Genomic DNA, 144179 nt, shown 5'->3' with positions numbered 1-144179 from the left:
ATGCAATTCGTTCGAATGTAGCTAGTCTGTCCATATTGCCAATCCATGTGCTCAATGGAATCTTTTTGCGGCTCTTCCAATTCATCAAAACAAGTTTGTTTGGGGTTTTTTTTGCTTCTAATATGGCATGGTACATCCATTTATTTATTTATTTATTTATTTATTTATTGGTCCCTTGTAATACCCCCTTGGGGACGTGGGTGGCGCTGTGGGTTAAACCACAGAGCCTAGGACTTGCCAATCAGAAGGTCGGCGGTTTGAATCCCTGTGACGGGGTGAGCTCCCGTTGCTCAGTCCCTGCTCCTGCCAACCTAGCAGTTCGAAAGCACGTCAAAGTGCAAGTAGATAAAAAGGTACCACTCCTGCTTCAGAGGGAGCCGACGTACAGCTTCCATGCGCTGCTCTGGTTCGCCAGAAGCGGCTTAGTCATGCTGGCCACATGGCCCAGAAGCTGTACGCCGGCTCCCTCGGCCAATAAAGCGAGATGAGCGCCACAACCCCAGAGTCAGTCACGACTGGACCTAATGGTCAGGGGTCCCTTTACCTTTACCTTAATCCCCCCTTATTAAGTAGCTCCATTGCTGGGTCATGTCTTACCTGGCTGCGGAAAGCAGGAGGAGAGTGAACAGCAACTTCCCCACGCCTCTCCTACCCTGAACTGTGGCATGTAGGAGGGCACCCTCCGTGCCCCGCCTCCCTCGGGAGTGCGCCCACCCTGGGCAGCGCTGGCATATGCTCTGCCACTGCTTTCACTAGCAGAGGCTGCATGTTTCTGAATGCCAGTTGGTGGGGAGCAAGGGTATTGTCCTTGTGGGCTTCTGTGGCGATCACACAGGTCCCCAGACATTTCACTGTCTATTGATCCCTGTGCCACCATTTTATTTCCTGCTGCCACCACCCAGGCCCTACCTGGTACAATACTGAGTTCAGTCAGGGTTAAACTGGAACATAAACTTTTGTTTATTTATTGCAGTTTGACAAGCGTGTGGTTTCATAAACGGTATCAGTCCATTACAATCATGGGTTGCCTATCCAGACCTATAACTTCTGCCACCTGCTCTCACTCACTAAACCACCTCTCAGATATTTACTTGTCTTCTTAGCCCCTAACTGTTCCTGACTCAGCTTATTTTTTCACACTCACTCAACCTACTAACAAACTCTAGCCCAATTCACTCCAACCAACCACCCAACTCCCAAAGAACTCCTCCCTTCGCCTCTCCCAGAGCTGGTTTTATAGTCCCTCTGACTCCACCCCCTGGGTCCTGATTGGGTAACGTGTTTAACTATTTCACCTCCAGCACTCTCATATGTTAACCTCACAGCTTACTAAGAGGCTTTTGGTTGTCCACTGTTAGGAACAAAATCCTGGATCAGACCGGCCTTTGGTCTGCTCCAATATGCATGTACACAGTGACAATATCCCATGTGTATTCTCCCTTTATTTTCTGTTGCGGACATGCCATTCTGTTATGGTTGCTAACCTACCACTTTCTTTTGTTCAGTAAAGTGCTAATGAATGGACAGTAAAAATGGATTCTACGCACTGTAGTGGTGGCCAAGAGACTGATACTGATGAACTGGAAGAACAGAGATACGATTCCCCTTGATCAATGGCTTGACAACACGACAACACTGGCAACATATGAACGGACAGCTTATAGATGCAGACTTTCTTTGGATAATTACAGTGATATTCGGAATGTGTTTACACAGAATATATTAGGTTATTGACAATTATATGTGTATTAGGGTAATAAGAATATACACATCTGTATATTAATGTATGGTAATGTGACAGTATTTTTTATTTTTTCCAATCTCCTTCCTTCCTTCCTTCCTTCCTTCCTTCCTTCCTTCCTTCCTTCCTTCCTTCCTTTCTTTCTTTCTTTCTTTCTTTCTTTCTTTCTTTCTTTCTTTCTTTCTATAAATGAAATTCTTCTGATAAAATATTTTTTTAATAAATGAATGGACTAAATCATTACAGAAGCCATGGAACTTCTTATCACTCAGGGAAGTGGGGAGCATGTAGCAAAGATGCCTTATCCATACACACCATCTACTCCCCCCCCCCCACAAGATTGCCCTTTCCTGACATTGTGCCTGCATGCATCTGATTTTTTATTATCATATGATATACCATGGTTTCTGGGTGGGTGGTGGGGAGAGGAGAAGAAAGAGTCATGACTTTCCCCAGAGAATCATGGGAGCTGTAGTTTACCCCTTGCATGGCTGCAATTCCCAGCACCACCTTTAACAAATGACAATTCCCAGGATTCTTTAGGGGGAGAAGCCATAAATGTTTAAGTGGTATAAGAGTGCCTTAAATGTATGGAGTTGGTGTGACCTAACATTATGGCCTAAGCTTTTGTGGACTAATGTCAACGTCATCGGATTTATGAAGTCAGGTCAGAGGGAAGTAAATAATAATAATAATAATAATAATAATAATAATAATAATAATAATATTTATACCTTGCCCATCTGGTTGGGTATCCCCAGCCACTGGGAGGCTTATAGAATATATAAAACATAATAAAGCATCAAACATAAAAAAACCACTTCCTGATACAGGGCTGCCTTCAGATGTCTTCTAAAAGTTTTATAGTTCTTTATCTCCTTGATATCTGAAGGGAGGGTGTTCCACAGAGAGAATGCCACCACCGAGAAGGCCCTTTGCCTGGTTTCCTGTAACTTTGCTTCTCGCAGTGAGGGAACTGCCAGAAGGCCCTCAGAGCCGAACCTCAGTGTCTGGGCTGAGCGATGGGGGTGGAGATGCTCCTTCAGGTATACTGGGCCGAGGCTATTTAGGGCTTTAAAAGTCAGCATCAGTACTTTGAAATGTGCTCGGAAACGTACTGGGAGCCAAGGTAGGTCTTTCAAAACCGGTGTTATGTGGTCCCGGCGCCCATTCCCAGTCACCAGTCTAGCTGCCGCATTCTGAATTAGTTGTACTGTAGTTTCCGGGTCATCTTCAAAGGTAGCCCCATGTAGAGCACATTGTAATAGTCCAAGCGGGAGATAACCAGGGCATGCACCATTCTGGCGAGACATTCTGTGGGCAGGTAGGGTCTCAGCCAGAGTACCGATGGAGCTGGTAAACAGCTGCCCTGGACACAGAATTGACCTGTACCTCCATGGACAGTTGTGAGTCCAAAATGACTCAGAGGCTGTGCACCTGGTCCTTCAAGGGCACAGTTACCCATTCAGGACCAGGGAGTCCACCACACCTCCCCGGTCTGTGTCCCCCCACAACTGTACTTCTGTCTTGTCAGGATTCAGCCTCAAGCTGTTAGTTGCCATCCATCCTCCAACTGCCTCCAGACACTCACACAGGGCTTGCACTTCTTTCACTGGTTTTGATTTAAAGGAGAGGTAGAGATGGGTATCATCTGCATACAGATGAACACCCAGCCTAAACCTCCTGATGATCTCTCCCAGAGGCTTCATATAGATGTTGAAAAGCATTAGGGAGAAGATGGATCCCTGAGGCACCCCACAAGTGAGAGCCCAGAGATCTGAATACTCATCCCCCAACACCACTTTCTGGACAGGGCCCAGGAGAAAGGAGCAGACCACTGCACAACAGTGCCCCAGCTCCCAGCCCCTCAAGATGGTTCAGAAGGATGGTTATGGTCGATGGTGTCAAAGGCCGCTGAGAGATCCAGCAGGACCAGGAAACAGCTTCCACCTATCCCTAGCCCACAGGAGATCATCGACCAGCACCACTAAGGCAGTTTCAGTCCCATGATGAAACCCCCCTATAGAGCAGACAGTTTATAATTAACATGCCTTTCCATTTTGCTAGACACAGAGAGGGAGACTGACTTGGCTTGCCCGCATTCATACTTCCAAAAATTCCTCCACCTTTGCTTCAGTCATGAGTCACATGATTGCCATAAGTGGCACAGATACCTCCTATTTATTAAGTGGAGCATTTTTTTTTTAAAAAAGTCACAGGACTCAGTAATCTTTGCATGCTCACACAACTCCACATCATGCCTTTACTTGCCAGAGCAAGTGTCTGAAATAAGTGGTGAGTGACAGCCAGGCCTTTCAGTGATTGCCAGCCAAGGGTAATAGAGCTCAGGTTTTGGGCAAGGCAAAGAGGAGCTCAAGCAACAAGGGTGTGACATGTACTGGTGCTGCACAATTATCTATCCCAAATCCTTCAGAGGGCCGGCCCAATACATTTTGACACCCGAGGCAAATGACAAAATGGTGCCCCCTTCCTTGCCAGGGAAGAAGGGATGAGTGAAAATTGACACCAGGAACAAGGGAGGAATAAAGATATATATTGGGATCTGCTGTCCCTGGGGATCCTGCCACCTGAGGCGGTCACCTTGCCTTACTTCATGTGTGGGCTGGCCCTGCCTAGTTATCTGATCAAAAGCTTTCTTAGCTTCTTCCTGCACTTTGACCTTCCTAGAAGTGTTCCGTGCAAAACATTATAATTTCACAGTTCAGCAGTGACACCCCAGATGTAGCTGGATTAAAACTCCCATCGTTACTGACCACTTTTCAGAAGTCGGTTGTTGGGATACAACATGGAGATCTGCTGTGTAGGGGGACATGCTTAAATGGACCACTGGGGATGCTCAAGCCCTTGGACATGCCTCAGGTAGCACCACTTTGAGTCCTAGTCTGATGGGGACAGAGCCCCATCTCCTGGGTGTGACTGGGGAAGTGTGTGTATCAGACACCTGTTTGTGCATGCAGTTGTTCATCCACCAAGGGGCATGCAGGCAGAGGCATGCTGAGTCATGCTTCTGTTTATCTATGGGTCTCTACCTGGCTTGGGGTGCCCGCTTTCTTTAATTCCACAATAATATACAATGAAAATGAAATGTGTGTGTGTGTGTGCATAAATTAGAACTTAAGTCACAGGCAATTTGTATTTGGATCAAATTAAAAATAGATTAAGATGAAATTTGCCTCAGAGATAGATAAGAATCATTCAGTTTCAACTCAACAAAACAAGCAACTGCATTTTTTCCCCCACTCAGCATCTTACCCAGCTAGAGAAGTTGTATTATGCCTTCTGCAGAGGGGATTGCTTCGGGGTCAAATGAGAGAATGGGAAGCGTCTGATGCTCTTTCTCTGATTGGCCACTGTGAGAAGAAGATGCTGGAGTAGATGGACCATTGGCTTGAATGAGTAGGGATTATTCTTAGGTGTCTACTCTCAGTCTTTAAGGTGTCCTCCCTTACCCTGTGAATAGTGAGAGGAGGGAGGACAGAAACAACAACAACAACAATTTATGATTTATACCCTGCATTTATACAATGTTTCTGTGCTGGGCTATGCGATTGTCCTCAAGGAAAGAAACCTTTCTCTCCTCCTCTCAGAAAAAGGATAAGGAGGAAGTGACAGCATGCTAAGAACCGGGTTCCAAACATATACACTCAACAAACAAGGCAGAAACACATCCATGTTCTTCCCCTTCCATGTATCATCCATGTCCCATCACAGCATTCCATCAGGAGAGAAAATCTGTGCTCAAACTTGCCAAGTGAGAGTATTCAAGGGACAGGGATATGCTTCTGTCCTGGGAATTACCCATTCCTTCTGATCAGTTTCAGCTCAGGTCTGTTTCACAGCTTGTAGAGGAGGAGCAGGAGGAGGAAGTAACAGTAGTACAGTGGTAAAAGAAGAAGAAGAAGAGTTTGGATTTGATATCCCGCCTTTCACCCCCTTTAAGGAGTCTCAAAGCGGCTAACATTCTCCTTTCCCTTCCTCCCCCACAACAAACACTCTGAGAGGTGAGTGGGGCTGAGAGACTTCACGGAAGTGTGACTGGCCCAAGGTCACCCAGCAGCTGCATGTGGAGGAGCGGAGACACGAACCCGGTTCCCCAGGATTACGAGACTACCGCTCTTAACCACTACACCACACTGGCTCCCTTGGGCTGGTACCTTGGGTTACATACGCTTCAGGTTACAGACTCTGCTAACCGAGAAATAGTACCTTGGGTTAAGAACTTTGCTTCAGGATGAGAACAGAAATCGTGCTCTGGCGGCGTGGTGGCAGCGGGAGGCCCCATTAGCTAAAGTGGTGCTTCAGGTTAAGAACAGTTTCAGGTTAAGTACGGACCTCCGGAACAAATTAAGTACTTAACCCGAGGTACCACTGTATGTAATTCTCAAATTTCCTTTGCATGCTTGAACCTTCAACAAAGATAAGAGAATCATTGAATTGTTACAGTTTGAAGGGGTCACAATGGTCATCTAGTCCAACCCCCTGCTATGGAGGGTTTTTGGGTTTTTTTGCCCAATGTGGGGCACAAACCCACCACCCTGAGATTAAGATTCTCATGGTCTACACACTGAACTGCAAGGATTTGTTTCAGTATAATTTGGAATTCATTGCTGTCCAACAAGCAGCGCTTAGCAGCTGACAGTATCTGTCAGCAAACATGCAGCAGCAGTCAGCATTTTATTTTAATTATTTAAATGATTTGTCTGCAGTTTGTTTTTTGGAGCAAATTTGACTTCAAAATCTCAAGACGGCTCACGTGCGGGGAGGGAGCAATAAATTCCACAAGTTTAAATAACAATAAAAATCAAAACAATGAAGCAGCAGCAACAACATTAAGTAAAAACCATTTAACATTAATCACCATGCACTGCCGTAGTAGATTTTATATCCATTCATTTCAGGTCAGCCCATCAAGACAGGTGATTTGCAATGTCAACCATCAATTCCAGAATTCAAATGGCATGTTTTGGGGGTCAAATTTGGAGGTCAAAATCTGAATGTGAAAATATTGCAGAATGTTGAGTGATCCTTAAAGGGACCCCTGACCATTAGGTCCAGTCGTAGACAACTCTGGGGTTGCGGTGCTCATCTCGCTTTATTGACCGAGGGAGCTGGTCATGTGACCAGCATGACTAAGCCACTTCTGGTCATCCTTAGAAGAGGCAAAAGGGAGAAGGGGCATAGCCTATTGGTGGAGCATCTGCTTTGCGTGTGGAGGGTCTGAGTTCTAATTCCTAGCATCTCCAGGTAGGGCTGGAAGATACTTCTGTCTGAAACCCAGAAGAGCCACTGCCAGTATGTGTAGACAATGCTGAGCTACATGGACCAATGGCACCTTCCTATGTTCCTAAATCTATGGACAGGAGTAGCCAACATGGTACCCTTCATACGTTGCTGGGCCTCAGGTCTTATCTTCCCTGACCTTTGGCCATGCTGACTGGGGCTGATGAAAGCTGAAGTTCAACAACATCTACAATGGCTTGGATCCAAAGGTGTCTTGCATGAGTGGAAAGGCGCTTTCATAAGGCTGACTTTCTTCATTCTTCCCATTTCCCCATCCCACTGCTGTTCCAGAAGTGTTCCAGAAGTTCCCTTGACCCTCAAAGAGCAGCATTTGAGAGATGCTGGGAGCTGTGAAGCAGGGGTAAGCCAGAAAGGTCCCATTGTGTGAGTGGAGTGCTTCTCTGGATTCAACTCCTTATTTGCTCTTCACCATATTTGTCCTTTTGCACTTTGAAAAGTTGCACCAAAGAAGCTTTTCTGTGCTCTCTGGCCAGCTCTTACCGGTGCCATGGTTGGGCTTCCTCGTACCGCTGGGCATTAGAGTAAGGTTACCAGACGTCCCCATTTCCCGGGGACAGTCCCTGGATTTACAAATCAGTAGACATTCAAAATCCTATTGATCATTCCTATTGAAGTTGAAAAGTGTCCCGGATTCATTGAAAAAAATCTGGTAACCTTACATTAGAGAACTCACCCTGATGACAGTCATGTAAACAGAAGATGCTCCACTTATTTAGAACCACCTCAGAGTTCTAAATAAGTCCATGCGCCCTTCAGATGCTGTTAGACTCCAACTCCCATCAGTCCCAGTGAACATGGCAATGGTCATGGAAGATGGGAGTTACAGTCCCAACAGCCCTTGGAGAGCATTGCACTGGCTAGCCCTGTTCTAGAATTGGATTGCCTAGTGAGATCATAGAGTGTACACAACCACGACATGGTAAGAGAACATGTCGTCATATTCAGAAGTGTCCCAAGGAAATTCCAAGGTTATCCAGGGAGTTTCAAAGGATACAAAGAACAGGGACAGAGCAGACTGGAAAGTTCATAGATACTAGCATAATGCAGCACAAGTCCTACATCCACGGAGGCCAATGTGATGCCCCCCCCCGATGTTTTCAAACTCTAGCTCCCATCAGTTCCAGCCAACACGACCAATGGTCAGGGATGATGGAAATTGCAGCCCAACAACACTTGAAGGAGCGCCTCTAACCCCATCGTTCAGCCCAGATACTGAGGTCCAGTGCTGAGGGCCTTCTGGTGGTTCCCTCACTGCAAGAAGGGAAGTTACAGGGAACCAGGCAGAGGGCCTTCTCGGTAGTGGCGCCCGGCCTGTGGAATGCCCTCCCACCAGATGTCAAATAAATAAACAACCATCTGATTATTTAGACGACATCTGAAGGCAGCCCTCTTTAGGGAGGTTTTAATGACTGATGTTTTAATGTATTTTTCATCTTTTGTTGGAAGCTGCCCAGAGTGGCTGGGGAAACCCAGCTGGATGGGCGGGGTATAAATAATAATAATTATTTTATTTTTTATTATTATTATTATTATTATTATTATTATTATTATTATTATCCCTGCTCTAGATTGTGAAACACTGTTTGGCATGCGTGGCCATGCACAAAAGTGGAGACTCCTGCAGCAGTTTTTTGGGTTCTCAAATTTTAAGTGGTGCCCTGCATGACGCTAAAATTAAGCACACCCCCCCACTTCTCACGCTCTGTTCTACAGCACTGTTGTGGCACCCCGTGCAGCCTGGCTGCACAGGTCGTGCTGCCCTAAAACTCCCCCGGGGCTGCAGGTATGGATTACAGCGGTACCTCAGGTTATATATGCTTCAGGTTACAGATGCTTCAGGTTACAGACTCCGCTAACCCAGAAATAGTATCTCGGGTTAAGAACTTTGCTTCAGGATGAGAACAGAAAACGTGCTCCGGCGGCGCAGCATCAGGAGGAGGCCCCATTAGCTAAAGTGGTGCTTCAGGTTAAGAACAGTTTCAGATTAAGAACGGACCTCCAGAAGGAATTAAGTACTTAACCCGAGGTACCACTGTATATGCCTTCCTCTGTGGCGGACACACAGCTATTGCACTCCATTACAGCCATCCTCCCTTGTGTGGCAGCTGCCAGTCCTGAATCATGAGCTGAGAAAGAGATCCCTTCCACCCTTGTCTTCACCACGGGATGCAAGGCGGGACATGACAAATACTTCGGATAGCACAGAAATATCTCCCCTTTAATTGAGCCTTCTAAGTCAAGACAAACTCAGCAAGCATCTGGTGTTCTAATTCATTCCTACTCATTCACGTTGAATGGCCTTAACTCAAGAGTTGCTGGATGGAAAGAGCATCCTCTGCATAGCGCTGATGATTGATCAGTGCAGAAAAGGAGCTTCCTTTTCGTTTTCTTTAAAATATGTATATTATGAATCAAGAGCGTGAATGGCAATAGATGGGCCATGATCAAGATATTTCTTTTCCCAAAGCTTCCTCAGTCAGCTTTTTTCATTTGCTACCTATCACTTGCCACCACATATATATGCATCTCCCTCTCTCTTTATTGCTAAAGATATTTGCATGAAACCCATTTCCTGCTGTTGCCCCCTTCCCGCTCCGAGTTATAATCCACTGTTTGTGATATTATCGTTTCCATGGCAACCACTTGAGATGCCACAGAGGGCTGTGAGGGCTTCAGATAGGAGGTTGGATAGATGCAGATGGTGAGAAAGAAAGAAAGAAAGAAAGAAAGAAAGAAAGAAAGAAAGAAAGAAAGAAAGAAAGGAAAGCTACAGAAAAGTCATATTTTTCAGCAATGATGATTGCCATGCTTTCTGACACAGAAAGAGTAGAAAAGGGGGGATGAGCTATGCATACGTTCCTATGTCATTGTCTTATCAAATAGCAGGGAAGTATTGTATGTGTTTTATTCTGGAATGCTTTTTTGAAAAAGGCAAGGAGAGATTTGTGCTTTGCACCAAGGAAAGGTAGAAATGGAGCCAATGGATGCATCCTTCTGTGGCAGGTTTAGACAGCTCTCCCATAACATACCCTACAAGTGTCCCAGAAAAAAAAGGGAGACCCCATTTTCCCCCATGAGAGGACTGTGGCCATTTTGGGCACTGTGATATCACTCGATTTTGCGCCATGAGTTCGTTCTGAAAAAGGAGTGCTTTTAAGGTGCAGGGAGAGCTCGGGGGGGCGGGGGTACAGGAGAGGATTTCATTCAAAATGGTCAGATGTGGAATTGGAGAGGAAATGGCTTCTGATCTGATGCCATAGATCAGGGGTGGGGGGAATCCTAGATCAAGGTTGGCCCCATTGGGCCAGATTGCGATCTGTCTCCACCCCCAAGAACCAACTGTGACTGACTGGTGGGTCAACCAATCTGTCAGTCACCTGACATTAAGACGACAGATCGAAAAAGTGGCTTGACCCACACGTATTTCAAAGCCCCTTGCACAGCACTTCCCAAGCTCTTGACAGCCAGCTAGTTGTGATAAACTTGAGAATTGCAATACAAGGGCCAGATGGTGAATGGAAGGTTCAATCCTGCTTTCTGCAATGTGCTCATGTGGAGAGCGGGAACAGGAACAAGATACGGCATCTACCATATTTTTCGCTCTATAAGATGCACCAGACCACAAGACGCACCTAGTTTTTGGAGGAGGAAAACAAAAAAAAAAAATATTCTGAATCTCAGAAGCCAGAACAACAAGAGAGGGATCACTGTGCAGTGAAAGCAGCAATCCCTCTTGCTGTTCTGGGTTCTGGGATAGCTGTGCAGCCTGCATTCACTCCATAAGACGCACACACATTTCCTTTTACTTTTTTAGGAGGGAAAAGTGAGTCTTATAGAGCAAAAAATACGGTACTTCTCCTGCCCCCTTCCTACCCACAAACTGATTAAACATGCAGTTGGAAGGGGGATAAGGGACATGGGCATAGTCAGGATTTTTGTTGGGGGCGGGAGGACAGTGTTAGGGGGGCAGAACCGACGTGATTGGTCAGTTAGTTAAGTATTTCTATTGTTTTACTTGATCTACGTGGGGCAGCTACCCCCTGCCCCCTGGCTATGCCCATAATAACGAACAGGATACACCACTTCTCTCACCTCCTGTCCACATGTTTAATAGGGATGTCTCCAGCCTCGTATATCCAACTGGCTTAACTTAACTCAACTCTTTGTTGAGCCAGCATGGTGTAGTGGTTAAGAGCGGTGGACTCGTAATCTGGTGAACCGGGTTCGCTTCCCCGCTCCTCCACATGAAGCTGCTGGGTGACCTTGGGCTAGTCACACTTCTCTGAAGTCTCTCAGCCTCACTCACCTGTGTGTCTCCTCAGTCTGCTATCCAGGTGTGGCTAACTACTGATGGGCAACTTTAAGGACCCCTCCTATTCTGATGGGGCCTTGTGGTGTAGTGGTTAAGAGCAGTGGACTCGTAATCTGGTGAACCGGGTTTGCTTCCCCGCTCCTCCACATGCAGCTGCTGGGTGACCTTGGGCTAGTCACACTTCTCTGAAGTCTGTCAGCCACATTCACCTCTCAGAGTGTTTGTTGTGGGGGAGGAAGGGAAAGAAGATTGTTAGCCGCTTAGAGGCTTCTTAAGGGGAGTGAAAGGTGGGATACTAAGTCCAAACTCTTCTTCTTCTTTGTTCTCTCTCTGTTTCTACCATGTGAACCTGACCGGTAAGGATGTCTAAGCTGGCTGCTCCAAGTTCAGATTGCATAGCTGTAGCAAGCTGTTTTTGTGTTTCTGTCCAAATAATTTAGAAACTCTAATCATTTTGAAACTAAATTAAACTTCCAGTCTTTTCTTGCTGCTGTATGGAAAAGCACCTGAATCTGACCTTTGAAGAATTTGTAAGTAAACTATTTTTAACTTCTCCTTCTATGCTAAGGGAAATGGCGAACTTTGGAAGAAACTTAGAAGGTGATATTTTAAAGATCTAACAGCCTTCTCAGTGATGGCTCCGACCTGGTGGAATGCTCTGTCCCATGAGACCAGGGACCTGCAGGATTTAACTTCCTTCTGCAGGGCCTGCAAGACAGAACTATTCCGCCTGGCTTTCAATTTGAACTTAGCCTGATCTTTTATTCCCCTTCCTTCCCTCCCTCTCCCCTTTTTATGAAGATTACCCGCTCTGGGATCCCACAGCTAATTCTCCCCTGGTCTCCTCGCTGGCCCAAATAGGACTAATTTAGCCAGCTAGCCCTGGTGATCAGGGGAGAATTGTTTATTGGATGGATTTCCCCCCTAAATTGATTTTTGAATTCTGAATTTATTATTCACGTTTTATACTGTATTTTGTGCTGTTTTTTGTTGCATCAATTAAGTGTTTTAAATTTGTTGTTAGCCGCCCTGAGCCCGGTTTTCTGAACTGGGAAGGGCGGGGTATAAATATTTATATTTATATTTATATTTATATTTATATTATTTATATTTATATTAATATTATTTATATTTATATTTATATTTATATTTATATTTATATTTATATTTATATTTATATTTATATTTATATTTATATTTATATTTATATTTATATTTATATTTTATATTTTATATTTATTTATATTTATATGTCCATGCTTTACTTTGCTGCACGCTTTGTGATTTTAAATCTCTGTAGAAATCATGGTTTTTGTATTTGTACTTTTTATCAATTGTATACTTTAAAAGGGGATCAGAGAAATTCATGGAGAGAAAGACCACCAGTGGCTCTTAGTCATGGCAGCTATGCTCCACCTCCTCAGTCAGAATCTTTACCAATTGCTGGAACCCGCAGGAGAGGAGAGTGTTCTGTCCTGCTTGCAGGCTTTCCATAGGGGCGACTGGCCGGCTCCCATGAAAACAGACTGTTGAACTAGATGTTCTTCTGCTGTGGTTTTGTGATCAAGCTGTACACTGCTCTGGGAACTTTAGCAAGTAAGTAATAAACATGATCATATAGAATACAGGATAAAATCCCATTCCCTTGTGCAAAGGGTGGAGACTGAGAACTGGCACCAGTGTTGTGGAATGTCTTCCCTGCTGAAATATGAGAGGCCCCATCAGTGTTGGCATTCCACCGACTCCTGAAGGCACACCTGTTTCGGCAAGACTTCCCCTGAACTGAACTTGTGGTTTTATTGTCTTAACTGTTTTTCATTTAAATTATTATGCTTCTTAATAGTTTGTTTTGCTGTTTATCTTAATTCAGGACGCTTTAATGCCTGAACACATTTGTTATTGTGTATTTTAATTAGGGATACATTTCATAGCTGCAAATCACTTAGATGCCAGTTTGGCATACTGTATATGCCGTTGTCAAGGCAGGAGTCGGGTGCAGGGCAACAACAACATACAAGGTGCCACTGAAGTCAACTCTTTATCAATAGAAACAAAACAGCTCTGATGATTTAGTGAGCACAGCAACTGCCCCAATGAGGCAGTTGTGAGGACTAGGGTCTTTGGCTTGCCTGTCTTTGCTCCACCCTGTTCATACCTCTTCAGGTTCTGTGAGACCAGGGAGAGGGCAGCCAGTTGCAGCAGGAGTAGGAGACGCCCTGTCTGATCTTTGTCTCTTGCCCACCCCACCCCTGCTCTCCAGTCTCCGCTTCTGCCTCTGATTCTAGACTGCTCTCTGCCACAGACTCTCCCTGCTCACTAAACCCTGTTAACCACTTCAGCTTCTGAAACCTCCTCCTCCCAGTTTGCTCCCTCTTCTCCCTCTGACCACCCATCATTGTCTCACCACAACTCCCTGGGCTCTGAGCCTTCTTTCCTTTAAATGATGTTTAAATGATGAGGGGAAAAGAACCCCTACCTTGAGCAACCTGGAGAAAAAGATGTGATATAAATGCATTAGATAAATAAATAAAATCTCCCCTCCTTTGGCTGGGACACAAAGTTTTGAATGAAGGGGGGCAATAGAAACTTGAGAATTCTGGCTCCTTTCTTTAAGATGCAAAGGAACGGCCTGCTTTTCTATCTGAGACATACTGTGTTTGTAGGGTAATTAGAAAGCCTATGAGAAACACTTGAGGGAATTGGGTATGTTTATCCTGGTAAAGATAGGGATGCGGGTGGCGCTGTGGTCTAAACCACAGAGCCTAGGGCTTGCCAATCATAAGGTCAGCGGTTTGAATCGCCGCGACGGGGCAAGCTCCCATTGCTCAGTTCCTGCTCCTGCCAACCTAGCAGTTCGGAAGCATGTCAAAGTACAAGTAGATAAATAGGTACCACTCCAGTGGGAAGGTAAACGGTGTTTCTGTGTGCTGCTCTGCTTCGCCAGAAGTGGCTTAGTCATGCTGGCCACATGACCCGGAACCTGTACGCCAGCTCCCTCGGCCAATAAAGCGAGATGAGTGCCGCAACCCCAGAGTTGGCTACAACAGGACATAATGGTCAGGGGTCCCTTTACCTTTATCCTGGTAAAGAGGAGATTGAGAGGAGAAAGGACAACCGTCTTCAAATAACTAAGTGGCTGTCACATGGAAGATGCAGCAAGCTTGTTTTCTTCTTGCTCCAGAGGTTAGTACCCAAACCAATGGCTTCAAGTTACAAGAAAGGAGATTCTAACTAAATGTCAGGAAGACCTTTCTGACAGTAAGAGCTGTTTGACAGTGGAACCAACTCCCACAAGAGGTGGTGGACTCTCCTCCCTTAGAGGCTCTTAAGCAAAGGTTGGATGGCCATCTGTCGTCTTGCTGAGACTCCTGCCTAGCAGGGGGTTGGATTAGATGACCCTTGGGATCCCTTCCAGTTCTAGGATTCTAGGATTTTATAAGATGGAAATGATCGGCTGTTTAATGGTTTTGATTCATGCCTGTGTGTGGCACAACAACTGTTGGAATGTAGGATTTAGCACCTCTGGTTCTTTGCGCTGGCCTGCTATAGGAACTAACAAGAATATATAAATCTCCTCAGGGTAAACTTCTGGGGAAATTGCTTTCTCAGCAGAGAAAGGAATTTTGAACAGGTTGGACTAAATGTTTGCACGCGCATTCAACCTTCTTTAGAAATGGGGAGGGAGGGAGGGAGCCCGTTACATATTTATGCAACCGGGATGAGAATCCACATGACCCCTGCGCTTAGTCACTGGGGCACAGAGGAAATCATTTTGCTGTACATGTATCAGATTTGGGGATGGGAAAGCCTCTCTGCTTGAGAAATCTCATCCTGAGTTTTTGGTTTATTTATTTCATCTCCACTTTCCAATAAAAATGAATGAAAGAACACCAAACGGTCCATAAATATGCAACCAAGCAGCGGCAGCAGCACATCACAATAATAATTTTAAAATCAATAACCAAAGGCTAGCAGCAGCAGTCAAATATTATTTAAATGCAGGAGTCAGCAAAGGCCCAGTTAAATAGAATAGACTCCACTGCTTGCAAGAAGATAGACAGTAGCAGCAGCTACTCTGCCTGTAAATAATATCCACTTAGGTCAAAAGGGGGAAAGCTATTATTTTTGTTTTTTGTAGGACACCTACAGAGTGCCTTGGACCATGGTGGACTCTTTTCTTAAGTGCTGAACTGGGGCATAAACCAAATATTGTTGCCAGTGTCCACCCGTAACTGTCACTATCATCTCTCCATATATCCTGATTCACATTCCCTTCTGCAATCTAATTTCATCACCTCATTAGCTTCAGATGAAGGTAGGGTGTCCATGTTTCCTCCTTTATAGAGCAAAGTCTTTTATTTGAATGGGTTCCAGAGGGCAGTTCTTTATCTGAAGACATCCTCTATATGCCGCTCTTGGTATTATATTTTGTTAACAAAATGAATGGGATTTACAGAGTTGGCTTCAAACATCGGTCTAGGACCTAGCAGAAGTGAATTTAGGGTCTCACTGGGTGCAGAGCCTTGGAGGAATCACAGGGAGCGGCACAACTGTGAAGTAGAAGGAAAGGAAAGAGGCGGGGGAGGATTCCCCCCCCCCATATAATTTTTATTTTCTTTTTTAACACAATATTTCCAACATTACAATAAACTCTTTGCTCTGCCGAGCTCAAGACTTCCCTCCATCCCTTCAACCGGTTATGTGTTTTCAAGTCTTTAAAACCTCAACTTCTGACCTTTATGTCCTTATAATCAACTCTGTCTCTTTAGTCTAGAAAGTTATAAAAAAAATATGTTTTCATTGTAGGATTTATTTCAATCCCGCAAGTGTCTTCATATTTTTTAACAATAATATTCATATACCCAATAAATTTATTCCAGCCTCTTTGAAACTTTTGGTCATCTTGGTTCCGGATTCTACCAGTCTGCTTGGCTAATTCCATATGTTCCATCATCTTCACCTGCCACTCCTCCATCGTTGGCAATCCCTGCAATTTCCACTTTGGGGCTAATAAAGTTCTTGCCACCATCAAGGCGTACATAAATAATCTTTGATCTGCTTTTGCAATTTCAGGTGGGGGAGGAATTTTGGCATCGCACAGGGTACCACTAAAATATTAGACCTCAAGTCTGCCACTCCACCTAGGGTGGCCAGTGACGCGTTGTGGAAAAGAGGAAATGCACCATCACCATCGAAAAAGAGGGAGGAAAATAATTACATATGTTCACTTCGATCTACAGATCAGCTTTTTGAAAGAGCAGCTATGCAATATAATCCATCTCACCATAGTGAGGAAGCTGGTGATTTCACCTGTGTGTCTCCTCAGTCTTCTATCCAGGTGTGGCTAACTACTGATGGGCACCTTCAAGGACCCCTCCTATTCTGATGGGGCCTTGTGGTGTAGTGGTTAAGAGCAGTGGACTCGTAATCTGGTGAACCGGGTTCGCTTCCCCGCTCCTCCACATGCAGCTGCTGGGTGACCTTGGGCTAGTCACACTTCTCTGAAGTCTGTCAGCCACATTCACCTCACAGAGTGTTTGTTGTGGGTGAGGAAGGGAAAGGAGATTGTTAGCCACTTTGAGACTTCTTAGGGTAGTGATAAAGCGGGATATCAAGGCCAAACTCTTCTTCTTTGAACTAGATCTGGGGCAGGTAGCTCTTCAGAGGACTGTCCTCTATTAACCCCTCTGAGAAGGGCATATGGCCCCAGCGTGCAGTCAGCGGACTATTCCCCTAAATGTTCCCCTGGCGCTCCCTTCCCAAAACTCAGGAAGCTTCTTCCTGGTTTAGGGAGGGAGACACGGTGCTCCAACGGGGTCCAAGAGCCCTTCAGCAACTGCCCCAAAGCCTGCCCATCCTGTCAGAGGCCTGGTGCCTTCTTCCAGAAGCCAGGGACACTTCTGCTTAGCTTAGAAAGCGAGGAGCGATGCTTACACATGTGACGTTGTGACTCTCCCCTCTCCCAATCGCCCTTGCAAGCTGGAGCCTCTGGCCCTAACTGTTCTCCTACGAAAAATTCCACCACACGCCACTGGCACATGCTCACCCTTCTGGGACCTCAGTTGGTGTGGTATGATACTCTCATCTCCACGCATCATTATGCTGCAAGAGAGAGGATGATGCCTGCTGGAACAAGAAGGGGAGTGGGAAAACCAACAGCCAGCTCTGCAATGGAGTCCTGTGCAGGCCTAGATTTCTACCTCCCCTATAAAAATCACAATTCCCATTCTGAATCGGTAATCTTAACAGGAAAGCAATGAACGGTGTCAAATGGAAGTGGCTTGTGAGCCCCCTGGTGGAGCACTAGACTCCTTTGTACAGGAGTGGCAACTTTGGCTAACTGCAAGAGGAAAGATTCTTGTTGGCCTCTTTGCCTTCAGTTGATATGTATATGGATCTGCAAATTCCCTGGTTCAAATCTCGCCTCAGCCACAAACCTCTTAGGCAACCCACTATTTCCTAGCCACCAGTCCTTCCTCCCACATGTACAGTCCACAGAGAACAATACTCACCTACTTTCCTTGGTTGTTGCAAGAATTCTCTGGTGGTATTTTCCTCTATGTATTTATGATGTTTTAACCTATATTGTAAACTGCTTTGAGTTTTGTTTAAATATAAGTTGTATACAAATTGCCCAAGTGAATAAAAAGGTTACTAGAAAAAAATATACAGCGGTACCTCGGTTTTCGAACGTAATCCATTCTGGAAGACGGTTCGAGTTCCGAAACATTTGAAAAGTGAAAACTCAGGATCTTGCACTCAGCGGAAGCTGTGTTTCATGTTCGACTTCCGAGGCGTGTTTGAAAACCGAAGCATTTACTTCTGGGTTTACGGCATTTTAAAACCGAAATGTTTGTCAACGGAGATGTTCGAAAACCAAGGTACCACCCCGTCAAAGTGCTACAAACACTCAAAATTGTGAGATATGCACATGGGTGTTGCCAGAGGGGCAGGGGGGGCAGCTGCCCCCCTAAATCAAGTAAATACATAAAAATACTTAACTAACTGACCATTGTGTCCCAGAGAACTTGGTTCTGCCTCTCCCCCAATAAACCCTGGCTGTGCCCATGAACTGCAAGAAGATCAAACCTCTCCATTCTGAAGGAAATCAGCCCTGAGTGCTCACTGGAAGGACAGATCCTGAAGCTGAGGCTCCAATACTTTGGCCACCTCATGAGAAGAGAAGACTCCCTGGAAAAGACCCTGATGTTGGGAAAGATGGAGGGCACAAGGAGAAGGGGACGACAGAGGACGAGATGGTTGGACAGTGTTCTGGAAGCTACCAGCATGAGTTTGACCAAACTGCGGGAGGCAGTGGAAGACAGGAGTGCCTGGCATGCTCTGGTCCATGGGGTCACGAAGAGTTGGACATGACTAAATGACTAAACAACAGCAACAAAAGCATTAAACAAATGATAGCATCTCATATCAATGAGATAAATGAATAAAATTAAACAACCCACTGAAAAAAAAACATTATCCTTTGGAAGTGCCCGTTGACGTCCATTTTCATTCTTTCTGAGCAGAAGATTTTATCACAACCGATATCTGTACTGGATAGTTTTTACATATGAAATCGTTTTAACTGTTTTAATATACATGACTGCTTTAAATTGTTTATATATATACATTTTTAAAATTAAAAAAAATCTAAGTTTTTTTAAGTTTAATTTAATCTGTGTTGTGAAATTGCTTCAAGATTATTATTTTTTGTAGGAAGTGCTTCATGAATATAGGGATAAACCTATTGATTCTTGCTTCTTTCTCTCTCCTTGCCCCTTATTTGCTTGCTTGTTTATCATTTGTGAAACAAATTGCTCAAAGCACCATTCCTGCTCTGCCTTACTTCTGTGAACCCTGTCCTGCACCCATTTCTTTCAAATCCCGCTTTGTTGCCTTGTATCCCTTTTCTGGTATTCCCAGATCTAATACTGGCCTCAGTTTGGTTAAAAAAATGGTCCACACCCCTCCGATTTCCAGACAGCAAACCAAATTAAGAAACTCTACAGTCCTAAAATGGCACATTGTTCTGGTTTTGCTGAAAATCCCACCCTCCTCCTCCATGAAATCAAGATGACTTAAAAAACAAAACAAAAACCCTGATAAACTACAATCTATGAATTATTCCCTCTAACCCAAACATCTGAAACTCATCAAATACAAACTTCAGATGAGCTCCCACTGGGAGCCAGCTCTCTAGGCCTTCTATGGCTTTTACAAGCCAGGCCATTGGAGGCTATATCCTCCATAGCGCAATTGAGAGGGCTACGTAAATCACACACCTTCAGTGGACTAAACCCAGAAGTTTTCAAAACGAGTTTTATTACGTTCTCCTCTAAACTCCCTCCTCCCCTTCCACCTGATGCTCATCGATCACTCATCGGCTCAGGTATCAAACTTTCTGGACTCCTGCTAGAATCCAATCCCTGTGTGAATCATCCGTGTAGTTTCAAACCCTCTTTTCCGGACAACACCCAAGAAACAGCTGGCCAAATGTTTGTGGTCCACACCACTCCAACAGCCATTAAAATACCCCCCCTCCCCCGGGGGAAGGAAATCTCACAAAGGGAGCTCTTTCTCTCTACCAATTTCCTCCCGCAAAACTTTTCAGACCCACCCTGCCAGCCTTCCATTTTGTTAAACCCGAGAACGCCCGCCCGGAAAATGGCTGTGAATTGGACTGCACGACTCCCGGTTTCGCACAGGATGTGGGAAACGGCTCCCCTACAGGACAGGATTTCGGCGATGAAGTTTCAAGGGAAACGCTGCTGGCAGGAATGGAAGTGGGAGGGCCTCTGCGCTAACACCCCCACAAGGCCGCGAAGCATCCCTTGACCTGAATCAAGATCGGAAGCGGGGAAAGCACAAGCTCTCCTTCATTGTAGGCAAACATGAAATACGGCGTCTCCGGGGAGCCCTGCTCAGTGTTGTCAGCCCATAAAATGGAATCTTGCAAACAACTTTTCAGTGTCCTTCCAAGACGGGTTACCGCACAGCACCATTCCTCCCAGTGTTGTAATTTAAGTGCTCCATGGGGTCCGAGTCCCTTGCTGGGATTGCCAGAGCTCTGCATGCTGCAAATAATATTCTGCTTTTTCCATCTGTGACTAGATTTATGGCCCAGCGGCAACCCCCTTCTCCAATTCAGGCCCATCTTCGAGAGTGGATGCTGGAATGCAGCTCATGTGATATTTTCCTAAACGTCCCTGTAGTGCCATGAAACCCAGTTATAAAGAAAACAAGGACATGTTTTAACAATAAAACCAATGTGCATGATCTAATTAAATGGCATAATAAAATTAGGAAATAAATGCACAAAGCATGAAAACCTGTTCCTTGAAAAGTGAATCAAATTGGCTCCTTAAAAAAAAAAAGGAGAGAGAGAGAGAGAGAGAGAGAGAGAGAGAGAGAGAGAAATGGCGCTTACGTGGGAAGCTGCGGGGTCTTCGTTCACTCACCGGCACAGCAGCAGCAGCTAGCCTTGCTCATATTTTGGTTCTTCTTCCCACTGGGGGGAAATTAAAAAACCAACAGGCACAGGATGAACTTGCATGCTGGAAAAATGATTTTGCAGAGCAAGCTATATAAAGGCCTAGAAGATAAAGCAAAATGGAAGGAAGGAAGGAAGGAAGGAAGGAAGGAAGGAAGGAAGGCTACATAGAAAGAAGAATCTTGGATTTCACTTATTTCAAGTCGTGTGGGCACATTCACGCTATAGACCTAAACCTGCTTCACAGTCAATTCCACTTCCTAGGGAACTCTGGGAATTGTAGTTTGGTGAAGTTGATAGGCCTCTCCCAACAATTCCTAGCACCTATAACAAGCCACAGTTCCCAGCATTCCTTGGGGGAAACCATGCCTGTTTAAAGTGGTCTACAATTGATTTAGTGTGGATGTAAAGGTAAAGGGACCCCTGACCATTAGGTCCAGTCGCAGACAACTGTGGGGTTGCGGCACTCATCTCGCTTTATTGGCATACAGCTTCCGGGTCATGTGGCCAGCATGACTAAGCCGCTTCTGGCGAACCAGAGCAGCGCACGGAAACGCCGTTTACCTTCCCGCCGGAGCGGTACCTATTGATCTACTTGCACTTTGACGTGCTTTCGAACTGCTAGGTTGGCAGTAGCAGGGACCAAGCAACAGGAGCTCACACCGTCATGGGGATTCAAACCGCCGACCTTCTGATCAGCAAACCTGCATCCCCCTAAAGTGTGGATGAGGCCATAGTAAACATAGCTTTATCCATCTGCAACAATTGCATGGCAGAGCATTTTGACAACCTCCAAGCCTTTGTCCACACAGGTGCCCTAAGCTTTTTCTCCTCCTGACTTCAAAGTGTCGTTGAGTCTCTGGGGATGCTTCAGGAATTTGATATTTGGGAAGTCTGGTAAGGAACTGATCTGATTCGCATCCCCCTGGCTTAAAATGCAGATCAAAACTGAGTTATGCCCTGGATTTGCCACTTCCAAATTCTAAAAATTTCCAATGTAGTTTTTGGCCAAAATAAAAAAAAGTTTCAAAATATGTTAAAATATTTATTTTGGGGGAAGAGAAAAATGCATTTGGAGGGGGTTGGAATTATCTTAAAACTCGAGTTTGTTGTGGAAATGGAGTAGAATGGGTGAACACCAATGAAATTGTCATGAACTGGAAACAGTCCAATTCATCCATTCCTATTCTGGGGCATCTTCTCACATTCTAACAAATAATATTACACAAGCATTCAACTGAAGTGGAAGTCCAGAACAGGAAAGGCACATGTATTTCACTGCCAATCTAAACCATCAAAATGCATGTGGTATATAGCCTTCCTAGAGCTACACCACTTCAAAGTGCATGTGTGATAATCACAATATTGAATGATCTCCCATGTAACACCACCACCAAAATATCCCTGGCTGTGAAAAGCCATGTGAGGAAGGAGGGTTCAAGCCCTAGCCTTCTCTTGACATATAATAATATAATCAGGGGCATACGAAGTGGGGGGGGGGCGGGCCGCCCTGGGTGCCACTCGGGGGGGCAAGATGGCCCCTGCCTCCCCCCAGCTGTAGAGAGGCTGAGGGCGTGCACAGTCAGTATGGGGGCTGCTTGCGCGGCGTCCGTATGGGCTGTTGTGCATGCACACTCCATACAGGATACTGCCCATGCGCACTCCATACGGACGTCACGCATGCATCACCAGGCGGTTCGCCCCGCCCCTCAGCATCCCATCCGGGTGCCGGAGAGGATTCTTCCACCACTGAATATAATAATAATAATTTATTATTTATACCTCACCCATCTGGCTGAGTTTCCCCAGCCACTCTGGGTGGTTCCCAAGGCCCTCTGTCTGATTCCCTGTAACTCCTCGCAATGAAGGAACTGCCAGAAGGCCCTCAGCGCTGGATCTCAGTGTCTGGGCTGAACGATGAGGGGTGGAGACGCTCTTTCAGGTATACAGGACTGAGGCCTTTTAGGGCTTTAAAGGTCAGCACCAACACTTTGAATTGTGCTTGGAAACATACTGGGAGCCAATGCAGATCTCTCAGGACTGGTGTTATGTGGTCCCGGCGGCCACTCCCAGTCACCCAGTCATTCTGGATTAATTGCAGTTTCCGGGTCACCTTTAAAGGTAACCCCACGTAGAGCGCATTGCAGTAGTCCAAGCGGGAGATAAGCAGAGCATGCACCACTCTGGCAAGACAGTCCGCAGGCAGGTAGGGTCTCAGCCTGTGTACCAGATGGAGCTGGTAGACAGCTGCCCTGGACACAGAATTAACCTGCACCTCCATGGACAGCTGTGAGTGCAAAATGACTAGTTTTCTACATGCAGGGTATGTGTTCCAAAGAGGGAGAATTCCAAGATGTAATTTCCCATTGCCATTCTAATCGTACATTTAAAGCACATGACTTTCCTCAAGGCATCCTGGGAACTGTAGTTTGTTAAGGGTGCTAGGAATGGTAGCTGTGTGATGGGTAGCAAACTACATTTCTCAGAATTCTTGGGAGCAGGGGTGCAATGCATTTTATACGGATGATGTGCATGCTGCCTATGAGATACAATTCCAGCAGGGTTCTACTACTTGCTTCCTCTGCATAGGGAAACTGCTTCTCTTCCAACCATTTGCATTTGAGAGGACACCCTTGAGAGAAAGGAAAGTCTGTTGTGTAGGAGTCAAAAAATAAACAGGAGGAGACTGTTCTAGCACCACTGCCATGTAACCTAACCTACATCTTTTGTACAGTTTCTTCATGCCACTGGAATGTTGTGAAGTAAATGGAGCCATTGTCTAAATAAGAACATTCACAATTTCCTTCCCCCTATACGGGACTTACGGTTTAAAACCCAGAGGATTATTTTGGGATTCTACAGCTCTAATTCTTGCTACCAGGATCTAAGTGCTAATGTGTTAATTAGTACCCAAACCCACTTCCCCTTCTCCGTAATTTTATTAATCTAGATTTTCAAGATAGCCTACAAAAGAGAATCAGAAAACAAATACAGTGGTACCTCGGGTTCAGAACTTAATTCGTTCTGGAGGTCCGTTCTTAACCTGAAACTGTTCTTAACCTGGGGTACCACTTTAGCTAATGGGGCCTCCAGCTGCCGTATGATTTCTGTTCTCATCCTGAAACAAAGTTCTTAACCTGAGGTACCATTTCTGGGTTAGCGGAGTCTGTAACCTGAAGCGTCTGTAACCTGAAGCATCTGTAACATGAGGAACCACTGTATAAAACAGATCAAAAACATCAGAAACAAAAGCAATTATCATAGCAACAGTAAAAATACAAAAAGCAGTAGATATAAAATCAGTTAAAATCCTGGGCAATCTTTTTTTCTTTTTTCTTTTTTGAAAGTCTAAAACGTTGCTCTCTGGACAGCCCAGTCACGTTGTGGCTTATGAATAATAGTAATTATGATTATTTCTGGCACCAGAGGTCCTTCTCTAAATATCCCTGCCTCTTTGTAGGCTTTTCTCAAAACCTACCTAAAGTTTCTCCTAATCACATTACAGTGTGGGGAATAGGGATGCCACAAACTCCTTGGTCAGCACTGAACTGGATTGAGCAAATTGATTTCCACCACACATACATAGAAAATAGCTCAGTTTGTGCTAAGCCCATAGCCAAGCCCAACCAGACACCATTGTGCCTCTCATGATCTCACCAGAGACCTCAACAAGGTCTAATCCTTCCCTCAAATGCCGCACAGTGTCCATCCCTCCCTCCTCCCTATCTACCTGCTCCCATTCCACTCAAATCCCTACCCCAATGGTGTCCAAACTTTTTTCAAAGAGGAAGTGAAGTGAAGGGCCATGGGGGTTGACCAAAGTTGTGGAGCTTTTTTTAAAAAAATGATTTAAAGTTGTTGAGCTTTTTTTTGGATTTAAGTTGTTGAGTTTTTCTTAGGATTGGAGTTTTGTTGAGCTTCTTTTAGTACAGTGGTACCTTGGGTTAAGTACTTAATTCGTTCCTGAGGTCCGTACTTAACCTGAAGCACCACTTTAGCTAATGGGTCCTGCTGCTGCTGCTGTGCCACCGGAGCACGATTTCTGTTCTCATCCTGAAGCAAAGTTCTTAACCTGAAGCACTATTTCTGGGTTAGCGGAGTCTGTAACCTGAAGTGTATGTAACCCGAGGTACCACTGTATTTAACTTGTTCAGGGCTTTTTTAGGATTTCACCCCAGGAAACTGCCATGGGGGCCAGATTAAACCGACCAGCGGGCAGGATTAGGCTCCCCAAATGGAGTTTGGACATGCCTGCCCTACCCCGTCCCTCCACCGGCTTACTTTGCTTGTTTCTCTGGTTACTGCAGATGGGGCAAGGATCAACTCTGTTTCCCACCTTTTCTCAGTCCAGGAGCACTGGGAAATGTCTTCCATAGCAGGACAGGTGCTGGGAGTGCTAGGAAATATATATAAATGCAGAGGGGTGCAGAGGATGGGACCTGCCCCCCCCCATCCCAGTTCTGTTTTTAACAGTATTGGATGCAAGCTAGGGCTGCCACACGTCCAGAATTTCTCGGACACAGCTGTGATTTGTCTGTTGAAAATAGTGTCTGTTATAGAACAACAAACCCCTGTGTTGCAAACTTAACACAACAAACAACACAAGCAACACAATGACCAATATACTAGATAGCACCTCAATTCTTATTGCATAATATACATAATTTAGTACAACAAAAACAAAATGTATACACTTGTAAATTCTCTAATATATTTGAATGACCACTAAAAAGCTTTATTGCTTAGCCCACAGGATAGCATCTATTACTTTGTTTCAACTATGGACTTATTCTACTTCTACAGACTTTCAAAGATTGACAGATATGTGTTCATTTGATTTAAAAACATTGAAAGCAGTAATGAAAGTATGTTGGTATGACCAAGTCCAGAGTCCTGTTATAAGAGATAGCTGGGGTTGAAGAGAATTTGAATTGAATCATAGAATCATAGAGTTGGAAGAGACCACAAGGGCCATCGAGTCCAACCCCCTGCCAAGCAGGAAACACCATCAGAGCACTCCTGACATATGGTTGTCAAGCCTCTGCTTAAAGACCTCCAAAGAAGGAGACTCCACCACACTTCTTGGCAGCAAATTCCACTGTCGAACAGCTCTTACTGTCAGGAATTTATTACGGCCCCAGACCAGACTCACATACTGTACTAAACAATGGTTTACCCATGTATCTGCCCTGCAACAAGGCCGACGGCAGTACGTTGAATCTAGCGAGAGTAAACGACCGTCTATATTTAGGTATCTGTAATTTTGAAAAATATGTCGCTTAGGTAAACCCTCTCCCATTATCTTTGATTGCTGGATGCTTATTCATTTCGCTCACATGATGCTGAAGTTCTACATCCCAGATTCGTTGGCGAATTGTTACTTTATCCTAAGGTAAAAATCGTGAAACATGTTGGATGGTGTCATCTTCAGAATGTTCTCAAGGGAGGTTGGGGCAGTGTGCTTTTTTAAAGTGTGTGTGTGTGTGTGTGTGTGTGAGAGAGAGAGAGAGAGAGAGAGAGAGGTGTCTAGGGCAGGGATGTCCAACAGGTAGATCGTGGGGTGTCCGTGGTAGATCGCTGGACCCTTCCTACCCCCACACAAGAAAGCTCAACAACTTAACAACTTTGACTCCCTTAAAGAATCTCAACAACTTTGGTAGGTTACTGCCGTTTTTTTTTATACGGGGAGTAGATCTGAAAGTTGGACATGTCTGGTCTAGGGCATAGACTTCTGTTCCCGGATTCTCAGACCACTTCCTCTTGCCCCTGATACCTGCCATTGTTTCCCAAATTGTCTCCAAAAGGCCACAACTCTTATAACATACACCTCAACTGTCTCGATTAAATTGAGACATCCCGTTTTGGGGGGCCTATACTGTTGTCTCCCAGTATGTTTCCGAGCACAGTTCAAAGTATTGGTGCTGACCTTTACAGCCCTAATCAGCCTCGGCCCAGGATACCTGAAGGAGTGTCTCCACCCCCATCGTTCTGCCCAGACACTGAGGTCCACCTCCGAGGGCCTTCTGGCGGTTCCCTCACTGTGAGCAGTGAGGTTACAGGAAACCAGACAGAGGGCCTTCTCAGTAATGGCACCCTCCCATCAGATGTCAAGGAAATAAACAACTATCTGACTTTTAGAAGACATCTGAAGGCAGCCCTGTTTAGGGAAGTTTTTAATGTTTGGTGTTTTACTGCATTTTAAATATTTGGTTGGAAGCCACCCAGAATGGCTGGGGAAACCCAGCCAGATGGACAGGGTATAAATAATAAATTATTATTATTATTATTATTATTATTATTATTATTATTATTATTATTATGATGTGAGAGTATGGTGTCCAAAAACGTGAGGAAAAGAAGAAGAGTTTGGATTTGATATCCCGCTTTATCACTACCCGAAGGAGTCTCAAAGTAGCTAACATTCTCCTTTCCCTTCCTCTCCCACAACAAACACTCTGTGAGGTGAGTGGGGCTGAGAGACTTCAAAGAAATGTGACTGGCCCAAGGTCACCCAGCAGCTGCATGTGGAGGAGCGGGGAATCGAACCCAGTTCACCAGATTACGAGTCCACTGCTCTTAACCACGACACCACACTGCGGTCCCCAAAAGACACACGTGTTTTTGGGTGCTGGGCTCTCATTCAGGTCATGTGACTCACATGGGAGCAGGAGCTGGAAGACGGGTATCCTGGTTTCCTGCTGCAACACACTGAAGGGTAAGTTATATCCAAAATTCCTCCCTCAACACACATCTTTTCTGAAGAGCCATCAGCGCAACCCCCTAGTCCCCATGACCTAATGTAACGAAAAGCATATCCACACTTATCTTTTGCTGCGCTCTTTCCAGACACAGGTTTGCACCTAAAAGCTCTGTGCCTGAGTGTGGGATTTTCTTGCTCCGTAGATTTCCCTGTGAATACCCACTCTTTAGTGCTCAATTGGAACAAGCGTCAATTTGAATTTTCAGTGGGTTGCTGTTTGCTGTGATTGAGCTTGATTGAACCTTGCAGAGCCCAAGCACCAGGCAGTGAGGTATGGAGGGGGAAGAGAAGGAGATTATTCAAGCAGATAACTTCTCCCATACCCTCCCTTCAACACGGATACTTTTGAATGGAAGCTGTCAGGAGTAAGTGTGTTGTTCAGGACTTGGAACAGGTCTGGGTTAGGTTGGATTATGCATGGAGTGATCTGGTCTAAATCATCAGGGTAGACCTGAACCCTGGTCTGCCAAGTTCTAACCACTGCACCACACTGGCTGGTATATAATAGGTTAATACTAATCATTTGGCACAAAGAATTGCCAAAGAACAGGATGCTGCAGTAGATGAGCACTGGCCTGATCCACAAGTTCTTCTTTAGTTTGCACGTTCAAATATTTGCTAAATAGTCCTGCTGGATTGCAGTCTCAAGCTTGAGCCCGTTGTTTTCTCTGTGTGAATTACCTTTGGATTTCTATTTACAAAACCACAATTGAAATTGCACCACTCATCTATGCCCAGAGATTGATGTTCCCCTGTGTGCTAGAGGACCTGTTATACAGTACTTCTTCCAAAAAGGTCAGTTGTGCTTTTATGTTGTTGTTGTTTAGTCGTTTAGTTGTGTCCGACTCTTCGTGACCCCATGGACCAGAGCACGCCAGGCACTTCTGTCTTCCACTGCCTCCTGCAGTTTGGTCAAACTCATGCTGGTAGCTTCGAGAACACTGTCCAACCATCTCGTCCTCTGTCGTCCCCTTCTCCTTGTGCCCTCCATCTTTCCCAACATCAGGGTCTTTTCCAGGGAGTCTTCTCTTCTCATGATGTGGCCAAAGTATTGGAGCCTCAGCTTCACGATCTGTCCTTGCAGTGAGCACTCAGGGCTGATTTCCTTAAGAATGGATAGGTTTGATCTTCTTGCAGTCCATGGGACTCTCAAGAGTGTCCTCCAGCACCATAATTAAAAAGCATCAATTCTTCAGCGATCAGTCTTCTTTATGGTCCAGCTCTCAAGCACATATTGTGTTGCCTTATTGTGCACCATTCCTCTTCTCACCATGTTGTACAGCAGGGGTCAGAAAACGTTTTCAGCAGGGGGCCAGCCCACTGTACCTCAGACCTTGTGGGGGGCCGGACTATATTTTGAAAATAAAAATAATGAACAATTTTCGCCCGCCCGCAAAGAGGCCTGAAGATGCTTCGCTTTACCTGTCCCAGTTGTCGTCCCAATAGCCGCAGTTGGGCTTCTCCAGCCAGCCAGGCGCTGTGGCGGGGTAGGAGGCTGTGTTGGCTGGCGAAGACAGATGCAGCAGCCCTGGCGAAGGAGCCATGGATGGAGGTAGGGGAACCAGGGTGTCACCAGAGCTTTTAGCCACCACCTGCTGCTGCTGCTGCTTCCCATGAGGCACCGTGGAGAAGACAGAGCTGCCCGCCAACCTGCAAGCGGCAGCCATGGCCACTGAAACAACCCACCTGAATGCCATGGGAGGAATGAAGGAGGCAGGCAAGTGGCGATGAAGAAAGCATGTGAGGAAGCGGTGTGGAAAAGGAACGTGGAGAAGGAAGGAAGGACGGACTGAGGGAGAGGGAGCAGGAGCAGGAGGAAAAAGTAGCAGCAGCCGGCAGCCTGCCTCACATGCCGCTTTCACAGCGCCGCCCTGTTGATGTGGGTAGGTGGGTGAGCCGACTCTCACCGTCGACGGTGCCTGGCGTGGGACAAGATTGCTCCATCCCTGAGGAGAAAAGCTCCACCTTGTGAGGGTGAGGGAGGGAGAGGAAAAGAATGCGTGCGTGCTGGCGATCCATGCGGCGATTCCCGGACCATCCGCGAGCCGGATCTAGAAGGCAATTAGGCCTGATCCGGCCCGCAGCCCTTAGTTTGCTGACCCATGTTGTACAGGGTGCTCAACAACACAAGGTGATAGTTTTGCATTTGTCATACCTATGCCTGAGACAGTTGAGCAACCAACAATCGTTATGCTTAACCTGTAGAGGTGAGGATAAGACTCACGAAATATGTCTCATACAAAGACTAGGGCCCTGTGGGACTTGACATCTTTCCGCAGGGCCTGCAAGACAGACCTGTTCCACCTGGCCTTTGGTTTGGACTCAGTCTGACCCTTATGTTTCCCTCCCCTTATGGCTTTGACCTATGGGCTACTTTAAAATGAGGCTGCATTTTAAATTACATTTTAACCTGTATTTTAAATTGGTGTTTTTTCTTCTTATTATGTTTTTACTGTTAGCTGCCCTGAGTCTGGCTCTGGCCAGGGAGGGCGGCGTATAAATAAAATTTATTATTTGTTATTATTATTATATTATTATATGCTCCAAGATGTCACTGCGAAAAACTGGGACATGCTCCTGCACAAGTCACATGACCCATGCAAGATTGCACCTTGAGCTCAAACCCCAAGTCTTTCAGGGCCACAGCGCCCAAAAACAGGATGTCCCAATTTAACTGGAGCGGTTGAAAGGTATGATATCTCATTCCTTCTTTTGAAGGGAGGCAGGATTACTTTATCCCGTGTGTGTGCAGACCTCAGGGTAGCTGCTTATCTATTATGCAAATGGTGTTTTTTAGATGCTTACAATAATAGGGATTCTACAACTTCCACAAGAAAAAAAGCCCACTGCTTTGAGCTGCACAGGTTTCTTCTGTCTTCAACATTTAACCTGAGCAAAGCAAAGCCTGAATGTAGAATTGGACAGACGTGCACATAGGTTCCTGCAACATGTTCTTGGTCTTCTGACGGCCCATGACTCTGTAAGATCATTTTCAGAGCGGGGATGATTTCTGAGCAAATGACAAGTGAGCGGAAGGAGTGAGTGGATTGGCATGAGTACCCAAGAGGGCTTTGAGTCTGCGAGGCAGCCGGTTTTTAACTTTCCTCTCTGCTTTGTCCCTTTGACACTTGCAATAAAAATGGAGCATCCTCTTTCCTCCCCCTGCCCTCCCCATCTCTGCTGTTTATTTCCATCTGTCAGTCAGCCAATCAATCACTCCCACTCTGTCCCTTGGAAACATATGCATCAACTTGCATAACCCGGTGGTGTTAAATAATTAAGCTGTAGCACATAGTAAAAGCTAAAAAAAACCAGAAAGATGCAAGATGCATCTTACAGCTGGAGGATAAGATCATTTGGCAACATTGGAGAAGATCAAATATCTGGCATGAGCAGAAGGAGGCGCAGGATGAGCTGATATCCATTGCGATGGCTGGAGCCTCTTTGGAATAGTCATTTCTCAATCTTCCTCGATGGCTTCTTCCTATGAAAGGTCAGCATTAAAGAGCTCTCTGGGTCCCCCCTCCTGTTTTCTTATGAAAGCACTTCGGATGTGAAGAAATTATTCATTTTTTAGTTTCTTTTTTTAAAAAAGGAATAAAATAACAGCAGGAATCATACTATAGTACAGTGGTACCTCGGGTTAAGTACTTAATTCGTTCCGGAGGTCCGTTCTTAATCTGAAACAGTTATTAACTGAGGTACCAGTTATTAACCTGAGGTACCACTTTAGCTAATGGACCCTCCTGCTGCCACTGCGCCACCGGAGCACGATTTCTATTCTCTATTCTATTCTCATCCTGAAGCAAGTTCTTAACTTGGTACTTCTTAACTTGGGTTAGCGGAGTCTATAACCTGAAGCGTATGTAACCCGAGGTACCACTGTAATCTGAATCTATTGGTCCATCCATCTATCGATCCCTATTCAGGTGATGAAAAAAATGTGTGAATAAAATGTCACATAATGTGTGAATAAATACAGTGGTCACTGTTACCTGGAGCAGGAACTGGCAAGCCACTCCAGTATCCCTGCCAAGAAAACTCCATGGACAAAGACAACAGGCATATAAAAGTGTTCTGCAGTATCTTGTGCAATTTCGGCAAGAACTTGCCAGAATTGGCACGGATGCCAGCACTGCTTCCCCACCAGTGGGGATTTGAACCCCAGTCTCCCAGCTCCTAGTCAGACACTCTCACCACTACACCATAATGGCTCTCTTTTCCGAGGGAGAAAATGGAAAGACAGGTAACAGAAGTGTAGAATGGGTCAAAGGAACAGCAGCAACCTCAGAAAGTGCTTCTCTGCTGCTGCTGCTGCTGCTGCTGCTGCTTCTTCTGCAGCTTTCTTCAGCTGCTGGTGGAGTCTGGAAGGCGGAAGGCGAGGGAGGGCCCAGTGGCAGCTGGTCGAATGGACTAATAAGGGCATAATGCATTTTGTGTGCCAGCCCAGCACTGGGAACTGAAATTGATATGTAGAACAATAAAGGGCTATAACAACCTGTCAGGGACCTGTTTCCACAGCTCCACACTTAATAACTGAAATAAAACAATGTTATTAGGTACTTGGTTACATTAAGCATCTTGATGCAATGCTTATTTTTTCTCCACTGATGTGGTGACGGGGTGGGTTGCCATACCTTGGTCAGGTTAAAAAAGGGCAACCCAGGTGGTCAGGTATGAGATGATCTACACAACACCGGATAGTCTTGAGCAAACTGATTTTGGAAAAGCAGGAGGTAGGAGAAGGGTGGATCTTGTTAGTTATTCCGCAGATGCTCTTATGTTCTCATGATTTTATCTTGACAGCAGCCCTGCAAGGTTGGCCAGTATTACCGTACTATTTCCCTATCACAGTTAGGAAGTGAAAGCTTTAGTGCAGGCGTTGGGAACCTTTGGCCTTCCAGATGTTACTGATCTACAATTTCCACCATCCTGGCCCATTGGATCAACATCTGTAAGGCTAAGGGTTCTCTACACCCCGTTTAAGTACTAGTGGCTTGGCCAAAGCCTTCGTTCTCTAGAGGACTTTTTAGCTGCCTTCCTCCCCGGACCCCATTTTTCAAACTTCAGGGCACAGCATGCATTATCATTCACAGCCTTAGTTTACATGTAGCTTAACATAGGTCAATTTATTTTGAAATCACTTTTTTATGGCTCTATTGAACTATTTGCCACATTATTTATACGTTAATGTGATGGATCCCTCCGGATATCCCACCATCTAATAAATAATGTGACAAATCATTAAGCAAGGTGATAAAAATCAAGCCATTTAAAAATACATCAACCTGTGTTGCCTTCATGTAAAATGAGCTCCAGGGGCCTATCACAAAGATGTACACATTCAGAACTTGGCGAAACTTGGCTCATTGAGTAAAATAGACCAGAGAAGCGGATGGCATGAGCTATGGGAAGGTTTTTTTTGGTTAAAGAAACACGATCGCATAAGGGCCGAATCCCATGGTTGACTCCCAATGCCCTGAGGTTGGAGAACATGGTTTCCTAGTGCTGGCAAAGGGTTCGTAGTGTGGTGGTGTTATATACTGTGGGGCAAGAAGCACACAGGAAGGTCTCACGTCATCTAGCCCATCTGGAGATTCTTGCAGGCACTCTTATGCAATTAATGAAGGTTCTTCCATCTTTATTTTTGTTGCTGCAGCTGCGGGATTCTGCCCTTGCTCCCAATATTAAGAAAGCTGTTTGTCCAGAGATGGAAGGGAAGGGGAAGCTGATATCTTCACCAGAGGGTGGGAAAGGTAAAGGTAAAGGACCCCTGGACAGTTAAGTCCAGTCAAAGCAGACTATGGAATTGTGGCGCTCATCTTGCTTTCAGGCAGAGGGAGGTGCTGTTTGTCCACAGACGGCTTTCTGGGTCATGTAAACCACTTCTGGTGTGACAGGAACCAGAGCACATGGAAATGCTGTTTACCTTCCCACCACAGTGGTACCTCTTTATCTACTTGCACTGGTGTGCTTTCGAACTGCTAGGTTGGCAGGAGCTGGGACAGAGCATCGGGAGCTCACCCCATTGTGGGGATTCAAACTGCTGACCTTCCAATTGGCAAGCCCAGGAGGCTCAGTGGTTTAGACCACAGCGCCACCTGCACTCGGGATGCAACAGTGCTCTCTCTGCTTGCGATTTCCGGCAACTGACATTCAGAGGCATGCTGCTTGCAACAGTGCAAGTACGGTAGAACCTAGCCGCTGTCCATTTCTTATTTTCCAAATTTTTCACTCTCCATGTTTCCATGTCACTTGGCAATCTTTTAAAAAAGTCCTCCTGAAAATTCACCAGCGTTTTACTGCAAATTTCTCCTAAATTACATGTTTGTAAAGGCATGTTTGGAGACTCAGGCCTGGATAAGTAGTAGAAGGAGATGCACTGAACAATTCATCCCAACAAAGGGATCAAAACACATTGGAAACCATTTCTGAATTACAGTTGTTCCTTGTGCTCTTGAAATGTCCCAGTTATCAGTTTGGCTTTCCTCCGCTGCTTGAGATGTTCATTGAAAAGGAACTAGTTTGAGTTCATCCCTTACCAAAACAAACTATGAGTTCACGTTCATGCAAATGAACATTTAAGTTCATAAAAAGTTGATCCTTTCAATAAAAAATGAAAAACCAGTATTCGGAATGGTACAATCTGCTGTGTCAAAGTATAGGGCTTAAAAGTAAACAAGGGACCACACTCAAGTAATAAGATGTCTGACAGATAGACTGTTAACAAGTGAAACTTTCCCCATAGTTGTGTTTCCATACTATAAAAGGCTTCACCTGTTCAAATTGTGCTAGCCAGGCACCATCCCAAAGCCCTTTGGCTGTTGTTGGACTACAGCTCCCATAATCCCTGACCATTGGCCAGTCTGGTTGGGGCAGATGGGAGTTGGAGTCCAATACCTTGAGGACCACAGATCCCCTGCTCCTGATTTTGAAATGAGCTATGTAAACTCTTTGTTCCAAACTTTGTTCCAAACTTTGTTCAAGTTGTATTTATGCTGGTGATTTACTGCTGCTGGGTTTAAAAATAAATAAATCTGCTTCTTGTTTTACATGTATGTTGTTTTATGGTGCTACTGTGTTATGTGCTATTGCTTTAATTCCTTTTCAGCATACGAATGTGTTTTAGATTATGTTTTTCTAATTTCATGGCCTGTTATTTGAATGGTTTTAATATTGTGTGCCGCTTTGGCAAAGGCGACCTGAATTTTTTGAAAATAAATCAAATACTAGAAAATAACATAGCTGTCAACGCTTCCCTTTTTTTTAAGGGAAACTCCCTTATTCTGAATAGGATTCCTCACAAGAAAAGGGAAAAGTTGACAGCTATGGTAAATAACTCTGACATCTAAGGACATAACTAAAGATGTTACCAACAAACATGGAGCCACCGCTGCTCCCAGTTTTGTTCTCTCAGGTAAAGTGTGGTTCAGGGGTCAGCAACCTTTTTCAGCTGATGGCCAGTCCACTGTCCCTCAGACCATGTGGTGGGCAGGAATATATTTTTTTTGGGGGGGCGGGAATGAAAGAATTCCTATGCCCCACAAATAACCCAGAAATGCATTTTAAATAAAAGGACACATTCTACTCATGTAAAAACATGCTGATTCCTGGACCGTCTGCGGGCCGGATTGAGAAGGTGATTGGGCTGCATCTGGCCCCAGGGCCTTAGGTTGCCTACCCCTGGTGTGGTTCTGTATAAGGCAACATTTGATGTGACATAATCACTCTGTGTGTTGGGACGCAGGTGGCGCTGTGGGTTAAAGCCTCAGCACCTAGGACTTGCTGATCGAAAGGTCGGCGGTTCGAATCCCTGCGGCGGGGTGCGCTCCCGCTGCTCGGTCCCAGTGCCTGCCAACCTAGCAGTTCAAAAGCACCTCCGGGTGCAAGTAGATAAATAGGGACAGCTTACCAGCGGGAAGGTAAACGGCGTTTCCGTGTGCGGCTCTGGCTCGCCAGAGAAGCGATGTCACGCTGGCCACGTGACCCGGAAGTGTCTCCGGACAGCGCTGGCCCCTGGCCTCTTGAGTGAGCTGGGCGCACAACCCCAGAGTCTGTCAAGACTGGCCCGTACGGGCAGGGGTACCTTTACCTTTACCTTTAATCACTCTGTGTGTCCTCCATCCCTTGCCTCACATAATTGGCTGCTGGCACCAACCCACCTATGTAATGCTTTGGTTAGGAACTTTACCTCTTAGTCTGGCCCTCAGGACTTTCCCCAGACCACATCCACTCCCGAGCCACACCCCTTCTCCTCTAGCCACACACCTCACCAACCCTGATTTGCACTCTTGCCATGTGTTTTTGCTTATCTGGATTGTGTCCTGGACATAGCTGTCAACCTTCCCTCTTTTTTTGCGGGAAATTCCCTTATTCCAGCACCATTTCCTACAGCTTCTTGCTGCTATCCCGGATTGTTAGATATCCCGTAGACTGTCCCTGGGACAGGTGAGGCTGCTGATCCCTTATTTTCAAATCTGAAAGTTGACAGCTATGGTCCTGGAGCTCTGATCATGCCTCTTTCTCATCTAGATGGAGGATGGAGAAGGGTGTGTGAGTGTGGGTAGAAACTAGCCTACCGTATTTCTATTATTTCAATTTATATACCACCCTTTATCAAAAGATCCCAAGGCAGTGTACAACATTAAAAACACATTACAGAACATCATTGATAAAAACACAGCAAAAACTTAATAAAAAGCTGACTGACTGACAGCCTAATAATTAAATACAGTGGTACCTTGGGTTACATATGCTACAGTTACATACACTTCAGGTTACAGACTCCGCTAACCCAGAAATATTACCTCGGGTTAAGAACATTGCTTCAGGATGAGAACAGAAATCGTGCTCCGGCAGCGTGTTGGCAGCAGGAGGCCCCATTAGCTAAAGTGGTCTTCAGGTTAAGAACAATTTCAGGTTAAGAACAGACCTCCAGAACGAATTAAGTTCTTAACCCAAGGTACCACTATACAGTGATAGCTCAGTTTTTGAATGACTTGGAAGTCGAATGTTTCAGTTTTCAAATGCCAAAAACCCTGAAGTAACCGCTTCGGTTTTCGAACGCTTTTCAGAAGTTGAAAGTGCCATACGGCTTCTGTATTGAGTTTTCCATAGTAAATGCTTCTGGAAGTAAATGCTTCGGTTTTCAAACATTTTGGAAGGGTCTTCTGGAACGCATTATGTTTGGAAACCGAGGTACCGCTGTAGTCATCATAACAGCTGTCCTCTCCCCCACACTTTCACAGGTCGTAGATTATTTAAACAGCCATAGGGTAAAGACGAATGTTTTTGCCTGGTGCCTAAAGATATGTAGTGATATCACCAGGTGAGCCTCTCTGGGAAGAACATTCCACAATCAGGGAGCCACCACAGAAAAGGGCAGTTCTCTTGTTGCCACACCTGGGATGGGGGGACATAGATGGGGGTTGGTTCATATGGGGAGAGGCAATCTTTGAAGTATTGTGGTCTTGAGCCATGTAAGCCTTTATAGGTCAACACCAGCACTTTGAATTGGGCCTGGAAACTAATTGGCAGTCAGTGCCAGGATTGGTGCTACATACTCAAATTTATGGCTCCATCCTATTTTCCTTCTGGCTTTACTCACCACTGCCCAGTGGCCCCCAAAACATTGCTCAGAAAGGAATGTGGCCCTCAGATGAAAGAAGTTCCCCACCTCTAAGTTTGATGAAACAAAAAAAATTCCTTCCAGTAGCACCTTAAAGACCAACTAAGTCAGTTCTTGGTATGAGCTTTCGTGTGCATGCACACTTCTTCAGATAAGTTTGATGAACAGACAGTTATTAACCTAAACAAGGGTAGAGAGTGTAGGGTATGAAACACAGAGCAGTCAAATACAACATTCCTGGAATGGACATGTTTAGACAAGAAGAGGGATGTTTGTCCAGCCAGTAGATAAACTTTTTGTTTCCTCCTGTGCTGGGACAAACTTCCTCTACATGTGACCATTGGTGGGCGTGACCTCACCTGTGCAGGTAACAAAAGCACAGGACTGGCCACCACATCTTTCTCTTCTCCATTTTGCTTTCGTAGAAGAAGCATCAGCCCGAGATGCTTCCAGCCAAGAGAGGACAAAGGGATAGATTACAGGTGTATATATTTTGTAACTTAAGTCTGCCTTCTGGGATCCATCTGTGAACAGAATGAGTGAGTAAACTATTTTATACTTTTATACAAGACTGTGTTGCGTCTATACTTTTTAGGAGGGAATGAAAGGGGAATTACCAGGAAACATACTTTAGAGGCTTAAACAAGCCTGGCAAACCTATCTGCTGTGTAAGTTTAAAAAGGAGAATGTTACTCTGCTAAGTTACAGAACTTGCTAACGCAGTTGGAAAGGATATAATTAAACAATATGTTCTCTCCTGCCTCCCTAAACATTCCCACAGAGAGCAACTCGTTTTAGTAACCACCAAAATTCAAAGGTTTCCCACCTGAAAGGCCAAAGACAAAATCCGTTTCATCCCAAATCTCCCCATCATTCGAGCTGAACTTCCCTTGGGTAAAGGTAAAGGGACCCCTGATTTTTAGGTCCAGTTGTGACTGACTCTGGGGTTGTGGTGCTCATCTTGCTTTATTGGCCGAGGGAGCCGGCGTACAGCTTCTGGGTCATGTGGCCAGCATGACTAAGTCGCTTCTGACGAACCAGAGCAACGCACAGAAACGCTGTTTACCTTCCCACCTTCCCACTTTGATGTGCTTTCAAACAGCTAGGTTGGCAGGAGCAGGGACCGAGCAACGGGAGCTCACCCCGTTGTGGGGATTTGAACCACCGACCTTCTGATCGGCAAGTCCTAGGCTCTGTGGTTTAACCCACAGCGCCACCCGATTCCCTTTTCCCTTGAGTAGGAAAGTTTTAACCCAACCGTGAAATTCCACGCATGCATGGAGGAATGTGGGCTGTCCTCACACTTGCAATGATCTTCCACTTCCCTCCATTTTCAGTTTTCATTAAAAGAAAAGCAAGGCATAGCCCTCTTAAAGTATGATAAGACAGAAGATGGATGGTGGGTGGGATGGAATCATGCAAGTTGTTTTTGATCCAGCTGTTTGATAAGAAATAAACCTGCTCCTGGCTTCCAAGATCCAGACTGATTATTACTGTCAAGTATTGGTCATTTAATTAAACTTCATTACAGTTATGTAATAAATGAAACAATTTTAAGCATCCCTGGCTACTCACATTTAGGTTTCCCACTGACTTACAACACTCCTTACCTCCCAGAAGTTCTTTATACCTCCTTCTCTGTGTACTAACCCACCTTGAAACATCAAGATCAGGCTGAACGGTCAGGCTTAATTAATTGGTTACATTCAGCAAATTGGCAGCAAGCATGTTAAATTATACAAATTGCAGGAGGCCAGTATTTTTTGTCATTTAATCTAATGAAATAATTCTTTTGATTTATTAGATGCAAATGCCAATCATGGCAAACAGCAAATGGGAACCATTTATTTAAGACCATGAGATGGAGTCAGTTCTCTGACTTCATGGCTACAGAGTGGGATAGGCAAGGAGGAGGAGCAAAAGGTAGGGGCTGTGGCCAAAAAAAGGAGTGCGTACATTGCCGAAAAAAGAGGTCAATTTGCATGTGGTAATTTATATGGAAGGACACACATTTTAAAATAAGTATAATAGTTTTAAAATAAATGCAAAGCATAGTGAAGAAAACACCAAGCGACCAGTAAAACAGGTTAGAAGTCCATATTGTGACTTTGGTTTCATAGATTTTGACCTGGCAATACAGTGGTACCTCGGGTTAAGTACTTAATTCGTTCCGGAGGTCCGTTCTTAACCTGAAACTGTTCTTAACCTGAAGCACCACTTTAGCTAATGGGGCCTCCTGCTGTTGCTGCGCTGCCGGAGCACAATTTCTGTTCTCACCCTGAAGCAAAGTTCTTAACCTAAGGTACTATTTCTGGGTTTGCGGAGTCTGTAACCTGAAGTGTATGTAACCTGAAGTGTATGTAACCCGAGGTACCACTGTATATCACAAATCATGAGGTGTGTGAGGGCTGGGTGATATATTACCCAAAACCAGTTTCAAGTCCATATGATGATATTAATTTAATAATTTTTGACCTGGAAATATATTGCAAATCTCTCTCTCTCTCTCTCTCTCTCTCTCTCTCTCTCTCTCTCTGTGTGTGTGTGTGTGTGTGTGCTATGCAAAAATCACAATGAAGCCAGCCAATCCATAGCTCCATCTGCATAGCTCCATCCTTATTTCAGACATGGTGATATATCAGTATATCAGGATGTTTAGCTGGTGATATGTCATGAACAGTGCCGGTTTTACGTATAAGCTAAACAAGCTATAGCTTACGACCCCATTCTCCTGGGAGCTCCCAAAAAATTTAAAGGAAAAAAACAACACTGGACGTACATTTCAAAAAACCCTAGAACAAATAAAATAAAACATGCATGCAGAAAGAGTGTTTTGTGTTGTGTAGGCTCCTATGATGTAAGTCATGGGCCCCGCCTGCTAGCCTGCTCCCTAAAATGTCACATATAAAGGGCCCCATTACCTTCAGTAGCTTAGGCCCTCATCAAACCTAAATCTGGCCCTGATCATGAAGTTGAAAACCAGATATCGCCCAGCCCTAGTGACCAGTTCTGCCTGCACCTTCTGCTCAACAGGTACTACTCACTGTTGGTGGGATCCCGATCTCCTTTTTAAAATGGTTCTCTAAACCATTTTCTCTAAACCAGACTCGGACTGGATAAATAGCTCTCCAACAGAGGACACCTTCAGAGAACTGTTCTCTGATAGTCCATCAAAACAGGAGGCTGTGCTTTTCAAAGCAGGAGACCTGGCTATCCTAGCAACAGGACTCACCATGAATCATAAAGAAGTGGTGGGATATGTCACCATGTTATGTCACAATGTTACTGAAGGGGAGGCCATGAAGGCAAGCGGCCCCAGCCACTTACTTAAGCAGAAAGGTGAGGAGCTTGCATCATTTAAAAGCAAACGCTGGCATTTTTAAGGGTGTGATGAAGGGAACTATCCTAAACTTTGTGGCAAGATAGGAAGGCCTACACAATGTGACTTTGGTGTCTGATTGAGGGAAGCTGATATGGTGGTGGCGGCAGAGAGAGAGACATACAGGCTTTTGGGGGGGGGGTCTCATAGTGCCGAGGGCCTTCTGGTGGTTCCCTCGTGGCGAGAAGCCAAGTTACAGGGAACCAGGAAGAGGGCCTTCTCGGTGGTGGTACCTGCCCTGTGGAACACCCTCCCACCAGATGTCAAAGAGAAAAACAACTACCAGACTTTTAGAAGACACCTGAAGGCAGCCCTGTTTAGGGAAGCTTTTAATGTTTAATAAGTTATTGTATTTTAGTGTCTTATTGGAAGCCACCCAGAGTGGCTGGGGAAACCCAGCCAGATGGGCGGGTGTAATGGTTATAGGGGTTGCTCATGTGTAAGTTGTCGCCACTCCTGGCTAGGTTACCTGGGTGAACCCTTTCTGTCTGGACAGCCTCTCACCCGTGGCTGTCTCAATCGCTGGCAGAATCCGTCAGTGGGCGTTTCTTGGACTTCTTCCAGCAAAGAAGTTCTTTGACGCCTAGTCTCCTCCTACTCTCCCTGCGTGGAAGTCTTCTGCGCAGGGAGGGTGTAGGCAGCGGAGGACCCGTGCTCTCCCCGCTGGTCTCCAGCGAGGAGTCCTGGAGCCCCCTCGCTGATTCCCCCTTCTGCTCCCCTTCTCCACTGGTGCTACGCTGATTTCCTTCCCCAGCAGATGGGCTGCCTCTCTCCCTACTGGGACCCTCTCCGGCATCCCTCTGGAGCCTTCCCTCCGCCTCTGGCTCCTATGGCAGTTCCCTGACATCCGGGTATAAATAATATATTACTATTACTATTATTATTATTATTAAAGAAGCTGGACACAACATCTGGAATAGCTCAACTGGTAAAGCATGAGACTCTTAAGCTCAGAATTGTGGGTTTGAGCTCCACTTTGGGCAAAAGATTTCCACATTGCAGGGGGTTGGACTAGATGACCCAGCGTGGGGCTCGAACTCACGACCTTGAGATTTAAAGTCTCATGCTCTACCAACTGATGCCACCTTGTACCACTTTCACACTGTTATAAACTTTGTTTTGTTTTGTTATGGTCTGATGAGTAGGTACGAATAAATGAATATGAATCATCTATATGGATATTGTGGGATGTGAAACACAAGAGCAGTCAAGTACAACATTCCTAGAGTGAACATGTTTACACATGGGGAGGAATGTTTGTCCAGCCAGCAGGTAAACTTCCTGTTTCCTTCTGGGCTGGGACAGACTTCCTCTGCATGTGACTAGAGGTGGGTGTGGCCTCACCTGTGCAGGTAATGACAAAAGCATAGGGCGACGCTGGTCTGTGACCGTATTAATAAATTCATTCATTCATTCAAGCATAGGGCGGGGCAACCATCTCTCTCTCTCTTTTGACTATATGCATCAAAGAAGCAACATCTGCTTAGCCAAAGATGCTCTCAGCGCAAGGCTTCCAGCCAAGTGAGGACAAAGGGACTGTTTTCTTATGAGATAGTTTCTAGGTATATGTTACTTTTCTAAGGTAAGTCTGCCTTCTGGAATCCTATTGTGAACAGAATGATGTGTGAGTAAACCTTTTTATACTTTTATAGAAGAATGTGTCGTGTCTTATCTTTTATGAGGAAATAAGGGGAAAATACCAGAACAGTTATTATAGAGGTTTTAGCGTGCCTGAGCAAACACATCCGCTGCAAGTTTAAAAAGGGGGATGTTACTCTGCTAAATTGTGAACTTGTTAACACAAGTTGGAAAGGCTATAATCGAATAATATATCCTCTCCTGTATCCCTGAACATTCCCACAGATATAACATAGGCTGGGATCAATTTCATATGTGCCACTTTAAAAGCTTTCAAGCCTTTCTCCCTCTATTGGTGTGCATGTGTGAAAGACAGATACGCCATTTTAAATAGCCTTCTATACCAGTGATTGATGGTGATGCAGGAAAGTGAATTTACAACTGCATTTCAACTTCCCTGCACTTTTGGTACTGCCTGCGAACAGATGTTTTCTATCTGAAGCACATTTTTTAGTCCTCCACCCAGCATTCCCCCACCTCCTCCAGAAATGTACACACTCAAGAATGGTTTCCCCCACCCCCTTCACATTTTGACCTCCTCTCTCAGTACAGAAGTGTCTCTCCTTTGGTTACAGTGAGCAAACAAGAATTGGTTCCCTTACAAAATCCTCCTAGCTTTCCATGTCAGTGTTCATGCCCTTAGTTGCACCCTTAGTTGCACTCACTTCAATTTTCGGAGCTTAACTGAGGAGCCGAACTTTTGAAAAAGAGATGGGAAAGCTGTGCCCTTCCCTATGTTGTTGGACTCCAACTCCCATCAGTCTCAGCTGGCATGGCCAAGAGTCAGGGATGATGGGAGTTGTAGTCCAGCAACATTTGGAAGGCCACAGGTCCCCCTTCCTGGTTTCAAAACATTTACAGGGGAGATTTGCAGATCCTCCAAGTGTCCCTATTTTCCAGAGACATCGCTGATTTAGAGAAGCTGTCCTGGTTTCTGATTTGATCCTGGAATATCCCGCTTTTCCATAGGATGTCCCTATTTTCATTGGAGAGATGCTGGACGGTATGGTAAAGGTAAAGGGACCCCTGACCGTTAGGTCCAGTCATGGCCGACTCTGGGGTTGCGGCGTTCATCTCGCTTTACCGGCTGAGGGAGTCGGCGTTTGTCTGCAGACAGCTTCCGGGTCATGTGGCCGGCATGACTAAACCACTTCTGGCGAACCAGAGCAATGCAAGGAAACACCATTTAACTTCCCACTGGAGTGGTACCTATTTATCTACTTGCACTGTGTGTTTTCGAACTGCTAGGTTGGCAGGAGCAGGGACCGAGCAACGAGAGCTCACCCCATCATGGGGATTCGAACCACCGACCTTCTGATCGGCAAGCCCCAGGCTCTGTGGTTTAACCCACAGCACCACCTGTGTCCCTTGGAGGGTATGGTTGGATGCGCCTATTTTCACTGGAGGGTATGGAGTTATCTGACCCCCTCCCAAGCCATCTGAAGGCAATCCTGTACAGTGGTACCTTGGTACTCGAATGACTTGACTCCTGAACAAATCGGCTCCTGAATGCCGCAAACCCAGAAGTGTTCTGGTTTGTGAACATTTTTCGGAAGTCGAACATCTGACACGGCTTCCACTTGAGTGCAGGAAGCTCCTGCACCCAACTGGAAGACACACCTTGGTTTTCAAACATTTCGGGAATCGAACGGACTCTTGGAATGGATTAAGTTCAAGAACCAAGGTACCATTGTATAGGGAAGTTTTTTATAATGTTTAATGTTTTATTATGTTTTTATATATTTCGGAAGCTGCCTAGAGAGGCTGAGGCAACCCAGAAAGAGATGTGGGGTATAAATAGTAAAATTATCATTATGGAATGGGATTTTCAAGGGGGAAATGTTGGAGGGTGTGGATTTGATAGGTGGGAGAAGGGTTAAGCACCCCTCCCAACTTGTCAGTTTTCATCTGCAAATGCTGCTCCCTGAATTATAAACAAAACACGACATTGAGGACCCTGCATTTCCCTTGTAACATCATTGTACATTTCCTCCTTGAATATATTTTAAAATTATAAGTTTCCCCTATAAAACCTCTTCAGTAGATTGACCGTGTTAAATTAGCAAGATTTCTCTAGAAGTCACAGTGGTACCTCGGGTTAAGTACTTAATTCGTTCCAGAGGTCCATTCTTAACCTGAAATTGTTCTTAACCTGAAGCACCATTTTAGCTAATGGGGCCTCCTGCTGCCGCCACACAATTTCTGTTCTCATCCTGAAGCAAAGTTCTTAACCTAAGGTACTATTTTGGGTTAGCTGAGTCTGTAACCTGAAGTGTATGTAACCAGAAGCATATGTAACCTGAGGTACCACTGTATTTGATTTTTCCCTTAGCATCAGTGAAAGGAGAGGCTAATGACCAAGATTAAGCCACAAAAAAATTATTTTTTGGGGTGGTTGCTTTTCTATATCTTGCAGATGTAGAGGAATCATTTGCCCCAAGTAGTAAACCCTCATTTACAGCCCCATTTCCCCTGTGCTAGGATTCCACATTCTTCAAGATGTTTCAGGAAGTATCTTACAGATAGAAGGGTTGTGCGTGTGTCCTTTTAAACTGGTGGGTGGGTAAGGAATCATTCCACAATAACATTTGCTATTCTCAAACATTTCCAATGATTCCCCATGCTGACTGTTGGTGAAGGTATTTGCATGTGTTGGCAAAGTTAGCGGAGTCTTAATTCCATGCATGTTTCTAACATTAAAACTGTATTTATCTTGGAAAGATGCAAATGTTCTGTGTACTCAGTAAACATAAGTGACCTCCTCAGTATGGAAAAGGACTTGCAGTTCAGCAAATGTGTCAGAATAAAACAGCAACCCCTTAATGATCTATTTGGGCTTCCTAAAAGTTTCAAATAATGCAGGTACTTTCCTGCATGCCTTACCAACTCCCCCAGTATGCTACTATATTTCTAAATCAATGGGTAGCCAGTAAAAGTCTAAATGTATCTACTCAGAAGTAACCCCTATTTTAATATTGCATGTACTTCTTGTTTTATAAGCCGCCCAGCAAATGTGTGCAGCCAAATGAACCCAGTAAGAAATAAGCTTAACTAAATAAACGGAGTTCAATGGGAATTTCTCCCAGGAATGTTTGTATAGGACGGCTCCCATACTATCCCTTTATTTAGAAATATGAAAGCTGAGAATGGGGGAACAGGTAAGGCAGACACACATACCAACGCCATTTCTCTCTGTGCGCAAGAAATATACAGTGGTACCTCGGGTTACATACGCTTCAGGTTACATACGCTTCAGGTTACACACTCCGCTAATCCAGAAATAGTGCTTCAGGTTAAGAACTTTGCTTCAGGATAAGAACAGAAATCGTGCTCCGGCGGCACAGCAGCAGCAGGTGGCCCCATTAGCTAAAGTGGTGCTTCAGGTTAAGAACAGACCTCCGGAATGAATTAAGTACTTAACCCGAGGTACCACTGTATCCTGTAAGATAGCTGCCCGTGGAATATCCTTGAATCTGTGAAGGACCATTGGCAGATTTCCCACCAAATACCCCTCACCATTTCCCATTTTATTCAGTGGCGTAGCGTGGGGGGTGCAGGGGGGGCCGGCCGCACCGGGCGCAACATCTGGAGGTTAGGGAAATCCACGGGTTAGGGGGCGCAAATCCACGGGTTAGGGGGTGCAAATCCATGGGTTAGGGGGCGCAAATTACTGGCCTTGCCCCGGGTGCTGATAGCCCACGCTACGCCACTGATTTTATTTACTTATTTTGTGATCGCCCCTGTTTTGCATGCTCCCTTCCAGTAACTCCGACAGCCAAGCTGCTGCCACACGTATTGCTCTGCTTTCCTTTGGATCACATCAGTGGGGCCGAGAGGGGGGAATCTTCTTATCTGGGCAGCCCAGGGCCTCCCTACGCACTGCTCAGGCTTGCACCCCCGAGAGGTCACTTTGATGCTGCCAAAGCAGCAAAAGCGACTCAGGAGGCAGCAGTTACGAGTTAGGCGCCTCTGCAGCCACAGCAGGTGCTGTGAATTGGTTTGACTTCATCACCCCTGGAGGCGCACTCCATTGTCTTTCGAGGCAGGTGGATGCCAACAATAGGTAGCTACTGCCAGTGTGGTGTAGTGGTTAAGAGCTGTAGTTGCGTAATCTGGTGAATCACTTCCCTGCTCCTCCACATGCAGCTGCTGGGTGACCTGGGCCAGTCGCACTTCTCTGAAGTCTCTCAGCCCCACTCACCTCACAGAGTGTTTGTTGTGGGGGAGGAAGGGAAAGGAGATTGTTAGCCGCTTTGGGTGGTGATAAAGCGGGATATCAAATCCAAACTCTTCTCCCCTATGGTGTACCAGAATAATGCTATTTTCAGTGGTACCTCGGTATTCGAATGCCTCCGTAGCAGAACATTTCAGAACTCGAACGCCGCTTCCGTTTTGAGTTTTCCATATTGAAGCTTCCATTTTGAGGCTTCCGTTTTCAGTTTTCAAACATTTCAGAACTCGAAAGGACTTCCGGAATGGATTACGTTCGAAAACCGAGGTACCACTGTACTACCACCCTTTTGCTCTTCCTCTTTCTCTCCCCACTCCCCTAATTGTTCTCTGCTGCACCGTTGGCACTCTTATTTTCCATAAACTGCTTTATTACAATCAAGCGGTACATAAATCTTGTGAAATAATGACGTTGTGAAACAAATATTTCAAGCTCCTTGGGGCAAGGATCTGCCTTTTTGCACTGGTGGTGTAACAAGGTCGCCGTTTTTCTGAACCTTAATCCGTACATGTTCACTCCTTGTGTTTTAGGCTTACAGACACTGAATGAGTGTTTGGAGAGAAAATGTAAGGAAAGCACTGTAGCTGTTTCTGGGCTGTGCCCCTTAACCTACATTGTAGGGTAATTGCGAGGCCCTGAAATGTCCTCGCACGGAAGGCTGTGCAAAAGGTGAACGTGCCAACTGGGCTGATTTCCTGAGCAAAAAAAAGATCTTCTCTCTTCCATTACATTTACGAGGCTGTAGGGAAACCCCCGTCAATGCACACATTATATTTCATTATGCAAATATAAAAATCTTCCAGGTTTGTTGCCTGTGGATGTTGGCAGGTATGAAGGGGATTTAACAGAAATGAGGAAGTGGTTCTCACCAACGAAGTATATTCTGGATTGCTTGCCACCCTACACTGTATTTTAAAAAACGAACCGTAAACCCACTCAGGATTTCGAAACAGCTGCAAGAATTTGCAAGGTGTAGGCTTGTTTTGCCTCCCTGGCGTTTATTCCACCATCTTGCCCTTAGGTTTTTGCTGTGAGCATTTCTTACCTAAGGTCTTGTGCAAGCATTCATTGCTTCCATGAGATGTAATTGCCTTTTGGCATTCTGCGAGATCGGCTTTGCCAGAACGGTGTTGCAGCTCGAATCCGTGGCTCATGCGTTACTCCTCTGCAGGTTAACTGACCACCCCTTAATTAGGAATTGAATTAATTCAGATCTGTATGCTAGGCAAACGTGTTCCGAAATGATTTTATTTGGAAACCAGCACAACAAGGGTAGCTGAACAGCCTGTGATATAGGTAGAAAAGAGGTACCAGAGCTATAATAATAATAATAATAATAATAATAATAATAATAACAACAACAACAACAACAACAACAATAATAAAATTATTATTTATACCCCGCCCATCTGTCTGAATTTCCCCAGCCACTCTGGACGGCTTCCAAAGAAGTGTTAAAAACAATACAGCATTAAATATTAAAAACTTCCCTAAACAGGACTGCCTTCAGATGTCTTTTAAAGATAGCTGCTTATTTCCTTCACATCTGAAGGGAGGGCGTTCCACACGATGGGCACCACCACCGAGAAGGCCCTCTGTCTGGTTCCCTGTAACCTCACTTCTCGCAATGAGGGAACTGCCAGAAGGCCCTCGGCGCTGGATCTCAGTGTCTGGGCTGAATGATGGGGGGCGGAGATGCTCCTTCAGGTATACAGGACAGAGGCTGTTTAGGGCTTTAAAGGTCAGCACCAACACTTTGAATTGTGCTCGGAAACGTACTGGGAGCCAATGCAGATCTCTCAAGACCGGTGCTATGTGGTCCGGGTGGCCACTCCCAGTCACCAGTCTAGCTGCCACATTCTGGATTAGTTGTAGTTTCCAGGTGACCTTCAAAGGTAGCCCCACACAGAGTGCTTTGTAATAGTCCAAGCGAGAGCATGCACCACTCTGGCAAGACAGTCCACAGGCAGGTATGGTCTCAGCCTGCGTACCAGATAGAGCTGGTAGGCAGCCGCCCTGGACACAGAATTGACCTGCGCCTCCATGGACAGCTGTAAGTCCCAAATGACTCCCAGGTTGCGCACCTGGTACTTCAGGGGCACAGTTGCCCCATTCAGGACCAGGGAGTCCCCCACACCCACCCACCCCCGGTCCCCCAAGAATAGTACTTCTGTCTTGTCACGATTCAACCTCAATCTGCTGGCCGCCATCCATCCTCCAACAATCCCCATTGTTGCGTTGGGAGGGGTTGTGTGTGTGCCTTTTCTGTATATTGTAATGACTGATGCAAATCCAGCTCGACTCTCCACATAAGACTGAAGGACCACACATATCTGCTATTTGGGTCCCTGAAGCACAGATTCACACAAAGCGGCAAAACGCTCTTGCAGGTTATTAACAGGATTTTTTTATTTGAAGTGCATATGCAGAACAAAGGCACAGGGCGATCAGTACGCAACCTGTACACAGTAGTCAGGGTGCGCCCCCTTTATATAGATTTGCAAAATAGAATACCACCTGATCTCTTGTAAGTCACCTGATTTCTTGTAAGTCACCTGATTTCTGGGAAATCGAAACTTATAATAAGTTCCTATATTACCATATAAGGTCTTGGTCTTCTCTCCCTCCTTCCTGCAACCTCCCTCATCCTGGTATGACAATAAATCATTGTTCTTTATCTCTATCTGCCCAGGCTAGACATTCTAACGAGGGGCCCATTTGCAATGTAACATTTAAGCATGTCCTTCAATAATAGAACAATTATATTGTAATATGCTCCTTCAAGACTACCCTGTGTGATCCAGTTCGGCAAAAGCCAGAGCGTTCCGTACTGGGAGTGGGAGGCAACGTTTGCTTTCATTGCAACAGCACACCAAAGCGCAGCAATGCCATTTCCACATAGTGGTGAATGGTATCCACTATTCATACAATGGTATGTAAAAGACAGTGAAGAGGTACACACAGAAACACTCCTGTGGTGTGGCTAAGCCAGCACTCTGTGTAAACAGTACGTAGGAGCACGAGCTGAATGTTAGAATCTTTCTTGCAACCTGATCCTCTATTCAGAAGGCAGAATGATTTTATTTAAGCTTCCTTTGAGATTACAGTCTTAGTCAAGTTAGAGTGTGACAAAATGAAAATGTTGGGTTTGTGCGTACATCAGAGGTTAAGGGCCAGTCTTTCAAAATAGGCCTATCTCATTATGCTACTTATTTTTATTCTTTTTAAAACAGCTCAACAAGGTTCTAGTATTCCTGTCATCCCTGATTGGCTATACAGTGGTATCTCGGATTACATACGCTTCAGGTTACATACGCTTCAGGTTACAGACTCCGCTAATCCAGAAATAGTGCCTCGGGTTAAGAACTTTGCTTCAGGATGAGAACAGAAATCATGCGGCGGTGGCACGGCGGCAGCGGGAGGCCCCATTAGCTAAAGTGGTTCTTCAGGTTAAGAGCAGTTTCAGGTTAAGAACAGACCTCCAGAACGAATTAAGTACTTAACCCGAGGTACCACTGTACTGGCTGGGGCTTATGGGAGTTGGAATCCCAACACCATCCGCAGGGCCACAGGCTCCCTGATCCTAGTCAGTAATGAAATAAAACCTCAGGCACAATTTTTATTTTTGAAGGGAACCGTCCACGAAAAGGCAGCTATGAATTTGGCTCTGCTAGCAGGAGAAGGTAGCAAGGCAGGTCATTCTGTAATATTTCAGCGGCTGAAAACAGAAGGATGTTGGGTGATAGTCTTTTTTCTTTTCTTTTTCTTTTAAAAGATATTTCATGGTGTTTGAGCAAGGTCTGAGAAAACATGCCTGCAATGAGGCCTAAGCCAGAAGCCACATTAAAAAAAGAAAAAAGAAAACAAGCCCTCCAGAATATAATTTTGGAAAGCCTCAACATATTTTTGGAGGCAGGCTCAGCTCGTGGTTTTGGAATATTTGAGAACAGCCGTGCTGCAGATGAGGGTTGTTTTCATTGGGATTTCGTGGTAGCTCCAATTCTGCATTCAGCTTTAAAGCGTATGATCCTATAGGAATTCCCCATATAACCTGTGACGGTATGCCTTTATATCTGCTTGCTAATCCCAACCCTCCCAAACTCCAGCATCAAATTAGAGACCAAGTGTCAAGGATACAGGAGTGCCGTAGACTCCAGCAGAGCAGAGGTGGTGTGAATTCACACTGAGAAATGTTTTGGAAAATAAATGATTGGCATGGACCCTGGGCATTTGCTAGGTGGCATTTGTTAAGTGAGATTTTAACTTTGCCACTTCCTACCTTGCAACATTCCCCCCACATCCCCTAAAGCATGCTCAGCCTCATCAGAACCATTTGGAATGTGGTAGAATTCCTGTGCATGCGGAAAATATATTCTGCATGCACAAACTTGTACATTTTACAGGCGTACCTTGGATCTCGAATGCCTTGCGAGTCAAACATTTTGGCTCCCAAATGCGGCAAACCCAGAAGTGACTGCTCCAGTTTGCAAATGTTCTTTGGAACCCGAACGTCCAATGCAGCTTTCGTGGTTTCTGATTGGCTGCAGGAGCTTCCTGCTGCCAATTGAAAGCCATGCCTTGCTTTCTAAAAATTTTGGAAGTCGAACAGTCTTCCAGAACGGGTTCTGTTTGACTTCTAAGGTACCAGTGTACAGTGCATTTCTATCCCACCAAGGAGGGACGCGGGTGGTGCTGTGGATTAAACCACAGAGTCTAGGACTTGCCGATCAGAAGGTCGGCGGTTCGAATCCCCGTGACAGGGTGAGCTCCCATTGCTCAGTTCCTGCTCCTGCCAACCTAGCAGTTCAAAAGCACCTCAAAGTGCAAGTAGATAAATAGGTACCACCCCGGCGGGAAGGTACACGGCGTTTCTGTGCGCTGCTCTGATTCTCCAGAAGCGGCTTAGTCATGCTGGCCACATGACCCGGAAGCTGTACGCCGGCTCCCTCGGCCAATAAAGCGAGATGAGCGCCATAACCCCAGAGTTGGCCACGATTGGACCTAACGGTCAGGGGTCCCTTTACCTTTACCTTTATCCCACCAAGGAACTCAAGATAGCATACATAGCAACTCCCCGCTTTATCTCCACAACACCCCTGTGAAGTATCTTAGGCCGAGAGATAATGAATGACTGAGGGTCACCCAGTGGACTTCATGGGTGAGTGAGAATTTGAACCTGAGCAGGCTTGGTGGCCACCGTCGTCCCTTTGTTGCTCCCCCAACCTCCTCTCCAGTTGCAATACTGCTTCCACTTCCTCCAACCACATTGCAGGCGTTACCACGACTTCCTCTTCTCCTTCTCAGCGGTGTGACATCTGTCTGCCAATAGCAGGGTGGGATGACAACAGAGAGGAGATTGAGCAGTCCAACACCCATTGAGATTGGTGTGTGCTTGTGTTAGAAAGACACACAAAACCCCCACCCACTTCAATGCCCTGTCCTACATCTGTATAGTACTGTACTTGTCATCAAGGTCCTCTCCACACCATGCATTTAAAACACAAGGCTTCCTCACAAGAAACTTGGGAACTGTAGGATGCTGGAATTGTAGCTCAGTGAGAGGAGACTACGGTTCCCATAATTCTTGCAGGGGGGAGCTGTGTGTTTTAAATATGCATTTAATATCTTTTAAATGTATGGTGTGGGTATGACTCAGCTCTGCTTGCTCTCAAACACAAATCAGCCTAAGAACTCTGTGTATTACAGTAATGTTTTAACACATGGTTTCTATTAGCTTTCCTGTGTCAAGGGAACGTAACTCCTGTGTCGAAAAAAGGGGTGACCTTTCTAGATCAGGGGAAGGAGAAAAGTAGCTAGTGAGATATTTCTGGGTGATTTGCAGTAGATTAGCCAGGTTTCTGCTTAATGTGCACAAATTTGCAAAACATTTGTCTCTCATTAATATAATATATTTTGTGTGCCATTTTCACTAATTATGATATATGCCCATTTTCACTAATTATGACACTTCGACCTAATATACCCTAATTTTTGTACAGCTTACTTGGCTGGAGAGCTGTGTTGCAAAATTTGGAGAAGTGCCAGTTTCAAAGAATGGGTGTGTTTCAATTAGTATATTGTGCAAAGTAGGTACGTTTTCTTTTAAATGAAAACAGAATGGAATTTCTTCCCCATTCCCTAGCCCTGTGGCAGCTGAGGCAAGGCAACAGAGTGGAAAGAGCACTTGTCTAAAAGCTTCCAGAGATGTTAGGTCAGTTGAGCATCTTTGAACCTGCAGTGCACCCTGAACCAGGAATCAGGCCATAAGCCAAGGGCGGGGAATCTGTGACCCTTCACATGTGGTTGCACTCCATCTCCCATCAGCTCCAGCAAGCATAGTCAACGGCCAAGGATGGTGGGAGCTGGAGTCCAGCAACATCCCTGCAAAGGGATATCAGATGGGGATAATAATAATAATAATAATAATAATAATAATAGTAATTTATTTATACCCCGTCCATCTGGCTGGGCTTCCCCAGCCACTCTAGGCGGTTTCCAACAAAATATTTAAATACATCAAACATTAAAAGCTTCCCTAAACAGGGCTGCCTTCAGATGTCTTCTAGAAGTCTGGTAGTTGTTGTTCTCTTTGACATCTGGTGGGAGGGCGTTCCACAGGGCGGGTGCCACTACCAAGAAGGCCCCCTGCCTGGTTCCCTGTAACTTGGCTTCTCGCAGTGAGGGTACCGCCAGAAGGCCCTCGGCGCTGGTCCTCAGTGTCCGGGCAGAACAATGGGGGTGGAGACGCTCCTTCAGATATACTGGACCAAGGCCAACACTTTGAATTGTGCTCAGACTGTGACCTAGACCTGCAAGAAACATAAGTCATAAGCCAGAGTCTTAAAACCTTCCTGGGCAGATTCATCCATTGGCCAATGAAGAGACTCTTGCTTATCTGTCGTCAGCCATCTTGCCTTGTCTTCACGTTCACACAACTTGACATAAACTTCATGGAGGATCAGTCACTATCCATGACGGCAATGTTGTACCTCCACTGTCAGAGGGAGTATGTCTCTGAATACCATTTGCTGGGAATCACATACCTGAACTTACCTTTTATGTGAACGGTCATCTCTCCAACAATACCCGCTTTTATATTCTTCCATGTTGCCACCCACAAAAGAAACACCTGTGTTATGTTTCAGTTTAAGTGCATGTTTATGTTACTACCTTTTCGTTGGTACTTAATTGAAAAAAATCAATAATCAATTATTTTTTCAAAACCCAATGAGGAGTGTGCTATTGCACTCAGGTCCTGCTCATAGGCATGTGCAGAGGGTATGTGTGGTTGTGTTGTATGGAGTGGCAACCCAGCCCCCTCAGCTGCCAGGATTCTCCTGAGGACGAATCACGGTTGCCCACAGTTGTGACCTTTAGATAAAAAAAGCTTACAGCCATCAACGTTCAACCCTTCCCACCATGACCCACAAAATTTAGGAGATGTGGTTTGTTGTTTAGTCGTTTAGTCGTGTCCGACTCTTCGTGACCCCATGGACCAAAGCATGCCAGGCACTTCTGTCTTCCACTGCCTCCCGCAGTTTGGTCAAACTCAGGCTGGTAGCTTTGAGAACACTGTCCAACCATCTCGTCCTCTGCTGTCCCCTTCTCTTTGTGCCCTCCATCTTTCCCAAAATCAGGGTCTTTTCCAGGGAGTCTTATGTTATCATGATGTGGCCAAAGTATGGGAGCCTCAGCTTCAGGATCTGTCCTTCCAGTGAGCACTCAGGGCTGATTTCCTTCAGAATGGATAGGTTTGATCTTCTTGCAGTCCATGGGACTCTCAAGAATCTCCTCCAACACCATAATTCAAAAGCATCAATTTTTCGGCGATCAGCCTTCTTTATGGTCCAGCTCTCACTTCCAGAGATGTGGTAGGTATATAGAAATCTCTCACATTTGGGCAGTCAAACCACAGAAGCCTCAGAGCTGGAAAGTCAAGTTATAGTTTGATGGGGAAAAAATAATGTCCTTTATGATTGAGTATGCATTCAGCAAATGTTCACCTTAAAAAAATATCTAGAAAGAAATGTGCTTTGGATGCCTTGCTTGGGGGCTTCCCATAGGCATCTGTTTAGCCACAGGATGTTGGATGAGATTGGTCTTTGGCCTGATTCGGCAGGCTGTTCTTATTTGGGACTGAAAGTGAGCAACAAACTAGCACCCGATATATTGCTTTCCGCAATATATCTTCTGACTGCTCTGATCCAGTTTCCTTCCCTTCTTCCTTTGAGCCATGCTCATGCATGTGGCATGAGCTCAGCCTAGAGGAGCAGCAAAGTCTTTCTTGTCTCTCATTTAAAATAAAATGCAAAAATTGACAGCTCACTTTATCATCTCGGTGTCTCCAGACCTTTCCTTCCCCGCCCCATATGCAAAGCAGAGAGAGGTTTGGCGGAGGACAGCCAGAGCTAACACACAATGTGCCTGCAAAAAAAAAAGAGAGCAAAGGCGTCTGCCATCAATTGCCTCCATGGATGGGAAAACAAGAAATCTGCTCTCTTGACACCGGACCTGTAGGGGAAATCACAAAAATATACACTGCCCAGGGTTTTCTTTTCTCAAGGCTCATCCAACCGCACGTTTATGAGCAGAAAGGGACTACTTAGAATAACACCAAGTAGCATTATAAACATGCAAACTCATAACAAGCAACCAGATGCAATTTTCACCAGCATGTGAAAATACCGCAATACCGTTTCCCCTTCAATACACAGAGCCAGTCTACGCAAATAATCAGCCATAAATACATACAAAAAAAGAGAGTTATATACGGCCTCCTCGAGGGCAAGGCCGTTCACTATAAATGTGAAGCTCCTTGCGGAGATCACCAGGGTGGAAAGAAGAGTGTCAGCCATGCTAAAACTTCTTGCAAAGATCTGTGCCAGAGGGGTGGGGGTGGGTGGGGGGACATCCCATGTCTCCTTGCTAATCGTGGAATGAGATGTCAGCTGCTGGGAGCCTGTGCAGTTCTGACATCTGCTGGAGAGAACCAGAGCTTCCCAGCCATATGTCATAAACCCAATAAGTCTGGACGCTAATGGGGAGTTGCTTTTTCCTCAAGCTCTCAACTGAGGTCAATTTTCCTGCTGTTCCCGGGGTGCTCTGTAATTCTACCATTCCACATGAAGCAAAAGGAAAATATTCTTCCCCTGGAAGAGAACCCCTGCCTCCTAAATATATATATATGCAGATCTGAACAAATGAGCTTGTTTCACAGTTTGAATTGCTATAACCCTGATTAGTTTTGCAGGGTTTTGTTTTTTTAAATAACAATAAAATGTAAGACCTTTTGATCTGCAGGATTTGGGATTAAAGGGAATAAGGTTTATGAAACTAGGAAGATTTGCAAGGGGGAACCAAAAGTTGTGGATAAGCGATTGGGTAAAGTGAAGAGGACCCAGCCCACAGAAGGCAAAGCAATGGGCATCTTTATTGTAAGGCTGGGGAAACTATGGTCCTTCAGATATTGTTGGACACAATTTTCCATCAATCCCAACCAGCATGGCCAACGATCAGGGGTGTCAAGACCTATGTGGAGGGTCATAGCTTCCCCATCCCTAGCCTAAAAAGTTAAAATGGGGAGGGGATCCATTCTGGAATACATTTAGGGGTGGCAGCTGGGGGAGTGAAAATGCACTTCAGATAGAACAGATCTGTTCATAGGAGATACAAAAAAAGACTGAAATGGAATTGGCACTGGCACTGGCAGGAAGAGGAGGAGGAGGAGAATTAATGCTATGATCTAAAGGAAAGAGCCAGTATTTTATACTGGATTTCTGTTAGCAACAAAAACCCAGAACAGAGCAGAACTTTCTGACCAAAAAGTATGTGCCATGAAAATTTGAATTTTCATGATGTTGCGTTCTGTAGCTATTAATTAAAAACAAACAAACATCGGTTCTCGCCTGGTTAAGATTGCCAGATTTAAAACTGGAGAACATTCATGCACCCTCCCCATCAGGGGTAGTCAATGTAGTGCCCTCCAGATGTTGTGGACTACAGTTCTCATGATCCCTGATCCTTGGGCATGACAGCTGAGGCTGATGTGAACTGCAATCCAGAATCTGGAGGGTGCCATATTTGCTCCCCCTGCTCTGAATTTTCCAATGCCGTAAGAAGTAAAGTGGCCATGGCCTCTCCTGTCCCTCCCCTCCCCAGCCCTGTCATTTACCCTTCTCTGCAGCCTGCAGACTGATCGGGTCTTCAGGTGTGCCATACATCAAGTTGGTGGTGCTATGTTTGTGTGTGTATGTAGCAACTGGGAAGCAACAGGCAATGGAATCTGTGACTGCCTTGTCCCCTGATGCATTGAAAGATTTAATGGTGTATGGCTGTTTCCCGGCTTTGAAACGTATTGCCTAGAATATACCCAACCTTGAATATGACATGATGAATAGATGTGGGAAGAGCCATTCGGCTCAGAGAAGTGTGGTGTTCCCAGAGAGATCCAAGGATGCTTTAAAGGCTCCAAAGAACAGGGGAAGAACAGGCTTTTGATCTACACTGGAAAATTCTGAGATAATTCAGCCCAAGTCCTATGCCTATGTTTTTTTTTTTTAAAAAAAATAATATTTATTAAAATTTCAAAGAAATTACAAAAATAGAAAAAAGAAAAGAAAAAATAAGAAAAAGGACAAAAAATGCAAAATACAAAAAAACAAAAACAGTTAAAAACAAATCAGTACCTATGGTAGCCAATGTGATTCACTCCAGATGCTTTTGGACTCGAATTCCCATCAGCCTGAGCCAGCATGGGCACTGGACAATGATGGGAATTGTAGTCTGTAATATCTGGAGGGCACCATGTTGGTTTCCTCTGCCCCACACGGAATGCCTCCCATCTCTCAAATGTAGGCCATTTATCCTTTCTGTTTTGGGATTTCTTACTGCTGCTGTGCAGATGAGGGGATCCACCCTGAGAGAATGGAGAGGTGTGTGTTGCAAAGCTGGGAATTGGTCCAGGAGTCCAAAGCCTCTGGCTCCAACCCCTTGCTTTTCCATTGTCCCCTGGGCCATCTGCCTGGGGCAACTGTTGCTGCACATGTTTCCTTCCACAGTTTCAGTTGGTGATGCATGGAAACTGCATCTTCCTTATCGGGAGAAGATGCAGGCTTGGGCAGTGGATGAGACAAGAGAACGATAAAAGCTGGATATTGCTCTGGTGTAGAATCTTGGAAGTTTTTTTGTCGTATTTGAAAGATCGTTTCAAGGACGTGAGGGAGAGAGAAAATGAAATAAAAAGTGGCTGGGCGGGTGGAGGGGGGAGAAGGGAAGCAACAACAGGCGGGAAACCAGCTGTGGAACATCTGCATTGTATTAGGAACATGTGGATCCCTTCAGACAAGTTGCACACTTCTGAAGGCTGCTAAATCCACCCCTTTCCAAGAGGGTGCAAACCTTCACCCCACCCTATCCCAATGCAGGCGACAGTCCAGCTCTATTAAAAGCAGCCGCCCGTTATAAGTAGCAGTTGAAAGGGTCTGGATGGGAATTCACCTTACTTAACACGGCTCGATTTAGACTGGGGGTTTGGCAACGCATCTCTACGAGAAACAAGCCTGTTCCCAAACTGATGGTGTAACCGTTGCTAGAAGATGAGAGGATTTGATAGTTGTCTTGTTTTTGTCTGGTTGCGCCAGAAAAATCACTTTTATAATCTGATTATTCAGAATAATGAAATGTCTTTTAGTATAGGGAAATATCACAAAGAGAAAAGGTGCCTGTCTATATCAGAAATGGTAAAATACAGTAGGATGTGCTACTTATTTGTCGTTATAAGGAGGGTTTTTGTTTTTAAGGATTGAATCATAGAATCATAGAGTTGGAAGAGACCACAAGGGCCATCGAGTCCAACCCCCTGCCAAGCAGGAAACACCATCAGAGCACTCCTGACATATGGTTGTCAAGCCTCTGCTTAAAGACCTCCAAAGAAGGAGACTCCACCACACTCCTTGGCACAAATTCCACTGTTGAACAGCTCTTACTGTCAGGAAGTTCTTCCTAATGTTTAGGTGGAATCTTCTTTCTTGTAGTTTGGATCCATTGCTCCGTGTCCGCTTCTCTTGAGCACCAGAAAACAACCTTTCTCCCTCCTCGATGTGACATCCTTTTATATATTTGAACATGGCTATCATATCATTCTTTTCCCTGGAAGATGTCAAGAAGCAGTGATTTCAACGATTCCTCAAAGAGGAACGAGATTAAACAATTGCTAGGAAGAGATGCAATGGAAAAGATAGACTCATTTTAATTAATAAGCACAACTAAAGGTTCCTTGATTTCAATAGTTCTGCTCTGTGTAGCAGTAGCATTTGGATATAACCCCTAATGTTTTTTTACTGGGTTCCCTAGGCAAAACAGATCATGGACTATACCATTGCAGAATAGATGCTAGGGATTGATTGTGTGGCTGAATGCTCCTGATATAAAGTGTGTGGGGTTGTACATAGAGAACTAGGTATAGAAGAGAAGGGAATTTTTTGTCTAGTTTCCTCCCTGACATTCTCCTTTTCCAAGTGTGTGTGTATGAATACTAAGTCACAGGGGAGCTTTCAGTCATGCAATCTGCCATTTGCCCCCATAGTACAGTCCAGGAAGGGAGTGACAACAGGGCAAATCATCTGTTTAGAAATTTGCTGAATTTTGTTGTGCTCATTCTTAGCATTCAGAGATAATTCCCAATATTTGTGATGTTATCTTTTTTAAAAAAAGAAAAGAAAAGTGTGGTTTATAGGTTCAGCACCACTAATCTGACAAGCATATGGTGCCCAACCATTTATTTATCTGTAACCCACATAATTTGGCGGAATCCTGGGTCACACCCCAAAGTGTCCCCATAGATCTTTCTGAGTGCAAACTACTGGGACATTTCCCCAGGATAATGTATGGGTATATCCATACAACCTCCCACTTCCAGACATACCACATGGATACTTAAAACATCAGAGTAGCTTAATGTGCTATGTTAGCCCTGGATGGCAAGCCACTGATCTGCCCAAAGTCGTGATGATGAGTAATAGGTTGAAGAGTTCTGAGCAAACTTCAAGCAACATGGGTGTGGCGCCCAAATATCAGATTATTTATTAGTCCATAGCTGAACAGCTTGATGTGATTATCAAAACACTGTAACTTCCCACAGTCACGTATTGGCATCTGCAATAGCACCAGGAATACTTGATCTTTAATATTTAATAATACTTAGCATTTAGATAGGGCATTTCAAGTGTTCACATCCATTATGTCAATAATCTTTACAACAGCCCTTAAGGCACGAGCAGTGTTACATCTCAGCAACTCTGTGAAGTAGGTTAGAAATGAGAAAGAGTGACTGCCTTAAGCTCACCTGGTGAGCTTCATGGCTGGATGGCCTCACCAATATGTGCTAAATACTGTATAAACTAAGCTGGTGGCCTCTCTTACCTGCCCTCCCCGATGATGTTGGACTACAACTCCCATTATCCATGACAATTGGGCACACTGGTTGAGGCTGTTGGGAGTTGTAGTCCGACAACATCTGGAGGACAGCAGTTTGGAGGTGGCTGATTTAACATTCATGAACACCACCCCAGCCCCCCCCCTTTTAGTCCACCACAAAAAAATTGGAGGTTATTCTGACCCACAAAAACAACACACTCCTGCCACAGGTAAAACAAGAGCAATCAGCTCTGCCTGTTAGCTAGCTCCTTTAACACAGAAAGGATGTTAAAGGCATAAAAACTGTTGTGACTCTAGTTGCTAATCACATGTCATGTGCCCATCGCCACTCACCGAATGTCCGCACACATCAGCCCTCTTCATACATCTGGGTTGAACCTTCATGCCCTAGTATACCTGAAGGAGCGTCTCCACCCCCATCGTTCTGCCTGGACACTGAGGTCCAGCGCCGATGGCCTTCTGGCAGTTCCCTCACTGTGAGAAGTGAAGCTACAGGGAACCAGGCATAGGGCCTTCTCACTAGTGGCGCCCACCCTGTAGAACGCCCTCCCACCAGATGTCAAAGAAAAAAACAACTACCAGACTTTTAGAAGACATCAGAAGGCAGCCCTGCTTAGGGAAGCTTTTAATGTTTAATAGACTATTGTATTTTAATATTTTGTTGCAACCTGAGTTTGGAAATAGCCTAAGCACAAGTACCGGTACTTCTCACTTTATTGATCAGCCATGGAGGATTCTGGTAGCCTGAATAGGAAAGTGGGGTGGGAGACACAATAACCAATAAATATGATGGCTATCAATGGCAGGATCTTGTCAGTAGTGAACACACAGGATTCTCCTGAAGGAAGGGTGGAGAGTGGGCAAAAGAGAGAGAGAGAGGCTCAGTTGCTTTAGCCACTTGCATGGGCCTCTCTTGGTGTGGCAATGCAGGCAGAGAAGAAACACAGAGCGATTGTTTGAAGCCTCCAGAAAAATGCATCCCTTCTCCCAAGCTTTTCTACCCAGTGCTGCTTGTGAGGTATCCACCTCAGTCTAGTAATTATGAGGGTCATATTAAGGACCAGAGGCGGCACCCGTTGAGATGATCTCATCTGATGGAATTTTCCATTCTGACGTCAACAGACTTAGCGGCTACTGCGGGACGGGCGTGTAAAGACCTGGTGTCTCAGACCAGCCACAAATATAGAAGCGCAGAGCTGGGTGGGGCTCTGAGGGTCATCAAGTTAAACATCCTCTGTCAGGCCTGAACTGTCTTATAACAACAAAAGTTGGTTTAGCAGCCTCTTCTAAAAAGCCCTCTGAGGAGATCTCACTGCTTCGACGGGCAACTCGCTCTGCTGCCCAGTTGTTCTGCTCTGAAAATTTCAGATGACTTTTGTGCCATTTGATCCCCTACCCACCCCACTATTGTATCCAAACCCGTAGTGTTTCTTGGGGGGTCCTTAAGGAACAGACAGAAAAATTTCCTCTGTTTTCCTCAGTGTAGTCTTCTACGCATAAACTGGTGTGAGTGCATTTGTGCATTCTTCCAACAGCCTTTTAAAGCCATTCAAAAATCTGAGTATCTTCTAAGGCTGCAGTAAATATTCTTCTATTTTGATTCTTATGCTGGAGCTCTTGATTTTTCTGGGCGACGGAGAATAAGAAATATATCCTGGAAAGCCCCTCAATTGTGAAAAAATGTCATATATGTAAATCTGTTTTTAGTTCTATTTCCCTTATCAGTTGATGCCTTAGCAGCAGTCCTTCCACCCTCTGCAGCTTTCTGATTCTTCCTTCTGGACCATCTTTGTGACCAATTAGGGATAACATAGTGATTGAGATGAAGACATGATGCTTACATAGCCAACCATATCCGACTACAGGATTATGTCAGTGAGGGCAACTAATGTCAGTTAAGAGAGGGGCTAATTTTTTGTGAATCAGTCATGTGGGTAGATCCAGCCAATTGGGGGCCACACAGTAAATGAGATTATGTGGCCTAGTGATTACATAGTCACAGGGCAAGAGAGGGCAATGTATGCCCATAGACAAATATTTTGATTACACTGAGCACCTTCATATTCACCACTTATTCATCCAAGGTTTCAGTGGAAGTGTTGACTAGAACTGGAGCCACTGTGGTATACTTTCTCTTACCCCTTTGAGGGTACCTTTTAAATGATCATGGGTGCGTTCATCTTATAACGTTGCCATTTAATCAATTTTTCTTCCGCATTCCCCAGGGAGAGTCTTTTCCGTTGTTTTTGTTTAGGAAAGCATTCGCTGACGATGGAGCCACTTGCTGCACAGATGCTTTTAATTTATGTAGTTGCTGGGCCTGGGAGACTGTTGACTTTAGGACTTCTGTTTAAAGTGTTGATTGTTTTATATGATGATTTTATGACATTTTATGGATGTTATCATTGGTGTGTTGCTTTGGGTGTCATATGTATATATGCATTTCTATACTTTTTGGGGGTGGGGAATGGGATGTGTTAGGTTTCAATAGGCCAAATTCGATAAATATGCTTGGGGTGCTGAATTTTGCATCCAGTCCAAAATTTTGCATTTTGCAAGGTGCAAACACTGTATTGGGGAGCAGAAGAAAGAGGAAGCTATTGTCCTCCTCCCCTGCTTGTTGGTTTTCTGGAAGCATCTGGGCTGGCCTCTTTGGTAAGCAGGATGCTAGAAGGGATGGGCTTTTCTTATGTTCTTGTTATTACGTTATTGTTCCTAACAGATTCCTGCCTGTCCTTTCCTTTGAAGCGGTCCCTTCATATGTCTTCTTTTACTGTGTGCTATGAAGACTGTGCTCGTGATATTGGGGCAGTCAAGAGTGCTCACTCCTGGAGGCCATCCCTGATAGAGTGGGATTTAACAGCTCCAGATGCTGCCTGATGAAAACTTTCCTCACATCCAGAGCACTCTCTGTTTCACCCAGTTGATCTAAGCACTCAGTCCTGCAGCAGTGGGGCTGGGGGCTAAGTGAATCTGACTTGCTTTCTGTGGTGTGATTCCATCCCCTGTGTGGAAAAACAAAGGTGCGTTCCAACATCATTGACCGAGAAGGCTTGCAAAAATACTCATTTTACAAGGAATTATGTTTTTTTGGCTTATCCCTCTAAGGGGCGATGCCCTCCCTGTTCTTCTCCGCCCTTTTGACATGTCTCCCAAAGAGTGAAAATGGAAAATAAAACCCATAATATTTCATCTCTGACCTTCCAGTTTTCAGCCAAGAGAGACAAAACTGCCTTCCATTTGTCTAGGCCAAGAGAACAGAACATTATAAAACCTTTTCAGACTTTTAAAAAGTTACTTTTTAATAGTCACTGTGGGTTCTCATTCCATCTTTTTTTTAATGATTTTTTTTTTAAAAAAAAGCTCCCCAAATCTCACAATTTCAAAGACGTGAAGGTAGCCATCTTTCTCTACTGCCCAGCTCCCTTCCTTGAGATTTGGACTGCGGAAAGTCTTTAACCTTCAGGTCCAATTGAGTTTCTTCCAAGTTCGTATTTATGCCGCATGTCAAGGAGTGCAGCCTCATACCTCTAGAATGACAACGTAAGATCAGTGCACAACCATGCGAGTTCATGTGTTTGCAATTTACAGCCCTACACTTCTTCACATCGAATTGCATTTGCCATTTTATTGCTCGTTCACTCAGTTTGGAAAGATCATTTTGGAACTCTTCATAATCACTTTGTTTCAACCACTCTGAACAGTCTGGTGTCTCAGAAAACGTGTCTACCTCACTTTGCAAATCTTGCTAAGCAGTTTACAAACCACTTTTTGAGGGACACATGAACCCTCCCTTTTATTGTTTCACCCCTAGAAATCAGCCCATCTCAGACTTTGGGTACACCAAACCAAGGACCTGTGCTGGGCCCAGGGGTAACCGATGAAACACGGTCCAGGTCTGGTCCAGAATCCGAAGGTTCTGCTGGGAGACAGTCCAACAGGGCCAAGGCAGGAAACCAGGCAGGAAACCAGGCAAGGAGAGGTACAGGATCTCTGGCATACCGCAATGTTACTTCTGCAACCTGGGGCAGGGTCCAACAGCCTTTTATCTTTGTCAGGGTAACGGCCAGTCCTGATCCCCCGGCGACTCACCTCCCTGTCTCGGCTGAAGGCGAGCACTCCTCCTGCGAGTACTCAGGTCTCTCCTTCTCTCAGCCCTTAGCCTCTGCAGCTCGGGAGACGTCGGTGGGTTACTAGACCCAGAGGCTGCCCCAGCCTCCCCTGACCAAACCAGTAGTGGAACAGCTGTAAGTGATGGCCCAGCTGGAGGCAACAAGGTAATCCCCGCATCTGGAGCCAGGGCAGGCTCAGGCCCCTGACTCGGCCCAGCTGGTGTTTCTTGCAGGGGAACCAGTGCAGACTGGGTCTCTTCAGGATCAGGCCCCAGACTTGGTTCAGGTGATGCCTGAGGCAAAGGATCTGGTGCAGACTGAGTCTCCTTTGGTTCTGAGTCTGAGCCCGAGTCCCAGGCCATCACAGGACTCTCTCCTACTTATTGCCTCACCCCAGATGTGCTCAATGCGTGAGGATGAGATTATCCTGTTTTATACTGCAGGTGGATGGTTGTAGGTGCACAGGTGAGGCTGGAGCTCGGGACCCATAAGGCAGACTGAAGCAGCTCCTGCAGGTGGAAGAATCCCAGTGGGGTGGCATCCCACTTCTACCACCAGGGAAGCAGCAGCAACAAGAAGCAGGTTCTGGTGGGAGCTCACGAGATTTTGCAGAGTCCTCACATGATCTTGCAGGGCTCTGTGGGAGAACTTGCTGCTGCCACTGCTGCCATGTCTCTTCCCTTCTTGGTGCCGCCACGGGCACCTCCCACTCCTCACGAAGAGAAATAGCTGCAGAACTCGGTTTCTGAGTTCTGCAACCCTGGGGGGCTGTCCCTGAAACCCAGAAGCCACAGCAGCAGCCACACAACTCTGAGAAGTGAGGCTGTGGTGGGGAGGCGGCAAGGGGGCAGCGACACTGTACTGTTTTGCCTCAGGTGACTGGGAGCAGCCACCGAGACCACATAACACCAGTCCTGAAAGACCTATATTGGCTCCCAGTATGTTTCCAGGCACAATTCAAAGTGTTAAAGCCCTAAACGGCCTCGGCGCAGTAGGAGGAGCGTCCAGAAGGAGCGTCTCCACCCCCATCGTTCTGCCCAGACACTGAGGTCCAGGGCCAACAGCCTTCTGGCGGTTCCCTCACTGTGAGAAGCAAAGCTATAGGGATCCAGGCAGAGGGCCTTCTCAGCAGTGGCGCCCTCCTTGTGGAACACCCTCCCATCAGACATCAAGGAAATAAACAACTATCTGAGTTTTAGAAGACATCTGAAGGCAGCACTGTTTAGGGAAGTTTTTAATGATTGATGTTTTATTGTGTTTATAATATTCTGTTGGGAGCCGCCCAGAGTTGCTGGGGAAACCCAGCCAGATGGGAAGGGTATAAATAATAAATTCTTCTCCTTCTCGTTCTCGTTCTCGTTCTCGTTCTCCTTCTCCTTCTCCTTCTCCTTCTCCTTCTCCTTCTCCTTCTCCTTCTCCTTCTTGGACAGGCTGCCCCTGCTCGTGATAATTGACTGGATGTTTCATCTCCAGGAGATCTGGTCTTGGAGTGCACCAGTGAGAAAAAGCTCTCCATCCTCACCCATTTCTGGGCTGTAAATTTAGTCCTGGACTTCAGCATTGTCCTTGACATCTTACCGCCACCCACCCTGTTGCAGAATTCAACAATCAGCCTGTTGGCTGCCACAGACATGCCAATTCTGGCATGACTGCATTGGCTGCCAATTACTTTCTGGGCCCATTTCAAAGTGCTGGTAGTGACCTCTCAAAGCCTTGTGCAGCTCGGGACCCCAACTGCTGCCTCTCCCCACATGAACCAATGCAGACCCTGTATTCATCACCCAAGATGCTTCTCTGATTGCCTCCTCCAGGGGAGATGTAGAGGGTGGAGACCCAAGAATGGGAGCCCCCCAAAATGTGCCTGGAGGAGAAGGTTGTCCTCAGGCCGAAGACGTTGTCTCCCTTGCCTGCCTGCCCTATGCAGTGCTAAACTCTGTGTAGACTGTACACAATAAAAGTTGTGACCACTCAAATGGCTTTTCTTTTGGTCAAGCCATTCCTATTCTCCCTCTCTATCCCTGTTCAGCACTGGGAGCACAAAACTGCACTGAAAGATTCTAACAATATCCAACCTCCTGTGAGCCAGCAAGCGACCGAGTGAGGCCTGTGCATCTGTGCCTAGAAGGACTCATTATCCAGACAGATATTGGGGGTGTTTAAATAGATGCTTTAACTACACTCTAATATCACAGAAGACAAACTGTTTGTTTTCAGGTTTTATCCCCTTCCGTTCCCACACTGAGGAAAGGCCCACTGTGTGTGTTATTATGAACGTGATCGACAGAGTTACGGCTGGCACTGTAAAAAAGTAATTACAAATTATGAAGGAATGAATACGGTTGTTACAACATTTGAATGAGGTGCCCCAGCTATGTGTCTTGCAAAGATTTAAAGCCTTCTTCTTTATTTTCTCTATCTATCCATCCATCCTTATTAATATGTACATAAAAGGTAAAGCACTAGCGTATGCTATTAAAATGGCCTTTGAAAAGAGGACCTGTCAGGGTGACACTGTGGTGTACAGTACAGGAGCTATGAATGTATGGTAGCAAAGTATGGTGTTTTCTGTCTTCTGGCTGGAGAGCCAAGCAGCCAATGCTCACACAAACAATTTACAGTCTTAAGACCAAGAAGAGCTATTCTTCTAAATGCCACATTTTAGGAAACTTCTTTTTCCATCTATATTTTATTAAATCTCAAAAATTGTTATGCATACACTCCAATACATGATCATTTTTTCTTTTCTTTTTTCAACTTCCCACCCCATTTTCCATGTGTGTTTTTTTAATTATGTCTCCCCCTTGCTGCACCTTATCTTCTTTTATATCATAACAACAATACAGTAATCTCTTAATTCCTTCTGTTGCTCATAGTTCAAATCCTGCTTGAGAATTCATCATACTGTAGTATTTCTTTAAATAATCTGAAAAAGGCTTCTACTCTTCCCCAAAGCAGTCATCATTAGGTTTTCTTATTTTTTACTGTTAGATTTGCCAATTCTACACAGTCCACTTTACTTTTTCCAATCTTCTTTGGTGGGATCTTCTTCTTCCTTCCATTTTTGTGCATGAAGACCCTAGCTGCTGTTGTTACATACATAAATAACTTAATCAATTAGAAAACTATTTTAGAATAACTAGCAGTCTCGTACTCAGCATTGCTTAGATATGCAAAGTAAAATATCCACTCTACAATTCTATGAGTCTATAATTCTATGAGTCTATGATTCCTCTATAAAAGAAAGCCAAGTTATGTTTGCATGTTGCCTCTCGCTGGATTTGGATGAATGTTTTTTCCCCCTGGCTACTGAATTTAGAAACTCCGTTTGATTGTTCCCGTTGAATCTTTTAAATATATACAAAGTGAGTCGTTTTTGTATTTTATTGTGTCATACTATTATAAAAGCTGCTTGGACAACACCTCCCCCAAAGTGTGGAAGTTGAAAAAATTATCCTACTGTCTTTGGTTCTTCGCTTCTCAGTTATTTGTCTCTGTACTCTGATTCTACCCCAAGTCCTGACTCCGAGAAAGATTAAAAAGAACTGTGTTTATTTATATGACCTTAGGTATCAGATAACTTATCAGGGAGAGATTCCTAGGTGGTCTGTTTTGAGCTATTCTTCCTGGTTGGAAACACAGCTACAATGATCATTTTAAATGTGATTTCCTAATTGTGTGTGAAGACCCCCCAAACCACCCCCAAATGAAGACACAATAGACACAGATTTTAATTTAAGGTTTTTGGCATTGAATTTTGGCCACAACTTTATTGATCACAGCATGTGAGTGGTTGCTTAGGCATTGGTTCCAGACTACCTGAACCTGCACGGTGGCAGGAACAAGACTGATACTGGGCACCACCATATGTCCGTAAGGAAAAGCATCCTGGGGGAGCGAGAACTCCTTCAATCTCACAGCTCACCCCAGATGCTCCCAGGGGCTCTGGCGTGGCCCTAGCCCCTTGACAGGGTTTGGACAAAAGCAAGGCGAGTCCCTGGATTCTTTTAACGGAATTCCCTAGCAGCAATGGAGGAGCAGGCACAGCCAACCAAAACAACCCGTCCCCAAAACATTGAACCAAATGCCTAACCACCAATCTTACAAAGTTGTGACGATCTGCTACACGGTAGTCAAAAACCAAGTGGCACTGCCAATCAGCCAAATGGCAAAATTCCTACTGGGCCCCTGCTCCAAAACAGACGACCCCTAGACAGTCATAGCAATGCCATAAGAACAACCCTAAATATAGGGAGAGGAGGACGAGTGATCTGCTGCACGTCGCAAGAAAGTGAAACTCTCCAGCGATGGCAGCAGCTTAAGTATCCCCTCAGTAGCCAATAGACAACCCAACTGACCAAATTTCTGTCCCAGCAACAGAGGGGCAACCAATGGGGCATTGTGGCCATCCAAATGGTCCCGCCCCGCAACACATGCCCTTCATGATGAAGGACCTGGCTTACAGGATTCTGATATTCAAACTGGAAATAAACTCATGTATAGGTGTGCACCTTTCTGATTCTCAAATGTTGTGTATGCACATGGAAACCCAACTTCCTGACCTGGAAATGCATCCATTTCAGAGTACTGCAAAATAGGACGATGGCTCTGGTTCCTGCTGCAGTGTCCTTTGGGGAGAAGAGAAGTCTGTGCTCCCCTACCTAATATTCTGCGGCTTTCAGACTGTGCAGCCTCAACTCAAGAAGCAACAGGCCTCCTTCAGTCTTTATGTCTGGCCAATCTACAGTAATCCTATTCATTGTATGTGTTTTATTGTGCTATAAAAAGGTGGAGACCTTTGCAGTTCAGCTTGTCAAAGAGTGGGGGAATGGGGAGGGGGGAAGGAAGGAGAATCCTATTGAGATTAATGGATAGAGCAGAAAATAAAAAGCAATGAAAGCTTCGGTGTGAAAGGTATGAGTTTAGGTAAACGGCCATGCCCTTTGGAAGCAGAGAAGATGATGTTCTTGCTATTAGACACAGCACTCTCATCTCTTCTGCCCCTCAATAGCTGAAAAGAGAAGACAGGAGAGTTAGATGCCTAACTTCACAGATCTCCCAAAATTGGGAATGGAAGGTGAAGCTCCCAAGCTGGCAATAGAACCTGAGATAACCAGTTCACACATGCAAGTGGACAAATTGTGGGTAGGTTTTACTGAAAAGCACCAGACAAGTGCAGAAAATCCATGTGATTCCAGATGAGGTTGTAAGTTGTTCATCTGAGCTAGTGCTTCCGTATTGGGCAGTTATCTTTCCACAAGGGCAGACATTGATGCCGAAATCCAGCTTCGCCTGAGCTCTGCGAGTGCAGCTTTCTCCCGATTGAAGTGCAGAGTGTTTGAGGACCGGGACATTCGCAGGGAAACCAAAATGCTTGCTTACAAAGCTATTGTACTACCAACTTTACTGTATGCTTGTGAAATGTGGACCACTTACAAACACAATCTCCAACTCCTCGAAAGATTCCATCAATGGTATCTCTGAAAATTTTTACAGATCACTTGGGAAGACAGGCGAACTAATGCCAGTGTACTGGAAGAGGCAAAGATCACCAGTGCCAAAGCAATGATTCTTCAACATCAACTTCGTTGGACTGTTGATGTGGTGCGGATGCCCGAGCAACTACTCTAATCCGAACTTAAAAATGGTAAGCGTAATGCTGGTGGTCAACAAAAGAAGTTCAAAACTCTCTCAAGGCAAATCTAAAAAAATGTAGTATAAACACCGACAACTGGGAAACACTGGCCTACGAGCGCTCCAATTGGAGAACAGCCTTTACCAAAGGTGTCATGGGTTTTGAAGACACTCGAACTCAGGACGCAAGGGAGAAACGTGCTAGGAGGAAGCCACGCTTGGCAAATCCACACTGTGATCAACTCCCACCCAGAAACCTATGTCCCCACTGTGGAAGAAGGTGTGGATCCAGAAATGGCCTCCACAGTCACGGACTCACTTTTAAAATCGTGTTTATGGAAGACAGTCTTACTCAGCTACGAGTGGTTGCCAAAGAAGAAGAAGATTGGGCCATAACATCTGGCTACCATGATGCGTGAAATGGAGGTAGGGGGAATCAAATAGAAATGGCTGTGCATACAGACTGCACGTGCAGGCCCCAGATCCCACAACCGGCCCCTCTGTTCTGTGATCCAGCCAGTTGTAAGCCTGCTGGTGGCCCCACACATTTCCACAGAGAAGCATTAACTTGCCTGGACCAGGCCACTGTATTTTTGAGGTGACAGGAAACTTCTGCCTGTGTTGCTGGATGTGTGCAATGGTTCATTTGCATGTTCAATCAGGGTAAGCTCTGAATGGCATCCCACTTCCCAGAACATATGCTAACTAGAGCTCAGACCTTTTATGAAGCTGGAGGGTTGCCAACAATCTAATGTTTTTACTTAACCATTCAGTATCAGCCAGTCCATTTATTGAATCAACATGGTATTTTGAATTGGGATTGGTTAAATTCCCATCCCTCTCATTGGCCTCACACATAGATCCTCTAGGTTCTGCCAATATATATTTTAAAAAACATTAAAAAAATAACATTAAAAAAACTTCCCTATACAGAATGTCCTTCTGTTGTCTTCTAAAGGTTTTACAGTTGTTTATCTCCTTGAGCTGAGGGATGCATAACTCCATTTATCCGATGAAATCGGATAAATCCAACATTTATCCAATGAAAATAGGGACGTTCTAAGGAAAAGCACTAAATTCTGGAATCAAATCAGAAAATGGGATGTAAATCTGTAACTCCAGGACTATCCATGGAAAATAGGGGTGCTTGGAGGGTCTAAAACATGGGTAGGCAAACTAAGGCCCGGGGCCTGGATCCGGCCCAATTGCCTTCTAAATCCGGCCCGCGGACGGTCTAGGAATCAGCGTATTTTTACATGAGTAGAATGTGTCCTTTTATTTAAAATGCATCTCTGGGTTAATTGTGGGGCCTTCCTGGTGTTTTTACGTGAGTAGAATGTGTGCTTTTATTTGAAATGCATCTCTGGGTTATTTGTGGGGCATAGGAACTCGTTCATTTCCCCCCCTCCCAAATATAGTCCGGCCCCCCACAGAGTCTGAGGGACAGTGGACCGGCCCCCTGCTGAAAAAGTTTGCTGACCCCTGTTTTGCCACTTCTGAGAGCCTGAACTAATTTGGGGTTGAGAGGGTAAACCTTAATGGAGTTCTTCAAAACCATTGTAGGTTTCCTAAAATCTAATGCCTATTCTGAAGGTCATTTTAGGAAAGGGCAGTCACCATTTTGTTCTTCATAGGGATTTGTTCATTTTTTACCCCTTCAAAATATAGTCCATCCGCCCACAAGGTCTGAGGGACAGTGTACCAGCCCCCTTCTGAAAAAGTTTGCTGACACCTGGTCTAAAATATGTGCTGTCGTCAGATATGTGTGGGTTTCACAGCGCTCTCCATGTAGGTTAAACCATACAATGTGAAGCAACGTAGCCTCACCACAAAACAGACCCAGGAATTACAGACACATTTATTTTATACATTAGATTTTGCTCCCACCCACCCAATAACAATGCTGGAAATGGACCCCTCTTGTTCGGAGTATCCCACAAGGCTTGCCTTCTCAAACTGGGAATGCAACCAGAACAATCTGTGGCCTGCCCTCCTGGTCTAACCACTAGACCACACCTCTACACATTTGTAGGAGAAGAGATTTACTTCTGCTGGGTAGCTGTTGTGCTCTGAGGCCAGTTCTAATGGGCAGCAAAGAAAACTGCTCTCTCTGTCCGTTAATAGGCAAGGTTCTTGTATTAGTCAGCTTGACTGGCATTGATAACTCTGCCGCGAACCGATTTTCCCTTTTTTATTGCTCATTGTAACTCATGCCAGAGGAAAATAGACAGAGAGCAACATATCAATAATGTACAGAGATAGGGCCCGAGCCAATTGCTCTGCATTCTTCACAAAGGAACATCATTTTCTCATCTCTACAGGCAGCTGGCTCGCACCCAGACACCTGCAATTTGGATGGCATTATCTTCATATGCATAACTACAGGTAGTATTATTGGCCATAAAACTTTCCAGCTCTTTGTTAAATGAGGGAAGGGAAGAAGAGCGTCAGAGATGTGTGTGTGTGTTGGCATTTTAATGGGAACCTACCTAATTCGCAATTCCCAAAGCAATGCACGTTCTGAAACACATAACCAACCCTTGATGTTTGCTCTTCTTTGAATTTTGCAATGCAGTTCTCTAGCCAAAATGCATCTGCCAAAAAGAAAGAAAGAGAGAAAAGCATCTCTTAGGGGAAATTGGGCCTAAAAAATCATAAACTTGTGAAAAACAAAAACAAAAATGCATTATGTATATTGGGAACTGCTTGCAAAGGTGGGTATATTTGGCAAAATTATTTCTTTATTTGAGAGCGTTTCTAAGCTGCTTCCTTTTTTAAAAAATAAATATCCAAGCGGTATACAAAAATATCATTAAAAAGACAAGAGAGTATAATAGCAATGGCAAAACGCCATGATAAAAACAGGTAAAAAAAAACAAACAGGTGAAAAGAGGAATTCAGTAACAACAGGGTCCATTCTTATGATTAGGAAAAGCCTGGGCAAAAAGGTATGTCTTCAGTAATACACCTGAAAAAACTAAAGATGATGTTTTGTGTATGGCAGACAAAAAATGGGTATATTAATTCTGGTGAACTTTTTCATGTTCAGAACCTTTAAACCTCCACCTTAAATAAATTCAGATAAGACTCAAATTTTGGAACTTTGTTTATGGAAGCGTTGAACAGAGGCTGTCCTGGACTGATATAGCTTCTGAAGAGTACAAAACCCACACAGAGACATCAGCTTTCAGTCTGCTTGTGAGAATCATCAGAGATCGCAAAGAAAGGAATATATGACTACAACAAGATGAGAAAGAAAGTAATAAAGGACTATCCGGATTGAACTGGATAGAACTGATTAATTAATGCAGTAAAATGAGTGATGTCTGGACTTATCCGGAATTTTGGACTCGTGCGGAGCTTGATATATGGGTACCCTCAAAAAAATTAAAATTTAGCTGTATAATTCGGAACCAATGTGATTTGAATAATGTGATGTGATTGGCCTGTTAATAAAAATTATTTAAAAACAAGACTTAAATTTTGGTTTGGTTTTTGGCAGAATTTAGGCTACAACTTTATTGACTGCAGCAAGTAAGTGGTTGCATAGGCTCTGGTTTGACTAGCTCTCTGCACCGTTGCAGGTAGCGCTGACCCAGGACACCAGCATAGGTGAGCCGAGGGTGAACACCCGGATAGGCGGAAAGCCGGGAACAGGCTATGTCCACCACCCAGATGTCCCCCTGGACTCAGGCATGGGCACAACCCTCTCACAGGGTTGACCAAACCATTGGGTCCCTGGATTCCTTTAATGGAATACTCTTCCCATAGGGATGGCGAGAGCGCTCCCCCATCCGTATCACCTGAACCAGAGCCAATCCGCAACATTACAAATTGTGGTGATTTGCTACACGGCAGGCGAAACCCAAATGGCACCAGCCAATCGGGCAAGTGGGGAAAATTCCTGCCGTGCCCCTGTCCCAAAGACAGATGACACACAATGGCATAGCAAGGTCAAGCGCACAAGCCCTAAAAATAGGGAGAGGTGGGCGAGTGTTCTAATGCACGCACCAAAAGAGGAAACTCTGGGTCATGTGCATGGGCATAAATAGGTCCCTCGAACCATTTGGACTGCATCCCATTGGCCTGATTGAACCCTGCATCGAGGGACCTACCAATCGGGTGTTATGGCTATCCAATCGTACCCACCACAACACAGGGTTTGGTTGCCAGGTTTCACCGCAACACGTGCCCTCTTTAAGGGAGGACCCAATTTGTGCATTATTGAAATGTGGCTAAGTGAACTTTGGAAAAATTAGACAAGGAGAGGAACCAAAATTGTCAAAAATCATCCATCCCTAACACACACACACACACACACACACACACACACACACAGGAGTGAAAGATTCCAGCAAATGACTTACTGCTCCCTTTCAGCCAATTTACTCTGTTTACTGCTCACTGTTGATTTCATTATGTTGCTCCCTTGCCTTTGCATCATATTAGAGAGCCTACCCATCTCAGGGGCTGAGAGCACTCTGCTAAGGCTTGTTAGATTCTTTTTAATTTCCGATAAGAGATTTTCTTCTCCAAGCACCATTAGGAGAACCCCACATGGTTGTTTACAAAAATGCTGACATCTCAAAGTATCATGTCTTTGAGCATGTGAATAGTTCCTCTTCCCCAAAAGGGAAAGACCCTATACTCAAAAAGGGGCTTAAAATCAAGGCATCCCTTGCCCCGTGCTCTTAGGAGGCAGCCTGGGATGAATTGGCAAGCAGACATTCGACAGAAAGCAAAGCTCTGATTTGGGCTGTCATGGTGACTGGAAGGCCAGGGCCCAGGGGCATAGCATGGGGGGCAGGGAGATTGTGGCCCTAGGTGCACAATTCTGAAGGGGTGCCAACCAGTGGTCCATGGGTGTTCAGCCACATACCTCTCAAACCCTGAAGTTTTCTGAGAGAAATGCCACTTTGAAAAGATGCAGAGACATCACCTTGCCAACAAAGGTCCGTATAGTTAAAGCTATGGTTTTCCCAGTAGTGATCTAAGGAAGTGAAAGCTGAACCATAAAGAAGGCTGATCGCCAAAGAATTGATGCTTTTGAATTATGGTGCTGGAGGAGACTCTTGAGAGTCCCATGGACTGCAAGAAGATCAAACCTATCCATTCTGAAGGAAATCAGCCCTGAGTGCTCACTTGAAGGACAGATCGTGAAGCTGAGGCTCCAGTACTTTGGCCACCTCATGAGAAGAGAAGACTCCCTCGAAAAGACCCTGATGTTGGGAAGGATGGAGGGCACAAGGAGAAGGGGACGACAGAGGACGAGATGGTTGGACTGTGTTCTCAAAACTACCAGCATGAGTTTGACCAAACTGCAGGAGGCAGTGGAAGACAGGAGTGCCTGGCGTGCTCTGGTCCATGGGGTCACAAAGAGTCGGACACGACTAAACAACAATGCCACAACAGCAGGAAGACTGCTCCTCCCAACAGTCTATTCCGACAATTGAAGAATGGCAACAAAAAGTATTGGAGTATGCGGAAATAGCAAGGGTAGCTGGAAGAATCCGACAGCAGGATGAAGAGAAATTCCAAAAAGAATGGTCCAAATTTATGGTATACTTAGAGAAAACTGTACATAAATAAAGACACTCACAGGACTGAAACAAAACTCATAACGTTTACTGCAAACATTTGGTTGGACCATAAGATGTTATGTTGTAATATAATAAGGAAGGTATGTCTAAAGTATAATACAAAAATTTATTAAGGAATTTTAGACATTTATAGAATGTATATATAGTAATCACGCTTAAGTAAGAGCAATGTAGAGAAGCCAGAAGAAGGGTCACACCTTACCCAGCACACACATTTCTGTACATGTTACTCGGTTGCGGAACTGCATCGCAAAATTCAGAGCAGTGCGAATTGCCTTGGTTCGCCTTTAATGGTGAACTGAATCCATTTTCTACCCCACCCATAGTTTCAAATAGACATTTCCTTACCAGGAATAATAAACCAGGGCGAAAGAAATATAACTTTTCTAAAATCGCTCAAGTGGCCAGACAAGCTGGGGAGGAGAAGGCTGGCTTCTGTGGTGGCTTCCCTGAATAACAAGGGTGGAGCATATCAAATTGCCAGATGGCCTTTATCTTAAATCCCCTCTTTCTAAAATAGACTATCATCATGGCTTCATAGCGGTGTAGTGAGACTGACAGTGCAAGCCTATATGTGCCTACTCAGACGTAAGCCCCGTTCATTTCCACGGGGCTTACTCCCAGGTAAGTGCGGATAGGATTGCAGCCTAAACCGCTTAGGTTACATGACATGGCACCTCCCATGATTTCGGCATGTCCAAGTTTCCATCGCTCTCTAGGGCAGTGTAATTGCAAACGACACTGGAAGGAGGTGATTCGTTTTTATCGTTCTTCAACTTATCCTGCACTTGAAAGCTCCCTTGGTTTGTTTTTAGAAACATATGTTGATTCCCCTCTACCCCACATCTGACAAGGTGTGGGCATATCTGCTTCCATTAGGGACAATTTTGTCTTCCACTGTAGGCAGATAGAAAATGGGGTATGTGGGAGGGGAGATACATTGCTCCAGGACAAATGATGCACATCCATTTTTTGAGGGACTCCAGCTTCCATCGTTGGCCATGCTGATTGAGGATTCACAGGAGCTTGGATTCCATTGCCATGGGCCCAAAAATGGAAAACGAGTGAGGTCCCAACTAAAGAAGAAAGGCAACTTAAGCTGATGGAATATGCGCTGCTTGCGGACTTAACACATAGAACAAGAGAACAAAAAGAGCATACGTTTAGAGAAGATTGGAAAACGTTCATTGAATACATGGGGGGGAGTTGTGTATGCTTGAAAACGTTGGCGGCATTAAGATAAATTCAACAGTGTAAATAAGTTTGGATGGATGTAATAATGGAATACTGAATGGTTTAGTTTTTGTAAAATATGCAGGGATTTATGATATGCAAAATGAACCATGGAAAGAGGAAAAGGGAAGTCATGGATATTTTATGGATGCTTAAATTTTAAATTGTAAAACAGAAAATTTAATTTTTTAAAAAATATATCCATTGCCATGGGTTTCAGGGCCACAGATTCAACATCCTTAGTTGAGGGGCAAAAGCGCTTCAGCTGCACTCCTACCCACACTTAGAGACTGGGATTCCCTCCGGCCAAAGAGACTTTCACTCCCATGGTCATTTGGGATGAGTTGCAATAATACTTGGTTGAACAACACAGTGGCTTAATTTGAACTGCTGCTCTAAGCACATTTACTAGCAGTGAGCATAATGAATGTAAAGAGACTTACTTAAAAGTGGAAGAATAGTCAGACTGCTGGATCAAGCCACCAGCCTCCTATTCTCACAGTAGCCAACCAGATGCCTGTGGGAAGCCCACAAAGCAGAATGTGAATGCAACAGCGCTCTCCCTGCTCATGATTCCTGTGGGATAACCAGTCTCATATAACCAACCCGCTTAAATCTAATTAATGCATGAAAGGGTTAAAACAACAAAGTATTCTGTCCTGGCAGGGTTAGCTATGTCACTTCCTCTTACCTTGGGAAGAAATAATTAAGCCTTTGCTCCTTCCAGGTCACCTGAGAAACTCAGTGCGTGAGGAGATTTGAGCTGGTTGTTCAGCTCAGCTGCATGGCTCTCTCCAACCATTCTTGTGCTTCTGTACCAATAATTTAGGAACTTTCACCCCTTTGTACGTTTTACTGCCTGTGCACATGCAACCACAATCATACAATGAATCTGACCTTTGGTGAGTTGGTAAGTAAATAATTTTTTAGCTTACCAAAGACATGTCGTCTTTCCCTATATCAGGGGAAGAGGGAAATTTTAAAACTCTCTTGGAAGGGCAATTTTTACTCAACAGCCTATATTTCCACAGTTTTCACAGCTGAATATTTTGTGAATTTAAATCTCTGCTGGGGAGAGTATTTGCTCCAAACTTGGATCTTCGCATCCATGGATTCTCCTTTATATATTTGGTTCTTTGCACCAACAATTCCCAGCAACTGACATTCAGAGGCTCACCACCTCTGACAGTGGAGGCAGAACACAGGAATTAGCTCTTGTCCCCATACTTAGGACTGTACTACACAGCTGCAGTATTAACAGGAATTGTGGCTTCTTTCCTGTACCCAGCCTAACCCCATCAAGACTTCATTTGGTATAAAGAAAAGGGAGACATGAGGTCTCATTATGCCCATGGTATATCTCTGATCACCTGGAACATCCTTTGCGTTTGGCAGAGAACACATATGATGTGGCTTTGTCCAGTGATATATTCCTTTTTCTCTGCAGTTGTTACTTGCATCAATTTTGTACTGGAGAAGTTCTTGATATTTGCAGATGTTCATGTACTTTTGAACTGTACTCTTGTAGTCTAGGGATTAACAGCTGGATGACAAAACAGTGTGTTTTGCAACCTCTTATAGTTGCTCTGAGCCTGGAAAGATAAAAACCCACAGTCTATTATGCAATGGTCTTAGGACCTCACTGCCCTGGAGAGTCAAACATATTTCACATAGGTATCAATGTTGTGTGGATATCTATGTGGAAGGGTTTATATTAACCTATATGATTAATTTAGGAATCCTGTACTGATGGTAACTGTATCTGCCATGTAAACGTATGGTGGTTTACTACTATTATTAGTATGATTATTGTTATTATCATTATGATATTATGATAGTAGCATTATTTGAGTGTAAGGGTGTTAGGGGAGAGTCTTTCTGACTGTCAGACGGTTGAGGGAAAGGGAGCATCTTCTGGCACAGAGCTGCTTCCTTTGTTACCTTTTTCCAAAAAAAAATAAATTTATTTTATAACACAAATAAACAACACAAACAGAAAAACAAACAATACAAGCATTCTTGTCTTATCCTTATTTTTTCTAAACATTGTTTGGTGGGCTTCCCCAAGTCCCCCCATCTGATTTTCATTCTACCTCATCTTTAGCAGTTTACTTATATCATAATTTCTAACTATTTTTTATCATACTTTAACCATAAAAATCTTCACATTTTATCACTTACAAATAATACTATTTTAAAAAAACACCATCTTCTACTTCTAACCTTACAGCCTAAATCCATTTCCAAAGCTATTCTAAGATTTAAATATTGACATTTTTTTTTTCAAATATTCCTTAAACTTCTTCCAATCTTCTTCCACCGTCTCTTCTCTCTGGTCTCAGAGTCTCCTAGTCAGTTTGGCAAGTTCCATATAGTCCATCATCTTCATCTGCCATTCTTCTGTAGTTGGTAAAACTTGTTTCTTCCAATTCTTTGCTAGCAATATTCTCGCAGCTGTTGTGGCATACAGAAAAAAGTAACACCCTTTTTGGGGATTTCACCCCCCACTATACCAAGTAAAAAGGCTTCTGGTTTTTTAATAAATGTGTTTTTCAACACTTTTTTCAGTTCATTATAAATCCTTTCCCAGAAGTCTTTTGCCTTGGGGCACGTCCACCACATGTGGTAAAAGGTTCCTTCTTTTTCTTTACATTTCCAGCATTTATTATCATGCTTCCCTTGTTACCTTAATGACCATACTCAGGCCATTGCCTCTTCACGAAGCTAGCCTGGCTATTCCAGGAATCTGAATCCCTGCTTAGATTCTGGCACTTGCTGGTTCCAGGAAATAGAAGGGTCTCAGCATACAGCCTGCCACCTCCACCCCACCCCAACGCAAAACAACACTAAGCTTTAAAGCCAGTCTCATTCTGATGGCTTCTCTTTGGGGGCCGGACAGCCAATTTCTGCAGCCCACACAGACTCAGGTCTATGCAGTTGGCAAGAACAAACATGGAGACATCAAAGGATTTGTACCTGTGCCTCCACTGCTCGCAGTTAGTCTATCCCAGATAGAAACATCCCATGTGGTTTTCTAGTTGAACACTAAAAATCTTAGCAGGGGGATCTGTCACCTGAACACCCAAAACAGTCCAGCATGTTTCATCTCCACAAAGCTGAATGCAGCTACAACAGCCATGATTCCATGTAGCCCGTTTGCAACTGCTGTCTTAGTTATAGTTTTGAAAGTATGTTTAATGCTGATTAGGGACACGGGTGGCACTGTGGTCTAAACCACAGAGCCTAGGGCTTGCCGATCAGAAGGTCAGCAGTTTGAATCCCCGCGACGGGGTGAGCTCCCGTTGCTCGGTCCCTGCTCCTGCCAACCTAGCAGTTGAAAAGCACATCAAGTGCAAGTAGATAAATAGGTACCACTCGGCGGGAAGGTAAACGGCGTTTCCGTGCACTGCTCTGGTTCGCCAGAAGCAGCTTAGTCCTGCTGGCCACATGACCCAGAAGCTGTCTGTGGACAAACACCGGCTCCCTCGGCCTATAGAACGAGATGAGCACACAACTCTAGAGTTGTCCGCTACTGGATCTAATGGTCAGGGGTACCTTTACCTTTAATGTTGATTAACATCTATATACCACCCAAAACAGTGCTTGCATTTCCCATGACTGCAAATCAAATGGAGAAGCTGGCATATACATTTCATTCAAAGTTAGTTCTCTCCAGCTAGCCTCTTGCCCCGTGGTTCCCAATGTGGGGCACCCCCCCCCAGAGGGGGGCAATTTGATTTTAAGGGGGGCAATTTGAGAATGAGTTAGACCAAGTTAATGGCCTTGCAGACTTCCTCCATGTGAATAGGAATTCACTTTTTGAATAATAAGAATTATATGTAACCTGGGGGGGGGGGCGCTTCAGGGTTTTAGAGATGCTTAGGTGGTGCATGGCCAAAAAAGGTTGGGAACCACTGATCTAGCCTCACTTTTCAAAAGACCTCTTAGTGCTTTCTGCACTGGGGAAAGCGGTTAAGGGAATGCGATTGGGCCAACTATATATGCCCCATCATGGATAAGAAGCAAGGACAATGCCATTTTGAGAATATGCATCTTTGTATAAAAAAGATGACTTAAATAGAGTTAAGCATTTTGAATCCATGTGCTCCCTGATGGAGGTTCAGGAATGGGAATGGAATTTATACCTCGATAAAGAAATACAGCAAGAGGGAAAACAAGCAGCAGAAAATTCCAGCCGGCAAGGAAGGAGACACAAAGGACTGGACTTGTCTGAGGCTCATGGCTCCATTCTTTTGAAACTGTTATCTCTCCATCTAGTGATCAGAACATGCATAGCAGGACATCGTGAGAGCACATAGCAAAGGGATCCAGACATACCTGAATCAGTCTTAAACTGAAAAGCCACTTTATAAAATCTGCAAAATCAAGCAGTAAAGCTTTCCCCATTTCAGGCAGCAGATTTTGGGAGGCTGTAGGGTGGGGGTATTGCACACATTAAAATAATAATAATGAAAACCTGCCTGCATATAGAAACACGGGGAAGGAGTATTAGAAGGCAGCACAATCAACTGAACCTGCCACCTCCTGAATTTTCAGCGGTGTTGAGAAAACAGAGGGGAGGGAAAGCTCTCACCTAGGGACTGAGCCTAAATAGCTTTTTTTCAGATAAGCACCTGTTTCAAGTACTTATTGCAGGGGTGTTGTGAAAAAGGACGTGTTCACCCATTCAGAATGAGGGCAGAAAGAACTGCCCTCACTCTCAGCTGGCTTTGTGACATCATCATGTAACCAGATCTGATTGACTGTGTGGGGTTCAAAACATGATTCCTGATTGGTTGGGATCAGATTCGTTATAAGAAAAAAGGGCCCCAAATAAGCAGCAGATGACCAGGGGAAGCATGCACACAGGTGCAGCAGAACTGGTGAATATTTAGCATTCTCAGAGGGGAATTCAGCTCCCCATTTTACACATGTAAGTGAAACAGGCAAACATTTGGCACATTACTAATCTCATGTCACTGTTTCTAAACTTCCTGTTTATGCCTGGCACATATCTCTTTTCACATCAGGGGAGATCAGAAGCAGCAAAGGTGACTCACACTGCTTTGGTCCAATGGGAATATACCTCAGGAGGTTCAGATCAGATCTTACTGGAATTTACAAAGAATGAACTCCTCCAGCTTCCCTGTGGTTCCCCTCCTCCCCTACCTCCTCCTCCCAATTTCTAAAATGCAGGTAACAGTTCACTTAATTATCATAAGGACGGTCTATGTTTAAGAATAGAACATCATTTTAAAATTTTGCTCCCTAGACTCTGATCTGGCCGGCTTGTGATATGAACCTCAGGGATTCTGACTAGACAGGAATTACTCTTCTGACTGCTGAGCTTAGTTGAAAGCTAGATCTATTTTTTTAAAAAGAATTTTATTAAGTTTTTCAGTAATTATATAAAAGCAAAATAAAACAATAATAAAACACAAACAAAGAAAAACAAAACAAAAAAGAACAGGTATAATTTCATTCCCTTTTTTTCTTATACCTTACTTTCCCGACTTCCCCATACCTCCCCTCTCTGAATTCCAATTTCTGTTATGTTAATTCAGCAAATCCTTCCCCTTAATTTCATTTAAATTTTTAACCCTTCTTTTCTTGTTACTTATCCAATACAGCTGGACACCACGCAATTTCTAAGCCAATTTCTAAGGTTGAAAGCTAGATCTAAGTGAAAAGACATACTATTCACAGCACAATAGGAGAGGGTGGCACTCTGGTCTAAACCACTGAGCCTCTTGGGCTTGCTGATCGGAAGGTCAGCAGTTCAAATCCATGCGACGGGGTGAGCGCCTGTTGTTCTGTCTCAGCTCTTGTCAACCTAGCAGTTCAATAACACACCAGGTTTCCACTGTGGCTGGAAGGTAAATAGCGTTTCCACACACTGTGGCTTCTGTCATGGTGTTCCGTCTGTGGACAAACGCCGGCTCCCTTGGCCTGAAAGCGAGATGAGCACCGCAAGCCCATATTTGTCTTTGATTGGACTTAACCGTCCAGGGGTCCTTTACCTTTACCTTTTACTCACAGCACAACAACTATCCATGCCAATATCTGGGTAACTCACACTTTTCAGATCACTTTAGACATGTTGGAGTCAGCTTAAACTTAGCATGCTAAGTCATTCACATGCTTCTATCCCATCGCATCTGCAGATCATAACTCATGTCACATTTGGAAGCTTATCAAGGGTTGTGGCGAGTTGTGATGTGGAATTGTACTAAAATGACTGCATGGCTGGTTTATCAAGAGGTGAAGCCAGCTTGGGCCAACTTCACACATTAAGTCTAATTCACAACAGGGTGTTGTCGGTGAACTTTCCGCTGCTCTGCGTGTTTTTAAAGCAGATTGGCAGCTCCTCCTATTTTTGCAACTTTCTCCCTACTGTTGCAATCGTTCAAGAGATTATCCTGCACATTGATCTGGAGAAGCCCATGAGACTGGAGACGGACGCGTCCAACCGAGCCGTTGAAGCGGTCCTTTTGCAGCCAGGGGCCAAGCAGGGCTGGAGGCCGTGTGCCTTTTTCTCAAGGAAGCTGAGCAAGTCAGAGCAAAACTATACAGTGTATGACCGATCTATGTGGGTTTTCGGCATAGGGAGAGTAGGCGGTGACTAGGCGTCAAAGAGCTTCTTTGCTGGAAGAAGTTCAAGAAACGCCCACTGACGGATTCTGCCAGCGACTGAGTGAGTGGCTGTCCGGACAGAAAGGGTTCACCCAGGTAACCCAGCCAGGTGTGGCATCGATTTACGCACGAGCAACCCCTAGAACCATTACAACTACAGTACAGGATATTGTAGCACTGGAAAAGGTTCAGAAAAGAAAAACCAAAACGACTGAGCGGTTGGAGCGACTCTGTGAGGAATGGCTGCAGCATTTGAGAGGTTTTCGTTTAGAGAAAAGATGAGGAAGAGGTGATGTGAAAAAGCCCTGGCTTTCTCTGCTAATGTGACCACATCAGCATGCAAAACCAAGAAAAACCCTGGAGTCATTTGAATGTCTCTGCTATAGACTGTTTTGAAGAAGGGACTGCCTCTGGTAGATTTTTTTTTGCTACAGAACCAGCTCCCAGCTCACACAGTCTACTGTGCACACATTCAAGTGAATGTTTCATGTTGACACTTCTAATTGAACTAATTGTGGGATAACCAGCCTCATAAAACCAACATACAGTGGTATGTCGGGTTACAAACGCTTTAAGTTATGTGTATTCGGGTTGTGAACTACACCGATCCTGGAAGTACCGGAATAGGTTACTTCCGGGTTTCGGCGCTCATGCACGTGCACAAGTACTAAATTGCGCTTTGCGCATGCGCAGAAGCGTCGAATCGCAACCCGCGCGTGCACAGACGCAGCACTGCAGGTTGCGAACGCTGCGGGTTGTGATTGTCTCTCCCGCACAGATCACGTTTGCAACTCAAGGATCCACTGTGCTTAAGTCCAATTAATGCATAAATGAGTTAATAACATACAGTACACTGTCCTGCTAGGCTTAGCTACATCCACTTCCCCCCACCTTGGGAGAAACTCGGTAATCAAGCACATTCTATAAGTGAACTTTGGTATGTCAGTGGCGTAGCGTGGGGGGTGCAGGGGGGCCGGCCGCACCGGGCGCAACATCTGGGGGTTAGGGTTAGGGGGCGCAAATCCACAGGTTAGGGGGCGCAAATCCACAGGTTAGGGGTGCAAATTATTTGCCTTGCCCCGGGTGCTGACAGCCCACGCTACGCCACTGTGGTATGTGAAGAGATCCAAGCTGCTCTCTTCAGACTGCATGGCTCTCACAAGCCTCTCTTGAGTTCTTGTACCAGTTGTTTAGGGACTTTCACCACTTTGTGATGTTTTACTGCCTGTGCAACTTTTTGACTTGTGCATGGAAAAGCACACAAACCTGACCTTTGCAGAGTTTGTAAGTAAACTAATTTTAAACTTACCAAATGTATGGGCTTTTCCTCTGCTGGGGGAAGAGGGAAATTTTGGAACTCACAAGGGCATAGTTGAAAAGTCAAACAGCCTATATTTCCACACCTTACTTTGCTTCATATTTTGTTATTTTAAATCTCTGCTGGGGTTCTCTCACCAAAGAGTGCCTGCCCCAAACCTGAATCTTGGCGGAAAGGAATTCTCCTTCCTACTTTTTTCTTTTTCACCTACACTAACAACTGGAAAATGTGAGGCAAGCATGAATTTGGCTGCAACGTTTCTTTCCCTGAACTCTCTTCCAAAAAATGGCATAATCACTTGGAAAGAGCAGTGGGAGCAACTAAAATGAGACTCATTCTGTTTGGTTAAACTTAACAATGGCAATTAGTACGCAAAAGAGTTTACTAGAAGACAAAAAGAATGTGCTTTGCATGGAGTTGCTCCATATTTTGCGTTTCATGACATACAAGTAATTATAGGTTAAAATAAGTGGCTTACATCACTGCATTATTATTGTCTCTTGTTAATTTCACATTAAGGTATGTCTGGGTGATTATTCCGCTTTGCATGCTCCTTAAAAAAATCTGAGCGTTCCAGTTTATGGCCTGCTGCAAGTGGGTGGTTTGGGTACATGAAATGTGTGCTTCAGGAGGAGGGCTGTGGTTCAGTTATAGAGAATTTGCTTGTTGTGCAGAAGACCCGTGGTTCAACCCCAGCATCTGCAAACTTGGATAGGGACCATGGTGAAGGTGGAGGGAACGTAACCCTTTTCACACTGCCATTTTACTAATAAAAAACAGTCTCCCCTCACCAAGAGACAAGTAATTTACAGTCAGGATGCCAGCAGCAAAAGGACTGTTACAGCTTAGCTGTCTGTTAGATGACAGCGTCACTGTTGCAAGGCTTTGTTCCTATGCAACCCTGATCTGTCTGCATTCTTGGGATGTGATTAGATGCTAGAACATTATATAGTTACTAGATATTATTCTTTCCACACATTTGTGAATTCAGCAGAGTGCCATCCCTTTGCAGCTTGAAAGGGAAGCTTAGATTAGCTCAGGGGTAGGCAACCTAAGCAAAGCTCCATAAGCAATATCTATTGCCCAGTGTCTCTACTTTTTAAGATGCTGTCTAGGTTTGTCATCACCTTGCCAACAAAGGTCCATATAGTTAAAGCTATGGTTTTCCCAGTAGTGATGTATGGAAGTGAGAGCTGGACCATAAAGAAGGCTGATCACCGAAGAATTGATGCTTTTGAATTATGGTGCTGGAGGAGACTCTTGAGAGTCCCATGGACTGCAAGAAGATCAAACCTATCCATTCTGAAGGAAATCAGCCCTGAGTGCTCACTGGAAGGACAGATCCTGAAGCTGAGGCTCCAATACTTTGGCTACCTCATGAGAAGAGAAGACTCCCTGGAAAAGACCCTGATGTTGGGAAAGATGGAGGGCACAAGGAGAAGGGGACGACAGAGGACGCGATGGTTGGACAGTGTTCTTGAAGCTACCAGCATGAGTTTGACCAAACTGCGGGAGGCAGTGGAAGACAGGAGTGCCTGGCGTGCTCTGGTCCGTGGGGTCACGAAGAGTCGGACACGACTAAACGACTAAACAACAACAAGGCAACCTAAGGCCTGGGGGCCAGGTGCAGCCCAATTGCCTTCTCAATCCGGCCCACGGACGGTCCAGGAATCAGCATGTTTTTACATGAGTAGAATGTGTGCTTTTATTTAAAATGCATCTCTGGGTTATTTGTGGGGCATAGGAATTCATTCATCCCCCCCCCCCCGAAATATAGTCCGGCCCCCCACAAAGGGCCAAAGGGCCCCTTCAAATGTCCTTTTTATCACACATTCATGGTGATTTGAGCCCATAATGCTATTGGGGTGGTCATACACGATTCTGCTTTCTATTTCCTTCCTTCCTTCCTTCCTTCCTTCCTTCCTTCCTTCCTTCCTTCCTTCCTTCCTTTCTTCCGTTCTTTCTTTCTTTCGTTCTTTCTCCCCCTCCTCATTTAATCCCCTCAACAACCCTTTGTGGTAGGCTAGGCTGAGAGGCATGGCTGAGTGGGGATTTGAACCCTGCTCTCCCAGGTCCTAGTCAGACATTCTAACCCAGAGGCAGGCAACCTAAGGTCCACGGGCCAGATGCAGCCCAATCACCTTCTCGGTCCAGCTCGCGGGCAGTCCAGGAATCAGCGTGTTTTTACATGAGTAGAATGTGTGCTGTTATTTAAAATGCATCTCTGGGTTATTTGTGGGGCATAGGAATTCGTTCATCCCCCCCCCAAAAAAATATAGTCCGGCCCCCCACAAGGTCTGAGGGACAGGGGCCCATGGCTGAAAAAGGTTGCTGACCTCTGGATTAGCTTTTAGCCTTAAAAGCATCCTGGATTTCCCTGCCATTACACCCGTTTCTCTACACACAAACAGTCTTGTAACTTACTCAGTTCTGCCTACACTGACTGGCAGCGGCGCTCTGGGATTTCAGAAAGAGATCTTTTCCCCAGCCCTACATGGGGATGCTGGGGATAGAACCAGTGACCATCTGCATGCAAAGCGTGTTCTCTACCACTGAGCCACAGTCCTTCCTAAAGGCTGTATCTCATTAATCCATAGTCAAGCCTCTCGCCTTCTCAGAGCCCTGCTGTCAGCTGGGAAAACTTGAGATGCAGATATTCTTACAGGTCCTACATAGAGCCTCTGAGTTCAGGTCAGGCCGCTCTGGCTTCCCACAGCCCTAAGTCCCACTTCAGCTGGGTCAGGCTGAAAACCTGGCAGCCACCCCATTCCTTGCAGAAGCACATTCATGTTTTGTGGTTCAGGGTAGGGTTCAATCACAGTCCTGCTTTACCCTTAAAGAGCAGCCTGGGGACACTTTGTCCATGGACAATTGCCAACTCTTGAATTATTATTATTAATGTAATAAACCCTCCGGCTTCATTTGCAGGTCCTGCCCACAGAAAATGCTTTTAAAAAAATATATATCAAAGGGTGGAGAAACATTGTCAGACCAGGGATCCATCAGGACAGCCTTCTGAGAGTCACATGATAGTTGTGGGCGGGGCCAAAGGCAAAAGTGGGTAGGGCAGCAAATGTAATTTTTTTCTTTGCACAAACATTCCTCTCCATTCTCTGTCCAAACAAGTGTCAGCATTAGAGTGCAAGGGTCATTCCAGCTAGGCAAAAGACACTAGGAGGGTGAAGCAAGCTCACTCAGAGGTGTGGTCTAATGAGATGCTGTGTGGCATTGGACAGTTCTGAAAGCCAGAAAGAGAAATTTGGAGGGCCACATTCAGGGCCGGATTTAAGTTTGATGAGGCCCTAAGCTACTGAAGGTAATGGGGCCCTTTATATGCCCAGCTGTCCTTTGTTAACAACAAATTGCTGCTGTTCTTTGTGTTGAATATATGCTATATGGTCATTTATGGACCTAATAGGTAGCTCAAGCCATTTGCACATAACAAAACATGTACCGTATTTTATCAAAGTAATTGTTGAACTGAAATACAATACACACCAAAACTGAAATACAGTTTTGATGTGTGCTGTTTGTTGTTTTTGTGATTTTAGTTAATTTTTTATTGGTTGTTAACGTTTGTAAAATCTAATAAAATATGATTTTTTAAAAAATGAAATACAATTAAGAAGAAGTATATTAACAGTGAAATACAATTAAGGAAAAGTATATTAATAGTGAAATAATTATTAAGCTCTAACTTAAAATGATTTTTGTATTCATAACAAACTTAATAATGCAAACACATTGGCATTTGGCAATAACAAAAGTTCCTTTAGAAACACAGTTTTCAAAGACTCATAATCTAGTCTCTAGAAACTTGCTATAACATGAAATAATAATTGTAGGTGTCAGGGGTTCAGAAGGAGAGACACAGGAGGGGGAGCAAATGGAGAGTGAGGAGGAGGAGTACGAGGGGGGCGCAGGCAGTGACAGTGGCCAGAGTTATTCCACAAGCCTCTCTAGCGAATCGGAGGACTCACAGAAGGGAGCGCCGGTGGCCAGAGCGAGGGGGGTTCCAGGGGGGAAGCCCCAGGAGGAAGGGGCCAGCGGGGAGTCCCTGAGCAGCAGTTGGAGATCAGGACCAGCGTCTCCACCAGAGCGCAGTGGGGAGGGGGAGTCCCAGGAGTCGGGACCAGTGTCCTCACCACCAGAGGGAGGAGAGGAGTCAGGTTTGGCAACGCCCACATCAGGAAGCGGGGAAACGGTCAGAAGGAAAGTCACCGGCTGGGCGCGCGCGCCAAGTTCAAATGTACAGGAGCGCGGCACAGCGGGGAGCCCGGGAAGGGAGCCAGGTCCTAAAGCCCGCCGGAGGGAGGGACAAGACTCAGGGGGCTCAGCGTCAGAGGAGTCCAGGAAGGAGGAAACCCCAGAGGGCAGAAGGACCCAGCGAAGGAAAGAACAGCGTAAGAGGTGGAGCCGGGCTAGAATCTTAAACTGGTGTGGGTGGAGCAGTGAGTCAGAGGGGACTTAGCCGGTCTAGAGTCAAGACGTGGGTCTGCACGCCCAGAGCTTTGAAATGGAAACTAAACTTCAATAAAGACTTTTGTACATTATATCCACCAGGCGTTGGTCCTCTGTGAGCTGGGATCTAGAGGCAGACCTGACAGTAGGTTTTATTTTATTTGTTTTTTATCTTATATTTTGGAAATGTACATCCAGTGTTTTTTTTTCCTTTAATTTTTTTGTGGCCCCCAAAAGCGTGGGGCCCTAAGCTATAGCTTGTTTAGCTTATACGTAAATCCAGCACTGGCAACGTTTGTGCCTGGGGCCTGAGATACCCTATTCCTAAGGTGTACGACTACAGCACATGCTGACAAGTACCGTACCACCAAGCCATACTGTACTGATCAACACAATCTACCGTATTTTTCACTCTGTAGGACACACCAGACCATAGGAGGGGGAGAACAGGGAAAAAAATTCTCCCCCTCTCTGCTCAGCGCCCCTTCAGCGAAGCGGCAGGAGAAATGGAGCCCCTTCCATTTCTCCACCCACTTCACTGAAGGGGTGCTGTGTAACATTTGCGCTACGCTCCGGGGGCTTCAGGCTTCAGACGGCCATCCGCAAGCCTTCGGAGTGCAGTGGGAACTCCTGCTGCGCTCCGAAGGCTTGCGGACAGCTGCTTGAAGCCCCCAGAGTGCAGTGGGAGTTCTCTGCGCTCCGGGGGCTTCAGGCGGCTTCAGTGAAAACAACGCGAAGCCTCCGGAGCGCATTGGGAGCACTCCCTCTGCGCTTCGGAGGCTTCGTGTTGCTATCGCTGAAGCCAAGGAGCCTGCATTCACTCCATAGGACACACACACATTTCCCCTTTATTTTTGGAGGGGGAAAAGTGTGTCCTATAGAGTGAAAAATACGGTAGACTATGGCTGTAGCACAATCAGAAAGCATGAAAAAAAACATGGAGAACTGATAAGGGAGCCAAGACACTCACATGCCTTTTATTATTAAGGAGTAAGCATCTCTCCCCCCCCCCCCGTCCTCCTTTTTCCAAAAACAAAAACAAAACAAAAACCTTTTACAGATGGGTTAAAACACAGAGCCTAGGACTTGCCAATCAGAAGATTGGCGGTTTGAATCCCTGCGACGGGGTGAGCTCCCGTTGCTTGATCCCTGCTCCTGCCAACCTAGCAGTTCGAAAGCACCTCAAAGTGCAAGTAGATAAATAGGTACCGCTCCGGCGGGAAGGTAAACAATGTTTCCGTGCGCTGCTCTGGTTCGCCAGAAGTGGCTTAGTCATGCTGGCCACATGACCCGGAAGCTGTACGCCGGCTCCCTCGGCCAGTAAAGCAAGATGAGCGTCGCAACCCCAGAGTCGGCCACAACTGGACCTAGTGTTTAGGAGTCCCTTTACCTAACACTACGTCTGGTCCTAAAACGATTTTTTTAAAAGTAAACTGATGTGGGGAACTGAACTTAAAATCAGAAAAATGAGGAACTGAGAGAAATTGACACCGCCAGATACATCCATCCCTAGGCAAGATGCTGTCAGAGGGCCCATCCTCCTGTCTCCTTGGCAGGTGTGCCTCTACTGCCCTTTTGCTTGCTTTGCCCTCTAGGCCGAATAGGTACCACTTTGTGAAGAGAGAGAGAACAACTCATGCTGAAGTCACTTCTTTTCCTTGTTCCTTCACTGCTGATTTCCTTAGAGAGGGCAGGTGAACAGGCAATAACCACAAGGAGAAGGCCTTGAGGGCTCTCTGCTGGAGTGTGGACTTCAGCTGCTGTCCAACAGCACTGACCCCTAACCTCTGTCAGCCAACTTCCTGCCCTGCTGTCCAATATATATTTTGGGAAGTGGTTTGCCCATTTCTCTACTTGTCCATTTCTTTTTTATAGATTTGGCCACCTCTTGAGATATTGTCACCAGGCTTGGCATGGGGGTTCCTGAGGTGCGGGTAGCAGTCTTCATTGATGTTTAGATGCTGGCTACCATTTTGAACCAAGATAAGGGACCAAAATGTGACTTTGGTGTGACTCCACCTGTTTTTTGGCATAGATTCAGACACTTTTCAAGATTTTGACGCCAAACCCAGCACAAGGATCCCTGAGTTGGGGGCACCAGACTTCATCACTGTTTGGACACCATTGTGAATCAACATGGCAGGCTAAAATATCACTTTGGCATGCCTTAACCAGTTTGTTTGTTTTTTGCTATAGGCGCAGTTGCAGTGTCAGATTTACGTATAAGCTAAACAAGCTATAGCTTAGGGCCCCACTCTCTTGGGGGCCCCCCAAAAAATTAAAGAAAAAAAAACCTGGATGTACATTTCCAAAATATAAGAAAAAACAAATAAAATAAAGCCTACAGACAGCAACAGTGTTTTGTGTTGTGTAGGCTCCTAAATTGTAAGTAATGGGCCCCGCCTACTAGCCTGCTCCCCAAAATATCACATATAAAGGGCCCCATTACCTTCAGTAGCTTAGGGCCTCATCAAACCTAAATCCGGTCCTGCGCAGTTGCCTCTCAAAATATTGTCACCAAATTCGGCACAAGGCTTCCCGAGTTCTACGTTGACATTTGGGTTCTGGGTGTCATTTTGAATCAATATGGCAGACTGAAACTTGACTTTGGCAGGTAGAAGCTGGGTCTTACATTTGTGATTGATCCCCTATGCTTTAAACGGCCTTTCTCTCTGATGGGCTTGTTTTATTTTGAACATGAAGGATAATTTAAAAACATGATTCTTCCCCACTATGCACACACATACCTGCAGTTTGAAGTGGCTTGGTCCATTCTACCACCTTGTGAATCTCATTCTCCTGCATGAGTAGATGACACAGCTTGGAGGTTCATTTCCTTGGGACGCTGAAAGGCAGCAGAACTAACACCACCTCTGAAGGCTTTCACGAGAACCCAAACAGTCGTTGTTGTTGAGTCGTTTAGTCGTGTCTGACTCTTCGTGACCCCATGGGCCAGAGCATGCCAGGCACTCCTGTCTTCCACTGCCTCCCGCAGTTTGGTCAAACTCATGCTGGTAGCTTTGAGAACACTGTCCAACCACCTCGTCCTCTCCTTGTGCCCTCCATCTTTCCCAACATCAGGGTCTTTTCCAGGGAGTCTTCTCTTCGCCTGCGGTGGCCAAAGTCTTGGAGCCTCAGCTTCAGGATCTGTCCTTCCAGTGAGCACTCAGGGCTGATTTCCTTCAGAATGGATAGGTTTGATCTTCTTGCAGTCCATGGGACTCTCCAGAGTCTCCTCCAGCACCATAATTCCAAAGCATCAATTCCAGCTCTCAATTCCATACATCACTACTGGGAAAACCATAGCTTTAACTATACGGACCTTTGTTGGCAAGGTGATGTCTCTGCTTTTTAAGATGCTGTCTAGGTTTGTCATTGCTTTTCTCCCAAGAAGCAGGCATCTTTTAATTTCATGGCTGCTGTCACCATCTGAAGTGATCATGGAGCCCAAGAAAGTAAAACCTCTCACTGCCTCCATTTCTTTGCCTTCTATTTGCCAGGAGGTGATGGGACCTGTGGCCATGATCTTCATTTTTTTTATGTTGAGCTTCAAACCATATTTTGCGCTCTCCTCTTTCACCCTCATTAAAAGGTTCTTAGACAACCTTAAAGCAGCCAAAGAAAGAGTAAGACTAGGAGCAGAGGAGAAGACAAGGCCAGGCAGAGACAAAAGCACATTGTGTACAGAGCAAGATGAAACAGGCAAAGAGGAAGATGGGTGGCTGCTCTCTGCAAGTGCCATGCCAGAGCTCCACTTTTTTCAGAGGCAAAAAATCATTAACAACATTGTGGCTCATTTGGCTGCTTCCATAATCCATATTTGAGCAAGAGATCAAACAGATCTTCATCACTCCCACTCCTCTCTTACACATACACACGCACGCACACACCACCTACGTCACTGGACTTATTTAAAAGAAAGTTTAATCTTTCCATCTAAACACTTCCATCTAAGAGAAAAATTCCATTCGGATGATGAAACCTCAATAAAAGGCATTGAGCTGTTTCATCTTAATGAAAATCTAGTTATCGAAGGATGTGAGGGGAGAATACAGACATAACACTGTGGCAGCCCCGCAGCTCTTACAGTAGTCGGTTCAGAAGAATTATGGCCCAAATCAAGAAAGCAAAAAATGATGACCCACGGGGTCTTCACCAGGGCCATTCTTATTTAATACAGGTATCTCTTCAGGTGTGTAAGGATAGCTCTTTTCTCATCTATCTGTTTGATTTCAGGTTTTTTGTTTTTGTCTTAAATGCTCCTTGCTCTTCTGTATGTCTCTGAGTGTGCCTGCATTGCCTTCTGTCTAAGGCTATAATAATAATAAGTCTAATTTTTTTTATTATTTATGCCCCACCCATCTGGCTGGGTTTCCCCAGCCACTCTGGGCTGCTCCCAACAAAATATTAAAACAGAATAAAGCATCAAACATTAAAAACTTCCCTAAACAGGGTTGCCTTCAGAAGTCTTCTAAAAGTCAGATAGTTGTTTATTTCCTTGACATCTGATGGGAGGGCGTTCCACAGGGCAGGCACCACCACCGAGAAGGCCCTCTGCCTTGTTCCCTGTAACTTCACTTCTCGCAGGGAGGGAACCACCAGAAGGCCCTCAGAGCTGGACCTCAGTGTCTGGGCTGAACGATGGGGGTTAGAACACAACCTTAAACCCATCATGTTGATGACTGAAGGAGGGTGGGAGAGTTAGGGTTAGGAATGGTTCAAAGTTGCCGTTCTGCTGGCCTCTGCTGTCAACGAGGACCACTGCTAGCGGTGGAACTCCACCACAGCAGAAGTCCTGAGCTTTTCCCCGGTGGGTGGGAACCTCCCGCTGGCAGTTCTCCCACTGCTGATACCAGTGGAACACCCCAAAACATTTCAGGGTGGGGTCGGGGTGGGCTTGGTCCTTGAGCCCCTCGGCTATATCAACCTGGAACCGGCAGAGAGAAGAAAATAAAACTGTTCCCCCACCTTCTGCCCTGGTTGCCATGGCTTTGTATGTCCTCTACTACGTGCTGCCAGGGCATGCCAACATCTTGAATGGCTCAGCTGATTCCAATTCTTCTGATTCTGATTCTTCTAGTGGAATGGTCTCCCTCTGGAGATTGTGGACTCTCCTTCCTTGGAGGCTCTTAAGCAGAGGTTAGATGGTTATCTGTCATGGATGCTTTAGCTGAGATTCCTGCATTGCAGGGGGTTGGACTAGATGACCATAGAACCCCTTCCAACTATCATTCTATTTTCCCTGGGTCTTCCTCTTCCATTTGCGGCAACACAGCAAAAAGACGGTGCAGATGGCCAGCACAGCAACCACTGGCTAGCAACTTGAAGGGTATGGAAATGAGTACCCACGGGCAAAGTGGGCCATCGTGACCACCTCTTCTCTCTGCCTGTTTCTCTGTGCAGCTGCTAACCCCCTTCCCACACTCACCTTGTCTCACTTCCAAGCTTTCCTCTCCAAGGATGCCTCGCCTGAGCACATCTCCCTCTCTCCACCAACACCAAAATATGAGCGTGGAGCAGAGCAATTACTGAACAACGATGCAATTGTGCTCTCTCTTGATACCTTCCGTCGCCCTCCCCTCCTCTACTCCCCTCCCCTCCTACTCTCTGCAAGGGCCACTGGGAAAATTGCACCTGGCAAGTTTATGACTCAGTGTTATCAATTCTCTCTCCAAGAAATGTTGCCGAGCCTCTGAAAGGCTGCCGAGCTGAAACAAGGAAAAGACAAGCGGTGCAATATTCTGCGCTGACCTCCTCCCCACAAATTCTGTAACCAGAGACCCCAAATTCTGACACTGGAAAAAAATGGCCCAGCTAGAAAAGCAGGGATTCATTTGAATGATTTATTTTGATTGACTGGTAGTTATGAGCTACATTTTTTAAAAAACAATCTTCCTCCAAGGAACTAAGGGCAGAGCCTATGCACATCCCGTACCCCCTGCCAAAACCTATATAAATGCTAAGTTTTACTAGGGTGTTTGATATGGACTAACAGAGAGTCCTGGCAGCAAGTCTAATAACGATCACAAGAGAAGGAAATAAAAAAGCTCATCAAAGCATATTTAGCAACCATCAATTAATCTATACAGCTGTGTTTAATGAACAACTGCCGGAGGCGCAGAAGATACTATTGGGGGGGGGAGAGGGAGGAATCAATCTGGGATACCTGTAACGAACGCTGAGAAATTTAAAGATAGGTAAGGCTCCAAAAAATTGGAGAAAGCGATGAAAAGGGAGGCACAGGGGAAACTATTAGTGCTGTGCAGTGAATTTGGCCAAAGCCTCAATGCTGAGCCAGTTCACGCTTGTAACAGTTTTGGGCCTTGTTGCATATCTTCCAAAATTTCTCTGATGAAAAAAGGGACAATAATAATAAGGAAAAAAACCTGCTCCTTTTCCCTTATGGGGTATCCAAGAGCCCGTATTGAGTCCTTAAGTGGGTTCCCTGTAAGTAGGAGAAAATATCAGAGGCCAACTAGAGAATATTGAAAAGCAAAGCAGCTAGCAAGCCTGATCTTTATTAAACTGTTGCAACAGGGTTCTTACTCACCACACGCAGGAGGGAGGAGAAACCCAGAACAATGGAGCGCAAGCCCTTTATGTAGGATTTTGAAATAACCCACTCTGTAGTAGCCCAAGACCAGCCTGCTAAACATCATACATACATCACAGAAGGAGGTGGTCTACATCATAAATACATCACAGGAGGCTGTCTACAGCAGAAAACCTGTCTGCCAGGAAACTTGTTTGTGGTCACTGATTGCCCTACCTGGGCAGCCTGGCCATTCTTTTGTGATGGTAAATACAGTGGTACCTCGGGTTACATACGCTTCAGGTTATGTATGCTTCAGGTTACAGACTCCGCTAACCCAGAAATAGTGCTTCAGGTTAAGAACTTTGCTTCAGGATGAGAACAGAAATCATGCTTCAGCGGCGCTGCAGCAGCAGGAGACCCCATTAGCTAAAGTGGTGCTTCAGGTTAAGAACAGTTTAAATATGGACCTCTGGAATGAATTAAGTACTTAACCCGAGGTACCATTGTACTTTAATTCCTGAATCCAGGTCACAGGCTCATCCTATTCATACACAAATATGCCCTTGAGACAGGTAATCAAAAGACTATGGGGAGGCTTTCCCATTTCCTTCCACCTTGCAGGGAAATATTTGAGGTCAATTTGGGAGAGTCAAAATGGCTTCAGGACTGCTTTCCTGTACAGTGGTAACTCTGGTTGCGAACGGGATCCGTTCCGAAGGCCCATTCGCAACATGAGCAGAATGCACCCTGTGTCTGCACGTGTTGCGATTTGCTGCTTCTGCGCATGCGCGCGATGTCATTTTGCATGTATGTGCATGCGCAAGTGGCGAAACCCGGAAGTAACCCTTTCCAGTACTTCCGGGTCACCGTGGGACGCAACTTGAAAACGCTCAGCCTGAAGCAAACGTAACATGAGGTATGACTGTACTATTTCAGACACGTGGTTTATATCCTTATGTATGTGTTTGCCTTGTACATTTTGTTGTTGTTGTTTAGTCGTACCCGACTCTTCGGGACCCCATGGACCAGAGCACGCCAGGCACTCCTGACTTCCACTTTCTCCCGCAATTTGGTCAAACTCATGCTGGTAGCTTCAAGAACACTGTCCAACCATCTCGTCCTCTGTCATCCCCTTCTCCTTGTGCCCTCGTCTTCTCCAACATCAGAGTCTTTTCCAGGGCCAAAGTACTGGAGTCTCAGCTTCAGGATCTGTCCTTCCAGTGAGCCCTCAGGGCTGATTTCCTTAAGAATGGATAGGTTTGATATTCTTGCAGTCCATGGGACTCTCAAGAGTCTCCTCCAGCACCATAACTCAAAAGCATCAATTCTTCGGCGATCAGCCTTCTTTATGGTCTAGCTCTCACTTCCATATGAGGTCAATTTGGGAGAGTCAAAATGCTTTGGGAGAGTCAAAATGGCTTCAGGACTGCTTTCCTGTACAGTGGCAACTCTGGTTGCGAGCGAGATCCATTCCGGAGGCCCATTTGAAACATGCGCAGAACGCACCCTGCGTCTGCGCGTGTGCGGGTTTGCGATTCGCTGCTTCGGCGCATGCGCGTGATGTCATTTTGCGTGTCTGCGCATGTGCAAGTGGCAAAACCCGGAAGTAACCCTTTCCGGTACTTCCGGGTCGCTGTGGGACACAATCTGAAAACGCTCAGCCTGAAGCCAATGTAACATGAGGTATGACTGTACTATTCCAGACACATGATTTATATCCTTATGTATGTGTTTGCCTTGTACATTTATGAACATTTAATTTAGTATATATTTGAGACCTTAAATTCTTATAACAACAACTACAATATTTATTATTTATAACCCCCCCCCCCCCTTCTCACTGGGTTGTCCCAGTCATTCCGTGGGTGAGGGAGAGAAGGGGCGGAGCCTGTCTGTGAGGCTGCTGTCATGGCTGCGAGGGGTCGCAGGCACTAAGAGTGGCCGTTATGGTCACTTGGCTCCAGCTGGCTTCATTCAGCCGCTGCACCTGCATCCCTGCTGCACCCCCTGAGGGTGGTGGAACTGATGTAAAATACGTTCCTGTTTTCATCTGAGGAAATTTGGAGGCTGTGCAGTGATGGCTTAAAAGGTCAAAATGAACCAATAGAGATGGATAGATCAGTCCATGTCACTTTTGCAGGATAAATTCATTGGCACATTAAGCTGTGGTTTTGTTTAATCCTCATGAAAATTTATATTTAAACACAGTTTCCCTCAAAGCAATGCATTTTTTATTGTTTTAAAATAAACACACAGGCAGAGGGCCTTCTCGGTAGTGGCGCCCGCCCTGTGGAACACCCTCCCATCAGATGTCAAAGAGATAAACAGCTACCTGACATTCAGAAGACATCTGAAGGCAGCCCTGTTCAGGGAAGTTTTTAATGTGTGATATTTTAATGTATTTTTAATCTTTGTTGGAAGCCACCCAGAATGGCTGGGGAAACTCAGCCAGATGGGAAGGGTGCAAATAAATTATTATTATTATTATTATTACTACTACTACTACTACTACTACTACATTTTTTGAGCTGAGAATGGTGTCAGAACATTCAGGATATCCTAGTGAGTTTCTGTTCTGCACATTAATGTGGAATTCACAAAGGCTGAAATCTTCGCGGAACACTAAGAATTCCACAATATTTCCAACTGTATATTGCCTGGATAAATGCTTTACTTGCTAGAGGTAAGTGGCTTCCCTGCACCCCCCTTTCCTTTTTTTTGAGGGGCACCTGTGATTTTATACAAAGACTCTTAAATGAATGTGTCACTTATTTATTTAGAATATTTATACTTTGCTTTTCCTCCATTGTGATCCTCAATGTATCCTGGCTTGTCAGCAGTATAAAAAACAGCTTGTAAAACATAATTAAACAACCATAAAAGCATAAGCAAAAACATCAATCCACAAAGAAGAATTAGATGCCGATGGAGAGAGAAAATCCAGCTAAATCAGCCTGGTCACGTCACACACATGTTTCTGACTGATGGCTTGCAATATTTTCTGAGAATAGAGCTGTTAGCAAGAACTAAGAGAGAGGCGGGAGTGCATGAGACCATATCAATTTGTAAAAAAAAAAAAAAGCTTCTGAAATGGATGGATCGTCTATTTCCATTCTATTATAAATTGAATAATTAATTAAGTTGCACATATTTTTGATTCCATTCCATTCTATTTCCATATCTAGTAGTATTTTTAAAGCATAAAGAACCCACTTAAATATAATTACAAAATACAGTTTCTAAGCCCATTTCTGAGCATTTCTGACATATTCTTGGGGGGGGGGGGTATTTTTGAAATATATTCATTTGTTATTTTGCAGCATATAGGAACATAGCAAAATAGGAAGCTGCTTCTAAGGAGTCTATTGGTCCATGTAGCTCAGTACTATCAACACTGACTTGCAGAAGCTCATAAGGAATTAAGACAAGAATCTTCCCCAGCTCCACCTGGAAATGCAGGGGGGAAATCTGATTCCTTCTGCATGAGAAATGGGATCCTCCTTAATGAGGGTCCTGGTTGTGCGTGAGCCCCTAAGCCACCCCCACAGGGAGAGTTGTTGCCAGGCGTGGCCCAAACCTTAACCGTTGGGCCCCGGGCTGTTTGGGCCAATTGGGGCAGTTGGCGCAATTCTTGGGGCCTATAAAAGCAGTAGTGTGGCGTAACTGAGGGAACTTGCATCACGCTGCCGAACACCCGCCCTCCCTCCCTAATTTTAGGTGCTGCTGCTTTGGCCTTGCTTTGGATTGGGTCACCTGCTTTGCAGCAGGGGCTGGGTAGGAATTTTTCCATTTGGCAGATTGGATGTAGCCACTTGGTTTTCCAGTGGCGTAGCATGGGTTGTCAGCACCCGGGGCAAGGCAAGTAATTTGCGCCCCCTAACTCGTGGATTTGCGCCCCCTAACCCCCAGATGTTGCGCCCGGTGCGGCCGGCCCCCCCTGCACCCCCACGCTACGCCACTGTGGTTTTCGCCTACCCCCTTAGCAATCGTCACAACTTTGTAAGGTTTGGCGGTTAAAGGTAAAGGTACCCCTGCCCGTACAGGCTAGTCGTGTCCTACTCTGGGGTTGTGCGCCCATCTCGCTTAAGAGGCCGGGGCCAGCGCTGTCCGAAGACACTTCTGGGTCACGTGGCCAGCGTGACGAAGCTGCTCTGGTGAGCCTGCACCAGCACAGCACACAGAAACGCCGTTTACCTTCCCGCTATAAAGCAGTACCTATTTATCTACTTGCACTTAAGGGTGCTTTCGAACTGCTAGGTGGGCAGGAGCTGGGACTGAACGATGGGAGCTCACCCCGCCGCGGGGATTCGAACCGCCGACCATGCGATCGGCAAGTCCTAGGCACTGAGGTTTTACCCACAGCGCCACCTGTGTCCCATTTGGTGGTTAGGTATTGGCTTATTGAAGTGTGTGGGAGGGGAGATGCGGCCATCACCTGCCCCTCCATGAAGAAGGGTATTCCGGTAAAGGAATCTGGGGGTCCTGGATCTCGTCCAATGTCCGCTTGAGGGGCTGGGGCCATGCCAGGGCCACAGGAACCCCGGGGTGAGCATTGTTGGTCTTCATCGATGTTGCTCCCTCGTTTGGTGTTTACCCTTCCAGACTTCCAAACAGAGGGGCAGGAGTCAGTTATAGTCTGTTGCCAATGCCTAAGCCAACACCGCTCACTTTGCTGTAATCAATAAAGCTGTGGCCTAAATTTTGCCCAATAACTTAAACTAAAATTACATGTCAGTGTGAAGTTATTTCAGGGGAAGGGCTTGGGGGCCTCGGGGCGCAAACACACACACATCTTGGTGCATTTTTGAGCCAACATTTGGAGGAAAGCAATATCCAGTTTTGCTCTGTCTTGTTCAGGATTTGACCCAAATCAAATCTTCAAACATCCCTATTTTGGAACATTAAGGATATCAAGAGGCTACTGCTACAATGAATGGCCATGCACTATTAACACTGTATATGTGACTTCTGGATGCATTTATTCAAGCATTTTCCAGCGTGGTTCAAACTAGAAACCTCAAGCAGGAAAATGTCACCCCGAAGAGATAAAACAGCTAGTGGTTTATGGAAAGCGTTGCACACCGTACAACTTTTGTCTCTAAAGAAGGCTTGTGAGATGCTGCTCTCACTTGCTTGCCCAGGGCAAGTCATATTTTTCTTTTGATGGGCAAATAAAATATAATTAGTTTTTTTACATCATCATCATTATGCTAAGGGTGAGCAAGGAGATTCTGAGCTGGAAAATTCTCATGAGGGTTTTGCAATGCAGTTAATGACTCTCAGGCACTTGAGAATATGCTTCTCAGACACTCATTTATTCTAGTGTTTTTGACAGATCTATAGAACCATAGATTCTCCCCCTCCTCCAATTCCAAGAATTGCTAGGGAATCACTGTGGATTAGGATGGAAACAAGCCCACATGCCAGTGGAGCACCATAATTATTCTCCAGGATAAATATACATAAACGTGAAAGAGAAATTTGTATTCTTCCCTTGCCATCGTCATCATCATCTAAAAAGGTAAAGGTAAAGGACCCCTGACAGTTAAGTCCAGTCGCAAATGACTCTGGGGTTGCGGCGCTCATCTCTTTTTACTGGCCGAGGGAGCCGGCATTTGTCCGCAGACAGTTTTTCCAGATCATGTGGCCAGCATGACTAAGCCACTTCTGGCGAAACCAGAGCAGCGCACAGAAACACCGTCTACCTTCCCGCCGGAGTGGTACCTATTGATCTACTTGCACTTTGATGTGCTTTTGAACTGCTAGGTTGCCAGGATCTGGGACCGAACAACGGGAGCTCAGCCCGTCGCGGGGATTCGAACCGCCAACCTTCCGATCGGCAAGCCCAAGGCTTAGTGGTTTAGACCAGTGTTTCCCAACCTTGTGCCTCCAGCTGTTTTTGAACTACAACTCCCATCATCCCTGACTAGCAAGACCAGTGGCAAGGGATGATGGGAATTGTAGTCCAAAAACAGCTGGAGGCACAAGGTTGGGAAACACTGGTTTAGACCACAGTGCCACCCATGTCCCTATCATCATCTAGTGTTGCCATATTTGAAAAAGTAAAAACCAAGACACCCCAAATGTTACTGAGCTTTTTCCACGGTAATGTCAGGGAAAATTCGGACATATGGCAGCCCTATCACCGTCATTTCCACATTTAGACAATGCACACACCAAAATGTGTGATAAGGTAGATTTTGTAGTCATGAAAGACTATGGACTCAAACTCACCTGTAATTTATTTAGTTTTATTTGTTAATGCTTTTATATCCTACCATTTCTCCAAACAGCTTGAGATGACACATATACCTCTCCTCCTCTGTATGACAACCCTGTGAGGTAGTTTAGACTGAGAGACAGTGACTGGCCCAAGGTTCATGGCAGAGGGGAGGATTTGAATCTGGGTCTCCTAAGTCCCAGTTCACTGTTCTAACCAGTACTCCACATTGGCCCTCAGTATTCTTGGAATTACTGGGCCATAGGCTAAACCAGCACTGATCATAACAACAATAGCACAGTTATCCACCCAGTATTCTTTACCTCCCTTTCTCCCTGCCCTCCCTCACACTATTTAAAGCCAAAGGATTTCAGCCTTTGGCATGGATACTTAATATATAATCCCCTTTCTATGTCCATTAAAATAGTTGTTCCATGTGCAGAAGCACCCAGTGAACTAGTGGGAGATCTGGGCACTCCCTGAAGTCTGAAATACCTGGGGATGGGGTTGGGTGCTAGTCATGACTGCTGCACCTGTTCTTCCCAAAAAGGTACCCTTGCCCATCACATGTGACCAGCGACTTCCCAGATCTTGCTACTCCTTATTTAATCATAACCTACATATGGAGAAGACAAGACAAGCCAACTCTGTGATGATTTATCTCCTCTGCTCTGCATTTGACATGGCCTCAGAATACCCGTGACTACTTTTCATCTATTTCATTCACATCTGGCTCGGCTGCAAGTGAATTTCCTGCACGCAAAAAAATTAGTCAGCCACCATTTTCCATCACAGGTAAATTATTCATTAAATGTGCTTCATCACCCATGAACGCAGGCACATAATAAGCATATGCTGTTGCCAATGCTTGATTGGTAATTTGGCTTTCAATCACACACTTATCATGTTATTGATCATCTTTTGATCCTCAGATCTTCTGGCTTCCTAGAACTGGTGACTAGTGCTGCTCTCTTCTCTCTGTGACTCACTGAACACAAAGAAATAATGTGTTTACCAACCTTCTGGCTATTTTGAGAGACCTGATGTGCAGCCCAGCTTGGATGATCCACAGGCCCCCTGAGTTCAGCAGGGCTCACACCCAAGGAAATGTACATAAGACAGCAGTCCTAGCCAAATGACCCCTGTTGCTTGTTCTCACTGGATTCGAGGTCAGTCTGACCCCAGATTTCTTTTCTTTTCTTTTCCCCAATCTTAGCTGTTTACATGGACATATTAATGAGCTTTGCAGTTGCTGCAAACTCCAGTTAAATGCATAACAGTGCTTTGGCTTATCTTGTATACAGATGCCACCAATGTAATGAACATTCCTTCCCCACAGAAGTAGCAGAGAGCCATGCTAGTAAAAGGCTGAAGCATAATTCTCATTCCACTCTTCCTAAGGCAGAGGCCTCATAAGACCTCTAGTTTCTTCTCATGCTCAAAGTACAGCCATACTAGATGTGGTATTGGCAGTGCCCGATTTATGTATAAGCTAAACAAGCTATAGCTTAGGGCCCCACGCTCTTGGGGGCCCCCCAAAATTAAAAGGGGTGGGGGGAAACCTGGATGTACATTTCCAAAATTTTAAGTTAGAGCTTAATAATTATTTCACTATTAATATATGTCTTCTTTATTACGGTTCATCAATTACTTTGATAAAATATGTATTTTGTTATGTGCAAATGGCTTGAGATACCTATTAGGTTGATAAATTACCATATAGCATATATTCAGCACAAAAAACAGCAAATATTTGTTGTTGACAAGGGACAGCTGGACATATAAAGGGCCCCATTGCCTTCAGTAGCTTAGGGCCTCATCAAACTTAAATCCGGCCCTGAATGTGGCCCTCCAAATTTCTCTTTCTGGCTTTCAGAACTGTCCAACGCCAGGCCTGGGTATTGGATATTTGTTTCTAAGCTAAAAGCATCTGTGTATGTGAGGGGAGAGATTTGGATCAAGGCAGTGCTTTTTTTTTCTGAGGAAAAACAGTTTACGGATACTCTCATTTTCCTACTCATATTGAAATACTGCCCCTCAATGAGGCCAAACTTAGATTCACAAAAAGTTTAAGGGTATGCATACCCCTGCGTCGCGCCCAGAAAAAAGCACTGGATCTAGGAAGGGCTGAGTTAACACACAAATACCTTGCATCACAACTCCAGTTCAATTTCTCTTTCTCTTTCTGTTTCACACACATCCTCCAGCTGCTTGGGGGTGAGGGGAGGAATAAAAAAATGTTGGCGGTGATACCAATTTGGCTCTTAGCTACATACAAGTGGAAAGCTGTGATATTCACAAATGTGGGGTTTTTTTTTTTGCACATAGTATATTCCTTGTGCCCAGTCCACTTTCTCATGTAAAAGTTCACGTTCTCCTTACATGAAATACTCGAATAAACAATCCAAAGTCACAGCCTTTCCTCATACAGCCTAACAGCACAACTGCAACAGCGTTACTTACTCCCTTCCCCATTGAGCCCCTTCCCATTGACAACACACAGCCTCATTTGTCTCTGGGCTTTTTCCTACTGACAGTTTAAAAAACCCTTAAGCAAACGGAATGTCCATAAATATTCCGTAATGACTTAGCCTCTAAGTCAGTGGCTGGGGAAGCCTTATTCATGTATACTGAAGCCAAAGTTCTTGTGGTTACTAGTGACAGGGTTGTGTATTGTTGTTTTTTTATAAAAAAAAACAACCACCCATAGCTATTATTTTGGGTAGTACCCAATGCCCTCATTCTGTTAGTGAAGGCATCCCCAAACTCAGCCCTCCAAATGTTTTGGGACTACAGTTCCCATCATCCCTGACCACTGGTCCTGTTAGCTAGGGATGATGGGAGTTGTAGTCCTAAAACATCTGGAGAGCCGAGTTTGGGGATGCCTGTGTTAGCGGAAGGATTTAGACTTGCACAATGGAAATTCCCTCTACCCCCCCCCCACTGTGTGTCTTACCCGCTCCCCAAATCTGCTCTGGAGGGTTGGGGTAACCCCAGAACAGATTTGGGGGCACACGGGGGGGGGAGAAGATGTGGTTCTGTTGAGCAACTGCAAATCCTTGAACCGACAGAATGGGTTACTTAGCACCCCATACACCTGTATTGTATTGTATTGTATTGTATTGTATTGTATTGTATTGTATTGTATTGTGGCGCTGTGGTCTAAACCACTGAGTCTCTTGGGCTTGCCGATCAGAAGGTCAGAGCTCCCATTGCTCTGTCCCAGCTCCTGCCTACCTAGCAATTTGAAAGCATGCTAGTGCAAGTAGATAAATAGGTACCACTCTGGCAGGAAGGTAAACAGTGTTTCTGTGCGCTCTGGTTTCCGTCATGATGTCCCGTTGTACCAGAAGAGGTTTAGTCCTGCTGCCCACATGAGCCAGAAAGATGTCTGTGGACAAATGCCAGCTCCCTCAGTCTGAAAGCGAGATGAGCGTTGCAACTCCAGAGTCGCCTTTGACTGGACTTAACTGTCCAGGTGTCCTTTACCCTTACCTTACCTTACCTTGTATTGTATTTTATTGTTTGTATTGTATTGTATTCCAGGTTAGCAGCTTACAGGAACTAGTTACTGAATAGAGACAGCTGAATACTAGAAATTAGGAGTAAATTAGACAAGCAGAGGCTGTGGATACTTTGCCTGCCATTGCCTAGTCACTCAAGAAGAGTAGGTAAGGAGGAGGCAAAGAAGGGGCCAGGGAGCTATAGGGCAGAACTGAGGGACCCAGCCTCAGGGGCCAAATGCAACCCTCCAGATCGATTTGGCCCTGGGAACTCTCCCCAGACCACATCTAAAGCACATAGTGCCCCCTAACAAATCCTGAGATCAGTAGCTCCTTCGTCACAGAGCTGCAATTCCCAGCATCCTTAATAAACTATAGTTCTCATAAGTCTTTGGGGGGGCATGTGCACTGAATGCGCTTTCAATGTATAGTATGAATGTGCCATTTGCTTATTTTCTGACTAGCAGAAGTAAAATACAGCATGAATATAAGGAAATACATGAAAATTTGCTTAGAATGTATGCACAACTAAACAGGTTGCAGGCTCCAGCCATCCTTGGCACAGGGTCTGGGTTGCACAGAATTTCAATTTATTTTTACGATCACAAGTTACACATAACCCTGGATCTTTCTCTTGTCTTGATTTTCTCTCTTCTTGTCTGTATTTATTGGCATCTCAAAGGTGCTCATTACTATAGTATCAATTTGAGTATTTTAAGTTTTTTATTGTTCTATTTTATTGCCTTTTCTCCAAGTAAAATAAAAAATAAAAAAGGTAAGGGAAAAAGAAAAGAGGACAAAAAGACAAAAAGTACACCCCATGACCAGTTTGCCTGCAGGGATATGATATAAAACACAGAACAATTTGTCATTTACAACAGGAAATAAAAATGAAATATTAAAGGGACACTGCCAACTTAAAAATCATTCTCCTGTCTGAAAATGTTTTACCTGTTTTTGTAACAAGAAATACTTTGGGTGGTTTTAACCAAAGGAGACCACTGAAACAAAGAAATAGGTTTCTTCAGCTTGTTTTTGTCTAGGGTTTGACGACAGTGGGGGGATTGTTGTTAATTTCTGCTGCTTCCCGCTCTCCTAAGCATTGGATCAAGCCTTCTTGTTTTAGCTTTTTCACACAGACACTGAGGAAAGAAGAGAGAAGTTAAAATTGATATTGGTAGATGTTTAAAAGCACAAAACAAACGGAGAAGTCAGGACCATCTGGAGAGCTCCAGAAGACAGTTACATATTTCAACTCCCCCTCCTGCCCTCTTAAAAAAGTGCCTCAGACAGCAAATTATCCTTGAATCCTTAAAAGAAGGAGGTGGAGTCTCCACAACAAAAGACATCAAATCCAGGAAAGTCTGCTGGAATGTAAAATGAACTTTTGCTTTTGGAACCATCCTGGCCAATGAAAGAAAGAGAATACAAATGATAACACGGTTTGAGTGATCCAGTGTGGTGGTTAGATTGTAACAAGGGTTGGGGAGAAATCATTGCTCTGGAACAAAGCTCACTGGTGGACCTTGGGCCAAGCACTATCTCTCAACCTAAACTACCTCATGGGGTTGTTATAAGCATAAAAATGTGGTAGGGAGGACCATGGATGGTACCCAATGCTTCTACCAGATCAAGGGACTTACACTAGTTGAATGAAACATACTACCTTGCAGAACCCCGTAGCACAAGTGCCAGAGGGTTGAGGGGCACTCACCCAGTGCTACTCTTTGATCATGACCCTGAAGGCAAGAATGGAACCATAATAATACACCGCCTCCAATAGCCATACCACTGAACTGACCCAGGAGGATACCATGGTCAATGATATCAAAAGCAACTGAGAGATGGAACAGAAGCAACAGGATCATATTTCCCCCGTCTCTCATGATAAAGGGCATCCATCAGGATGACCATGGTTGATTCAGTTCTGAAACTAGGTCTAAACCCAGATTGTAGTGGATCTAGATAACCAATCTCATTCATGAAATACGTGCAATTACTCTACAATGACCCTCTCCGTCAGCTTTCCCAAGAAAGTTATGTTCTATAATTATTTTACTCCATGGGTAAGCAAACTAAGGTCCAAGGCCCGGATCCGGCCCAATCACCTTCTAAATCAGGTCCATGGACGGTCCGGGAATCAGTGTGTTTTTACATGAGTAGAATATGTCCTTTTATTTAAAATGCATCTCTGGGTTATTTGTGTGGCCTGCCTGGTGTTTTTACATGAGTAGAATGTGTGCTTTTATTTGAAATGCATCTCTGAGTTATTTGTGGGGCATAGGAACTCGTTCATTCTCCCCCCTCCAAAATATAGTCCGGCCCCCCACAGAGTCTGAGCGACAGTGGACTGGCTGCCTGCTGAAAAAGTTTGCTGACCCCTGTTTTGCCACTTTTGAGAGCCTGAACTAATTTGGGGTTGAGAGGGTAAACCTTAATGGAGTTCTTCAAAACCATTGTAGGTTTCCTAAAATCTAATGCCCATTCTGAAGGTCATTTTAGGAAAGGGCAGTTCTTGGTGGTTTTATGGTGACCTTATAAGATTATTTTACTTTATCATATTGTTACATTGACATTTTGTAATCCGTCTGAGGGGTTCCACCAGGGCTTAACGTGGGAAATATTTTTAAATAGAGCAAGATTGACAGATGATGGGTAGATAGATTGAATTTTGAATTATTTCTCTAGCAGCTGTCTAAATCGGTTAAATCACATTGCAAAGGCCAAGTGGCACATATGAGAATTTATGGTCTCATATAGCTCAGTGCATGTTGTTAACAGGGAACTCTGTCAACAGGGAACTAGTATAACTGACAAAGATAGGCAACTGTTTTGTGGTTGGAGTCCAATGGATTCTAGATAATCCAATGGAATCACTGGTAGCCATTTTAACAATGCAGCTATCACCTTTTGGCTCTATCTCCTGTCATTAAAAGGACCCATAATTTACTCTTTTAGCCCCACACATTACTAAAAAATACTTGCCAGCCTATTGTTAGAGGAAGACCTTAATGCAGAGTCTGTGAACCTAACTATAAAGGCTTAATTCTAATTGTCTACATTAAAGTAGAAGGATTATCAATATGACCTTTTCAAGTGATTCACATGGAATCACTTGAAAATGGCATTTCTAGAATAATGAGGTTATTAACCCTTGATCTTGGATTCTGGAAAATGTTGATATTTCAGCCTAGACAATGAATAATTCCAGAAATTCAAACTGTAAATCTGGGTTTTAGATCAGAACTCCTAGGGTCAACACAGAGCAGATGAATGCAATCTGGAAATAGATCTCCAGATGTTTTAAGTGTAAAAAAATACATAGCTTTATAGAACAAATATCAATTTTTAAAAGAAACTTTTGTGTCATGTGAAGAATGCACATTTGTTATTTCAGTGTTCAATAAAGTTTAATTTTCTGCCTTCCCTAAACTGCAGGCAAGCTTTGATATGACTGCATATTCATACATTTTCATACTTCCCATTTCACCATGACTGGGGTTAAAAATCCACCCATATCTAGTATATCGCTGGAGAATCTGCATGACCCTTCTATCAGCCATTGTGTTTCAGCATTCTGCATTAATTAATTGTCCTGGATGAAGTACAAGGGAAGCCCCACATTGAGTGCATTTCAGTAATCCAGTCTGGAAGGAACTAATGCACAAACAAGATTTCCTGGTCATACCAGTTGCAGCTGGTAAAAGGTTGAGGCTATCTAGGCTTCCAGTGACAAAGTCTATGAACCTGCTCCTTGAGGGGAACAGGCAGTTGACCAATTTCTTGGGCACATGAACTATTCACAGCACCTCTGTCTTGCCAGGGTTAAAGCTCATCTTATTTTCCCTCATCCATAGCACCACTGCATCCAAATACTGCCTCAGTGTGGTGTAGTGGTTAAGAGTGGTAGACTTGTAATCTGGTGAACTGGGTTCGCGTCTCCGCTCCTCCACATGCAGCTGCTGGGTGACCTTGGGCCAGTCACACTTCTCTGAAGTCTCTCAGCCTCACTCACCTCACAGAGTGTTTGTTGTGGGGGAGAAAGGGAAAGGAGAATGTTAGCCGCTTTGAGACTCCTTCGGGTAGTGATAAAGCGGGATATAAAATCCAAGCTCCTCCTCCTCCTCCTCTTCCTCCTCCTCCTCCTCCTCCTCTTCTTCTTCTTCTTCTTCTTCTTCAGGGACTGTATGGCTTTTCCCGATTCAAATATTATGGATAAATATTGATGGCACTTTGCCCCAAAACTCCTCACGACTACTTCCAGCAACTTCACATAGATATTAAATAGCATTGGAAATAAAATAGTGGGACTTTATTTTTACTCTTTAGACTTTGGGGGCCTTTAAGTTTGAAGATAATAATGACTGGAGAAAACAAACAATTCTCATTCTACTATTTGTGTTTTGATGTTTCCTTAGTCTTAGGTATATTTCATACTTCAGCACAGCAGCCTGTAACATTCTCAATACTGATTTATTTATTTAAGAGAGCCAAGGATCATTTGGATAAACTTGAATTGAACTTTGAACTGAACATGTACCAAACTAGTTCATTTTGTAAAGGGAAGAACGTGAGCTGGAATTAGTTCATTTCTGGACATGTTGAGCTAGAACTATTTCCTTTAAAAAAGGCTTTCTAAGCTCTGACACAAATATATTACATTACTTGACATAGCAAGGAGATATACAAGTACGTACATCATGAAAGCCATACCTGTCATATTTAAAATGTATAATGCCTCAGCTCAAGATCCACCCCAAAATGTTTTAGTTATGAAGATACAGCATCAGAATTTGTAGCAGCAGGCAAATGAGGGATTTTTTCCTTCAGTTCAGGACACTGAGGGATTAGTTAAATGTGCATATTGTTAAAATCCTTGAATCGCTGCCTCCTGCTGCCCACAGAAGTAAATCCAGACTGAGGGCCAGGTTTATTAGCTGCTAAAATTATTGAGGATTACTATGGCTATGATAGCATCTGCAGTAACCACCAAGCTGGGCACCGTTTTAGTAGACAGTTTAAAACACCTAATAAATGGTATACAGTTTACAGCTTTTCCTTCAACCATCAATTAAACAAAGTCATCATTGTACAGAAGCTGTGGAGGAAGAGAGACTCTTCACCTGACTTCTGCACTGAAACAGAGTATGATTTTTTTTGTACATCCTCAGCAATTCATATAAAGGCATTTCATCAAAACCTGCAATAAGTTTCCATTTCCACAGCTAAAGAAGGCTGGGCGTTAGACCTTAGAGAAACTCAGGCTGGTAGCGTTTATAGGAGGTGAATGTTCCACCCCTTCCTGGGTGTGATGCAGGCCCTGATCCAGGCAGGTGCTTCCATGTACAGTGATACCTCAGGTTACAGACGCTTCAGGTTACAGATGCTTCAGGTTACAGACTCCGCTAACCCAGAAATAGTACCTCGGGTTAAGAACTTTGCTTCAGGATGAGAACAGAAATTGTGTGGCGGTGGCAGCGGGAGGCTCCATTAGCTAAAGTGGTACCTCAGGTTAAGAACAGTTTCAGGTGAAGAACAGAGCTCCGGAATGAATTGTTCTTAACCCGAGGTACCACTGTATTTCCCCCTCCTTAGTCGCCCCACATGCTCCCATCCAGGCATTTTGGTGACGCTGAAAATGGATCCTCTGCTCCAGTGGTCCTGGGGCCTGAGAGCCAGCCAAGAGCCCAGACAACCTATAACCCTATACCCCTGCTCCAGATCCAATGTCTTTTCAGTAGTGATGAAGAGAAATTCAATTCAGTTCACGTTTAAAGGCAAACTTACCTAATTCATAGAAGTGAATTTCAGATTGGGAAAGTGAGAAACAGAGAGCACCAAAACTCTCAGATTTGTACATCCATCTTCTTCAGGATCACTGGCATTGAGGTCTCCTGCTCTCCACCACTCCTGTTCACAGAAGACTTCATGTTCCAGGTCTGAGCAGAGCTGAACTGACTGTAAGTTTTAGAAGGTAGATGGAACAGTATGTAAATGTCCATTGTGGGATAGTAAAATGCTACTGAGCCATTTCAGGTCTTCTGTGCCTTTAGTTAAAAGTTTCCTGTTTGGAGATCATATCAATTTTATTAATTCCTGTTGTGCTTCGCTGGAGAAAAGTGATGGAATAACCTCATATTTGACCCAGTTTCTGTTTCTGAGGCATGAGATAAGGTGAGGGTTTTAATTGTGACTTTCTTCTCATTATTTTATTTTCTATTATTTATGGCAAAATAGAAAATTTCATTATTTGAAAATGTGAGGGAACCAGTTATTACAAGCCTTTTTGCTTTGGGGGAACATGGGAAAATAAAAATACTATCCATCATGACTACACTAGCTGAGATCAGTGGGAAGCAAAAAAAGTAGGACCTGGCAACAAGAAATGTTTAATTAACACTGAAAAGGGTCACTGCTGAATGGAATGTTTACTTGTGAGTAAGCACTGCAGAAGTTTCATTTTTTTAAAAAAATTCTTTTTATTGAGTTTCAATTAAATCATCAAAAAAACAACAACCAAAAGAAACGACAAAAAGCAAAACAACAGTTTCAGAAAAAGAAAAAAAAGAACAGGAAAGAAAAATATCCATACATAATACCAAAAAGAAAAAGCATCCATTTCTGTTGCAGTTCTTTATCTTATTCTTTAAATCTTTATATCTTTAGGTATTTAGATCTTTCTTCTACGCACCTATTGACCTCCTTCCCTCCTGATTTCGGGCTTCTTGATAAAAAGAGATATTCTCTTTTTTTTCTGCAGCTAATAGTTATTGATGGTTTACGCATCGTAAGATTTATAACAGACCAGTTATAGTTTTTAAATTTCTGTAATTTCCTTCAATATAAACCATAAATTTATTCCAATCACTAATAAACTTTGTATTTTTTTGGTTTCTAATTTTTTGCGTCATTTTTGCTATTTCAACATATTCAAATAATTTTGTTTGCCAATCTCTGACCGTTGGGATATTCGAACTTTTCCAATTTTGTGCGATTAATATCCTGGCCTCTGCTATCGAATATTGAATATTCGAATACAGTGGTGCCTCGCAAGACGAAATTAATTCGTTCCGCAAGTCTTTTTGTCTTGCGAGTTTTTCGTCTTGCGAAGCACGGTTTCCCATAGGAATGCATTAAAAATCAATTAATGCGTTCCTATGGAAACCGCCTTCAGACCAGGTCCGGGGACAGTCTGTCCCCCGACCTCTTCTGAAGGCCGGTGGGGGGCGAAAGTCTTTGCTCCCCCCCCCCCCGCCTGCCTTCCCGGGACAGCAGAGACTTCTCCGCTGTCCCGGGGCGGTCTTAAAATGCTGGCGGGCAGCAGCGAAGCCTTCGCTGCCGTCCCCCAGCATTTTAAAAGCCCCTGGGACAGCGGAGACTTCCCGGGGCGATTTTAAAATGCTGGCGGGCAGCAGCGCTGCCGCCCGCCAGCATTTTAAGATCACCCCAGACAGCGGAGAAGTCCTCCGCTGTCCCGGGGTTTTTAAAATGCTGGTGGGCGGCAGCGAAGGCTTCGCGGGCAGCAGCGCTGCCGCCCGCCAGCATTTTAAGATCACCCCAGACAGCGGAGACTTCTCCGCTCCCGGGGCGATTTTAAAATGCTGGTGGGCGGCAGCGAAGGTGGGCAGCAGCGCTGCCGCCCACCAGCATTTTAAAATCGCCCCGGGAGCGGAGAAGTCTCCGCTGTCTGGGGTGATCTTAAAATGCTGGCGGGCGGCAGCGCTGCTGCCCGCCAGCATTTTAAAATCGCCCCGGGACAGTGGAGGAATTATCCGCTGTCCCGGGGCGATTTAAAAGCCCCCGGGAAGGCAGGCAGGGGGGACAAAGACATTTGCCCCCCACCGGCCTTCAGAAGAGGTCCAGGACCTCTTCTGAAGGCCGGTGGGGGGCGAAAGTCTTTGCTCCCCCCCCCCGCCGCCTGCCTTCAAAAGCCATCCGGGATAGCGGGAAGCGCTTCCCTGCTATCCCGGACTGCTTTTAAAATGCTGGCGGTGGGGAGCAAAGCCTTTCGGCCCCTGCCGGCCTTCCTGGACCTCTTCTGAAGGCCGGAGGGGGGGGGAAAGGCTTTGCTCCCCACCGCTAGCATTTAAAAGAGGTCCCCGGAGATTTCCCTATGGGCTTTCTTCTTGCGAAGCAAGCCCATAGGGAAATTCGTTTTGCGAAGCGCCTCCAAAACGGAAAACCCTTTCGTCTAGCGGGTTTTTCGTCTTGCAAGGCCTTCGTCTTGCGGGGCACCACTGTATTGCAGAAGTTTCAGAGGGGCAACGCTAGACTATATCAGCATAGTGAGCTGTGCAAAACCTCCATTTAATTACCACAGCCAATCAATTATAGAAAAGCAATGCCTCAACAGTGCTAAAGAACTCTTGTGAGGAAGTCTGTGCTTCTGGGCAGTTTGCTCATATGACACGCTGAGGGACTGTTGTAATATAAACAATTAAATGGACCCGTGTTGGTCCTAGGTATTCATCCAAAACATACTCATTTGCTTGCTCAAAAAAGAAAGAATGGCCCCCTCCTAATTTGCTGTTCTTGTGAGAAACTTAAACCATGTGTCAGCAAACCTTTTCAGTCCACTGTCCCTCAGACCATGTGGGGGGGCAGATTATATTTTGAAGAAAAAATAATGAACGAATTCCTATGCCCCACAAATAACCCAGAGATGCATTTTAAATAAAAGGACACATTCTACTCATGTAAAAACACGCTGATTCCCAGACCGTCCACAGGCCAGATTTAGAAGGCGATTGGGCCGGATCCGGCCCCCGGGCCTTAGTTTACCTACCCATGACTTAAACAGTAATCAAATCACAACAAATGCTCCTGAAAGAGTTGTTGGTGGGTTCTTTGTTTTTGCCACACAGTCCTGGACCTGCAGATCTTGCTGAGAATCTTGAACACGTACGCCACAATACAGTGGTACCTCGGGTTACAGATGCTTCGGGTTACATACTCCACTAACCCAGAAATAGTACCTCGGGTTAAGAACTTTGCTTCAGGATGAGAACAGAAATTGTGCTGCGGCTCTCTTTCTCTCACACACCCATACCTGAAACACGAATTCTCCCCCTGTTCTGAAAATGCTCTCCCATTCCCTTCCACAAAGCAGCTCAAAGGGTTAATTCTTGTCATGCATATAAATGCCTGATTAAAAGCTGTGCATTTATTCTCACTTACCTAATGCCAGCTTCTCAAAGGTAGGCTTATCTGCCTGGGAGAGGCCCCAGGCGATTTGCCCCATGTTGTGTTTCTAGTTTGTGGAAGATTGCTATCATTTTTTAACTGAGCAACCTAAACAGAAATAAATCACCTGCCTCAGATGGAGCTGGTGAATTTACACCCACACACTCGAGAAAGGTGCATCTCCTGGCTAATGCTAAGCGTGTGGAAAATGGTTAAACTTCCTTTGTTCTTAATCCACAGATTTGCTCATTTCCCCCAAGAGGCCGGGGCACCTTCCCCAAAATTGGAATGTTTGTAACACACACACACACACACACACACACCTGTTTTCCATTTGTAATATATTTTAGGAGATATGCCTATCTTTGATCAGGACTAAGAATCAACTGGCAATGGCTCTGGCTCCCAGAAAACTAATTTGATTGTTTGATTTACATCATGAAGTGAGCACAAGCCTGTGGGAAGCTTAATCATTTTGCTCATGCTCTCTGAATATCAAAGCAGCTTAGAGCTTAGTAATAAAACAATATCTCTTTTCGAGTGCATTCTAGTACTTCACACTTGGTTCCTCAGATGGAAAGGATGAAACGTGGAGGAAGATTCTTCTGATGCAACAGAAGCACTTTCTCTTATTTCTGTAGCCTGATCTTCTTCTGAGGTCCTCCGAGTTGTGGACAAGGCTGAGAGTTAATAGCTGGACTGATACATGCAAAACAACAGCGACAACTGCATAAACCACATAATAAAATCCTCACAATCCTCCAAGCAGGGTGCTGAACTAGGCTGAAGCTTCCTTTAAGTTTTCTTTAAGAGATGAGGTGGAGCTTTCAACTCAGTGGGTTTTTGTTGTCTCTGAAAAGCAGAGGACCTCTCTTCCATGTAAGCCTGGAAGGTGGTCACATGAGAGTGGGTCTTTTCTTCAGTGGCCTCCCATTTGTGGAATGCTCTCCCCAGGGAGGTTCATCTGGTGCCTTCATTATATATTTTTAGGTGCCAGGTGAAAACATTCCTCTTCAACCAGGCCTTTGGCTGGTTAAATGTGGTTTTTGGATGTGTGTGTGTGTGTGTGTGTGTGTGTGAGAGAGAGAGAGAGAGAGAGAGAGAGAGAGATTATTCTGTTGTTTTTGTTTTACCTGTGTACTTGTGCTTTTACGTTGTATTTTTTATTTTGTGAACTACCCTGAGATCTTGTGATAAAGGGCAGTATATAAAACAAACAAACAAACAAACAAACAAACAAACAAACAAACAAACAAACAAACAATAGATGTGAGCACATTCTCCAAGAGCTATGAATCTAGTTTCCTTCACAGCAGGCTGGAGGCATACCATATTTTTCCATGTATAACACGACACCCCTTATTTTGGGGGACTCTAATTTGAGAAAATGGGGGGAGGTGGCCCAAAGTTGTTGAGCTTTTTTTGGGGGGGGAATGCAGAACATCACTAACCCGACAGACAAACATGGACAATCCCAGAAACCAACAAGCATCTGCCCACTTACAAACAGCAGCCGGGAATCGCACGCCCAATTACCGCAACAGCAGCCAATCCACAGCAGCCCTTGATCCAGCCACCAATCACCCACCAAATCACCACTGACAAGCTGCAGTTCACCACTACAACCAATCACCTGTCCTCACTATGCACTATCTGTGTACAGTCATACCTAGGGTTACAGACGGTTCAGGTTGTGTGTTTTCAGGTTGTGCACTGCGCTGAACCCGGAAGTACCAGAACGTGTTACTTTCAGGTTTAGCACTCACGCATGTGCAGAAGTGCTAAATCACGCTTTGTGCATGTGCAGAAGCACCAAATCGCAACCCGCATGTGCGCAGACACACACTGCGGGTTGCAAACGTGCCTCCCGCACAGATCATGTTCGCAACCCAAGCGTCCACTGTATAAGGCAACCCCAGTTTTTTAGCATTAAGGTAAAAGGGACCCCTAACCATTAGGTCCAGTCAAGGCTAACTCTGGGGTTGCAGCGCTCATCTTGCTTTACTGGCCGAGGGAGCCGGCATACAGCTTCCGGGTCATGTGGCCAGCATGACTAAGCCGCTTCTGGCGAACCAGAGCAGCACACGGAAACGCCGTTTACCTTCCCGCCGGAGCGGTACCTATTTATCTACTTGCACTTTGACATGCTTTCAAACTGCTAGGTTGGCAGGAGCAGGGACCGAGCAACGGGAGCTCACACCATCGCGGGGATTCGAACCGCCGACCTTCTGAGTTCTAGGCTCTGTGGTTTAACCCACAGTGCCGCCCGCGTCCCTTTTTAGCATTACTAACCTCATCTTATACATGGAAAAGTACGGTAACTCCCATGAAGAGATGAAACCTTATTCAAGAGAATGCAACCAGTTTGCCAAGACATGCTGAAAAGCATCATTCCCTGATCCAGACATACAGGGAGGAGAAGACCCGAGGTGGTAAAAATCCCTAAGGGCTCTTTTGTACAGTTTTCTGGTGGTATAGAAATTCTCTGAGAAACTGAAAGGAACAACTTAGCAAGGGAGACTGGGGAGAGCCTCATGTAAGGTTGCAAGCCGTATTGGAAGTCCTCCTTTCATTGAGTCAGCACAAAGGCCACTATACTAATTCCAGCTCTATTTGACAGGGGAAAAAATGTCTAGTCCACAAAGGAAGACATGGGGAAGGGCCATAACCCTGTGGTAGATCATATGTTTTGAATGCAGGAAGTCCCATGTAAAACCTTTCAATGGAAGAAGTGATAGCTAATAATTTGATCTGGAAGCAATGCAACTAGAACAAAGGTTAGAATCATAGAATCATAGAGTTGGAAGAGACCGCAAGGGCCATCGAGGTTGGACTCTCTTAAGTGAAGATTGGCGCTATCTTCATAAAAACAAAACAGACTATTAAAATACGGATCCTTAAGGAAGTAATTTCAGAGAGGCTCTCCTCCCCATAAAACTGAGTCACAAAGTACCGGTAAGTTCTAAATTAAGGCTGCCAGAATTGACAAACGGCCCTGAAATATTGAGGCAAACAGAAACCATGGGAGATGGCGGCGGTGGGGGGGGATTATATAGATTTGCCATTGTTTCTTATTCATAGATTGAACGTAATTTCAAGGGAAGATTGGAAAATAATCAAGGCAAAAGGATTTAGATAATTACTTTGGGGCAGGGTTGGGTGTATATGTGTTGTGCTGTTTTCAGCACATAAATGCTACTTGGCTAGAAAGAGTTGCAAAGGTTGACAGCCAGCTGTTCAGGTCCTATACAGTAGTACCTCAGGTTAAGAACTTAATTCGTTCTGGAGGTCCGTTCTTAACCTGAAACTGTTCGTAACCTGAGGTACCACTTTAGCTAATGGGGCCTCCTGCTGCCGCCATGCCGCCACTGCACGATTTCTGTTCTCATCCTGAAGCAAAATTCTTAACCCGAGGTACTATTTCTGGGTTAGTAGAGTCTGTAACCTGAAGCGTCTGTAACCTGAAGCGTCTGTAACCCGAGGTACCACTGTACACATCTCATAGTGGAGTAGCCAACATGGCAACCTACAGTTGAACTACCACTCCCATTATCCCAGACCATTGGTCAACAGGGACGTCCTACCATACCCTCCAACATTTCTCCAATGAAAATAGGGATGTCCTAAGGAAAAGTGGGACACTCTGGGATCAAATCAGAAACTGGGATGGCTTCTGTAAACCTGAGACTGTCCCTGGAAAACCGGGAGACTTGGAGACTCCCTGCACCATTTATAAATCAATTCCAGCTAGCTCTATCTGTCCCTGGGATGGCCAACAACATGTTGTGGACTGCAGCTCACATCAGCACAGGCCAACATGGCCAATGGTTGGGTTCAATGGGAGATGTAGTCTGAAAACATGTTGTTGCACCCTATTCCTGTGATTGTACTCTGTTTTAACTGTTTTAATATTTTAATTGTTGTAATTCACCCTTGGATCAGCTGCATGGTGAAGGCCAGGTAATAAATTTTTTATGACGTTGATGACCACCACTCCAAATGCCACTGGTGGAAGCAAATGGCTTCGTCTCGACTCATGATTAGCAAGCTTCCCATGGCTAATTTCCAACTATGGTTATGATAAAAAAAAAAGTTAGAAAGGGTAATTTAGCCCTAGTTTACATAATACTTTTTTTTGTATTCTCACCTCCCTGAATGCTGGGAAGTTTAAGGAAGGCAAGCATGAAGAGCAGGCAGGCATCCAGACAGACAGTCTTTTTAAAAGATTGCCCTTGGAACCCTCCAAGGCACCTTCTGGTTGGCCAGCTGCAAAACCTGGACCTCTGCCTCCCTGCTGCAGGCCACAGTCAAAAATATATCTTTTCTGCATCCACCCAAGCTGGTAGGGTCGGTGTTCAAGCTACAAGCCACCAGCCACCCAAATGCACCTTGAAGGAAGCAGCTTTGAGCACTCTCTGCCCATGAAAGCAGCCTATTTCGCTAGGAATAAGGTAGCCTAGAAAAGGCAACCTCTCCCTCTAGGTGGCCATAGCAATGGCCCTCGGAGGGCCATTTTTATTGGATTATCTGAATGAGTTGGCTGGATGACACACTTTCTTTTGCACCTCCCCCTCCCCCCCCCCCAGAAAAATCTGCTTCAAAGAGGACTAAGAATTCTTTTCTCATCTCGCAAATCTATTCCCCTACAGATCTAAGAGAGTTCACCCAGTAAAATAAAATCATCAGAGATTTTATCTCTTCTTAATAAAACTCTCACATGTCTACCTTACCACCTGTCCCCCCCCCCGCCCCCGGTCAATTCTCATGCACACAATTTCTCCCTTTTGCATGTGTGTGCATCTCTCTGTGTGTGCCTATTACAGTGGTACCTCGGGTTAAGTACTTAATTTGTTCTGGAGGTCCGTACTTAACCTGAAGCACCACTTTAGCTAATGGGGCCTCCTGCTGCTGCCATGATTTCTGGAGCACAATTTTTGTTCTCATCCTGAAGCAAAGTTCTTAACCTGAAGCACTATTTCTGGGTTAGCAGAGTCTGTAACCTGAAGCATATGTAACCCGAAGCGTATGTAACCCGAGGTACCACTGTATTAGAGTGAAGGGCTGAGAGAGGGTGTGTGTGTGTAAAACACCCACGCACCAAAGATCTGATATCAGACCATCTGATCTGCCTCTTCACAATTAAAATAAAAAGGGAAATCTGCAACAATAAGGATGCGGTGGGTGGGGAAGAAACCTTACTCTATAATAAGATGTGGCCGGTGGGGAGGGTTAGCGAGAGAGTGACTAGGACAAAGGCGCCACCGTATGAGCCTTCAGACAAAGACATGTCAAGAGACAGATGTCTGTGGAGCGATCAGCACTTAGTAAATCATGGGGTTCTTCGTCTTTCTTGGGAGTGGCCAAACTGGAGCGGCAGGTGCAGCCCATGGAATGTCCCTATTTAACAATGACCTGAATGAAACTGACTACCTTGAGCGCAAAGACTTAAGAGTGCCAGACCCAACCCACAATGAGTGGCAAGCCATGAATTGCACCGCAGACACTGCCTTTACAGGTTGATGATTAATTTAATTTAATGTGATGTTCTGCACCCTTCTTCCAAACAGGTTTCTGGCTGAACTCCCTGCCCCCACCCCCTGTTCTCTTAGCTTTTGCTTAAGAGTTAGAGTAGTGCTTCTTAAATGGGCATTGATGCCTAAAAGATATCTGAAATGAGCACTGGTGACTTTGAAGTTCGCCTGGAAGTCTCTCCACTTATCCTGCAGAGCACTGTAATTAAATTAACAATTACTGAAGGCAGTAATGATTTTTTTGTTATTAACTATCAGACCTGCATACAGCTCTCTGGGCCTGGCCTGGCCTGACCACATGCCTACCTTCCCTGCTTGCTCATAAAGAAAAGTTGTGGGCAGATAAATCTTATAATTAAGAAAGATTCCATTGTTATAATAATGAAGAAAGATGTTTGGTTTAATGATAGTACTTTCTAACCTGCATATGGAGGCAGATTTTTCCGTAATGTTATTTAGATCTGGTTTTCACAGAGGTCGTAAACCTCTGCATAGACTGATCTTCCCAAATCTGGCACCCTTCAGATTTTGTTGGAATATAGCCTCCATCACTGCTAACCATTGGCCATACTGTCCAAAAACATCTGGAGGGCCACAGCTTGCCCCCCCCCAGAGGAGAGGCTGGCATGGTTGAATGCCCCTCCATTCAAAAAAAATCTTCATCTTCATCATCCCTCCATGTAGAATACTAGGGAGAACAATTCTATTTATTTTATTTTTCAAATTTTTATTTAGTTTTTTAGATTTTAAAATGCTACACACAGTTACCAAACAACCAACACAGAATAAGAATTCCAAAGAATCTCCTGAACTTTCCTCCTTCCCATTGTGGGTCCTTATATTAACCTTTTCCTCCTGCATCTTGTCTATTAATCCAAATCTTTTAATTATACCCAAAATTCAACTACAAGTGTTATTCCAATCCTACTAATAATTGTAATTGTTTACAATGGTTTTTAAGGTAAATTGTATATTTTCCCCATTCCTTATTAAAATTTTGGTCTTCCTGAGTTCTGGTTTTGGTTGTTAGGGTGTTGGGGACCAGTGCTATTTTTCTAGAAAAAAGAGGTACCAGAACTCACCACAAACTTGTTCTCTTATAATGGCAATGGCACCCACTTGAGAGGTGCCAGAACTGAGTTCTGGAGAGCTCCAGCTGAAAAAGAAAAAAGCTCTGCTGGGAACCATAGCGTTGTCAGGAGTCTCCTAGCGACTCTCAGCACCCTTAACAAATGACAGTTCCCAGGATTCCTTGGGGGAAGTCATGGCTGTTAAAGTGGAGTAAGAGTGCTTTAAATGTGTCCACAGACTACCCCAGTGAAACTAGCAAATATCTATCATACTAATGATAACTATGTTGGAAATGTAAATAAAAAGAAGGTACTTTTTTTCATATGTGGTGGACGTGTCCCAAAGTGAAAGACTTCTGGGAAAAGATTTATAATGAACTGAAAAAAATGTTGAAAAATACATTTATTAAGAAACCAGAAGCCTTTTCTAATTGGAATACTAGGATTGGAATTGCCCAAGAAAGATGCTAGACTGTTTTTGTATGCCACTACTATTATTAGCCAAAAATTCGAAATCGCAAGAAATACCAACAATAGAAGAATGGCAGATGTTGGGTTTTTTGGAGCTGGCCGATCTGACTGGAAAAAGAAGAGACAACACAAGAGGATTGGAAGAAATTCAAAGAATATTTAGCTAAATATTGTAATATAAGATAAATAGAAAATCCTTGGAAGCAACAAAAAGGCTTAGGGGTAGAATAAGGATACGTGGTAGTAAATATTAAGGATTAGAATATTAATAAAGGAGAAGAGGTTAGTAAATGAAAGGAGTTAATATTATTAGAAATATGAACTCAGAGAACTGTTATAAAGGTGAAATAATGAAATTCAGTTAGAGGGATTCAAGGAAGTTAGTTATCAATGTTATGAGAATTAGGTATTTGAAGAAATATTTTTTTCTGTGTTTAATTTTATTGTATTGTAGTGTGTTTTTCTTTGTTGTGTGTTTTGTTATGTCATTTTGTGATAAATGTGGAAAATCAATAAAAAAATTTGGAGGGGGGATGTGTCCACAGACTAACACATCTGGAGCACATCACATTGACAACTCTTGCCCTAGTGCAGTGAGACCAGAATGTTGTTATCTGCACGTTAAAACATGCAGCATGTGCTACAATTCTGCACCGTTTTTCTTGCACAACCCTTCAACTTTTTTGCAACAGTGTATGGTTTGAACCCACTCACAGGAGGTTCAGACAATCAAGGGTGAAGACAGACAACAGGGGGGTGGGCGTTCAGATAACCAGTAGTGTTTTGAAAGAAGGAGTGCTGTTCACAGTGTGTTCATTCCTCTGGAAAGACAGGCTTTTAAAGTTTCTGCAAAATTTGCCTGACTTTCCAAATGTATGAGAGGAAGCACTGGGTAGGGGGTGGAGAAGGAGGGAGAGGAACATCAAGGGAAGCCTGAGGAACCTCTTTCAACTCCCTTCAATACTGCCGAGTGCCTCCTCCAGGCGCCAGCCCATGATTGCATCACGAAGCATCAGGCTGTGAGGCCAAATGTAGGTTTCTCTGATTGGCCCTCAGGCCTTTCCCCAGGCCACACCCACTCTTCAGCCACACCCCCTCACACAGGGGTGGACTTTGCTAATATGGCACCCTGAGCAAGGACAACGTTTGCACCCTAAATATTTCTTATTTTCATCATCATTGCTTTTGGTATACTTGCCTTTTATGGTTCTTCTCAGTAGGACCCTTGTATGAACACAAGTTAGTTATTTAGTTACCGTACGTTCCGGCATACAAGATGACTTTTTATCCCTGGAAAATCATCCCAAAAGTCGGGGGTGGTCTTATACGCTGGGTATACACGTTGGGAAGGAGGAGAGGCAGCCAGTGGGAAGGAGGAAAGGGAGCCAGTGAGCAGAGGCACCCCTTCTGCCATCGCTCCTCCTCCCTCCCCACAGAAGGGGACGCGGAAAGTCCTTCTGAGTGTGGCACTCACCCGCCCGCCCGCCAACCTCGGGCTGCTGCTGCTGTGATGGCAGAGGCAGCGGAGGGGTGCGCGCTCTGCCCCTGGTGGCACTCAAACTCTATAACTCTATAACTCTAAAATTGAACAGCAAAAGTTGGAGGTCGTCTTTTTGTGGCTTATGCCGGTTCACTGAGAGCCAGTGTGGTGTAGTGGTTAAATGTGATAGACTCGTAATCTGGGGAACCGGGTTCGCGTCTCCGCTACTCCACTTGCAGCTGCTAGGTGACCTTGGGCCAGTCACACTTCTCTGAAGTCTCTCAGCCCCACTCACCTCACAGAGTGTTTGTTGTGGGGGAGGAAGGGAAAGGAGAATGTTAGCCGCTTTGAGACTCCTTCGGGTAGTGATAAAGCGGGATATCAAATCCAAACTCTTCTTCTTCTTCATGGTCCCACGGATGCCGCAGTGGGCCAGAGTGCCCACACGCACACATGTGCAAACACTATTTCCGGCGCTCCTTCCGGACAGATGGGTGGGGTGCAAATAATAAATTATTATTATTATTATTATTATTATTATTATTATTATTATTATTATTATTATTCCCATTGGCTTCAGAAGCTTCCTGCAGCCAATGGGAAGCCAGCCAGCGTTGCGGTCTGCTCTGCGCCGGTTTAGCATGGTGCATGGGAGCCAACTGAGTGGGCAGCGGGGGTCCATGGGCCGGTTAAACAAACCCCACGGGCCCCTTGTGGCCCATGGGCCTTAGGTTGCCGACCCCTGATTTAAGGGTTGTTTGCTTACTTCTCTGCAAGGAGACAACCAGAATTTTAGGATGAGGAATTTGATAATTATTTAATCAACACCTGGACTCCACAGAAAGCTTTTAAGCTTGTAAACTTACCAACTGCTTTGTACAATACTTTGGAGGTCCAATCCAGACCTAGTCATGGATTTGGTGTGCCAGTAACACCTGCAACCTCCACATCGGTGTGGCCTGTCTAAATGGGGCCTCCACACATACAAACCTATGTCTGCAAGTCAAATTCTTGTGGCCGATTCCCACATTGAACTTGGTCCAACATCTGCACAAAAACTGTAGACTAGAGTATAAGGAGTGGGGGAGGTCTACTATGAATATTTATTATTTTGTTATTTCATAAATTTCTATACCATCCTTCATCTGAGGATCAGAGGGCGGTTTATAATATAAAAAATTAGTGGTTGTGCTGGCACACCAAATCCATGCCTAGGTCTGGATTATTTTTTAAAAAACCACTGCTCTAGTATTAAAGCCTTAGTGAAATGGAAGCTATACCTTCTCACAGTGAAATCCTCTTCAGAACCCCAAGAATTTGCTAGTAAATTTGGTTACTTCTCTGCAGGGCTTTTTCCCCCAGCTGAAACTTGCCAGAACTCAGTTCTGGCACCTCTCAGGTGGGCACCATTGCCATTCTAAGAGAACGAGGGAGGCGTTTGTGGTGAGTTTCAGCACCTCCTTTTCTAGAAAAATAGTACAGTGGTACCTCGGGTTAAGAACTTAATTTGTTCTGGAGGTCTGTTCTTAAACTGAAACTATTCTTAACCTGAAGCACCACTTTAGCTAATGGGGCCTCCCACTGCCACCGCACCACTGTCACGCTTTTTCTGTTCTCATCCTGAAGCAAAGTTTTTTTTAAAAAATGTTTTTATTAACAAATTTCACATAACAAATTATCAAAACATATCATATTCATTATTTCTCCCCTTTTCCCCCACCCCCTTCAAACCCTCCCCGCCCCAGACTTCCCTCAGCTCCTCTCACTGATTTCTCAGCACATATTATTCTCTGCATTGTTATAAAATTATACATATCCTTACATTATCTATCTACCATGTTATCAACTAATAAATTTGTGTACATTTATTCAAAACCTGCCAAGGAGTCCAATTCATTTTGTTGTCTTTTTAGATAAATTGTTAAAAGCTCCCATTCTTCCTTAAAGTCACAGTTGTCCTTGTCCCGCAATTGGTATGTCAGTTTAGCCAGCTCTGCGTAGCTCATCAATTTTTCTTGCCACTGTTCTTTCGTTGGGATTTCCTCATTCTTCCATCCTTGTGCTATCAAGACTCTTGCCACTGTTGTAGCATACATAAATAAATTCTTTTTTTTGGGGGGGGGGGGTTGGCAGGTCTTGTCCTACAATCCCTAACAAAAATGCTGAAGCAAAGTTCTTAACCTGAGGTACTATTTCTGGGTTAGTGGAGTCTGTAACCTGAAGCGTCTGTACTCTGAAGCATCTGTAACCCGAGGTACCACTGTACTGCAGTTGTCCATCTGATTTATCCATCTGTATTTGTCCTATCTTGAACTTGATTCTCTGTCAAGGGGCTCTGTATGGCTTGTCTGGAAGCTATCCCCTTTTACCCCCATGACAACTTTGCAAGGTGGGAAGTGCCTCCCTGCCCTGCCGCCACCACCCCACCTGCCCCACTGCAACCACCGCTGGTGGAGAAGCGGCCCCAAAAATTTGCTAAAAATTGGCACTGATTCCAGCATCATTTCACCACCATTGGCAGAAGCAGTAGGGCTGGCAAGGGTCTTCTGCCACCTGAGGCGGCTGCTTCGTGCTACCAAACGGGTGGGCAGGACCTGGAGGTGGGTTAGTTTAAGAAAGAGTGACTTATCCAAATAAACTTGGACCCAGGGAATTGAATTATAAATAAACAATAGCATATTTACAACATCACATTGTTTCCCACTTCAAAAGCAAAAGAAAGGCAAAACCTTGCTTGTTCCAGGTTCATCTCCGATCCCAAACAGGCTCCACAGCTCCAGCTCAGATTAAGCCATGACAAAGATCAAATGGACAGCCACAATGTTGACAAAACCCTTTCCATCCTAGTTTCTGATTTTATTTTATTTATTTTTAATTTTTCTTTCCCCCAGACCCCACTGCAGTTCCTTTTTGCTCCAAACCTTGCTTGACACACTTAGAGGATAAAAGCAATATTCTTCACAGTTAGATGCCTGAAAACCAAAGCTATACATCTCTCTTTTGTGGGGGTGCAGGGGGGGTGGAGGTTGGGAGCAATTGCTGGGTGCCCCCTCCCTTTCTGGCTTGGATTTCAAAGGTAGCATGTGTGTGCCTTTTGCATACAAATTGCAAGCTTTTCCACTGAAATGGAAGAAATGTAGATTTCTGCCGTTGCTATAGGAACCTGCATTTGCTGCTTTCTAACTTTGCTGCCTAACGACCCATCCAAGGGAAAGAGACAGCACAGGATCAATTATTGATCCGCCAAAACACTCTCAGTTTTCTCCAGGAAGAACTCCACAGGGCTAAGACACGTCAGGTCAGGTGTCTGAGGTCAAATATGAAGTTGGTTTGGCATTGCAAGCAAGTCCCAGTTCTGTGCTCCATTCTTACTTTCACCTTGGGAAGTTAATGGCAGAGAGGATGAACAAACATGCTTCTGTCTGGCAATTTGGATAAGGCTTTCAGATCACCTTAAATCGGGCATTGGCAAACTCGGTCCTCCAGATGTTTTGGGACTACAACTCCCACCATCCCTGACCACTGGTCCTGTTAGCTAGGGGTGATGGGAGTTGTAGTCCCAAAACATCTGGAGGGCTGAGTTTGCCTATGCCTGCCTTAAATGCTGCACCTGTGGGAACTAGGGGTGAGGGAGTAATTCAATTCAGTTTGCATTTAAAAGTAAAGCTACATACGTATTTTTCGCTCTATAAGACGCACCAGACCATAAGACTCACCTAGTTTTTGGAGGGGTAAAACAAGAAAAAATATATTCTGAATCTCAGAAGCCAGAACAACAAGAGGGATCACAGTGCAGCGAAAGCAGCGATCCCTCTTGCTGTTCTGGGATAGCTGCGCAGCCTGCATTCACTCCATAAGACGCACACACATTTCCCCTTACTTTTTAGGAGGGAAAAAGTGAGTCTTATAGAGCAAAAAATATGGTAATTTGCACTTCCCGAAACAAAACATGAACTGGAGCACAGCCAGCCACCCTTCAAAATTCACACTTCTCTGAATTCTGCAGTGCAGTCATGCAGCCACATGACATGTACAAAAATTGATATTGTAGGGCAAAAATGTGTTATGTGAAAATAGCATACAAAATGCATTTAAGCAGGGTAAATTGCTTTGTACAGAAATGTGTATAATTGGCAAAATCTCAGACTAGGAAGTGTATAATAATAATAATAATAATAATAATAATAATAATAATAATACTTTATTTGTACCCCACCCATCTGGCTGGGTCTCCCCAGCCACTCTGGGTGGCTTCCAACAAAGATTAAAAATACATAAAAATGTCACTCATTAAAAACTTCCCTGAGAAACTTTCACTAAAATGCTGGTGAATTTTCATGAGGATCTTTTAAAATGCAAAGGAATATAAAACTGATGTGGAAATGTGGAAAACTTAAGATTAGAAAAACAAGAAACGCAAATCAATAAGTTTACCCATCCCTAGTAGAAAAGTAGCTTTGCAAAAAGATTTGTAGAATCACTGAGCTCAGGGGAGAAGCAGGGCTAGATAGAAAGGTGTCTTATACTAGGGCAGATTTGCCCACCATTGCTGTCCATTTTGACTGACAGCAGCTCACTAAGGTCTTTCCCATCCTCGTTACCTTATCCTTTGAACTGGAGGTGCCAGGGACTGACCCTAGGACCTTCTGATTGCAAAGTGTGACAATCAATACCTTCTGGGCTCAAGCACCAGTTGTGAGTGGTAGGCTTCTAGGCAACATTTTCAAGACAGCCAAGTACTAGCTGTTCAGTGCCTGTTCCAGGCCAAACTCTGCTCTCAGAAAGTCTTTAGCCTGGTTTATGTTTCTTGCTGGTGACCCAGGAACAGGGCCGGATTTAGTTTTGATGAGGCCCTAAGCTACTGAAGGCAATGGGGCCCTTTATATGTCCAGCTGTCCTTTGTCAGCAACAAATTGTCGCTGTTTTTTGGTGTTGAATATATGCCATATGGTAATTTATGGACATAAGAGGTATCTAAAGGCATTTCCACATAACAAAATACAGTGGTACCTCAGGTTACATACGCTTCAGGTTACATATGCTTCAGGTTACAGACTCCGCTAACACAGAAATAGTGCTTCAGGATGAGAACAGAAATTGTGCTTTGGGGGCGCGGCGGCAGCAGGAGGCCCCATTAGCTAAAGTGGTGCTTCAGGTTAAGAACAGTTTCAGGTTAAGAACGGACCTTATGAATTATGTACCTAACCCAAGGTACCACTGTATGTATTTTATCAAAGTAACTGTTGAACTGTATATAGAAATGAGCAAACCAGTGATATTTTAGGGAGCAGGCAGGGCCCATTACTTACATCATAGGAGCCTGTTGTTGTTGTTATTGTTTAGTTGTTTAGTCGTGTCCGACTCTTCGTGACCCCATGGACCAGAGCATGACAGACACCCTGTCCTCCACTGCCTCCGCAGTTTGGTCAAACTCATGCTGGTAGCTTCGAGAACACTGTCCAACCATCTCGTCCTCTGTCCTCCTCTTCTCCTTGTGCCCTCCATCTTTCCCAGCATCAGGGTCTTTTCCAGGGAGTCTTCTCTTCTCATGAGGTGGCCAAAGTATTGGAGCCTCAGCTTCACGATCTGTCCTTCCAGTGAGCACTCAGGGCTGATTTCCTTCAGAATGGATAGGTTTGATCTTCTTGCAGTCCATGGGACTCTCAAGAGTCTCCTCCAGCACCATAATTCAAAAGCATCAATTCTTCTGCAATCAGCCTCCTTTATGGTCCAGCTCTCACTTCTATAGATAACTACTGGAAAACCCATAGCTTTAACTATATGGACCTTTGTTGGCAAGGTGATGTTTCTGCTTTTTAAGTTGCTGTCTAGGTTTGTCATTGCTTTCATAGGAGCCTACACAACAAAAAACACTGTTGCTGCATGTAGGCTTTATTTTATTTGTTTTTTACCGTATCTTATATGTTGGATATGTACATCCAGTTTTCACCCTTTAATTTTTTTGGGCCCCCCAAGAGAGTGGGGCCCTAAGCTAAAGCTTGTGTAACTTATACGTGAATCTGGCATTGCCCAGGAAGCTGTTATGGTCTGGAATGCTAGCTCTGATCCATTCAGAGGTAAAGTGAAAGAACTGTTGGAGGGGCGGCACATCTTATTTTGCCACTTGAGACCATACTTATAAGGAACAGGTAAATCTTCTTAGACCCATCCCTCAAATTCAGGCTTCTCTGTAGGGTAGTCTTTATTCCTATGTCTAAAGAATCCTGTTCTGGTTAGGGAGATGGGAACAGATAACATTCCAGTTCCATTACTCTATGGTTATCTGCTTCCAATCAATTTTCTAGCAAGATCATTTTTTCCCTCTCTGCTTCTCCAATACCAAAAAAAAAAAAAAAGCAATTTCACCAACAACTTTATTGATTCATCCATTCCTCTCTTCCTTCCACAGTATCAGGTTCCATGGAAACTAATTTAGAATTGATTCACAAAAGCACAAATCCCTGGTAAACATTTTATCAAAATTATTAACAGAAAAATCACTTCACCCACTATATTTCATCTCTCCTGTTGCAAAACAAACCAAAATATATCTTTCAGATCAGTCTAAGAAATGAGAATAATTCCTCCAAATTATGTATCATTCACATTGCCTGGATCATAAAAAATTTAAGGGTGGATTCTCTCATTTTTAAAGTTTCTTTAAACATGAAAATGTGTCCATATACATGTGTCCTACATAGGAATGGGCTAATATGTCAGTTTCAGTTTCTCTCAAGTTTTTATTTCCCCCGTCTCAGATATGGTCCTTCACATTTGCACATCAGTTTGTGATTTATTTCTAAGTTCTCGTGAAAATTAATCAGCGTTTTTGCTGCAAATCTTTCCTGTGCATATAGACATGTTAGACATGCAATTTTGTCTAACACACACATTTCTGCAAAGCATTTCCCCCTAATATAATGCATCAGTTATTTTCACAGGTGGAAAGTGTAGGGTAATTGGAAAGCCTGACCCCAAATCCTGGTCCAAAAATAATTCTTGGCCTGTTGGCTGATGGAAGTTGTAGTCCAATAATATCAAGAGGGCATAATGTTAGCTACCCTGGCTTTATAGTGTGTGGCTTCCAGACCACTCTTACTCCACAATCTACCTTCATGGTTCCTTGGCAGCCTTTTGTCAATCAGATTTCATATTAATAGCCCTGCATGGCTGGTAGATGTTTCCAACCTGGAACCTGATGGATAGGAAATGATTGGAGATCTTCCTGCTATGATTAGAATACGCAAGCAATCAGAGTTCAGAGGGAGTGTGTGCTGGTCCCGAGGGTTAACTGTGCAGCAAGGTCCAAGTCCATTCCAAGGTCGAGGGTGCAGTATAGAGGCTGTCCGTCAAAGCTGAAGCAGGGTCTAAGGCAGGGAGTCAGGTCAGGAACTCTGGCAGAAGAGCAGGACAGGGTGCAGGCAGGAACAGGCTACCAACAATGTTGCTCCCACAACCTGGGACTGGGACTGGCTGACTTTTATCTGCCCCAAGGCATAGGGGGGCCCTGGTCCACAGGTGACTCACCCCTCCTGGCCTGGAGGCGAGCACTCCTCCTGCAGGAACTTAGTTCCCTCCGCCTCTCTGCCCTGAGCCTCTGCAGCTCAGGAGAGGCTGGAGGGTTACCGGACCCAGAGGCAACCTCAGCTTCCCCTGACGGGGCTGAGAGTGGAGCACCTGCAGGCAATGGGTCCTCCATCACCTCAGGGCCCAGAGCAGACTCAGCTGGTGCCTGCACCTGAGGATCCAGCACAGGCGAGGACCCTTCAGGCTCAAGCCCCAGCCCCGGGCTCAGCTGGTTCTGGAGGCGGGGACTCCTGTGCCAGCTGGGATTCCTAAGGTTCAGCCTCTGAGTCCGAATCCTAGGCCATCACAGAATGACACATTTATCTAGTGGCAAAGTGGGGTGTGTGTGCTAGGGCGCCATGGCCCTGGGTGCAAAATTCTGAGGGGATGCGAGGCAACCTCCCAGATGCCAGCTTCTGTGGGGATGGGGTCCCCCAGCACAGGCAGCAGAGCAGCCCAGGCCCACGGAGTGTGTGTGTGGACAGAGGAAGGTGCCCAAGGGATGTCCCCAGCACAGCATGACCTGGCACTCCTCTCTGCGGGTGTTGGGAAGATTCACCTGCCACGGGCTGTGTCAGCCGACCAGGCTCCCCCCTGTAGAGGCAGGTAGGTTGGTAGGCAGGCAGTGCAGCGTGGCCCCACTTGTCTCTAGTGGTGGGGCACTCTGGTGGTGTCAGCAGCTCAACTGCCCTGGGTGCCGGCAACCCATGCTACACTGCTGCATTTCTCTCATCCTAGTTAGGGAGGGAGCTGATAGAAGGGATGGGGAGGGGAAAGAGAGAAGAAACAGGAGCATGGGGAGAAAAACACAGAGAGAGACAGAATGGAAGATTGTATCCAATTCTGGGCACCACAGTTTTAGAAAGTTGTTGACAAGCTGGAACGTGACCAAAATGAGCAAGGGTCTGGAAACCAAGCCATATGAGGAACAGTTGCTATGTTTAGCCTGGAAAAGAGGAGACTGACAGGACATATGATTTGTTTTTAACGGTTGCTATGTTTAGCCTGGAAAAGAGGAGACTGACAGGACATATGATTTGTTGTTGTTGTTTAGTGGTTTAGTTGTGTCCGAATTTTCGTGACCCCATGGACCACAGCACGCCTGGCACTCCTGTCTTCCACTGCCTCCCGCAATTTGGTCAAACTCATGCTGGTAGCTTTGAGAACACTGTCCAACCATCTCATCCTCTGTCATTCCCTTCTCCTTGTGCCCTCCATCTTTCCCAACATCAGGGTCTTTTCCAGGGAGCCTTCTCTTCTCATGAGGTGGCCAAAGTATTGGAGCCTCAGCTTCAGGATCTGTCCTTCCAGTGAGCACTCAGAGCTGATTTCCTTCAGAATGGTGAGGTTTGATCTTCTTGCACTCCATGGGTCTCTCAAGAGTCTCTTCCAGCCATCTTCAAATATCTCAAGGACTGCCACATGGAAGAGGGGAAGAGGGGAAGAGTTTGTCTTCTCCTGCTCTGGAGGATAGAACTTGAACCAATGGCGTCAGGCTACAAGAAAGGAGATTCCAACTAAACATCAGGAAGAACTTTCTGACAGTAAGAGCTGTTCAACAGTTGAATGGTGTCCCTCATGATGCTGTGGACTCTCCTTCATTCGAGGTTTTAAAGCAAAGGTTGAATGGCCATTTGCCATTTGCCATGGATGCTTTAGCTGAGATTCCTGCATTGCAGGGGGTTGGACTAGATGACCCTGGGGGTTCCTTCTGACTCTACAGTTCTATGATTCTCTGTTAGCTGTGAGCTGCTGAATGCACCTTGTGAGTAACTGGAGGCATCTCTTTCTCAGAATCTGATGGGGCTTTGCTGCCTGAGAGGAAAAAGAGAAGAAGAAGATCCCTGCTGGATTACACTAGAGGCCCATTCAGTCCAGCATCCTGTTTTCGCAGTGGCCAACCAGATGCTTGCTGGAAGCCCAAAGGCGCTGAATGTGGAGAAGGCATTCGACAATGTTTCAAGGTGTTCTTACTAAAAAGCATGGAGAAAGCAGGGCTAGAGGGTGAATTTATGGAAGGAATAAAAGCAGTTTATTCAAATCAATCTGCCAAATTGATTATAAACAACAATTTAACAAATTCATTTAAAATTGAAAAAGGAACAAGACAGGGTTGCCCTCTATCCCCGCTTTTATTCATTATGGTATTAGAGGTAATTACGAACAAAATAAGAGCAACACCAGAGATTCGAGGGATCAAAGTAGGAACGAAAGAATACAAATTAAAAGCATACGCACACGATTTGATGTTATCCCCAGAAGAGCCACAAAAAAGTGTCAGTAAGGCTCTGGAAATATTAGAAGAATATGGCAAACTATCCGGTTTTAAATTGAATAAATTAAAGACAAAAATGCTGACTAAAAATCTGCCCGACTGGAATGTTCTCTCCCTCCTGGTCAATCGTTTGGGAGCTTCAAAAGCTTTATTCAGCCCGAACAGCACAGCGACCAATGCCAATTGACACCGGCACACTTAGGGACCTGCAGAGTTTGCGCATCATGCGTAACAGACCTCAGCAACTCAGCATTTTGGCTAATCTACTTTATTTACATATAAACACACACAGAGCACTGCAACATGGCTCCCTCTCTCTCTAGCATCAGGCAGCAAAGAGCAAAAGAACAAAGGACAATAGTCCCACTTCCTGGAACACAGTAACACAAATATCCTGTTTCCATCACTTCCCACTCTGTGGAGTCAAAACATATACCGTTATGTGAAAGACAACAATTCTATGACTGCAATCATGGAGCGGGAATTCTAACAGCTTCTTGACCCTTCGTATGCTCTACTGTAACCAAACCAAATATTACAAAAAAATAAAGACTATATACCGTATTTTTTCATATATAACACCCCCCCATATATAAGACTCCAAATAGAGAAAATGGGGGGAAATTGCCCAGAGTTGTTGGGCTCTCCCCCCCCCCCCGCTACCTCACCGAAGGCAAGCACCAATCGCCGGCCAATCACCTGCAAAAACACTGCTGACAATCGCCCGTCCCACCTCTCCACTATCCATGTATGAGGCGAGCCCAAATTTTTCACATAATTTTTTGAAAAAAAATAACCTCGTCTTATACATGGAAAAATATAGTAAGTCTCCTGTACCCTTTCCTCCTGAAAGCTCCCACTGCTCAGGGAAGCAGCAACAAATGCGGTGGTGTAGCGTGGGTTGCCGGTGCCTGGGATTGCACAGAAGGGGGTTTGGGGAGGGAAACAGACGTAGTACACATGCAAATCCAGCTGCCTAACAATGTCTGCATCACCCAGGAGATTGCAGCTGCAGAGATAATAAGAGTCATTCCATTGTCTGGAGAGGTCACTTCCTGGTTTGCATGGAGAAGTTGCTTTCAACAGAGCCCAGCAACAGCACCCACTTAGGCAGCACTGAGTGTTGAAACCTTGCACCCTAACAATTTTTGTGCCCGGGACAACTGTTTCTGTGGCCTCCTCCCATGCTGTGCCACTGCATAAAAGGTGTCTTTCCTGCTGCCTAATGCTCTGTGATAAGTTGCTTCTAATGACCATTCAGAGCTGAATCACACCAGGCCCTCCCAGCACCATATGAGTAACAAACACCCTCCCCAGGACACCGCAAGGATAGGAATTGGGAATGTTTCTTCAACACTGTTTCCAGCAATCCAACCATCCTGTAAATTGGGACAGGCAACTTAGGCGTCTGTCAGTCAACATGGTTTACAGGGGTTGGCTAGAGTTGAGTGCTCTCGAGCATCTGCAGAGTGCCTTTCCTTTGGGAAGGGAATCTGTTGTTGCTTCTACAATGGACCAAAGAATTCAGTACTTCTAACCATATGCAGAATGTCTTCCCGCTCTGATGGGCATATAAATTAGGACTGAAAACTGTAACCAGCGTATTTAGTAGATTGATCAACCAGCAGCTAAAGCACTAGTTGATTAATTGGCGAGGGCCAATTGTGGACGGACTGCAAATTCAGGGGACACATGTGGGTTTTGAGAGACCATTTTCATGTTGGCAGAAAGGAAAAGATTTTCCCTTGAATGTCAAGTGAAAGGTTTTATTATCCATGCAATTTATTGGATGCTTTTTTCCAATCTGTACTTATATTGTACTATATTGAGATTTCAATAATAAGCAAAACTATTTGACTATAATAGATTAATCTGTTAAAAGGTCAATGATTAATCAACTGAATGTTTTTAATTGCATGATAGGCATCATATTAATCCACGATGCAAGGAAAGAGCATCTCTCGGGATGCAGAGGGTGCCTAAACATATCAAAAAGTATACAAATGGCAGCACACAATTCTATCTGTTCCCCTCCCATCCTTCCAGCAGGTCATTCTCTGCTCTGACAATTGAGCAGAACATTGAAATTCACCCTAGCTGGCAACACTTAGTGATGGACAGCCATCCTTCCACAATGACTAAGCCTCCACTGCTCTTGCTGCCTTGTCTCCGCAGCCTGTTAAGAGCTGAAGCAGACCTCCCATGTCATTAATCACTGTTCATTTGTCACAAAGATAATCTGACAATATTGCTGTTTGTGGGATGATTCTCCTATCCAGAGTAAAAGCTTTTTTGCTCTAATAACGCTCAGGCAGCTGACCCGTTGCTGATTTAATGACCCGGAATGGAAATAAAAATCAAACTATTTTAATGGATTTCTTTCTCTATCACATTTTCATTTTCTAAGGGGACTCGGTGTATGCATTCTCTCTCTTTCTCGCTCTTGTTTTGACTGGGATGAATCTCATTTCCTCGCATACTAGCTGAACATTGCAAAAAGAAGAAGAAGAAGAAGAAGAAGAAGGAGGAGGAGGAGGAGGAGGAGGAGGAGGAGGAGGAGGAGGAGGAGGAGAAGTGTTGGGTGGGGGGAAGAAGCTTGAAGTTTGGAATGCAGTGAAATGATTTAGAGTTTCAAGAGGAGCCCCAATGCTTTAGATAGTTAGCCTGGGCAGTCTTTTTCAATTTACAGTGTAAATCTGTGTACAATGACATATGGCCTCTCCTCGCCAACCACCCCAATTTGATAAAGAAACAAGAAGAAATGAATGCAAAAAGACACACACACACATCCGAACAAACACATAATTTGCACTGTCCATTGGTGGCTGTTTATGTTTGGTGGGCTGTTTATTTATTCTTTATTTATATTTATATACCTCAAAGTCATAGAAATATATATATATATATATGTTTTACAGCGATAGAACATAACACTGTATGAGAAAAACCATGTTAAAAACTTAGAAACGGATATCAGTTAACCATGGTGGAAGGATATATTCTTGATAGAAAGGTTTTCAGAAGGGGTTTAGAAGCTAGTGCAGAAGGTGCCTGCTGATTCTCAATTGGCAGGGAGTTCCACAGGACTGGGCCGATAACACTCAAAGCTCCATTTCTTTCACGCAAGGCGGGGCTCAAACCCACAACCCTGAGATTAAAAGTCTGATGCTTTACTGGCTGAGCTATAGAGGCCTCTGCATGTTATTTTCACTAATTTATTCATACTTTACTGTAGCATATGCATTTTTTGGGTACATTTAGTAAAGTTACTGGGCTGGAGAAGTGCAAGCGTCAAAGGGTGGCTGTGCTTTGGTTAACACATCATTTGGGGAGGTGTAAATTACATAGGTTTGCCTTGAATGAGAACTGAATCAAGCTTCTCTCCCAACCCTACTGCCTACAAGGACTGTAGCATGTAACACCCTTTGCGAAAACTAGAAATTTTACTGCTAGCTATGTCTATGTCGGGATGTGGGTGGCACTGTGTGTTAAACCACAGAGCCTAGGACTTGCCGATCAGAAGGTCGGCGGTTCGAATCCCCGCGACGGAGTGAGCTCCCGTTGCTCAGTCCCTGCTCCTGCCAACCTAGCAGTTCGAAAGCACGTCAAAGTGCAAGTAGATAAATAGGTACCACTCCGGCGGGAAGGTAAACGGCGCTTCCATGCGCTGGTCTGGTTCTCCAGAAGCGGCTTAGTCATGCTGGCCACATGACCCGGAAGCTGTACGCCGGCTCCCTTGGCCAATAAAGCGAGATGAGTGCCACAACCCCAGAGTTGGCCACAACTGGACCTAATGGTCAGCAGTCCCTTTACCTTTATGTCTATGTCACTACTGAACCCTTCCCTTTCTCCAACAAGCCTACAGCAACATGCATAGGATCATCCCATTTTGTCTTCACAACAATACTGCAAGGTTGAGCTCTGGGATTCCTTTCTTGCCTATGTGCCTTCTCTCCAGGTTTTTCCCAGGCTCCCTCTGCCTGGCAATCATAGGGGCATTTATTAATTTTTTGAACCCTGCTTAAAGGTAAAGGTAAAGGGACCCCTGACCATTAGGTCCAGTCATGAACAACTCTGGGGTTGCGGCGCTCATCTCGCTATATTGGCCGAGGGAGCCGGTGTACAGCTTCCGGGTCATGTGGCCAGCATGACTAAGCCGCTTCTGGCGAACCAGAGCAGTGCACGGAAACGCCGTTTACCTTCCCGCCAGAGCGGTACCTATTTATCTACTTGCACTTTGACGTGCTTTCGAACTGCTAGGTTGGCAGGAGCTGGGACCGAGCGATGGGAGCTCACCCCGTCGTGGGGATTCGAACCGCTGACCTTCTGATCAGCAAGTCCTAGGCTCTGTGATTTAACCCACAGCGCCACCCGTGTCCCTGAACCCTGCTTACTGCCACACAAATAGTAAAAAAAATGTGATCATTCTGCAACTAGAGGAAAGTGCCTCTCCTGAAAGAAGGATGCTTAAAACAGGCCCTACGTTGCTGCCAGTTAATTTCTGGTACCCCAGCAGGTCCATGCATTTCAGTCAAGCAGAGATAACTGAGAAGGGGCGGGAGCAGGCATGGGCTGTCTCCAAGCACTCATCAGGATCGGTCCCATCAAAATTGAAATGCCTGTCCCCAACATTCATAAGCCTTTCCTTGGTCCCTGGACTCTAGGATTTTATGGCTCCCCCCACAAACATTCTGTGTGATTCACATATTACTCCACATAGCACAGAGGTGCAGTTTAGAAAGCAAGCTGGTTGGGGGGGGGGGCGGAGATGCACACCCTCTTTCCTTCTCTCCACACACGCACAGACACACAACAACACACTCTTCCTCCAAATGTTTCCCTTCCATTTCCAGTGGCTGGTCCAGCCCCAGAAGTTCCAGGAGAGGAGAGAAACAACAGTGGCTCCCTTTGCCTTCCGCCAAAAAGCGTGCCTGGCAATGTGATTCTTTAATCAAGCAGACTCTTCCAAAATGGATGGTTACGAGAAACGGCTCCCCTCTCGTAAAGAGCAATTGGGGGAGAACGGGGAGGCGAGGTGGGAGCGACTGGATCGTGAGTCTGGCTGCTTCTCGGAATTGCTTCCTTAGCTGCTGCAGAGAGAGCGCGCCTGCTCGGAATCTAAGTTGACTGTCTGCTCTGTTTATGAACCTGTTATTTCCTGAATGGAGAACCAATGGTAGTAAAAGTTTATGGCTGGTCCCTCAGCCCATGCACACGGCAGTGGATTTTTTTGGGGGGGACGGATAGTGAATAGCATAGATGGGTGGTGATTTTTTCTCTGGTGCCTCTGAGAAGGGCGCAGAGATGGAGGAGGGATGCCTGCAATTAATGCACCATCCCTTTGCTCAAGCCTCCTGGCTTTGCTGGGCAAATAAACAGCCTCCTTTCAGGTGGATCAGTCACCTGGCCTTTTTTATATATATAAGGCATTGATTTTCCTATCAATCTTCTTTAAGGCCTACTAGATTCTTCTGGGTTGCTGCTTTCCAAATTGTCATTCACTTTCAGCTCCTGTGCAGGGAAATGGATGTGTGCAGTGGTTGCTCGGGCAACCGTAACCATGGCATCCATTACCAGAAGCTTCCGTGCAGAATTCACGCCCATCCCTTCTTGTCTGTTGCCCCAGACTCCCTCCTCACCTGCCCTCCTCCTGCCATCCCTCGAGTGAGGGCCCAGTTTACCACCCAAGATATATAAAGTGGTTTGACGCCTGGCGATATTATTCAGGGGGGCGTACAATTCATGGTTTTATTCCTTTATGTATGTGTCAACTTGACTTAAACCTTGTTCCGCTTCTTGCCTGTTACAGGGCTCACAGAGTGTAGCAGAATGAAAACACTTTGGCTTTCTTACCGCATGATGCTGGGGCGTCGAGGAGGGTGCATAAAAAGGTCTCCAGTTTTTAAAAGGCTCCCGAGCCAGTTCACAAGGCAGATATCTTGGGTAGATATCACTGGACACTTGTTGTCCTAGCAGGGGCCACTGACAATTTCTGCTCCTACGCCTCCTGCTCCTTGTTGTTACTGCATATTCACCAAGGGATACAGAAGCTGCCTCAGACCACAGGTAAACAATGTTGGTGCCCTTTTGGCCTTTGACCACGGATGACGGGAGATGTCCACAACATCTGGATAGCACCACATTGCCAACCCCTGCTTTAGAATGAGTCTGACCATTCATCCATCTAAAGGTTAAAAAAAAGGTAAGGTAAAGGACCCCTGGAAGGCTAAGTCCAGTCAAAGGCAACTATGGGGTTGGGGTGCTCATCTCGCTTTCAGGCTGAGGGATCCGGCGTTTGTCCACAGGCAGGCTTCCGGGTCATGTGGCCAGCAGGACTAACCCGCTTCTGGCGCAATGGAACATCGGGATGGAAACCAAAGCGCACGGTAACATCGTTTACGTTCCTGCCATAGCTTCCCCAGCTGTTGCCATTGGCTGTGGGTTTCTTGTGATGTCACAAAAGCACTTGGCAACTGAGTGGATATAAAGGCAGGCCAAAGGAAAAACTCTTTTCTATTTCCAGCAGGACACACCTGGCAATGGATGTGACATTCAGCACTGCCCAGGTTTCTTTCACTTGGAGGAGGCAAACTGGTGAATGGAATGAGGCAATCCTCTGGCGGTGGGATGCTATGGAGCAATAATAGGGCAAGTTTGCTTGCTTGAAGGCTGCTGGTATCTCTGATTAGAAGCTGGCGGACATCTCATGATGGAATTAACAGTAGCTTCTGGCACAATGGGACATCGTGACGGAAACCAGAGCGCAGGGAAATGCCGTTTACCTTCCTGCTCCAGTGGTGACTATTTATCTACTTGCACTGGTGTGCTTTTTAACTGCTAGGTTGACAGGAGCTGGGGCAGAGCAACGGGAGCTCACTCCATTGTGGGGATTCGAACCGCTGACCTTCTGATCAGCAACCCCAAGAGGCTCAGTGGTTTAGACCACAGTGCCACCCGCATCCCTTTTTATCCATCTAGCTCAGTACTTGCACTTACTTGCAACTGCTCCCAGGACTAGAGATGGGGGGAAAAACAGAAAAAATGGGGGGACCAGCCCCCCCATTTCCCCCCCCCCCAGATCTTCCCATCACCCAGGACATAGTCCTTTCCCAGCCCTTTCTGAAAATGTTGTTGACTCAACAGAGCCGGATTTAGGTTTGATGAGGCCCTAAGCTACTGAAGGTCATGGGGCCCTTTATATGTCCAGCTGTCCTTTGTTAGCAACAAATTGTCACTGTTTTTTGTGTTGAATATATGCTGTATGGTAATTTATGGACCTAATAGGTATCTCAAGCCATTTTATTTGTTTTTTATCTTATATTTTGGAAATGTACACCCAGTTGTTTTTTTCTTTGAATTTTTTTGGGGGCCCTAAGCTATAGCTTAGGGACGCAGGTGGCACTGTGGGTTAAACCACAGAGCCTAGGACATGGCGATTAGAAGGTCAGCGGATCGAATCCCCGCGACGGGGTGAGCTCTTGTTTCTCGGTCCCTGCTCCTGCCAACCTAGCAGTTCGAAAGCATGTCAAAGTGCAAGTAGATAAATAGGTACCACTCCGGTGGGAAGGTAAACGGCGTTTCCGTGCGCTGCTCTGGTTCGCCAGAAGCAGCTTAGTCATGCTGGCCACATGACCTGGAAACTGTATGCCAGCTCCCTCGGCCAATAAAGCGAGATGAGCGCTGCAACCCCAGAGTCAGCCACCACTGGAGCTAATGGTCAGGGGTCCCTTTACCTTTAAGCTATAGCTTGTTTAGCTTATATGTAAATCCGACACTGGACTGTACCTGGGACCCTTTTTTCCTTTCTGTAGGCATGTATCTTCAGAAGCATACTTGCCTCTAACTGTGGAGGGAGAACATAGCCATTTGATAGCCTTATGCTCCACACATTTCACAGAAATCATAGAATTGTAGAGTTAGATGGATTATTCAACGCCCACTCCTGCAATAGCAGGAATAAGCAGCTGTCCCATACAGGGATCAAGCCAGCAACCTTGGCATTGTCATGCTGTCACCCACTGAGCTGTCAAGGCTGCTCCTTTTTATTCGTCATCCAGCTTAGAGGCCATCACTGCCTCGACCCTCCATGAGTTTGTGAGCAATGAGAGGAACAAAGAAATGCCATAGTGACCCTTGTCTTCCCTCTCCCTCTCTCTGACAGGTGCTGCTGTTTTGATCTAGGCACAGTGATTCTCAACCTGTGGGTCTCCAGATGTTGTTGGACTACAACTCCCATCATTCCTAGCCAGTATGACCAGTGGTCAGGGATGATTGGAGTTGTAGTCCAACAACATCTGGGGACCCACAGGTTGAGAACCACTGATCTAGGGGAACTGATGATAGTGGTGAAGTGGAGATGGTGGGGCACTCTGGGAAGGGTGTCCATGGAGAGCTTCTAGCCCAAGCGCTTGCTAAAACCTGTAGCAGACATTGTCCCATCCTCTTCACAACCACAGTGTCTGCCAGAGCACAGATCCAGTGGGGAGAATCACGTTGGGTGTGCAACTGTGCCTTGGATTGGTTGTGAAAGTTCCTTTTGCACTACTCCACGGCTTCCGTCTCTAAAAGACTTGGGACAGGAACAGAAGGAAAGGAAGTAGACTGTGTGATGTGCAAATGTCATATAGGGGTGACCATGCAGTGTGTCATAAACATGACACCTGCACCAGGGATTCCACTCTTGCCGGGCCGTGTGAAGTGGATGTGTTATTGCCGCCCGCTGGGAGGAGCAAAGAGATATTTCATGCTAATTTCAACAACAAGCCAGGAAATGCTTATTTGTCATCTTCAAGGCAAAGAAAGTGAGGACACTGGCTTTGAATTTCAAGAGTGCTCTTGAATACGTCCATCGATGGGCTTACCCTTGGGAGTTCGGTGGAGAGATGGTGATACATGCTGTTGTCTGGATGGGAAGCTGGCTGAGAGAAAGCAAAATGAGGGGTCTGCTGGATAGATAGATGGGTTGGTCACTATGGGAGGCAGGGATGCTGAACCAGTATTGTTCTTGCCAGTGATCTTTGGGGGGGCAGGGGGAGGGGACTCAGAGGTATGCATACCCCTAAAAATTTTGTTAATCTAAAATTTTAGTTTCTTCTCATTGCAAAGCATTGGAAGACACAAGATCTACCCACTCTGGAAGAATGGCAGATGAAGGTGATAGACTATATGGGACTGGCAGAAATGACCGGCAGAATCCGAGACCAGGGAAAAGAGTCAGCGGAAGAAGATTGGAAGAAATTTAAAGATTATCTTCAGAAATATTGCAAAATTAAGGAATGTTAGAATGATGTTGGATAGAAATTAAGTGGTTTCCAGCTGTAATGTTTTAAGAGATATGAAAAATAAGATTTGGGAATAAGCAAAATTAATGGCGAGAATTAATAATTTGCTGAGTTAACAATTTGAACTGGAATATAAGGAAGGGAGGTATGAGGATGTCTGGAAAATAAGTTAAAAGAAAATAAGTAAATGGAAATTTTATGTGTTGTTGTTTTTTTCTTTGTATTTTATGTATGATGTATTTTTGTTGTTTTTTCTTTTTGTTTTACAATGTATTTCTTTTGAGAAAATTTAATAAATATTTTTTTTTAAAAAAAAATATAGTTTCTTCTCTAGCACGGTGAATCGTCAGTTCTGTTGCTACCCCCGGTAGCAGCCTCATTTCCTGTCACAGTGTTTCCTGAGTCTCAGATGGAAGCGAGCGTTTAATGTGTGAAGGAGGAGTTGGAATCTAGCACAGTGATTGGTCAGTTTTGTTGCTTCATTTCCTTTCGCAGTGATTTTCTTGAGTCAAAATGAGAGTACTCCTAAACATTTTTTTTAAAGGAAAAAAGCACTGGTTCTTGCATTCTTAGATGAAAATGATGGAGTAAAAAAGAAAAGAAAAAAAGATTATGTTGAAGTTACTGCACTCTAGATTCTCTTTACTGCATTCCAGGTCCCCATCTGTACTACACATTTTAAACAATACTATTCCACTTTAAACAGTCATGGCTTCCCCCAAAGAAATCTGGGAGCTGCAATTTGTTATGGATGCTGAAAATTATTCCCCTCAGGGAGCTGCAGTTGTCAGAGTGGTTTATCCCCCTTTCCCAGGGAACTCTGCGAATTATAGCTTTGTGAGAAGAATAGGAGTCAACTCCCCACACCTTTAATAAACTCCTGCTCCCAGTATTCTTTAAACATGACTGTTTGAAGCAATATAATATTGCTTAAGTGTATAGTGCAGATGTGAGTCTAGATTCTGAAGGACAGAATGAGCTGGGATCATAGGAAGTAGCCTTATACGGAGTCAGACTATTGGTCCATCTAACTTAGTATCCTCTACACTGATTGGCAGCAGCTGTCCAGAGTTTAAAGCAGAGTCTTTTCCAGCCCTAACTAAAGATGCTGTTCATTTGTGATGAATGAACTCCAGGTTGCCCGTGGAGATGTCCCATTTTGCTAGAAGATCTCGCCTTCCTCCTCTCCGCACGGGCTCCCTCTGCCCACATCAATCAGAAAGTGACAGCCATGGGATAACAGCCCCCCTGATAGTATCCATTAATTAATAGCATGGAATATATGCTAAGGAAAGGTGACTGTGAACTATATTGTCGTGACTTTCTTTTAATCGTCCCTTTAAACTGCCTGTACTGAGCCTCCAGTGACTTGGCCAAGGGAGATGGGAGGTGGCTGGTGCTTTATAAATAAAATCCGTGCTTAATTATGATGACCTTTTCAGCATTTCCTAATAGGGCCAGCTCGGCCGCGGCTAATACCACTTGCTTACAGCTGCAGTAACCTCAAAGGAAGGAAGAAAGGAAGGAAGGAAGGAAGGAAGGAAGGAAGGAAGGAAGGAAGGAAGGAAGGAAGGAAGGAGACTTCCTACAGGTCCATTATGCAGTGTTTTGTCCATCAAGGGTATTTTTGCCCTTTCTCTCACCTTACATGTGCAGATGCCAGGATATTTGACAGAAAAGCTCTAGATACACATTGATCTGCCAACACGTAGTTGTTATCCCTGAGAAACGTAGAAAATAACAGGATATATTTATCCGAAAGTCTTCAAACTTACACGACCCTTTAAAAATTTGCTGCTGAAGGTGAAGACATCAAAACAGGGCCCTGTCCTGGTTTCTAGTCCATAATTGACTTCTGACTTCTGCTCTGTGAAGACCTCCACATCGAATCTGACTGTTGACTAACATGAACTTATCTCTACTCATGAACTCTTATCTCTAACTCTGTAACGAATTTTTGTGTTATACGTATCTATATGAGTTTGAGTTTGTAATCTCTGTTAAAGTTTGTAATCCTTGTCAGAATACATACTTTTGAATGGATTAGTTTTTGTTACTATTGGCTATTGATTTGCGAGTAGGGACCACTCCCACTATTGAAGCTTGCATTGGCCTGAGTTGTTGGTGTGCTTTTTTTCTTA

The 144179-nt window shown here is 44.9% G+C and overlaps 5 long non-coding RNA genes across 6 annotated transcripts in view; all 5 read right to left on the bottom strand.

Moving 5' to 3' along the window:
• The window catches only part of LOC310840023, a 9578-nt gene extending 1218 nt beyond the window's left edge, over nt 1-8360 (bottom strand). The window contains exon 1 of the long non-coding RNA XR_014561768.1: nt 7737-8360. This is a non-coding gene — a long non-coding RNA (uncharacterized lncRNA). The remainder of the gene's footprint in view (nt 1-7736) is intronic.
• An 11316-nt stretch (nt 8361-19676) lies between these two features.
• On the bottom strand, nt 19677-21005 carry LOC310840009. The gene is made up of 2 exons (XR_014561753.1): nt 20803-21005; nt 19677-20581 (listed from the first exon to the last, which is right to left on the bottom strand). It is a non-coding gene; the product is annotated as an uncharacterized lncRNA (long non-coding RNA).
• A 9451-nt stretch (nt 21006-30456) lies between these two features.
• Nucleotides 30457-40456, bottom strand: LOC310839992. The gene is made up of 2 exons (XR_014561731.1): nt 40298-40456; nt 30457-31109 (listed from the first exon to the last, which is right to left on the bottom strand). It is a non-coding gene; the product is annotated as an uncharacterized lncRNA (long non-coding RNA).
• A 10840-nt stretch (nt 40457-51296) lies between these two features.
• On the bottom strand, nt 51297-58216 carry LOC310840016. The gene is made up of 3 exons (XR_014561761.1): nt 57187-58216; nt 55300-57042; nt 51297-51820 (listed from the first exon to the last, which is right to left on the bottom strand). It is a non-coding gene; the product is annotated as an uncharacterized lncRNA (long non-coding RNA).
• Nucleotides 58217-71334: 13118 nt separating this feature from the next.
• On the bottom strand, nt 71335-94453 carry LOC310840008. Of its 2 annotated transcripts, none has more exons than XR_014561751.1 (2): nt 94352-94453; nt 71335-72272 (listed from the first exon to the last, which is right to left on the bottom strand). It is a non-coding gene; the product is annotated as an uncharacterized lncRNA (long non-coding RNA). The 2 variants fall into 2 exon arrangements; XR_014561752.1 differs by lacking the exon at nt 94352-94453 and adding an exon at nt 91671-91947.
• Between the last annotated feature and the right edge of the window lie 49726 nt (nt 94454-144179).

Source organism: Podarcis gaigeae (genome assembly GCF_964106915.1).
Source record: "Podarcis gaigeae genome assembly, chromosome: 2".
Taxonomy (NCBI): Eukaryota; Metazoa; Chordata; class Lepidosauria; order Squamata; family Lacertidae; genus Podarcis; species Podarcis gaigeae.
Note: the sequence above shows the minus strand (reverse complement) of the source record. Positions and strands in the feature narration are given on the sequence as shown.